At 44.3% G+C, this 105,276-nt stretch overlaps 2 protein-coding genes across 2 annotated transcripts; both read left to right on the top strand.

Annotated features, from left to right (window-relative positions):
* The first annotated feature begins 7,627 nt into the window (after positions 1-7,627).
* On the top strand, positions 7,628-11,440 carry GNGT2 (G protein subunit gamma transducin 2). The gene is made up of 2 exons (XM_089674734.1): positions 7,628-8,014; positions 11,196-11,440. Exons 1-2 carry the CDS (start codon positions 7,931-7,933, stop codon positions 11,319-11,321), a joined length of 210 nt encoding a protein of 69 aa, XP_089530860.1. The 5' UTR covers positions 7,628-7,930; the 3' UTR covers positions 11,322-11,440.
* A 20,744-nt stretch (positions 11,441-32,184) lies between these two features.
* LOC149464512 (beta-1,4 N-acetylgalactosaminyltransferase 2-like) lies at positions 32,185-104,486 on the top strand. Its single transcript, XM_089674733.1, has 10 exons — positions 32,185-32,385; positions 53,727-53,876; positions 72,880-72,986; positions 75,468-75,502; positions 77,499-77,688; positions 81,065-81,151; positions 91,763-91,950; positions 92,817-92,957; positions 97,185-97,407; positions 104,183-104,486. Exons 1-10 carry the CDS (start codon positions 32,225-32,227, stop codon positions 104,392-104,394), a joined length of 1,494 nt encoding a protein of 497 aa, XP_089530859.1. The 5' UTR covers positions 32,185-32,224; the 3' UTR covers positions 104,395-104,486.
* Positions 104,487-105,276: the final 790 nt, after the last annotated feature.

The raw sequence follows: 105,276 nt of genomic DNA, 5'->3' as shown, positions 1-105,276 counted from the left end.
CAAGCTATGATGACATCAGTGGACTGGCTAGAAAAAAACAGGCATATATATACAAGGAAAATTTTTCTTTTAAAAATTTTAAATTCTGAGGGATGAAAGCAGGTAGGTTGGGATTGGGGGGGGAGGGGGTCAAAATACTGAAGTTCTATTTAAATTCTGGCCTCTTAAGCTTAGAACTGTCTATCCTATCTAGGTGACAATCACCTGTTTCATATATGGGCAGGGGAGGACTGACCATTTGGAAACTCGGGAGGGCCGGGGGTCAGTAGGGGGCCCCATGAGATGCCCTTGTACCTTTTCCATAGGCTTTTTTGAGTTTGGGCAAGGACACAGGGGCCCCATGATCCCCTTTTGCCCAGGGGCCCCATGAGTTGTCAGTCCGCCCCTGTATATGGGTGTCACAGGGACAGGACATGAGGACAAACAGATAAAAAAAACTGACAAAAATGTAACTCTCTTTTTAATTTTTAAATGGTTGGAGTTGGGTTTTAAATGTAAGCGGTGCTCAGCACAGTTCCATAATTAGCGCATACATGTGTTTAATTCTCAGACAACAACACTAATTAACATCTCTGTGCAATCCTATTATCTAGCAAGCCAGATATTTGGCCACAGCCTCAGCATTATCCTCCTGACCTTCTAGAACAGACATAGGCAATGTGGAATGGATCAGATACATTCATAAAACTAGAGTAAAGGAGAAACAAGGGTTCTGTTACAGCAGCCAATTAATGTCTTGTTTTCAGGTTCTACGCTGCATTTTGATTCGCCGTTAGGGCTGCCTAGCAGTCACAGCTGAAAAGGAGGCAAACAATAAAAGGTCAAATCAGCCATGGTTTGATGTTTTGTTATAAGGCTGCCATTTTGTTTTATAATGTTATTGATGGACAGAGGGATGGGCAGGGTGGACCTTAGATTGTATGACCCTGGCGGGATGGACAGAGGGATGGGCAGGGTGGACCTTAGATTGTATGACCCTGGCGGGATGGACAGAGGGATGGGCAGGGTGGACCTTTGATTGTATGCCTCTGGCAGGATGGACAGAGGGATGGGCAGGGTGTAACTTAGATTGTATGCACCTGGCGGGATGGACAGAGGGATGGGCAGGGTGGACCTTAGATTGTATGCCCCTGGAGAGATGGACAGAGGGATGGGAAGGGTGGACCTTATATTGTATGCCCCTGGAGAGATGGATAGAGGGATGGGAAGGGTGGACCTTAGATTGTATGACCCTGGAGAGATGGACAGAGGGATAGGCAGGGTGGAACTTAGATTGTATGCCCCTGGCGGGATGGACAGAGGGATGGGCAGGGTGGACCTTAGATTGTATGCCCCTGGCGGGATGGACAAAGGTATTGGTTGGGTGGACCTTAGATTGTATGCTCCTGGCGGGATGGACAGAGGGATGAGCAGGGTGAACCTTAGATTGTATGCCCCTGGCAGGATGGACAGAGGGATAGGCAGGGTGGACCTTAGATTGTATGCCCCTGGTGGGATGGACAGAGAGATAGGCAGGTTGGTGTTTGGACAAACAGAGAGATGAGCAGAGGGACAGATAGACAAACAGTCAGAGGAACATCTAGATGGAAAGGAGGGACAGATGGACCAATTGACAGCTAAACAGGGCAGCACTGCTTAGTGGTTAGCAATTCTGCCTAGCAGCCCTGGGGTCATCAGTTTGAATCCCAACCACAACGCCACCTCCATGTTCTTCCTATACTTGTGTGGGTTTCTTCCACACTCCAAAGACATGTTTGCAGGTCATTTGGCTTCTGTCTAAGGCCTGGCTCACATCTATGCGGGTTTGTGGGACACATTTGCGTGGGCAAAGCAGCCCATTCATTTAAATGAGGTGAAGTGCCTGCTTTTCCCGCAGGAAAAAAGTTCCTGCACCATTCTAAAAATGAAGCTGCCGGGAAGTTGCATGGTATTTTTCGCACCATGCGATTTGACTTCGATTCCCACACCCACAAATGCGTGGCAGTTTTAGATGCTTGGGGAATGACTGGCAGCTCCACGCGTTTTCAAACAGCAGTGCATTCTGACTTTAACTGGTTGCAGGTGCAGGAAACGCTGCGATTCCCGCACCCACATAGATGTGAAACAGGCCTAAATTGACCTTAGTATGTCTATGCATGCATGTGAGTTAGGAACGTTAGACTGTAACCTCCTTGAGATCAGGGACTGGTGTAAATGTAAAGAAATAAAGACTAACTCCTGCGCTATCAGCGAACAGCAAAACATAAATAAATAATGCTGCAGCAGCTAACCCCAATTGTGTTCCCACAATTACTACTAAAACAAAAAACAATAAATAGTACTGCGCTACCCCAGTGACTGGAATACATGCACTGGCACCACGTTACGTATGTCGTGTAGCAACTATAATCACAAAACGTGAATGCATGAGATATCACCAAAAAGAAATGCACTGAAAATTACAAAAAAGTATTAAGTAAAAAAATGAACAAAGTGCCACAATAAAACTAAAGAATAATCATCAATCAATCGCTTGTGCAGTCTATATATTTATCTCGTAGTGACAGTTTATGACAAACGTAAATTCGAGTGGAGCCTGGGTGACCCGGACTTGAAGTGACGTAATTTGAACTTACAGCTGTATTTCTATGTGTTTTAAAGCTATACAAGTGGAGTATTTATGTAATGTGAGTGCAATTTTAACAATAAATTGTTTGGATTTAAAATACTACACCATTGGAATCTGTTTCTGCTCTCTTGGCATGGTATAGTCATTTTCCTGGATGACAGCTAAGGAGTGTAAAGTGGGCACCATAGTGGATAGGAGATCCTGGGGCTCCCAGTGAATGGCTGTGGGTGGGGGGGGGGGGGATAGAAGTCTGATAATTGGAGAACACAGGCTCAGCTCCCTAGCTAGAGAACTGACCACGGTGTGCCCCCATGCTTAGTGTAGTCAGTTTTTAATAGGAAAGCAGAGGAACTGACAGGAATACCAGGGATTTCACACCAAGGAAGTAATAAAAAGGGAACACAATACACTTTCATACAAGCACATGGTATAACAGGCACATATCAGGAATATGACAATTTGGGTTTACATTCTTTAAATAGTCTGACTAGTGTGCCAAATTCTAAAAGTGTTGTGTCTTTTGTGGCAAACTAACAGAGGTCATGCACATCATTTCTAAAGTTGAAAGCCTTCTAAAAAGTACACCAGTACTGGTCTACAGATATTAGAAGTTGAGAGTTTCATCTGATAATGAATGTATGATGTTTGGAAAGGTGTACCGTTTTGTTTAAGAATTTTACATTGTCAGATATTCATGATTTTCATTCAATAAATACTAACTAGTGAAAAAATATTGAAAAGAAGCTCAATCTGTAAGTTTAAAAGGAAAAGGGAAAGGATGCAAATGTAAATTAAAATAGAGTTATATAATTAAAGTACATTTAGGAGTGAAATTGAATGAAAAGAAGTTGAGTACAGACTAAAATACTTATATACTGTATATAACATGTTCATCAGATAACTAGTGGTTTGGGTTATAAGGTAACTGTTCAGGTTTTCTCCCACAAAAACACATTTGTGAGCAAGATTTTTTTTATACTTACCACTTTGTGGTTAAAAACCTTTTTTACATCGCATTTCTTCTTCCAAAACTCTATTCCGTGTTTAATTTTCTCTATGTACCAAATTAACGGTCTACTTTATTATTTTATATGATATACAGTGCTCCCAAAATCAAGAAACCTAATAGTTCAAATGGTGCAAATAAATCATGCAATATGCAAATATATGGAATGATATACAACTATATGAACTATTAACATTTTTGATTTATTCATTTTTGGGAGAGCTGAATGACGTTTACAATACTTGTGTTAATATAATATTAATAATAATTTTAGAAACTGCTTTTCTTTTCTGCGTGTGCCAGTCTTTGTTAGTTCCCCCAAATGGGTAATTCTCAGATCTTGGCAGTTGACTTCCAACTATAATCTCCTGATATAGCTGACCAGTGCGGGATATTAATACTTATATAACAAGTGGTTCTAGAAAAATGCAGCTAGTATCCATGGAATTAAACTAGACCCAGTTGACTACATAGTCTAGAACAGTGTTTCTCAACCTTTTTCCAGTCAAGGTACCTTTTAAAATTAAGCACAGTCTTGAGGCACCCAATTTTAAAATGTAAAAAAAACTAAAGCTGGACATAGACGGTGCACATCTCAGCCAGTGCAGCAGGAACCCATCGAGATTCGAACCATGTATGGGCATGCTGAATGCACCCAAGTTGAGTACAATCAGCCTGCCGGATTTTGCATGCGATTTTTGCTAGCAATAATCACTGTGTTCTCCCAGCATGAATAGCTTCCACTGCCCCCCCAACAGGGAAAACAAAATGGCTCCACTGGAGGGATTCCCCTGTGAATTTCTTTCCTGCATACCAATGTTCGCAGGAAAGACAATCACTCCATCTGCTTTAACTAATAGTTATACGTGGTGCAGGCTCAACACACTTAGGACACCCAACATTACAGGTGATTTATGCTGGGTGTCTGACTGGTATTCCACCATTTCTTCTTCGTCATCTTTTCTCCCCCTTGCTGCAAAAGTGAACCCAGTGCTGAATGAAAGAGTCAGGGAATAGGGGTGAGGGATCAAAACAAGATGTTGTGCCCGATATCCTCCTTATCAACCAATGATGTCAGTGGTTGCTAGGATGCTGGCAGCTGGTCTGCACAGCTCCCAAGGTTTTAATGTTCCACAATAAAACCTGTGACCTTGTGTATCAAAAAAGCAGGCTTTATCCATCTGCTGTCTTGTACATAATTTTTAGGCAATTTAGGGCAATTTTAAGGCATTTTTCCAAGGCACCCCTGAAGAACACAGAAGGCACCCCGGCATGCCTAGTCACCCTGGTTGAAAAAGGCTGGTCTAGAATAGCTAAGCTCCATACTCATCTCGTGGGTACATGAACCATTGATAGTGGAACTCACACTGCATATACAGTAGCCCCATGTTATACATATAAATCAATAAAAGGGTTATAGATAGTTAATGGCGAGTCAGTAAATCTGTCAAGCAGAATGCACACTGGTTTACGACCTGTTCAAGTTTCCACAGCAAAGTGAATCAGTTCATAAAATGGTGATAGCAAAATTCAATAAACTGATGTGGAGAGCTGTGACTTTAGACTATGTAATCAGCAAGGTCTAGTTTAATATCATGGGTACAAGTTGCTTTTCTCTAAAAGCACTTAATATATGAGTATTGATATCTACGCTGGTGAGCTATAACAGGAGTCTATACCTGGAACTCATCTGCCAACATTTGGAATTTACACACAGTACTTGCAATGTTGAGGACCCTACTGAGTGATTTATTCCATTAGGGAGCGTGGTTCTGATTTATTGCCTATTTGTAAATGATAAGAGTTTTCTGTCTGTAATACAATGGACTTTGTCTTGTCCGTCCCATGTGCGATTCAATGGCATTAAGAGATGTGAAAAGGGAGTTTTTATGATAAATGGTTATATCTAAAATGTATCAATCCCATTTTTTTTATAACTTTATAACATTTGTATACATATAGACAAGACAGTAAGAGAGAGATCCTCCAAGTGGCATATACAAAGCAGGGGCGGACTGATCATTTGGAAACTCGGGCACTGCCCGAGGGCCCGGGGTCAGTATTGGGCCCCATGAGATGCCCCTGGTACCTTTTTCATAGGCTTTTTTGAGTTTGGGCAAGGACACAGGGGCCCCATGATCCCCTATTGCCCGGGGGCCCCATGAGTTGTCAGTCCGCCCCTGATAAAAAGTGTACTACTTTTACATAAGGACAAAATAAGACAAAAGTTTTATTTCACGGCTATTCTACACAATACCTTAGGACTATGCTGCATGAATACATACGGAGTGACCCAGTGTTCCTATGGATGTTTTTTTCATGTCCTGACCAAGTCACTAGATTGCTTTAGGGCAGTCATTCTCAACCAATGTTTCTCAAGAGGTTGCAATGGGTTCCTTGAGCTGTTGTTAATCATTATACCAGTATTCCTATCGATGTTTTTTCATGTCCTGACCAAGTCTCTAGATTGCTTTATGGCAGTCATTCTCAACCAATGTTTCTCAAGAGGTTGCAAGGGGTTCCTTGAGCTGTCGTTATTCATTATACCAGTGTTCCTATGGATGTTTTTTCATGTCCTGACCAAGTCTCTATATTGCTTTAGGGCAGTCATTCTCAACCAAAGTTTCTCAAGAGGTTGCAAGGGGTTCCTTGAGCTGTCGTTATTCAATATACCAGTGTTCCTATGGATGTTTTTTCATGTCCTGACCAAGTCTCTATATTGCTTTAGGGCAGTCATTCTCAACCAAAGTTTCTCAAGAGGTTGCAAAGGGTTCCTTGAGCTGTTGTTAATCATTCTACCAATGTTCCTATGGATGTTTTTTCGTGTCCTGATCAAGTCACTAGATTGCTTTAGGGCAGTCATTCTCAACCAATGTTTCTCAAGAGGTTGCAAGGGGTTCCTTGAGCTGTTGTTAATCATTCTACCAGTGTTCCTATGGATGTTTTTTCATGTCCTGACCAAGTTACTAGATTGCTTTAGGGCAGTCATTCCCAACCAATGTTTCTCAAGAGGTTGCAAGGGGTTCCTTGAGCTGTTGTTATTCATTATACCAGTGTTCCTATGGATGTTTTTTCATGTCCTGACCAAGTCTCTAGATTGCTTTAGGGCAGTCATTCTCAACCAAAGTTTCTCAAGAGGTTGCAAAGGGTTCCTTGAGCTGTTGTTAATCATTCTACCAATGTTCCTATGGATGTTTTTTCGTGTCTTGATCAAGTCACTAGATTGATTTAGGGCAGTCATTCTCAACCAATGTTTCTCAAGAGGTTGCAAGGGGTTCCTTGAGCTGTTATTAATCATTATACCATCTGATAGTGTCTATATAGTTCCAGGTTCAATGCCATTTGGCTATCAGCATAACTGCTGGGGTGGCGATCTGACATCCACTGTTAGAGGGAACATTCTTCCCACTGATCATCAATGGACAAGTCATATCAAGGGTTTCCTGAGACCTAAAAAAGCAATAGTTCCTTTGGGCTAAAATGTGTTAGAAAATCTGCTTTAGGGTACCATTCAAAATAAGTTCATGCATGGTCTAGTACTCTGCACACATTACTGCAGTGCTGATTGATGCTTTGGTGCGGTACAGCCCACCTTTCTCCAAGTCTTGAGAAAGCCCTTTGGAAGAGCACACTATTGAAAGTATAGCAACCTATTAAAATAGCAAACATGGAGGGAAGGGAAAAACAAGTTTTACAAATCGCCGTTATTATGCTTAGTTAGTAAGTAGCAGAACCTGCATTTATCATCCCCAACAAATGGATGCAAACAGCTACAAAAATAGACTGCCTCGCTTATAGTGTAATCTGAAAGCAAGCCATCATGTAAAAAAACAAATATGTGCATTAAACACCTCTTTTTATTCTGATGCACCCTAAGTATTTGTTTTCCTGTTCCTACATACATCTATATACTGTCCATCCTCACTGAGCTATAAGCAGGTTACACTTTAAGCCCTTTATCAGATTAGGATTAAAGGAGGATCTTCCATCTGTGGCCTTCTATATTGCAGGACTGAGTGAGAGGGATCAGATATGAGAGGAGATAGAGCAGGGCCAGGCTCAGTGTTTCCTTGTCTGTGGCAGAACAAAACACTCAGATAAAGACATCACCATAACCATCTTAGAACCAAGTTATTTGAGCAATCAACGGGACAGCTTCTGACCGCTGAGTTCTGGTCTCTCTCTGGACGGGCAACACAGAGCTTCAAGGGCTACACCATCTGCTAAGTTTTCACATCAACATCTACTAGGGTACTTAGCTCCTCTGTGAAGTCCACTAAAACCATTCTGCTTGGTGGATCACCTCAAACGTTTCAATGGCTCAAGACATGACAGAGAAGGACCTTCTAAAGATGGAAGTAGAACAGTTAAGGAAGGAGATAAAGACAGAAAGAGCACTGGTAATTTTTCCCTTTTATCTCTTCTGTCTTTGCATTAGTTGTCTATGCATCGTGTCATCCTGCTGGCTTAAAATATAATTTTAACCATTTTTCGGGCTGTCTTGTGGGGATCCTAGTAATTACTCCAGGACACAAACTGTATCTGGCTCTCCTTTTAATGGACGTCACTCAGATATCTCATCTTAGAAATGTGCATCTGCTTGTTAGTTGAAAACCCTTTGGATTTTTATATTAATTTATCTGTCAAATTATTATTTGAGACCTGTTACTCACCTTTGGCCTGTAATTGACATCCCGAATGTGAAGTACTGTTCTACGTTGTCCTATTAGCTTGTAGCTGATGGGGTACTCTACAAATAGTCATGACTATTGGCTAGATTATGTAGTTTTTAAGAATATTCTGCCAGTACACTGTTATAGGTCCAACTAATATTCTGTAAAATGTAATATGCAGGTATTCAGGTACTCAGTGACGGCTAACACATTACCTGCGAAATGCTGATATATAACTACATCTATATACTCCTAAAGAATATAGAAGTTTGGCATTGTGATTACCAAACACCCAAATCTGCCACATTAAGTTAGTACACATATATGTCTATACCTTCTAAAGACAATCAGGCCCATATCTTAGTCAGACTTGGGGTGGTCAGTCATGAATAGTTACTGGTATGGCCTAGTAACTACTTATATATACACATATATCCTAGACAGTATACTCAATAATGATATCTTAACAAATGTAAATTTATATTGTGGTTTTCTTTTCCATTTTATGAAAAATTGTTGCAATCAGATGATTTTAATGACCATCATTTTTTTATATTTTTTGGCCTATTTTAACCTATTATTTGGCAGTACAGAGATTATTAGGTTAGGTGTAGTTAAAACATCTCACACTGGCATCAATTAATATCATTGATTATGTAGTTTTAGACCTAATCTGATGGTATTTACACAATGCTTAAGTGCAAAATAGCTCCTCGAATAGAATACACGGGGGGATTTGGACAATTTTTATTAGTATGCTTAGTGGTTTTGTTGGATATAGAGGTTTTGTTGGATACAGGAGGGTATGCAGGTGGGTATGGAAGGTTTGGTTGGATGAACATGGGTCAAGCTTAGGGTTATAAGAGTGGGGTTGGAATGCAATGAGAAAGCTGTTCTGACACTCTAATACTGGTGGTCAAATGCTTCAAATTATTTCTCTGAAGCTAAATAAGGACTAAATCAATCAATGATTGTACGTTTACTTTTGTCTTGCCCACCACATTCAGGCAACAAAGAGCCAGAAGCTGTTTCTGTCTCATAGAAGGGTACTGCATAGGATTCTCACTGTGTTTATTATGAGGGGCCGCAATGGTGGATACCAAGAATCCAACCTAAGTCCCATTTCAGTCCTTAGTAATCCCAGGAAATGTCCACCTTTAGACACCAAGTTGTTTCTTTTGGTACAGGTAGAGACTGCTGAGGTCTGAACAAATAATGGACCTTGCATGCGCTTTTTAGGTGAATCCATTGCTGGGAATCATGTCAATGAGCATTGACAGCTACATCCAGTTGTCATCTTGTATATCTCTCCATAGAAGAGTGATTAGACAAGGCCACATGAGTTGATGCCAATAAGAGCAAATCCTAAATGATAAAGAAGTGTAAACTGATGAGAAGTAAGCCAGCTTGCATGGAATAAGCTACTGAGGTGTTCAATGATTTTATTAAATAACATATGTTTTTTCATTTTCTATATATATACATAACAGGACACCTCCATGTTTTTCAAGACTTTTATGATTAGTACTTATCTTATCTTAACCATTGTCACCATCGCAGAAAATTTGGAAAATCTAACAGGTGGTAGCTAAAACCCCCAAATCTAAAGCTTCCCTACACTATCCAAAACTAAGAAAGGTTTTGACTGAACATATTTTGTAAATATTGATACTTTTAGCCAAAATTAACAATTTAGATAGATATAGAATCCACTACCAATCTATAGAGCCATTTAACATCAAGAGGTATACTGTAAGAATTATAATACATTGAGAATCTGATTTACTAACGGTTTCTTTTTCGGCAGACTTGGGGAAAAAAAAGTTCTGTTAATGATAGGTTCTTTGAAGGTTTCTCTCAAGAGTTAAATGACTTCTTTAGTAAATCACATTCTAGTATGTGCTGGCATAGTCTATAGAAGTTGGTAATTCATAGCAAAGTTCATTCATCGCTGTAATTGAAAAATTACTTTAACCCTAGTGTCATTATGAGTGTGTTAATATTGAACAGCAAAAAGTGAGCATTCTACATTAGTACAGAGTCGCAAAACCTTATATAGGAAAAGATGGATGAATACTTCTCATCCATAGATGCTTTATTAGATTATTGTAATCTTGGCCCCCATGTTTCTGGGAGTTGTATATCCCTTCATCAAAGCTTTAAAATGAGAAGATGAATCAATGATGTAATTATCATCAATAGTAACACATTCATTTCTGTGTTGGTTGGATATGACATTCTCAAAAAATGTACATAAAGCAGTCCTAGCAGCAGGGGCGGACTGACAACTCATGGGGCCCCCGGGAAATAAGGGATCATGGCGCCCCTGTGTCCTTGCCCAAACTCAAAAAAGCCTATGAAAAAGGTACCGGGGCATCTCATGGGGCCCCTCCTGACCCCGGGCCCTCGGGCAGTGCCCGAGTTTCCAAATGGTCAGTCCCCCCTGGCTAGCAGTCAAAGAGCATAACCACATTTACTTGGATGTCTTTCCCTGTAGCTTTACCAAAGCATGGCTAAAAATCAATAATAATTGAAGTGTGGCGATAGAGCCCATAGGAATAGGCCCACAGGTGCTCTTCCCACTGGATAGATCCCTAATGCCTAACCTTTAAGCTGGGCACCACATGTGGCCCTGTGACCCTAAAAGCCTCTGCATACCAGTCTGCAACTTGTGCATGCATGCAGTTTTTGGTCATCTCTTGCAGTATTTCTGCAATCTCGTCAGCTTTCTGTAGTATTACATTCACTGCATAATATGTGAGGCCCTTTGGTGATGTCAAGAGGCCTCTTATATCAAGAAAGTTGACCACCACTGGTCTAGACCTATAACTCCGGCCAAAAATGCACTTTGATTCCACTATACAGATTTTTTGGAACAGAAGTCTGATTCCAATTTATTTCATTCAAGGTTTCTAAGTCTGCACAAGAAATGAAGAGCTATGTTGAATCTCTAGCAACAGAAGATCCATTGCTGAAAGGAGTTCCAGAAGACAAGAATCCATTCAAAGAAAAAGGTGGATGTGAGATTTCCTGACACAATTCATTCCTTGAAGCCATACAAAGAACTTTACTTATCTTCCTTCTTTGTTGTGCATGATGTTAGACAATTCATTCTGGTATTTTTGTGCATCATAAAGGTTTACAATCCAAAAACTGTTTGCGACTGTTTATGACTTTGTAATATTTTAGTCATGTGTTTACTTACTACAGGTATACATAGGTATGTCTATGCAGATAGAGAGATAGACACAATTCCACTTCATTACAATGAAAGATACAAAGAACACTCACACTAGCAATGATATACTGGCATTTATATAAAATTTATATATTTTTTAAAAGCTGAACTTAGAACAAATAGGGGCAAATTAGATGCTATGAAAGTGTCTAAAAGCACATCAACTCAAGTAAATTGAAGTGGAACAGAACTTGATCTATGAAGCTTGTTTATGGTCAGATAATTTCTCCTGTGTGTGTAAATAAACTAAATGCAGGAGGTTTGTGTGAATATAGGCTTTGTGCGTGGCCTGAACGGTTATCAACAGGGGCGGACTGACCATTTGGAGGGCCCAGGTCAGTAGGGGGCCCCATGAGATGCCCCTGGTACCTTTTTCATAGGCTTTTTTGAGTTTGGACAAGGAAACAGGGGTCCCATGATCCCCTATTGCCCGGGGGCCCCATGAGTTGTCAGTCCACCCCTGGTTATCAAAGACAAAAATATTATTTAGTCACCAGCTGATAAATGCATTTTGGCAAACTCAAGTTTTCTCCAACTTACTTGCAATCCATTTTTGATAGAAATTCCCTTAGAAGACTGAAATCCCTGTAGGAGGACCACTTGGTTTGCATCAGGAATCCATCCACTAATCAAAGACACCCACTCCTGGGCTATGACTAGTGTCCTTTGTTAAAAACAACTCCTTCATGTGTCAGTACTCCACATCAAAGTTCCCAATTTTACCATGGAAAATCAATCTATCTATCAATCAAACTGGGCCAACGCCTGGATTGTAAAGTGTTCTTCTAAAATATACAAAAGAAGCCACCTAAGAGGTTTACGAATGTCAAAGAATCCATCTCAACAAGTTTCTGGTTTCCAAAATAAAAAGGTTTACAATTTAAAGATTGCTTGTGACTGTAAAAAAATACTATAAATATTATAGATAAATACTGTAGATAGATAGATAGATAGATAGATAGACAGACAGATAGACAGACAGATAGATAGATAGATAGATAGATAGATAGATAAACAGATGCACAGGTCAGCATGTCATACAGCATGTCAGAGATTATATGGCCTTTCTCTTGCTCACCCCTCCTACATACAGAGGATTGTAGAATTCCTCTTGCTAATCACCCACTTAAGTCGGCCTTCTCAGGCTAAGTCCTTATACGCAGATATTAAAATACACGTCAAAGTAATCTTGTCATGGCGTCTTTACTGACCTGTCACAGGCTTCTAGATTTGTCTCAGTTCCTACATGTGCTAAGGAGTCTTAGCTCAGCGTAATACAACATAAACATTCATATTTCTGAAAAGTGAATTCTACGAAAAGAACTAAATACACAAATTCAACACATATAAGGAGGATTTGTATTTCTGTCCATCCAGTGCTAAGATATATACAGCCCTGCCATATAGCATAGGTTGGTTTCTGAGACTGAGTTTTGGCTTATGTGCATACTTTTTTGTTTGCATCTGAGCTGTTCTTCTCCATAATGACAACTGACTCAATGGGAATGCAAAAGAAAAATAAAATAGCAAACTAAAAAGCACCTGCAAAAAACATCTTGATCAACTGAAAGGCAAACTGAAGCAGGTCAAACAACTAAGAAGTACCATAGATAATTCTGCATTTGTTTCTGATTGGTTTCTATGCAGAAGGGAGTCTGATTTTGGACTCTCCAGCTTTAGTAAATAAACCCCATGATGTCTGAAAATTTAAAAGTGTCTGACATTGGCCAGTGGTTCTCAAAGTCCTGTAACACTGTTTTGCAATGCTCTTCAGAAGTGTACAAGGCTGTTTTCCTTAGATGGTCCTGGATGCTATCATCTGATTGCATAATCTACTAGGCTTCGGTTGCCTGATACAGAAAGGCAACCCAGACCAGGAAATTACTACTAGATTATAAAGTGGAAAGGGTTGCGGTGTAAAGAATTGTGACAAAGTGTGGCTCGCACTTCTAGATTATGAAGTGGTTATAGTGTAATGTTTTTTGGCAGCTCCAGATTGTAGCTGATACCTGCTGCCATGCGGAGCTGCACTGCTCAGCCACTGTATAATATTTGTGGCTATTGTCTCTCAAATAATACACTAAACTTTCTATTGTAAGATAAAACCTGCCTCTTCTCTCTCTCTATCTTGTATTATGGCCCTACCAAACTGTTTACATACTGTCCAGCTACTGAACAATATTTGTGGCTATTGTCTCTCTGATAATACACTAATTTTTATTGGGAGATAAAACCTGTCTTGTCTTTTTCTATTTGCTAGCAGACTCTACAACGTATTAGAGGCATGGTGACTCTTTTGAAGATAACAAGTTTATAAAAAACGAAGAAAGAAAGTGAAAATTGTATTTTTTTACACACACAGTTGTCACTTAATATGTTATTTTTCACACATTCTGTAAAAAAAAAGGGATATTTCCCACACACAGCACGGGCACACTTAGAATTGCACCCCAAAACACATTCTGCTATTCCTCCTCAGTATGGAGATACTGGCATGGTGGTGATCAGGGCCACTGTTTTTGGTTTCACTGACTGTAGTGACATTGGCACAAGTGTAGCAGAAATCAGGAAAACTGTTGCTTGCTTACACTAGTCTGGTGACACTGGGACTTGTGTGGTGATCACTCAGTAACAGTGTTACTGACATACTCTGGTCTGGTGAAACTGGGGCTGGTGTGGAAGTGATCAGTAACACTGTTGCTGGCATACATTGGTCTGGTGACACTGGTATTGGTAGGTGTTACTTTGTAATGAAATGTGTCCACTAATAATTACAGTTAGTTTGGTCTGATTGCTCTTTAATTCTAAATCAATTTGTCTACTCTGGACCTATAAGCAAAGAAAATAAAATATCAAATTGTGATCTGTTGCTACAGTAAAAAAAAAACCAAATATATATGTATTTTTATTTGCCCCTTATAATAATCTGGATGGTGCTAGAATAAGGGAAGAAAGTATATACATGTAAAATTCCACAGCTGTGCTATTCCACTCCAGATGAGCATGGGTATTCCAATCCAAGAGCCCAATAAAAGGAATGTATAGTTGTTATTTTGTTATATGTTGAAAAAAAGAAGAAAGACATTTACTGATCAATAGCCAACATCCCCATAATTGCAAGATAAACGAAGAAAGAGAGACCCCCCTATAAGACTTTGGACTTTAAGGACATAAATATATAACAAAAAATTGTAAAAAGTACAAACTCTTTATTATGTAAAATTTTCACATGTAGACATACCATATAACAGATCATCCAAAATCATGTACAGCATCACCATCAGAATATTGATTTCGTGATAAAGATACCTAGTATGATTATGCTTGATTAGCCATTTAAAAATATTGTGACATCACCATCAACACATATTATTACAGCTAAGTAAACAAAGGGTGCAGCGCTAAAAGATCATATACACAGTAAATAATAACATATATATGGTTGTTCAGTCCGTGACTATGTGTGCTCATTAGTATCAGATACAACTACATATAACACACCATAATGCATAAATCCAGTGAAAAAAAGAAGAAAAGTCCACACATGTATAAATATCTGTGTTGTTGCATTGCAACTGCTTATACACGTGAGTATACAGTCCACAATATCCCAGTAGATGTGGTGAAGAAGAGATCACAAAGATCCTATTAGTAAATGCAAAATGTGATGGTGTCCAAACTGATAAAAGACTGCACACTCACCAGATGCACAATCAGTATGGGCATGTAAGAGATAACCCCACTTGAGGTAAAATCGGGATTCCCTCTGAGGTATGGTCTGGTCTGCCACTGTATCTCTGCTCACTCAGTAAACCGGTATGGCACTCACTTCCTTGACCGTAGCTGTGCAGGTGGCGGGAAGCTCACAAAGAGCCCTAGGAAATAAAGGGAGGTCAAATAGCGTGATACTGCTATTACTGTAGCAAACTTTATTAACCAGCAAGAATGAGAAATGTAAATAACAGCTACTGACCAGATATGGATCCAAGATGGCCGCCGGGACCCGCATGGTGCTGGCAGCGTGACATCACTGCACTGTAGCTCCTCTCTGACGCGTTTCGTGCAACCGCACGTATTCATAGGGGGTATGCATACGTGATAGCCACAGAAGTCACTGACATGTATGTGCCTTTATTGGGTTAATCACATCACACATTTGGGAATATCATCAATTCCCCTTATTTGGGGATTTTCTATCATTGTACGTCGTTTTTACGTTTATATTCATACCTATTGTTATCCATTTACTTTCTTCAGCGCTGCATATCACTGTTATTATTTGCCCTTATAATTTCTGTTTTAAGGGAATCTGTCATGTTAGAATGATGGAAGCCGCCAAGGTTCAATGTTGCATACAAAGTTATAGAGATAACAAACTCTGACACTTTTATATTCATTTACAGCATGCTTGTTTCTGGTGTGTGACTTAAATAGACCATCAACTAGAATATTCAAAAGAAAGCCAGCAATGGCACTAATCTAACGTCACTTTAGGCCACACCCTGACATAGATCTGAATTCCAGTCTTAGGTAAGGTGTTGAGTAGGGTAGACTTACAACATCTCTTATTTCTGACTTCACTTATTTTGGGCAAAAGGATTACCACTAGTCATCCAACGACACTGAGATCATTTCAGTTCATTGTTCTTCACTATATTATGATTATTGTTCAATGATATTTTAGTATTGGTAGAGAAGAAAAATCCGGTCGGCCAAAAACTTGGACCAATAGGAGCATCTGTGTATGTTTGTGTATGTATATACTTGTGTGAGTATTTCAGTATCGGCTATGATCAAGCGCTGACGGTGGCATGAAACACGTTGGCTGGAGTGCTATGTTCCCTCTTTTGTATATTGTGGAGTGTCTATTTTGAACATGTCCAAATAAAGGTGACTGTATCGGATGTGCGGCCAACTGCATTTTTCTTCTCTACCATGATGTCTGCTACGAACGGGTCCTGCACCTGTTAGTGTGCAGTGGAGGTGATAGAGGTGGAGACCAGCTTTGGGCGGTGGTTACTCTTTGATATTTTAGTATTGTTCCTTTTGAGCATGATGCTCTCTCTGTTACCCATTCTTGGTTTTATCTTCATTACCGTCAAATTTTCTATGGACCAGTACTTGGCTTAAATTCCAATTTCAATTCGACAATCGTCAATAGCACGCTTACATGACCCAGGACGGGGTAAGTATAGGCATTGCTGTATTTGCACAATGGACCACAATGAGGCCAAGAAATATTTGTACGATGGCTTCACATGACTGAAGAGGTGTTGAGCAATAGGCATGTACGATTCGTATTGTTACAAATCGAAATTCAGCCCAAATTTTTGCTAGGGTGTATCTGAATCTCCGAATCACAATTGCAATAAATTTCAATTAATTCAAAATACATTCTAATGAAAACAACAAATTCATTTGTATTCATACGTTGCATTTGTTGGTGACTTCAAAAGGTTTTGTTCAAAATTTCAATAATATGTGTCACACTCTGCATTGTTATGTCTGGCCAAAGCCAAAGCTGCAAAACAGCAAAGTCGCAAGGAAGTCGCATTGAAATCACAAGCGAGTCCCAAGGCATCCAAGTCGAATTGAATGGTAGATGGTAAATGGTATCTGCCACCAATTTTCCTTTCAAGGCCCCCAACCATAATTACACCACCTAGGGGTTTTACCAATGTGTTCACTATGATTCCAATGTCTACCTTTTCATGATCTAATTGATCTCAATAAAATATTTGCATCCACTATTAATTGTGAATATTTACTCCGCATAGGATTCGTAATATACCGTCTATTTTGACAGGTCTGTTCTTGTCAGCTGCTAACTTTATTTTATAATCCAAAATGTTACCGTTTTCCCCAGAATAGAAATACAGTAGGGATCCTCCAACAAGGACATTTGTTCTGTGGACAAATGTCAAAAGGAGGAATTTTCATCTTTGTTGAGATTTCCTCTAACTTCCAGTTCTACCTCCACAGACTACAAAAAGGAATCTGACAGGAGTTTTACGCCATCCATCCAAAAACAATGCTAATATTGGACTTTTATTATTCCAGCCAGAAACTCATTTATATTCAGAAATTCACAAATATTGTTAATAATTTACATTTTTATTGTAACAAAAAAAATATATTCTATTAAATTGGTGACAAATAATAACAAAAAATCCATTAAAAAGCTAAAAAAAAGCTTGGAATCACTATATTAAGGTGTTTCATAATAAGAAGTGATCATTATTCTCATTGGTCTACACGTTTCACAGGCAAGACCACTTCTTCAGAACCATGGATGCCTATTGTTTCAGCTTTGTCATTAGAAGAATACGTATACTAGGATGCAAACAAACATATAACCCTCAAAGCACAGGAATGCCTGGAGCTCTAGGTAAAATGTCCTACTCCCAACGTCCAGGGACAGCTCCCCAACCACCTTCCCTACTACACTCTTTAGTGAAAGGGGTCCTTCTCCAGCCCAGCTTTCTTCGGTAGTGTCCTCCAGCAAAGTGTTTATATTTTCTGTTTTGTGGGTTTCTTCAACATTTTAAACTTCAGCTTTCAGAAAATAAATTATACTTACTCTTTCTCTCTCCTTGGCAAGTCAGATGGTCATCCTATCTTAGAGTGGTCATTATTCTTATTGGTCCACGTGTTTCACAGGCAAGGCCACGTCTTCAGGACCAGGGATGCCTATTGTTTCAGCTTTGTCATTAGAAGAATACATATACTAGGATCTAAACAAACATATCATCAGAACATATTACGAAACACAAAATATACAAATAAATTTGAGCATGATCATCAAACATCACACATTTCCAGAGCACATCAACAAACACAAGCTCAGTCTAGTGTGACTTTATGAAAATTTTTTGCAGTACTTGAACACAGGTGGGTAGAGGGATGAGGGCTTAAGTAATTCCAAAACACAATATACAGCGATATGAGCAATGTTTTTGACAGGAACACCCACACAGGTTGAACTAGATGGACTGGTGTTTTTATTTAACCTTACCAACTATGTAATTATGTAACAATGGCATTTGAAGACAGATTGGGCAAAGTGCTTCAGCAGCAGTCTTAGGTATTGCTGAATGTAGAGGGGACTGTCAGTCTGAGACTCTGTAAGTGTATTCACAGCCCTCATAGCAATTTCAAGGGTCTAACCCTAAAGTACAGGCATGCCTAGAGCTCTAGGCAAAGAGTCCTACTCACAATGTCCAGAGACAGCTTCCCAACCAGCTTCCCTACTACACTCTTTAGTGAAAGGGGTCCTTCTCCAGCCCAGCTTCCTTAGGTAGTGTCCTCCAGCAAAGAGTTTGTATTTTCTGTTTTGTGGGTTTCTTCAACACTTTAAACTTCAACTTGCAGAAAAGTAAATTATACTTACTCTTTCTCTCCTTGGCAAATTAGATGGTCATCCCATCTCAGAGCAATTATTTGGAAAGATCTCTGTAATTTACTTTGTGGTCCTTGACACTTATTTTGGCTACTATAGGGGGCTACCACTCTGTTGGATTTTTATTTATTTTATATTAGAGATAATGTAACAGGAAGAACTGGGGCATCCAAAGGTGGCCTGGAACACCCAAATCTACCTGTGGAGATTATGGCAAGATAATTCACTGTCGGAATAACCAAAATAAACAAGAAGTCATGGACTGACTCCATTCCAGGAACACCACCACACCACTTTTGGGTGGACACCTATTAGAGTCAGTTTGAATAGAAGATGACTCAAGGATGAGTGTCTGCATCACTGCCCTAGGGACAATTGATTGTAAACTCTATTAGATGCATAGATTGATTATATGGTTTTTATGCTTTGTAAACTACTGAGGGATTTTTGGTGCTGCTGCATATCAAAAATGATAACATTATTTTTTTCATGTTACTATGCTGTGGGTGTAGAAGCACAGCCATGGGGCAATCGTGCTTAGCGTTGTGATTTTCAGTCTATTTATAAATAATTTCTGTACTAAAAGAGATGCTCTCCTCAGGTCCTATTACGAACTTGGATGTGGTTGATACACATTCAACTTCAGTCATTTGACAGCAGCTTTCTGGGGGCATTTTAGGGTGTAGAATCTTTATCCAAGTTGCCCCTTCCTCATCAACCTTAGTCAAGAAATTGTTTAAATTCTGATCAGAAATTTCCTTAGTTCACTTCATGGCCAGGACTAACAGCTGTGTATCAGTATCAGTGTTCAGTATAATTTTACGTGGTAGTAAACCACAAAACAAAAATCTTTCCTCTGCAAGTTAAGAGCATGTTGTGCTGGTATGTATTGCATACTAGCACAATATGAAAGACCTACCTGAAACCGAAGCCCTCCAGAGGAACGCTGTCATGGCTCCCTGAGGCTTCTATCTTCACCAAGTCTCCCTTCCAGTTTTGCGAGCTGCGGCCATCTGATTGGCTGAGTCACTATGTCATCACTGCCGCGCATGCTTGAATGGAGTTTTGGCCGCAGCATGGCGGGTTGGATCAGCAAAAAATTTCAGGCCAACAAAATGGTGTTGGGGGAGAAGGCTCCTGTGGGTCCGGGAACATGCGGGAAAGGGCATCTGCCTTCCCGTTCTTGGATCCTGGGCGGTAGGTTATGTGGAAGTTAAACCTGGAGAAATATAAAGCCCATCTAGCCTGTCGAGGTCTTAGGCGCTTGGCAGACCTTAGATACTCCAGATTTTTATGATCTGTGAAAATCATAATTGGGTGGTTGGCTCCTTCCAAGAGATACCTCCATTCTTCGAAGGCTATCTTAATCGCTAAAAGTTCCCTATCTCCCACATCGTATTGCCTCTCGGCTTGGCTCAGTTTTCTAGAACAAAAGGCTATTGGGTGAAGCAGAGCCTTTGGGCCCTGGCGCTGGGAGGGTACGGCTCCTGTAGCAACTTCAGATGCATCTACCTCCAGGATGAAGAGGAGTGTTGGCTCTGGATGCTGTAACACAGGAGCGGAGATGAATTGATCTTTTAATTGTTCAAACGCTTTTTGAGCTTCCTGGCTCCAGCAAAATTGTGTATGCTGGCGGGTGAATTGAGTAATAGGGGCAATGATTGTGGAAAAGCCCTTAACAAATTTCCAATAAAAGTTGGCAAAACCCACGAATCTTTGGACCCCTTTCCTGTCTGAAAGTGCAGGCAAATCCAGGATAGCAGATACTTTCTGTGGGTCCATGGAGATCCCCTCGGTGGAAATTATGAGCCCCAGAAACTGGATGGATTGCTATTCAAACTCACATTTCTCCGCATTGGCTTACAAGCCATGCATCCTTAGAGTGTTTAGCACTTTCCTAATGTGATCACGATGGAGTTCCAGTGAGGTAGAGAAACTTAGGATATCGTCCAGGTGGACGATTACAAAAAGGTCACGGTATTTTCTAAAGATGTCGTTCACAAAATGTTGAAACATAGCAGGGGTATTACATAGCCCAAATGGAATCAATAAGTATTGAAAATGTCCAAAGCGTGTATATCCCAATACTTTTGACAATATATTGTATTTATTTTTGCTATCTTTTCTATTCCTCCTGGCAGTGTTCCTTCTCGTTTCTACTTTGCTTAGCTTTTGAGAGAAGCCAAAATGACCTTAAAGACTATGGCCCCTTTCAGACGGGGCAGATCCATCAGCGTGATATGCCTGCTCAGAGGGGGATCTCTCCGCTGAACCCCGCTGAGCAGGTGGATGACATTATAGTTCCTGTGTGTGAAAAAGACAGGCGTCCCAATACTTTTGGCAATATAGTGTATATCTGCAAAACAAATATTTCACGTACTTATATAGTGACATCAATTTATGCAGCCCTTTACATCTATATACTGTATATTGTACATTCACATCAGTCCCTAACCCTCAAAGGGTGTACAATCTAAGATCCCTAACCTACAGTCATACACATACTAGGGCCAATTTAGAAAGGATTCCGTCCAGCTCATTTGTGTGGATCCACACTAATCATTCATTCTAATCATCTATGGCACTGGTGTCAAACTGGAGGCCCTCCATTTATTACTTTTAATAAATGTTTTACTTATAAGTATTGGTGTGATCTCTCTTTGCACATATCAAATACAACCCCAAAAACATACCAAAACATCTATTATGAAGAATCTATAATTGGTCCAAAATACACACCCATATCTTTCTCACAAAAGGGACTGGATTGTAGCTGAATCTTCTTTTTTCTGTCTTCTAGATTTCTGGAACCATTCTGTCTTTGGCAACCATATGCACTGTTTAAGGACATCTCGTTCTTGCATCTTGCTAAGTGTAAGGTTGGAAATAGATGGCGTTTTTTTTTTCAATCAGCAGATCAGGGCGGATCAAAAAAAAACAAAACAAAACCAGTTTACCCATCAACACAAGTGAGGTGCATGGAAGGATCCTCTGATCAGCACTGAAGCCGTTTGATTCTAGTTGCTAACAAAAACAACCTGGGAATCAGGTCGGTGAGGTAGTTAGGGGCAGTGTTGTGAATGGCTTTGTAGGTCAGAGTGAGTAGTTTGAATTTGATGCGTTGGGTAATAGGGAGCCAGTGGAGGGATAGGCAGAGGGGGGTGGCAGAGGTGGAGCGACTGGTGAGGTGGATGAGTCTGGCCACTGAGTTCAGGATGGTCTGAAGCGGGGAGAGCCTGCACTGTGGTAGGCCGGTGAGGAGGGAGTTGCAGTAGTCGAGGCGTGAGATAATCAGGGAGTGCACGAGTAGTTTAGTGGTGTCTGGGGTAAAGAAGGTCCAAAGGAGTTTAAACTGAGTCTTTATGCAGATGACATACTTTTATTCCTAACAGACCCCTTATATCCATACCAAATCTTATATCTGAATTAAATATTTTTCACAATCTTTCAGGTCTAAGGGTAAATTTATCCAAATGTTCAGCGGTGCCTATTAATCTTTCGCCCTTGTTGTTGGCTTCTCTGCGGGAAAGATTTCCATTTTTATGGTGTACACATTTTTTTCGTTATCTGGGTATCTCCCTTACACCTTTATATAAATCACTTTTTCAAACAAATTATCCATCACTCTTTATACGTATCAAATCATTATTATCAATATGGTCTTCTTATCATATTTCATCTCTTGGAAGGGTGGTGGCGGTCAAGATGGTCATTCTACCAAAATTGCTATTTTATTTTAGAGCTTTACTGGTATTGGTGTCTAAGTCTACTTTAGACACTCTGCAGCGAGAGATAAATAAATTCATTTGGTCAGACAGAAGACCTAGATTTGGAAGACCTCTCGTGCATAGATCCCACTGCAAGGGCGGCTTAGGACTCCCCAACTTATGGTTGTACTATTTATCGGCAAGATTTATTCAATTAGCTCAATAGTTCTCTCCTTCATGTAATATTCCTTGGCTCTCTTTTGAAATTATTATTATTATACAGGATTTATATAGTGCCAACAGTTTGCTCAGCGCTTTGCAATATGATGGGAGACAATACACCAACAATACAGTTCAATACAAGAGGGAATACATTCAATATTTCCTTTTTGGAGAGTTGCTATGGTCTAAATCGATCCTTCCCCGTGAGCTTTATTCACTAAACACAATAGTTGCTAATTCATACCACTTATGGCTTCGGCATAAAAACAAATTTAATTTGATATCTTCCACCCCGCCCCCCCCCTTAGCCTCATTCATTGGTGACCTGAATTTCTCCCCCCCTTTCCATGACAGAGTCTTTTATTTCATGGCAACAGCACACACTCACTAATTTAAAATCATTCATCAGACACAATAAGTTCCGATCATTTGACTCCTTACAATCAGAATCAGGGGCGGACTGACAACTCATGGGGACCCGGGCAATAGGGGATCATGGGGCCCCTGTGTCCTTACCCAAACTCAAAAAAACTATAAAAAAGGTACCAGGGGCATCTCATGGGGCCCCCTACTGACCACGGGCCCTCGGGCAGTGTCGAGTTTAAAAATGGTCAGTCCGCCCCTGATAGGAAGTATAAATTGCTTGATTGATCATGTCATTAAAAAGATTTTTCTCTGCTGTTCACCTGGTTCTAAGAGGTGAACACATTTAGACGGACTCTAAGTTTTCTCATGGGGCCCCCTACTGACCCCAGGCCCTCAGGCAGTGCCCGAGTTGCCAAATGGTCAGTCCGCCCCTGATCAGAATATAACTTACCCATATCAGATTCCATGACAGAGTCTCTTTTATTTCATGGCAGCAGCACAAACTCACCAATTTAAAATCATTCATGAGACACAATAAGTTCAGATCATTTGACTCCTTACAATCGGGATATAACTTACCCATATCAGACTTTTCATATTATATTCAAATTAGAGATTATTTTTTACGAAGCACTACTCTTTAACTCTTCATACACCTTTTTCTCCATTGTGTATCTTCCCCTAGGGACATGGGGGTCATTTCTTGTATATATGGTTATTTGAATGAGTCCTTTGTCTCTGAGAAATCTGGTCCTATGCTCCATTGGGAATCTGATTTAGATTGTTCATTTTCTACAAAGGAATGGGACTCTATGTTTGATAATTTATGTAAATGCATTCACTCAATATCTGTCAAAGAAACAGCCCTTAAGGTACATACTAGATGGTATTTGACCCTTTCAAGGATACATATGTTTTAGGCCCCATGTACATGGAACACTTCTGAAAACGTAGGTTAAAAAACGTCTGTTTAGCCGCTTTTATGCGCTTTTATGTGCAATTAAGCTTAGAAGCATTTTTTAAAGGTAAGCACAGGAGAACCTCCCAAATGTCCAGATTGCACTGAAAAGTGGTAAATTATTAACTATTTCAGACTGTTTCAGAGAAATACAGAGAGTAGAAGCAGAGACAGCAGTATGTGTTGAGATTAGCTTAGGTGTGAGTTGCTCATTAACATTTCTTTTGTTTCCAAGGGTGGGAAAGGTGTCTGGTGGAGTGAGTCATTAAGGCTACCTGGCATGGGGGTCTTCATGAGGAATTTGAGGTGTGAATGGTCATTGACATTTCTTTTGTTTCCAAGGGTGGGAAAGGTGTCTGGTGGAATGAATCATTAAGGTCACCTGGCAGGGGATCTTCATGAGGAATTTGAGGTGTGAATGGTCATTAACATATCTTTTGTTTCCAAGGGTGGGAGAGGTCTGAGGTGTCAATTGGTCATTACAATGTGTGACAAGCTTGGTAGGAACATCCTGTGTTCAGTGTTTTGTCCATCTGAGTACCTTGAAAACACTTTGCATGCATTTTTCATGATGAAAAAAGGTTCTGGACAGCACCGGGAGCTGAAAGAGTTAAAAAAAATTTCGAACGCAAACGCTTATAAACGCGATTTGCCGTGTTTAGACGCGTTTAGCCACATTTACAAACATTTTGTGTTTGAAACGCTGATAAAATCAACTGTTGAACGCAAGTTTTCTGCGTTCAAAAAACGACTGTAAACTCAAATGCCTGTAAATGACTGTAAATGAAGATGTGTACATGGACACTTAGGAAAACATTAGGGTGAGTTCAGGGGCTGCTGAAAAATTGCTGAACAGCTCCTAAACATGAGTTTATCAGCTGCAGTGTACATGGGGCCTAATGCTCTGGTTTCCACATGTTGTTTCAGGGGATGTTCAGTATAGGGCACCTTGATTCACATATTCTGGGATTGCAGGTTCCTGCGACCAATATGGTTGCAGGCTTCATCCAAAATATCTCAAATAGCAGGCAAGTCTATTTCTTTAACTCCGCAGATATGCCTATTGTTTGTGTCAATATCAGATTTACCCATTCCTCGACTTAGACTGATACATTCACTTTGTTGCTCAATACAATGGCTGATTGCATGTAACTGGCGTTCCCAGGGGCGGACTGACAACTCATGGGGCCCCCGGGCAATAGGGGATCATGGGGCCCCTGTGTCCTTGCCCAAACTCAAAAAAGCCTATGAAAAGGGTACCAGGGGCTTCTCATGGGGCCCCCTACTGACCCCGGGCCCTGGGGCAGTGCCCGAGTTTCCAAATGGTCAGTCCTCCCCTGGGCGTTCCCCTTCTGTCCCGTGGCTGCAGGTGCTTGCAAGAATGGAATCGATTAAGATGTCTGAATATATTTATCATATGTTATATGATAATTTGCATATATTTAACCACTTCCCGTCTGGCCCATGTACATAAACAGCCAGACGGGAGCAGTGCTGTAGCGGGTAGTTGTAGTTTCGCAACAGCTGGAGGGCCACCAGTTTGACACCCCTGCCTTCAGGCAAGGAACGTAGGATCCTTATTGAGGTACCGGGAGCAGTGCTTAGATAATCTATGCCTTCTAAAGCTTTTTTTTAATATTGGTGATGTGTTCTAGCTGCTGATTGGATGAATATTTTCCAACATTCCCGTTTGATGGAAGTCAGTTGTTAGAGTGACTTCTGTGGTGTGAGACTGGCCGCATATAATTCAAAATTTGACTGGTCCTTATGGAGCCGGCCAAATTTCGATCCATCTATGGCCAACTTTAGTTCATGAGGCAACAATCACACTGACATCCCTAAATGTCACCTGTAAAAACACACTTCAAATGTTAGCACAGTTAGGCCATCTGAGCATATCAAAGAAATCTATCCTAAAGGAGATAATATTGACATATGCTATTAATTGACTGACCACACAACACTCATCTGCCTTTGCCCCTGACGACGTCTTTTTGATGACGAAACACGTAGGGTGGAGCCTCGCCATGTGATGTCATCGCGCTCTGCCCATCTTGTCGGTTAGAAACATCCTGTTTTATAATGTTGGTTGTAGACATGCATTTCTTTTGACTTTTTTGTTGCTATTCTGTCTCTCAGTGTTACAATACACCTACCATTCGATTTTTAGATCGATCATTTCTTTGTGAGTGGGCAAACATTCAAAATCAGCAGAGAATCAAATACTTATTTCCTTCACTGTATATACTGATGTACGTGGAACCTAAAAAAATTTATCAAATTAGATTTTAAATACTACACTATGAGTTGCTTTTCCTCTTTATTCATTCTTTGACCATCGGATGGGAGTTTCTGCCATTTGTAAATCATTGAAGATGGAGAAGCTACTTTTCATTCCGGAGGGGATCTCTATTGAGGATAGATTGCTGTATTGATGTTATATTACACTGCGCATGCTGATCGACTTTGTGCGGTCAAATTGTCTGCTAAGAGGCCAATCTGTTTCGGGTGTATGGTGACGTTTTTTTTGATCGAACTGCTTCCTTTATGCACCTGCTTCATTTGGGGACTTATATGGACTTAAAGTGACATGAGATTATTATATAACTAGCGCTGCATTTTTTTCATTTACTCATCTGCCTTTGACTGCAAGGTGTGATCCTAATTTACAATTAAGAAGGGGCCGGTAATTGACATATTTACCGGCCCCCGCAGAAGGAGGCCCAGAAAGAAAGAAGTGGAACTTGGACAGAAAGGGGAAGTGGGGGCGGAATTTACTAAAAGGCTGGTGATACTTGAGAGGAGACCATATCATCTCATTCTTCTGTGCACATAGGTTGAGTCCTTTTATTTCTGACTGCGAGAAGAGTCTTGCCCAGGGTAGTTTGTAATAAGTGGGAATATAATGAAGAAATTAGATAATTAGCATGTGATTTTAGAATGTCCATCAATGGGTACTTAGACATAGGTGTAGGAAATTCCAATGCCCCATAGACAAAAAAAAAATACAAGAAGTGGGAATAGTTACAGAGAGATAGATCCTAATGATGAAGCCCTGTTGTGGGTGAAACATATTAGGGGCATGGCTTTGGTTGGGAGTGAGCAGTACGCTGTCATTGAAACAAGCTTTGGCTGAAGCTGATTATCTTTGGTGTATGGCCCCTTATTTGGATGGTGGATTACAGTGGAGCTAGGGCAGACTCCAGGGCCTTAGTACCTGGTTGATTGCAGGGAATCGAGGAGGATACAGGCTGGTTTGCAAACAGTGAAATTATATTTTTACTGTATACAGCCCAGGGGGTGAACTGAGTTGTTATTTGACACAATCAAATATTTTCCTAATGCAAGCTTCATTACATACTGTAAAGATGCCAGTACACTGAAATAATTTCTTGCCATTTATATGCTAACACACAGTTCTCCCTTTTTAAACACAGTTTGCTATACTTCAGTTATGAATGAACACAGACAGTGATTGGTACCGATCCCCCACTCTCCGGTCTGAAACATCTCCTGCAGCAGCCGGTGAGAGAGGAGGGGATATGGCAGCACTGTGGAGGGGAGGCTGCAGCACTGTGGAGGGGAGGCTGCAGCACTGTGGAGGGGAGCCAGCAGCACTGTGGAGGGGAGCCTGCAGCACTGTGGAGGGGAGTCTTCAGCACTGTGGAGGGGAACCTGCAGCACTGTGGAGGGGAGCCTGCAGCACTGTGGAGGGGAGCCTGCAGCACTGTGGAAGGGAGGCTGCAGCACTGTGGAGGGGAGCCTGTAGCACTGTGGAGGGGAGGCTGCAGCACTGTGGAGGGGAGCCAGCAGCACTGTGTAGGGGAGCCTTCAGCACTGTGGAGGGGAGCCTGCAGCACTGTGGAGGGGAACCTGCTGCACTGTGGAGGGGAGCCTGCAGCACCGTAGAAGGGAGGCTGCAGCACTGTGGAGGGGAGCCTGTAGCACTGTGGAGGGGAGGCTGCAGCACTGTGGTGGGGAGCCTGTAGCACTGTGGAGGGGAGCCTGCAGCACTGTAGAGGGGAGCCTGCTGCACCGTAGAAGGGAGGCTGCAGCACTGTGGAGGGGAGCCTGTAGCACTGTGGAGGGGAGGCTGCAGCACTGTGGAGGGGAGCCTGTAGCACTGTGGAGGGGAGCCTGTAGCACTGTGGAGGGGAGCCTGCAGCACTGTGGAGGGGAGCCTGTAGCACTGTGGAGGGGAGCCTGCAGCACTGTAGAGGGGAGGCTTCAGCACTGTGGAGGGGAGCCTGCAGCTTTGTGGAGGGGAGGCTGCAGCACTGTGGAAGGGAAGCTGCAGCCTCCCTGTCACACTTGGACAGGAGGGGCAGAATTTTCTAGAACCAATCGGCTGTATTTTCCTCCTGCAAACAGCTTCTCCTCTGCTCCCTCCCACCGGCATTCAGCTGCTGCAGAAGAAAACTACAGGGGAACGGTTTTAGTAAATGACGCCCCCACCACCCCTCCTGTCCAGGTGTGACAGGGAGGCTGCATGGGCCCACTGAAGCACTGTGGAGGGGAGCCTGCAGCACTGTGGAGGGGAGGCTGCAACACTGTGGAAGGGAGCCTGCAGCACTGTGGAGGGGAGGCTGCAACACTGTGGAGGGGAGCCTGCAGCACTGTGGAGGGGAGGCTGCAACACTGTGGAGGGGAGCCTGCAGCACTGTGGAGGGGAGCCTGTAGCATTGTGGAGGGGAGCCTGCAGCACTGTGGAGGGGAGCCTGCAGCATTGTGGAGAGAATCCTGCAGCATTGTGGAGGGGAGCCTGCAGCATTGTGGAGGGGAGCCTGCAGCACTATGGAGGGGAGCCTGCAGCATTGTGGAGGGGAGCCTGCAGCATTGTGGAGTGGAGGCTGCAGCACTGTGGAGGGGAGCCTGCAGCATTGTGGAGGGGAGCCTGCAGCACTGTGGAGGGGAGCCTGCAGCACTGTGTAGGGGAGGCTGCAGCTTCCCTGTCACACTTGGACAGGAGGGGCAGCATTTTCTAGAACCAATCGGCTGTATTTTCCTCCTGCAGACAGCTTCTCCTCTGCTCCCTCCCGCCGGCATTCAGCTGCTGGAGAAAAATATAGGGGAACTGTTTTAGTAAGTGCGGCCCCCGCCACCCCTCCTGTCCAGGTGTGACATGGAGGCTGCATGGGCCCACTGAAGCTACACCCATGGCCCGGTCTGAATAATGTGTCTGGGTTTCAGGTGGACTGAATCCTGGACAAATGATTGAAAACCCAGACTGTCCGGGTCCATCCCAGACAGGTAGTAACTCTAGGGGTCTGTTTAAACTCTTGATATTTGGCCAAAGCTCCCCAACAGGAGATATCTATTAACATTTATTAACACACGGAGGCCTGATTTATTTGCAAAAAGCAAGGTATAATTCTGCGGGATCTAACAAGTAGTTGCGATGATATCTACAGTTTTGCTAACACAGGCCAAAGTTTTGAAAGTGGAATAAGGCACTGAGATTTGTTTTGCCTTCGGGCAGGTGGATAAATTATCATAATAAAACACAGTGCCAAAAAAGATCATACAAAATTAGAAAAATATATATATGAAACTCCAAAAAGTCCCAAATAAAAATCCAGTGCTCCAATATAGAAATAAAACAGTGATGAAAAAGTGATGAAAAAATATTCATAAATGTTCCAGCGTGCTCACATCATCAGTGATAATTGATATTGCCCGCACTCACCAAATAAAGCGGATTCCCAAGATGATATGGCTTGAGAATCAAAACAGGTGTATAGGTGGGGTGTAGTCTCCATACATGTGTCCCACTATGACGATGCTTGAATAACCCTCCAGCATGATTTCTAATAAATCCATGAAAATGCAAAAAAAAAGAAAAATACCAATAGTGTGATACTGCATAGAACTCCAAAAACAGATCTAATGTTCCTCATTACATTAGTTGGATAAATGCATATCATAAATATATCATTGGTTTGAAATTGAGCTTTTATACATTTAATTATAATGAAGATATGGGGATCACATGGTACAAGGCCATTCACATCAGCCTTGTACCATGTGACAAGATGTGACCAATCACAGCTCACACAGTATTTCTCAATGGCTGCAAGAATGCAGCCAGAGAGAAGGAGAAATGATTGCTTTTACAGCCTTTATGGTGTAAAAGCAATCAGTGTAAAAAAAAAAAAAATCTTCATCACCCCCCACAAGTAGTACAGTGTCACCATGGTGCTAGGGTGACAGTATGTAAAAAAAAAATAATAATAAAAATCTCCTAGATTGTAAGCTTCAAGGAGCAAGGCCCACCTATCCCTCTTGTATTGAACTGTATTGTTGCTGTATTGTCTCCTGTTATATTGTAAAGCGCTGAGCAAACTGTTGGCGCTATATAAATCCTGTATAATAATATCAAAAAATAAAATAAACATGTAAAAAAAATGTTTTTTAAATTATAATTTTTGGTTATAAACTAATTTGGGTTATTTTTTTTTACTAAAAAGATAACTGAATAAACTTTGGCCAAGATTTATGAAGAAATATTAATTATTTGCAAAATTTTATAAGAAAAACACTTTTTTTCAAAATGTTTGGACTTTTTCATTTACAGGTGAAACTCGAAAAATTAGAATATTGTGCAAAAGTTCATTTATTTTAGTAATGCAACTTAAAAGGTGAAACTAATATATGAGATAGACTCATTACATGCAAAGTAAGATAGTTCAAGCTGTGATTTGTCATAATTGTGATGATTATGGCTTACAGCTCATGAAAACCCCAAATCCGCAATCTCACGACGAGTTGTGTTTCTACCAAACAGTTCTATTTTGGTTTCATCTGACCATATGACATTCTCCCAATCCTCTTCTGGATCATCCAAATGCTCTCTAGCAAACTTCAGACGGGCCCGGACATGTACTGGCTTAAGCAGGGGGACACATCTGGCACTGCAGGATCTGAGTCCCTGGCGGCGTAGTGTGTTACTGATGGTAGCCTTTGTTATGTTGGTCCCAGCTCTCTGCAGGTCATTCAGTAGGTCCCCCCGTGTGGTCCTGGGATTTTTGCTCACCGTTCTTGTGATCATTTTGACCCCACGGGGTGAGATCTTGCGTGGAGCCCCAGATCGAGGGAGATTATCAGTGGTCTTGTATGTCTTCCATTTTCTAATTATTGGTCCCACATTTGATTTGTTCACACCAAGCTGCTTGCCTATTGCAGATTCAGTCTTCCCAGCCTGGTGCAGGTCTACAATTTTGTTTCTGGTGTCCTTCGACAGCTCTTTGGTCTTCACCATAGTGGAGTTTGGAGTGTGACTGTTTGAGGTTGTGGACAGGTGTCTTTTATACTGATAACAAGTTCAAACAGGTGCCATTGATACAGGTAATGAGTGCAGGACAGAGGAGCCTCTTAAAGAAGACGGTACAGGTCTGTGAGAGCCAGAAATCTTGCTTGTTTGTAGGTGACCAAATACTTATTTCCATCATAATTTGCAAATAAATTCTTTCCAAATCAGCCAATGTGATTGTCTGGATTTTTTTTCTCATTTTGTCTCTCATAGTTGAGGTCTACCTATGATGCCAATTACAGGCCTCTCTCATCTTTTTAAGTGGGAGAACTTGCACAATTGGTGGCTGACTAAATATTTTTTTGCCCCACTGTAACAAATAGTTGCGATGATATTTATAGGTTTGCTAACACAGGCCAAAGTTACGGAACTGGAATTAGGCACTGAGGTTTGTTTTGCCTTCAGGAAGGTGGATAAATGTATAACATAAATAAATATTTGGTTTAAATTGAGCTTTTGTACATTTAATTAGAATTTAATTATAATGAAGATATGGGGTTAAATATTTTTATAAAGTTTTCTTGAAAAAACTGCTTATAAATAATAAATAAATACCTAATAATTATTCACAAGGATGTATCACACGTATTTACGACGTTCACCTAATGTGGGCGTGTACAAGGATCTCTTTGTTCAGAGTTACAGGTGTATTATTCTGCAACAATTCTTTCAGTCTGTTCTGTCTACAAGAAGGCATCTTCATATATCGGAGCAACGTCGTCCCCAGGAAAAAAAAACATGAAAACGTGGCTGTTTGTCATCTTCTTTCTCCAGGGATGTGCCATGTTTGGCTTCATTATGGGATGGCTCGTGGTTGGACCCCGCAATCAAATCCCTTTGCTTGGGGAAATGGTAAGGGACTGGGAATCGGAACGGGATGCAGCTGAGATGACAATCAGGTAAGAGGAGTATAGAAGAGGATGAATGTCAGGAACGATCAAACTTTGCTGGAAAGATAAACACTGTTGGGCTCAGTTCGCACTAGCTTTGTCAGCAGGCGTCAGACAGGCGTTTGGGAAGCGTTTTTTAAGGCTTCTCAAACGCCTATGAAAATTCTGCACATGGCTGTTCCCACTGAAGCATTAGCGTCCCAACAAAACTGACGCCTCATGTCGAGTCAGGAGGAGTTGAAGCCCCCCCAGGCTGATACCAAATCAATTTCATGCACTTGCACTGCCACATCCTTCAGTCATAGAAAAAGACTAGACTTTGCCTTAGCATATGGCATAATCAGGGGCGGACTGACCATTTGGAAACTCGGGCACTGCCCGAGGGCCCGGGGTCAGTAGGGGGCCCCATGAGATGCCCCTGGTACCTTTTTCATAGGCTTTTTTTGAGTTTGGGCAAGGACACAGGGGCCCCATGATCCCCTTTTGCCCGGGGGCCCCATGAGTTGTCAGTCCGCCCCTGCCCCCCATTCAAATCTATGGTGCCGCTCCTCAAACGCCTGGCAGGCGTTTGCAGGGCATTTACAAGGTGTTTGCGGAGCGTTAATACTAGGGGCGGACTGACCATTTGGAAACTCGGGCACTGCCCGAGGGCCCGGGGTCAGTAGGGGGCCCCATGAGATGCCCCTGGTACCTTTTTCATAGGCTTTTTGAGTTTGGGCAAGGACACAGGGGCCCCATGATCCCCTATTGCTTGGGGGCCCCTTGAGTTGCCAGTCTGCTCCTGGTTAATATACTTCAAAAGTCAGGAATACACGATTAAAAAATCGACCGATCGGTCATCCGATAACCGAGAGGTGTTTGTTTATTGGTCGAAATCGAGGCCCACATTAACCAATCTAAAAAAATCGTTCGTCAGGCAATATGTAGTGTTGACGTGGAAGTGAGGCGGTGTGCGTGTGACCTTGTAGCCACGCCCTTCCGGCCAGAACGAGCAATTACCAGCAATGATTATATCATTTATTACATGATCTACATACATAAATAGTGATACATAAAATATAATATTCAGAATTCTGGTTTCATTATCTCATTCGGCCAATCTACTTTTAACATTTGGATTTTTTGTTTGTGTTTATGAAGATTCCTTGGACATAAACATCCGAGTCAACTTCTGTTTCCGCTCATGCGTGATAGCGCTTGATAGATTTTTTTCCTACGACCATCATACCACCGCCTAGAAAATCGGTCGTTAGTATGCGAAACAACAACATTTTTCAATCTACTTTTAACATTTGGATTTTTTGTTTGTGTTTATGAAGATTCCTTGGACATACACATCTGAGTCATCTTCTGTTTCAACTCATACGTGATAGCGCTTGATAGATTTTTTTTCATACGACCGTCATACCACAGCATAGAAAATCAGTCGTTTGTATGCGAAACGACAACATTTTTCAATCTACTTTTAACATTTGGATTTTTTTTCGTGTTTACGAAGATTCCTTGGACATAAACATCCGAGTCATCTTCTGTTTCCGCTCATGCGTGATAGTGCTTGATAGATTTTTTTCCTACGAACTTCATACCAACACATAGAAAATCGGTCGTTCGTATGCGAAACGACAACATTTTTCAATCTACTTTTAACATTTGGATTTTTTGACGTGTTTACGAAGATTCCTTGGACATAAACATCCGAGTCATCTTCTGTTTCCACTCATGCGTGATAGCGCTTGATAGATTTTTTTTTGTACGACTGTTATACCAACACATAGAAAATCGGTCGTTCGTATGCGAAATGACAACATTTTTCAATCTACTTTTAACATTTGGATTTTTTGCTCGTGCTTACGAAGATTCCTTGGACATAAACATCCAGGTCATCTCCTTTTACCGCTCATGCGTGATAGCGCTTGATAGATTTTTTTTTCGTACGACCGTCATACCACTGCCTAGAAAATCGGTCGTTCGTATGCGAAATGACAACATTTTTCAATCTACTTTTAACATTTGGATTTTTCGATCGTGTTTACGAAGATCTTTGGACATAAACATCCAGGTCATCTTCTGTTTCCGCTCATGCGTGATAGTGCTTGATAGATTTTTTTTCATGCGACCGTCTTACCACCGCCTAGAAAATCGTTCGTTCGTATGCGAAACGACAACATTTTTCAATCTACTTTTAACATTTGGATTTTTCGATTGTGTTTACGAAGATTCCTTGGACATACACATCTGAGTCATCTTCTGTTTCCACTCATGCGTGATAGCGCTTGATAGTTTTTTTTTCATACGACTGTCATACCACAGCATAGAAAATCGGTCGTTTGTATGCGAAACGACACAATTTTTCAATCTACTTTTAACATTTGGATTTTTTGTTCGTGTTTACGAAGATTCCTTGGACATAAACATCCGAGTCATCTTCTGTTTCTGCTCATGCGTGATAGCGCTTGATAGATTTTTTTCCTACGACCGTCATACCACCACATAGAAAATCGGTCGCTCGTATGCGAAACGACAACATTTTTCAATCTACTTTTAACATTTGGATTTTTTGTTCGTGTTTACGAAGATTCCTCTGACATAAACATCCGAGTCATCTTCAGTTTCCGCTCATGCATGATAGCGCTTGATAGAATTTTTTTTGTACGACTGTCATACCAACACATAGAAAATCGGTCGTTCGTATGCGAAATGACAACATTTTTCAATCTACTTTTAACATTTGGATTTTTCGTTCGTGTTTACGAAGATTCCTTGGACATAAACATCCGAGTCATCTTCAGTTTCCACTCATGCGTGATAGCGCTTGATAGATTTTTTTCCTACGACTTTCATACCACCGCCTAGAAAATTGGTCATTCGTATGCGAAACAACAACATTTTTCACTGTTGCTCAACCAGATTTTTTCATTCACAATATCGTTATCGGTTAAAACATCCTGCTCATCAACGAAGACAAAATTGTTTGATCAGTGGTTCTGCAAACTTTTTCATAAGATTTTCTTATCGGGCATTAGTCCCTGGACATGATCAATGCACATGGCAGTACATACATAAGTATATATACTGCAAATAAATGCTCAAAAAAAAGAATAAAACACGACACTAGCATTATTTGCTAAAATGAAAAAAAAAGAATATTGTATAAAAAGCAAAAAAAAAAAAAAAATACAGCTAAATAAAATTACAAAGGAAATGAAAAAGTTCTTAGAACGTCTATGTTGGTGTTTCTGTGCATAGTGCCAGTTCTATAATTACAAGTATTGATGTATACCGGTAAATATATATATATATACTGTTGGCGCTATATAAATCCTGTATAATAATAATAATAATATAAATGTCTGTTTAATAATCACATTTTACAGGAACAGGTTCACTCTTTCCCAGAAACATGATGACTCTTTTCAATGACATTTCCAGGCTTGCCAACAAAAGCATTTACAAAAGCACTTTAAAAAAACAAACAGGGTCAAGGCAGTTTTAGTTTTCCTGGTCTGGGCATGCTCAGTTGTGCCAGTAATGAGATGTCTGAACTAGGTGAAGTCAATGTCTTTTTTTTTTTTAACTATATCACTTTATACTTCTTAAAAATGTCCAACATATGTATAGGAAGCAGGGGCGGACTGACAACTCATGGGGCCCCCGGGCAATAGGGGATCATGGGGCCCCTGCGTCCTTGCGCAAATTCAAAAAAGCCTTATGAAAAAGGTACCGGGGACATCTCATGGGGCCCCCTACTGACCCCGGGCCCTCGGGCAGTGCCGAGTTTCCAAATGGTCAGTCCGCCCCTGATAGGAAGTATAAATTGCTTGATTGATCGTGTCATTAAAAAGATTTTTCTCTGCTGTTCACCTGGTTCTAAGAGGTGAACACATTTAGACGGACTCTAGGTTTTGTGACCATTAGTAAATTCTGATTGTGTCTAATTTTGGAGTCCTTTAGTAAATCTCTTCGCCTAAAAGTGGTCGATCGTGCAAGGAACTGTGACCGTTTGCAGAGAAGGTGCTTTAGTATATCAACCCCTATGACTTTAATTTTTTTTTTTTGGGGATACATTTTGACCTAAATTTATGAAGAAATTTTATTTTATTGGAAATGTTTTATAGCAGAAAATGTAAAAAGCTCTATTTGTGTGAAAATGATAACAATTAATATACATTTATTGGGATTTATTTTTTTGGGATACATTTTGACCTAAATTTATGAAGAAATTAAATTTTATTGGAAATGTTTTATAGCAGAAAATGTAAAAAAAACTCTATTTGTGTGAAAATGATAACAATTAGAGATGAGCGAATCGAAGTATCCGAAGTGGAATTCGAGTCGAATATCGGAAAAATTTCGATTCGTGCCGAATCCGAAAAACAGCCTAATTCGGACGCGCGAATCGAAATTTTTCCGAAAATGGCGGCTGACATGTGCGGCGACGGAGCGGGGATGTCGGGGAAGGCGCGCAGACAAGGCGCGCTGCCCCATAATGCATTCCTCAACGACATGTGATCGCATCAGCCAATCAGCAGCCAGCCAGCCAGCACTGTGTAATGGTCGAGGTATATATAGCGGCCATTTTGGAAATCTTCATTTGCCTGCAGTCATTGAACAGAGGCAGACCGCTCTGTATTAGGGACAGGGACAGAGTTAGGGCCACAGAAACGAGAATTGGGGACAGAGAGAAGTTACTTAGGGACAGAGAACCATTACTCAGGGACACAGACTTGTTAATGAGGGCCACAGAATCGTTATTTAGGGACAAAGAAACGCTAGTTAGGGCCACAGAATTCATACTCAGGGACAGACAGAATTTTCACTCAGTGCCAGAGAATTGTTACTTAGGGCCACAGAAACGTTATTAGGGCCACAGAATTTTTACTCAGGGACAGACAGAATTGTTACTGAGTGCCAGAGAATTGTTACTCAGGGACAGACAGAATTGTTACTGAGTGCCAGAGAATTCTTACTCAGGGCCACAGAATTCATTCTCAGGGACAGACAGAATTGTTACTCAGGGACAGACAGAATTGTTACTGAGTGCCAGAGAATTGTTACTCAGGGACAGACAGAATTGTTACTGAGTGCCAGAGAATTGTTACTCAGGGACAGACAGAATTGTTACTGAGTGCCAGAGAATTGTTACTCAGGGACAGACAGAATTGTTACTGAGTGCCAGAGAATTGTTACTCGCACAGACACAAAATTGTTACTTGCACAGACACAGAATTGTTACTCGCACAGACACAGAATTGTTACTCAGGGCCACAGAATTCATACTCAGGGACAGACAGAATTGTTACTGAGTGCCAGAGAATTGTTACTCAGGGACAGACAGAATTGTTACTGAGTGCCAGAGAATTGTTACTCAGGGACAGACAGAATTGTTACTGAGTGCCAGAGAATTGTTACTCGCACAGACACAAAATTGTTACTTGCACAGACACAGAATTGTTACTCGCACAGACACAGAATTGTTACTCAGGGCCACAGAATTCATACTCAGGGACAGACAGAATTGTTACTGAGTGCCAGAGAATTGTTACTCAGGGACAGACAGAATTGTTACTGAGTGCCAGAGAATTGTTACTCAGGGACAGACAGAATTGTTACTGAGTGCCAGAGAATTGTTACTCAGGGACAGACAGAATTGTTACTGAGTGCCAGAGAATTGTTACTCAGGGACAGACAGAATTGTTACTGAGTGCCAGAGAATTGTTACTCGCACAGACACAAAATTGTTACTTGCACAGACACAGAATTGTTACTCGCACAGACACAGAATTGTTACTCAGGGCCACAGAATTCATACTCAGGGACAGACAAAATTGTTACTGAGTGCCAGAGAATTGTTACTCAGGGACAGACAGAATTGTTACTGAGTGCCAGAGAATTGTTACTCAGGGACAGACAGAATTGTTACTGAGTGCCAGAGAATTGTTACTCGCACAGACACAAAATTGTTACTTGCACAGACACAGAATTGTTACTCGCACAGACACAGAATTGTTACTCAGGGCCACAGAATTCATACTCAGGGACAGACAGAATTGTTACTGAGTGCCAGAGAATTGTTACTCAGGGACAGACAGAATTGTTACTGAGTGCCAGAGAATTGTTACTCAGGGACAGACAGAATTGTTACTGAGTGCCAGAGAATTGTTACTCGCACAGACACAAAATTGTTACTTGCACAGACACAGAATTGTTACTCGCACAGACACAGAATTGTTACTGAGTGCCAGAGAATTGTTACTCAGGGACAGACAGAATTGTTACTGAGTGCCAGAGAATTGTTACTCAGGGACAGACAGAATTGTTACTGAGTGCCAGAGAATTGTTACTCAGGGACAGACAGAATTGTTACTGAGTGCCAGAGAATTGTTACTCGCACAGACACAAAATTGTTACTTGCACAGACACAGAATTGTTACTCGCACAGACACAGAATTGTTACTCAGGGACAGACAGAATTGTTACTGAGTGCCAGAGAATTGTTACTCAGGGAAAGACAGAATTGTTACTGAGTGCCAGAGAATTGTTACTCAGGGACAGACAGAATTGTTACTGAGTGCCAGAGAATTGTTACTCAGGGACAGACAGAATTGTTACTGAGTGCCAGAGAATTGTTACTCGCACAGACACAAAATTGTTACTTGCACAGACACAGAATTGTTACTCGCACAGACACAGAATTGTTACTCAGGGCCACAGAATTCATACTCAGGGACAGACAGAATTGTTACTGAGTGCCAGAGAATTGTTACTCAGGGACAGACAGAATTGTTACTGAGTGCCAGAGAATTGTTACTCGCACAGACACAAAATTGTTACTTGCACAGACACAGAATTGTTACTCGCACAGACACAGAATTGTTACTCGCACAGACACAGAATTGTTACTCAGGGCCACAGAATTCATACTCAGGGACAGACAGAATTGTTACTGAGTGCCAGAGAATTGTTACTCAGGGACACCTAATCGTTGAATTAAATAGTATGTCAGACAACATGCAGAGGAGTGGCAGAGGAGGCAATGTTTTAGGAGCGAGCAGACGTGGCAGCAGAGGAAGGGGTCGAGGCAGCAGTATTCGCAGCCAGAGGCCAGTGCTCCCGGTGTCATCCAGCGGTCGTGTCTCCACCGACAACCCTGCCGTCATTGATTGGTTGGCTCGGTCGTCTTCCTCTTCCCAGGTCACCTCTGACACCTACAGCCAACGGTCGGTGGGTACGTCAGACACAACCGTTAGTTGGCATGGCCCGGGACCAAGCCCACTGAAATCACGTGTCCTCTACCTGCCCCTGTCCTTTGCTGTTCCCTCACCAAGCGAAGTATCGCATGCTGTGGGCTCAGCCCCACTGTACAGTGAGGAAGAGCTAACAGAGGGCGGTCAGGAACGGGGGGAGACATCGGCCTTTTCAGCAGCCAAGCGAACAAGTACTGGCGAGGAGAGTGGCTCGGTAGCCGGTCTAGAGACAGGTCTGTCTCCTGACCCAGACGCAGCCGAGGGGGCTAGTAGTGAGGCGGAGACCCTACTTGATGATGAGGAGGTTGATCGCACTTGGCAGCCTCGTCGTCATCAGGCAATTTCTTCCGCATCATCAGGAGAAGAGGGTGGCAGCTTGGCAGCGAGCAAAACAGTCGGTGGGTTGCCCAGGAGACAGCAGCAGGGTCGCATCAGTGTCAGTGGAGCCAAACGTCCACGGAGTAGAGCACCAGCTCCACTGCAGCCTACCACCACGGCCAGTAGTGGTGCCGGTGCGCACGGAGGAAGTAGCAGTCAGCCAGTGAAGAGTAGCGGGGGCAAAGTTTCCTACTCGGTGGTGTGGCAATTTTTCCTCAAGCCGCCCGAGGAAGTAAACGTAGCCGTATGTCGACTATGTGGCCAGAAATGCAAGCGTGGCCAGGGGGCCCATGTTGGGACTACAGCGTTGCGTCAGCATATGCAGCGTCACCATTCGGTGGCCTGGGAAAACCGTGATAAACATACGGCGGTTCTGCCTGCCCCAGCCCCCGCTCCATCACCCGCTCCGTTACTTGCTCCGTCACCCGACGTCGTCAATCGCCCTCTATCAGCCAGTCAAGGCTCCAACACCTCTGCTGAGGGGAGTTGTCGCTCATTGGCATCTTCCGCTCGTTCAGATGCTCCTTCTCCTGCTACTCCTCTTCTCGGATTCCGTCAACAGTCTTTCTTGGAATCCGTATCCAAGAGACAACAGTTTGCGAGCACGCACCCGACGGTGCAAAAGCTGAACGTCCTCCTGTCCAAGTTGCTGGTGCTGCAGTCCCTCCCTTTCCAACTGGTGGACTCAGCACCTTTCCGAGAAATGATGGCTTGTGCCGCGCCGCGGTGGAGAGTGCCAAGCCGTCATTTCTTTGCCCAAAAGGCAGTGCCAGCCCTGCATTCACATGTAGAAGAGATGGTGGGCCAGTCTTTGAGCATGTCGGTCTCTGCCAAAGTGCACGGCAGCGCCGACGTGTGGAGCTGTAACTACGGTCAGGGACAGTACATGTCATTTACGGCCCACTGGGTGAACGTGGTGCCGGCACAGCCGCACCAGCAACTTGGACAGGTCACGACGCTTTTGCCTCCACGTTTGCACGTCCTTGGTCCAGCAAGCATGTCCGCCTCTACCACCTCTTTTTCCGCCGTGTCCTCAGCCGCCACCCCCGTGCCAAGTCCCATTACCCGACCGGCATATCACATGTGCAGGGCGCAACGGTGTCACGCTGTGCTGCACCTGGTATGCCTTGGCGAACGTAGTCACACAGGGGAGGAACTGCTGAGTGTAATGAACAGAGAAATCGACAGATGGCTGTCTCCGCGCAAACTAAAAATCGGAACCATGTTGACTGACAACGGAAAGAACATGGTGTCTGCTCTGCGTCAAGGAAGGTTGTGCCATGCGCCATGCATGGCTCACGTGTTCAATCTGGTTGTCAAGCGGTTCCTAAAATCCACCATCCTACTGCAAGACATCCTTAAAATGTCACGTAAACTGTGCATGCATTTCAGCCATTCCTACACCGCAAAGAACACCCTCATTGAGCTGCAGCGGCAGAACGGAATTCCACAGCATCGCCTGATCTGCGACGTTGCAACAAGGTGGAATTCAACCCTACACATGTTAGACCGCCTTTACGAGCAGCGAAAGGCCATCACCGATTTCCTGATGTTACAAGCGGATAAAGGTACTCCCCTGTGTAACTTAGATGTCAGCCATTGGCAGCTCATGCGTGACACCTGCCGCTTGCTCAGGCCCTTTGAGGAGGCCACGCTATTCGTGAGTCGGCAGGACTATGGGATGAACGACGTCATTCCTCTGTTGCACGTCCTGGAACAAATGCTGTTAACAATGGCTGGTCAGGGTGCGGTAGACGTGGCGCACAGATCTCAACGCCACATGACCCCTGTGGGGGCAGGACAGGAAGAAGAGGAGGAGGTAGAGGAGGACATTTGTGCTCAGGAATTATTGAGTGAAATGGGTGGTTTTTCCACTCAGCGGACAGGAGTGGAGGAGCAGGAGCATCTGGTAGAGGAGGAGGAGGAGGAGACAGAGGACCCAGACGCACCGTGGCAGTATGCTGTGGAGATGGAGGCAGGGAGTCCCTCGCATTCCTTGGCACAAATGGCCCATAGCATGCTCGGTTGCTTGCGTAGCGACAGCCGAATAATAACCATCAGACAGAGGGATGACTTTTGGCTGTCCACCTTGTTGGACCCTCGCTACCGGTCCAAAATGGTGGCCTTTTTCACACCTGCTGAGAGGGAGGCCAAAATTACGTACTATAAAAACCACCTATGTAGTCAGTTGGTCTCTGCCTTTGTGCGCCAACGTCCATCCTCAGACACTGTGGGCCCTGTGCGCTCGCGTTCCGCTGGCATGGCAGCAGGGGAGGGGTGGGGTGGTAGGAGCAGTGGCAGCTCCACCAGCAGTGGCTGCCTCAGTCTGCAGTCGATGATGAGTAGCTTTCTTCACCAGCGCAGTGAGGAAACTACTAACCAGCCGCAGCAGCAGCAGCAGCATCAGGTGGACCTGGAGCAGGAGCTCAAACAACAGGCTTGGGCCTACTTGGACAGCACCCTGCCAACCGAGGTAGACAATCCCCTTGACTACTGGGCAACGAAACTTGACCTTTGGCCCCAACTAGCTGAATTTGCCCTTGAAAGGCTGTCATGCCCGGCCAGTAGCGTGGCATCGGAGCGCGTGTTTAGTGCGGCAGGAGGTATTGTAACTCCGCGGAGGACACGACTGTCCACCCAAAGTGTGGAGAGACTCACGTTTGTGAAAATGAATCAGGCGTGGATTAGTCTGGATTTCAAACCACCAGTTCCTGACACAACTGACTAAATCCGCCATGAATCATGCCTCAAACATGTGCCACTTTCAGGTCTCCTCACACTGCTGGTGTGTTTAATTTTTTGACATAGGGTGCTGGCAGATTACGGGCCTCCTATAGCTGCTGCCAGGCCCCTAATCTGCCATAGGCCCCTATATACCGCCTCCTCATGCTGCTGCTAGGTCCAGAGTCTCTCATGGGTCCCTGTACGGCCTCCCATTGCTGCTGTCTCCATCGCCACACTCTGCTGCCATGTGCCACTTTCAGGTCTCTTCACACTGCTGGTGTGTTAAATTTTTTGACATAGGGTGCAGGCAGATTACGGGCCTCACATAGCTGCTGCCAGGCCCCTAATCTGCCATGGGCCCCTATATACCGCCTCCTCATGCTGCTGCCAAGTCTAGAGTCTCTCATGGGTCCCTGTACGGCCTCCCATTGCTGCTGTCTCCATCGCCACACTCTGCTGCCATGTGCCACTTTCAGGTCTCTTCACACTGCTGGTGTGTTAAATTTTTTGACATAGGGTGCAGGCAGATTACGGGCCTCAGATAGCTGCTGCCAGGCCCCTAATCTGCCATGGGCCCCTATATACCGCCTCCTCATGCTGCTGCCAAGTCCAGAGTCTCTCATGGGTCCCTGTACGGCCTCCCATTGCTGCTGTCTCCATCGCCACACTCTGCTGCCATGTGCCACTTTCAGGTCTCTTCACACTGCTGGTGTGTTAAATTTTTTGACATAGGGTGCAGGCAGATTACGGGCCTCACATAGCTGCTGCCAGGCCCCTAATCTGCCATGGGCCCCTATATACCGCCTCCTCATGCTGCTGCCAAGTCTAGAGTCTCTCATGGGTCCCTGTACGGCCTCCCATTGCTGCTGTCTCCATCGCCACACTCTGCTGCCATGTGCCACTTTCAGGTCTCTTCACACTGCTGGTGTGTTAAATTTTTTGACATAGGGTGCAGGCAGATTACGGGCCTCACATAGCTGCTGCCAGGCCCCTAATCTGCCATGGGCCCCTATATACCGCCTCCTCATGCTGCTGCCAAGTCTAGAGTCTCTCATGGGTCCCTGTACGGCCTCCCATTGCTGCTGTCTCCATCGCCACACTCTGCTGCCATGTGCCACTTTCAGGTCTCTTCACACTGCTGGTGTGTTAAATTTTTTGACATAGGGTGCAGGCAGATTACGGGCCTCACATAGCTGCTGCCAGGCCCCTAATCTGCCATGGGCCCCTATATACCGCCTCCTCATGCTGCTGCCAAGTCTAGAGTCTGTCATGGGTCCCTGTACGGCCTCCCATTGCTGCTGTCTCCATCGCCACACTCTGCCATGTGCCACTTTCAGGTCTCTTCACACTGCTGGTGTGTTTAATTTTTTGACATAGGGTGCAGGCAGATTACGGGCCTCACATAGCTGCTGCCAGGCCCCTAATCTGCCATGGGCCCCTATATACCGCCTCCTCATGCTGCTGCCAAGTCTAGAGTCTGTCATGGGTCCCTGTACGGCCTCCCATTGCTGCTGTCTCCATCGCCACACTCTGCTGCCATGTGCCACTTTCAGGTCTCTTCACACTGCTGGTGTGTTAAATTTTTTGACATAGGGTGCAGGCAGATTACGGGCCTCACATAGCTGCTGCCAGGCCCCTAATCTGCCATGGGCCCCTATATACCGCCTCCTCATGCTGCTGCCAAGTCTAGAGTCTCTCATGGGTCCCTGTACGGCCTCCCATTGCTGCTGTCTCCATCGCCACACTCTGCTGCCATGTGCCACTTTCAGGTCTCTTCACACTGCTGGTGTGTTTAATTTTTTGACATAGGGTGCAGGCAGATTACGGGCCTCACATAGCTGCTGCCAGGCCCCTAATCTGCCATGGGCCCCTATATACCGCCTCCTCATGCTGCTGCCAAGTCTAGAGTCTCTCATGGGTCCCTGTACGGCCTCCCATTGCTGCTGTCTCCATCGCCACACTCTGCTGCCATGTGCCACTTTCAGGTCTCTTCACACTGCTGGTGTGTTAAATTTTTTGACATAGGGTGCAGGCAGATTACGGGCCTCACATAGCTGCTGCCAGGCCCCTAATCTGCCATGGGCCCCTATATACCGCCTCCTCATGCTGCTGCCAAGTCCAGAGTCTCTCATGGGTCCCTGTACGGCCTCCCATTGCTGCTGTCTCCATCGCCACACTCTGCTGCCATGTGCCACTTTCAGGTCTCTTCACACTGCTGGTGTGTTAAATTTTTTGACATAGGGTGCAGGCAGATTACGGGCCTCACATAGCTGCTGCCAGGCCCCTAATCTGCCATGGGCCCCTATATACCGCCTCCTCATGCTGCTGCCAAGTCTAGAGTCTCTCATGGGTCCCTGTACGGCCTCCCATTGCTGCTGTCTCCATCGCCACACTCTGCTGCCATGTGCCACTTTCAGGTCTCTTCACACTGCTGGTGTGTTAAATTTTTTGACATAGGGTGCAGGCAGATTACGGGCCTCACATAGCTGCTGCCAGGCCCCTAATCTGCCATGGGCCCCTATATACCGCCTCCTCATGCTGCTGCCAAGTCTAGAGTCTCTCATGGGTCCCTGTACGGCCTCCCATTGCTGCTGTCTCCATCGCCACACTCTGCTGCCATGTGCCACTTTCAGGTCTCTTCACACTGCTGGTGTGTTAAATTTTTTGACATAGGGTGCAGGCAGATTACGGGCCTCACATAGCTGCTGCCAGGCCCCTAATCTGCCATGGGCCCCTATATACCGCCTCCTCATGCTGCTGCCAAGTCCAGAGTCTCTCATGGGTCCCTGTACGGCCTCCCATTGCTGCTGTCTCCATCGCCACACTCTGCTGCCATGTGCCACTTTCAGGTCTCTTCACACTGCTGGTGTGTTAAATTTTTTGACATAGGGTGCAGGCAGATTACGGGCCTCACATAGCTGCTGCCAGGCCCCTAATCTGCCATGGGCCCCTATATACCGCCTCCTCATGCTGCTGCCAAGTCCAGAGTCTCTCATGGGTCCCTGTACGGCCTCCCATTGCTGCTGTCTCCATCGCCACACTCTGCTGCCATGTGCCACTTTCAGGTCTCTTCACACTGCTGGTGTGTTAAATTTTTTGACATAGGGTGCAGGCAGATTACGGGCCTCACATAGCTGCTGCCAGGCCCCTAATCTGCCATGGGCCCCTATATACCGCCTCCTCATGCTGCTGCCAAGTCTAGAGTCTCTCATGGGTCCCTGTACGGCCTCCCATTGCTGCTGTCTCCATCGCCACACTCTGCTGCCATGTGCCACTTTCAGGTCTCTTCACACTGCTGGTGTGTTAAATTTTTTGACATAGGGTGCAGGCAGATTACGGGCCTCACATAGCTGCTGCCAGGCCCCTAATCTGCCATGGGCCCCTATATACCGCCTCCTCATGCTGCTGCCAAGTCTAGAGTCTCTCATGGGTCCCTGTACGGCCTCCCATTGCTGCTGTCTCCATCGCCACACTCTGCTGCCATGTGCCACTTTCAGGTCTCTTCACACTGCTGGTGTGTTAAATTTTTTGACATAGGGTGCAGGCAGATTACGGGCCTCACATAGCTGCTGCCAGGCCCCTAATCTGCCATGGGCCCCTATATACCGCCTCCTCATGCTGCTGCCAAGTCCAGAGTCTCTCATGGGTCCCTGTACGGCCTCCCATTGCTGCTGTCTCCATTGCCACACTCTGCTGCCATGTGCCACTTTCAGGTCTCTTCACACTGCTGGTGTGTTAAATTTTTTGACATAGGGTGCAGGCAGATTACGGGCCTCACATAGCTGCTGCCAGGCCCCTAATCTGCCATGGGCCCCTATATACCGCCTCCTCATGCTGCTGCCAAGTCTAGAGTCTGTCATGGGTCCCTGTACGGCCTCCCATTGCTGCTGTCTCCATCGCCACACTCTGCCATGTGCCACTTTCAGGTCTCTTCACACTGCTGGTGTGTTTAATTTTTTGACATAGGGTGCAGGCAGATTACGGGCCTCACATAGCTGCTGCCAGGCCCCTAATCTGCCATGGGCCCCTATATACCGCCTCCTCATGCTGCTGCCAAGTCTAGAGTCTCTCATGGGTCCCTGTACGGCCTCCCATTGCTGCTGTCTCCATCGCCACACTCTGCTGCCATGTGCCACTTTCAGGTCTCTTCACACTGCTGGTGTGTTAAATTTTTTGACATAGGGTGCAGGCAGATTACGGGCCTCACATAGCTGCTGCCAGGCCCCTAATCTGCCATGGGCCCCTATATACCGCCTCCTCATGCTGCTGCCAAGTCCAGAGTCTCTCATGGGTCCCTGTACGGCCTCCCATTGCTGCTGTCTCCATCGCCACACTCTGCTGCCATGTGCCACTTTCAGGTCTCTTCACACTGCTGGTGTGTTAAATTTTTTGACATAGGGTGCAGGCAGATTACGGGCCTCACATAGCTGCTGCCAGGCCCCTAATCTGCCATGGGCCCCTATATACCGCCTCCTCATGCTGCTGCCAAGTCTAGAGTCTGTCATGGGTCCCTGTACGGCCTCCCATTGCTGCTGTCTCCATCGCCACACTCTGCCATGTGCCACTTTCAGGTCTCTTCACACTGCTGGTGTGTTTAATTTTTTGACATAGGGTGCAGGCAGATTACGGGCCTCACATAGCTGCTGCCAGGCCCCTAATCTGCCATGGGCCCCTATATACCGCCTCCTCATGCTGCTGCCAAGTCCAGAGTCTCTCATGGGTCCCTGTACGGCCTCCCATTGCTGCTGTCTCCATCGCCACACTCTGCTGCCATGTGCCACTTTCAGGTCTCTTCACACTGCTGGTGTGTTAAATTTTTTGACATAGGGTGCAGGCAGATTACGGGCCTCACATAGCTGCTGCCAGGCCCCTAATCTGCCATGGGCCCCTATATACCGCCTCCTCATGCTGCTGCCAAGTCCAGAGTCTCTCATGGGTCCCTGTACGGCCTCCCATTGCTGCTGTCTCCATTGCCACACTCTGCTGCCATGTGCCACTTTCAGGTCTCTTCACACTGCTGGTGTGTTAAATTTTTTGACATAGGGTGCAGGCAGATTACGGGCCTCACATAGCTGCTGCCAGGCCCCTAATCTGCCATGGGCCCCTATATACCGCCTCCTCATGCTGCTGCCAAGTCTAGAGTCTGTCATGGGTCCCTGTACGGCCTCCCATTGCTGCTGTCTCCATCGCCACACTCTGCCATGTGCCACTTTCAGGTCTCTTCACACTGCTGGTGTGTTAAATTTTTTGACATAGGGTGCAGGCAGATTACGGGCCTCACATAGCTGCTGCCAGGCCCCTAATCTGCCATGGGCCCCTATATACCGCCTCCTCATGCTGCTGCCAAGTCTAGAGTCTCTCATGGGTCCCTGTACGGCCTCCCATTGCTGCTGTCTCCATCGCCACACTCTGCTGCCATGTGCCACTTTCAGGTCTCTTCACACTGCTGGTGTGTTAAATTTTTTGACATAGGGTGCAGGCAGATTACGGGCCTCACATAGCTGCTGCCAGGCCCCTAATCTGCCATGGGCCCCTATATACCGCCTCCTCATGCTGCTGCCAAGTCCAGAGTCTCTCATGGGTCCCTGTACGGCCTCCCATTGCTGCTGTCTCCATCGCCACACTCTGCTGCCATGTGCCACTTTCAGGTCTCTTCACACTGCTGGTGTGTTAAATTTTTTGACATAGGGTGCAGGCAGATTACGGGCCTCACATAGCTGCTGCCAGGCCCCTAATCTGCCATGGGCCCCTATATACCGCCTCCTCATGCTGCTGCCAAGTCTAGAGTCTGTCATGGGTCCCTGTACGGCCTCCCATTGCTGCTGTCTCCATCGCCACACTCTGCCATGTGCCACTTTCAGGTCTCTTCACACTGCTGGTGTGTTTAATTTTTTGACATAGGGTGCAGGCAGATTACGGGCCTCACATAGCTGCTGCCAGGCCCCTAATCTGCCATGGGCCCCTATATACCGCCTCCTCATGCTGCTGCCAAGTCCAGAGTCTCTCATGGGTCCCTGTACGGCCTCCCATTGCTGCTGTCTCCATCGCCACACTCTGCTGCCATGTGCCACTTTCAGGTCTCTTCACACTGCTGGTGTGTTAAATTTTTTGACATAGGGTGCAGGCAGATTACGGGCCTCACATAGCTGCTGCCAGGCCCCTAATCTGCCATGGGCCCCTATATACCGCCTCCTCATGCTGCTGCCAAGTCTAGAGTCTCTCATGGGTCCCTGTACGGCCTCCCATTGCTGCTGTCTCCATCGCCACACTCTGCTGCCATGTGCCACTTTCAGGTCTCTTCACACTGCTGGTGTGTTAAATTTTTTGACATAGGGTGCAGGCAGATTACGGGCCTCACATAGCTGCTGCCAGGCCCCTAATCTGCCATGGGCCCCTATATACCGCCTCCTCATGCTGCTGCCAAGTCTAGAGTCTGTCATGGGTCCCTGTACGGCCTCCCATTGCTGCTGTCTCCATCGCCACACTCTGCCATGTGCCACTTTCAGGTCTCTTCACACTGCTGGTGTGTTTAATTTTTTGACATAGGGTGCTGGCAGATTACGGGCCTCCCATTGCTGCTGCCAGACATGTAATCTGCCATGGGCCCCCGTACCGACTCCTCATGCTGTGACGTTGCAACAAGGTGTAATTCAACCCTACATATGTTAGACTGCCTTTACGAACAGCTAAAGGCCATCACAGATTTCCTGATGTTAAAAGCGGATAAAGGTCCTCCCTGTGTAACTTAGATGTCAGCCATTGTCAGCTCATGTGTGACACCTGCGCTTGCTCAGGCCCTTTGAGGAGGCCACGCTATTCGTGAGTCGGCAGGACTATGGGATGAATGAGGTCAAATCGGCCATGGGCCCCCGTACCGCCTGTTCACGCTGATGCTGGTCCCACAGTGTGACCTGGGTCCCTGTACGGCCTCCCATTGCTTCCACTCTGCCATGTGCCACTTTGAAATCTCCTCACACTCCTGCGGTTGTCCATTTTGTCATAGGTTGCTGGCAGATTACAGGCCTTCCATAGGTGCCACCAAGCCCCATATCGGCCATGGGCCCCCGTACCGCCTGGTCACGCTGCTGCTGGGCCCACAGTGTGACCTGGGTCCCTGTACCGCCTCCCATTGCTCCCACTCTGCCATGTGCCACTTTCAGGTCTCCTCACGCTCCTGCTGGTTTCCATTTTGTCATAGGTTGCTGTATGGCCTCCCATTGCTGCTGCCTCCACCGCCACACTGTGGCTCCAAACACTGGTTTTGGCCCCGTGACTGGCCAAAGGAGTGAAGTGTGCAGTGATTCTAAGATCGACGGCACTCATCTGCATGTCATACTGACAGACAGTATTATTTCTCTTCCCCAGCAGACTCCAAGGGCATTTAAATTAAAGGTACAGTGTTCTGCACTAATATTAAGTCTCTCTGAAGCCTAGAAACACCCTTTTTTAAGTTAAATTCACAGCGAATTTATTCGACTCGAATCGAATATTGTCCACGAATTCGCCGAATCAGTCGAATCGAATTTTTCATTTCTTCGCTCATCTCTAATAACAATTAATATACACTTATTGGGATTTATTTTTTTTGGGATACATTTTGACCTAAATTTATGAAGAAATTTTATTTTATTGGAAATGTTTTATAGCAGAAAATGTAAAAAGCTCTATTTGTGTGAAAATGATAACAATTAATATACACTTTTTTGGGATTTATTTTTTTGGGATACATTTTGACCTAAATTTATGAAGAAATTTTATTTTATTGGAAATGTTTTATAGCAGAAAATGTAAAAAGCTCTATTTGTGTGAAAATGATAACAATTAATATACATTTATTGGGATTTATTTTTTTGGGATACATTTTGACCTAAATTTATGAAGAAATTAAATTTTATTGGAAATGTTTTATAGCAGAAAATGTAAAAAAAACTCTATTTGTGTGAAAATGATAACAAATAATATACACTTATTGGGATTTATTTTTTTTGGGATACATTTTGACCTAAATTTATGAAGAAATTTTATTTTATTGGAAATATTTTATAGCAGAAAATGTAAAAAGCTCTATTTGTGTGAAAATGATAACAATTAATATACACTTATTGGGATTTATTTTTTTGGGATACATTTTGACCTAAATTTATGAAGAAATTTTATTTTACTGGAAATGTTTTATAGCAGAAAATGTAAAAAAAACTCTATTTGTGTGAAAATGATAACAATTAATATACCCTTATTGGGATTTATTTTTTTTGGGATACATTTTGACCTAAATTTATGAAGAAATTTTATTTTATTGGAAATGTTTTATAGCAGAAAATGTAAAAAGCTCTATTTGTGTGAAAATGATAACAATTAATATACACTTATTGGGATTTATTTTTTTGGGGATACATTTTGACCTAAATTTATGAAGAAATTTTATTTTATTCGAAATGTTTTATAGCAGAAAATGTAAAAAACTCTATTTGTGTGAAAATGATAACAATTAATATACACTTATTCGGATTTATTTTTTTGGGATACATTTTGACCTAAATTTATGAAGAAATTTTATTTTACTGGAAATGTTTTATAGCAGAAAATGTAAAAAAACTCTATTTGTGTAAAAATGATAACAATTAATATACACTTATTCGGATTAATTTTTTTGGGATACATTTTGACCTAAATTCATGAAGAAATTTAATTTTATTGGAAATGTTTTATAGCAGAAAATGTAAAAAGCTCTATTTGTGTAAAAATGATAACAATTAATAAACACTTATTCGTATTTATTTTTTTGGGATACATTTTGACCTAAATTTATGAAGAAATTTTATTTGATTGGAAATGTTTTATAGCAGAAAATGTAAAAAAAAACTCTATTTGTGTGAAAATGATAACAATTAATATACACTTATTGGGATTTATTTTTTTTGGGATACATTTTGACCTAAATTTATGAAGAAATTTTATTTTATTGTAAATGTTTTATAGCAGAAAATGTAAAAAGCTCTATTTGTGTGAAAATGATAACAATTAATATACACTTATTGGGATTTATTTTTTTTGGGATACATTTTGACCTAAATTTATGAAGAAATTTTATTTTATTGGAAATGTTTTATAGCAGAAAATATAAAAGCTCTATTTGTGTGAAAATGATAACAATTAATATACACTTATTGGGATTTATTTTTTTTGGGATACATTTTGACCTAAATTTATGAAGAAATTTTATTTTATTGGAAATGTTTTATAGCAGAAAATGTAAAAAAACTCTATTTGTGTAAAAATGATAACAATTAATATACACTTATTCGGATTTATTTTTTTGGGATACATTTTGACCTAAATTCATGAAGAAATTTAATTTTATTGGAAATGTTTTATAGCAGAAAATGTAAAAAGCTCTATTTGTGTGAAAATTATAACAATTAATAAACACTTATTCGTATTTATTTTTTTGGGATACATTTTGACCTAAATTTATGAAGAAATTTTATTTGATTGGAAATGTTTTATAGCAGAAAATGTAAAAAGCTCTATTTGTGTGAAATAACAATTAATATACACTTATTGGGATTTTTTTTTCTAAAGACTTGTAGCAGAATACATTTTGACCTAAATTTATGAAGAAATTTTAATTTATTGGAAATGTTTTATAGCAGAAAATTTAAAAAATATTGGTATTTTTTCATGTATGGCATAAAATATAAAAAACCCAGCGGTGATCAAATACCACCAAAAAAAATCTCTTTGCGTAAAAATGATAACATTTCATTTGGGTACAGTGTTGCATGGCTGTGCAATTGCCAGTTAAAGTAGCACAGTGCCGAATAGCAAAAAAAACGGCCTGAAGGGGGTTAAACCTTCCAAAGCTCAAGTGGTTAATTAAATTAATAGATCTTTTTTTTTAAATGGCTTCATTATTTTATGTAGAAGTAAAAACAAATCCATTGGGGAGATCTCCTTTGATTTTCTTCTCCCATAATAATTTATGTAATAAAAAATAAAAAACCCAGTGATGATCAAATACTACCAAAAAAAAAAGCTCTATTTGTGTGAAAATCATAACAATTAATATACACTTATTGGGATTTTTTTTTACCAAAGACATGTAGCAGAATATATTTTGACCTAAATTTATGAAGAAATGTAATTTTATTAGAAATGTTTTATAGCAGAAAATGTTAACATTTTTGCTATTTTTTTCATGTATGTAATAAAAAAAATTAAAAACCCAGTGGTGATCAAATACCACCAAAAAAGCTCTAGTTGTGTGAAAATTAATTAATATACACTTATTGGGATTTTTTTTAACCAAAGACATATAGCAGAGTATATTTTGATCAAAATTTATGAAGACATTTTATTTTATTGGAAATGTTTTATAGCAAAAAATTTAAACATTTTTGGTATTTTTTCATTTATGTAATAAAAAATAAAAAAACCCAGTGGTGATCAAATACCACCAAAAAAAGCTCTATTTGTGTGAAAATGAAAACAATTAATATACATTTGTTGGGATTTTTTTTTTCTTACCAAAGACATGTAGCAGAATACAGTTTGACCTAAATTTATGAAGAAATGTAATTTTATTGGAAATGTTTTATAGAAGAAAATTAAAAAAATGTTGGTATTTTTTTAATTTATGTAAAACGGGAAAATCCTCCAAAGTGAGGAAATCCCTGCCTGGTTGCCACCAGAACTAGTGTCCCCAGTGGAAGTTTTGCCCTCTATTCATGTTGTGGTGACAACCCATAATTTGAGCTTTTCTTCCTCTTTTGATGATAATGGTAACCAGGACATACAGTATAGAAAAAGAGTGAATCTCCATAACATTGGCGCAGTCAGCAATAAAAACCTGGCAGGTGTCCTAATCCCTCTCCACTCCATTCAGAATTTAGAAAAGAAATAGTTTCACCTTTTTATTTACAATTAAAGATAACAGCATTGGATATATAAATGAGTTCAAATATCTATTCCATCTAATGTAAAACCCTTTCATTTATGTTTTAGTTTTGCAGTCCCCAAGAAGAATGCGTGTGCCTGTGAATCATTGAAAGGAAAGGGGATGGAGGTGTATCAACTCAAGCAATATGTGCCTGCAGACGATTTAACTTCTGCTTCGGAGAGACGTACAAAGGAATATAAACATTACAAAAAAAGGTAAAATGTGTTCATACACATATGTGTTTGTGTGTGTGTTGGGTGAACCTTTCTATTCAAAGAAAGACATGTCTACACAGATAATGTATTTTCTGCACTTTACTTGGCTTCTTTAAAGATGGCAGTGACAAATGACATCACATGGACATATCTAAGGTCACTTTGCCAATCACATAAATGGGGGAGGTACCGTAGCAGTCATCATGTGAAAGCAGCGTATATATCACACATCACTCTTAACCTCTCTGGCGGTATTCCAAGAGTGTAGCTTGGGATTAACTTTCAGTACCAGAAGCGGTAAACCCCGAGCTACACTCGGGAATACCCTGCAGCACTTACCATGTCCTGCAATGTCCCCCCTGCAGCGTCCCCAGCCGTGTCCTCCAGCCAATGCCGGCATCTGTCTTCCGGGTTCCGTTCCCTGCGACGTCGGGACGTACTGGAGACAGAACCGGCGGGAAATTAAAAAATTTAAAAATTTGACATTCACTCAATACACTAAAATCACATAGTAAAACATTCCTGTATCAAACCATTTCACATATATTTTGTCCCGAGTGCTTTGTCCGGCGCCCTGCCTGCATTATTACTGTTCTTTCTGCCTGGAAACTGAGAAACGTCCATGGTGTCCAAAAAGCGTCCCTTTAGGTCAAAATTGGTTTTAGACCGGCTAGAGAACAGCGATAGTAAATCAGAACCACTTGCAGAATTCAGTGATAATGATTCGTGGGGGAAATTCCTCATCAGACACTGAAAACGATTCTGCGACTTTGCTCAGCGATGTGCGAACTTGGAGCTATATTTTAAACTTCAGTGTTTTTGGTTTGATTACATTATTGAATTAAATTTATTATTTTTATGTTATTTTTTTATGATTATTTATTAAATTATAATTTATGATTTCGTGTTTCAAATTTTATCATACCCGGGATGTTTACTAGACTCTTGTTCGGACAGATTTCAGTGAGTTATTCCTAAAAATTACAGCCTACAATAAAAAAAATACATATTTCCATGCAAAATAATGTACCGCTTTGAGCACAGAAATACTGACATCATCAGCCCGCTAGGGAAGTTAATCTATTGATTGCTCTCGTTCAGCCCACAGGGCTAAACAAGAGAAATCTACACATGTAGGGCCTCAAAAAAAGTGGGAGATCTCTACAAAAGAGTTACAAAAAATCGAAATCCAGGAGATTCATTTTCTCATTATACTTTTACGGAGATCCTCAATGGTTCTGCAGATTTCAAGAAGGCCAGGTATGGATATTTTAGACATAGTTACATTGTTTCAGCTTGGACCATTGTCACTATGCATATACTATACATGGACGATGTTCCTGGAAGCTGGAAATCACTGAAGCAGACACCACTATTCCAGTGATCTCTACTTGCTTCTGGGTAGAGATGAGCGAATCGAAGTATCCGAAGTGGAATTCGAGTCGAATATCGGAAAAATTTCGATTCGTGCCGAATCCGAAAAACAGCCTAATTCGGACGCGCGAATCGAAATTTTTCCGAAAATGGCGGCTGACATGTGCGGCGACGGAGCGGGGATGTCGGGGAAGGCGCGCAGACAAGGCGCGCTGCCCCATAATGCATTCCTCAACGACATGTGATCGCATCAGCCAATCAGCAGCCAGCCAGCCAGCACTGTGTAATGGTCGAGGTATATATAGCGGCCATTTTGGAAATCTTCATTTGCCTGCAGTCATTGAACAGAGGCAGACCGCTCTGTACTAGGGACAGGGACAGAGTTAGGGCCACAGAAACGAGAATTGGGGACAGAGAGAAGTTACTTAGGGACAGAGAACCATTACTCAGGGACACAGACTTGTTAATGAGGGCCACAGAATCGTTATTTAGGGACAAAGAAACGCTAGTTAGGGCCACAGAATTCATACTCAGGGACAGACAGAATTTTCACTCAGTGCCAGAGAATTGTTACTTAGGGCCACAGAAACGTTATTAGGGCCACAGAATTTTTACTCAGGGACAGACAGAATTGTTACTGAGTGCCAGAGAATTGTTACTCAGGGACAGACAGAATTGTTACTGAGTGCCAGAGAATTCTTACTCAGGGCCACAGAATTCATACTCAGGGACAGACAGAATTGTTACTCAGGGACAGACAGAATTGTTACTGAGTGCCAGAGAATTGTTACTCAGGGACAGACAGAATTGTTACTGAGTGCCAGAGAATTGTTACTCAGGGACAGACAGAATTGTTACTGAGTGCCAGAGAATTGTTACTCAGGGACAGACAGAATTGTTACTGAGTGCCAGAGAATTGTTACTCGCACAGAAACAAAATTGTTACTTGCACAGACACAGAATTGTTACTCGCACAGACAGAATTGTTACTCAGGGCAACAGAATTCATACTCAGGGACAGACAGAATTGTTACTGAGTGCCAGAGAATTGTTACTCAGGGACAGACAGAATTGTTACTGAGTGCCAGAGAATTGTTACTCAGGGACAGACAGAATTGTTACTGAGTGCCAGAGAATTGTTACTCAGGGACAGACAGAATTGTTACTGAGTGCCAGAGAATTGTTACTCGCACAGACACAAAATTGTTACTTGCACAGACACAGAATTGTTACTCGCACAGACACAGAATTGTTACTCAGGGCCACAGAATTCATACTCAGGGACAGACAGAATTGTTACTGAGTGCCAGAGAATTGTTACTCAGGGACAGACAGAATTGTTACTGAGTGCCAGAGAATTGTTACTCAGGGACAGACAGAATTGTTACTGAGTGCCAGAGAATTGTTACTCGCACAGACACAAAATTGTTACTTGCACAGACACAGAATTGTTACTCGCACAGACACAGAATTGTTACTCAGGGCCACAGAATTCATACTCAGGGACAGACAGAATTGTTACTGAGTGCCAGAGAATTGTTACTCAGGGACAGACAGAATTGTTACTGAGTGCCAGAGAATTGTTACTCAGGGACAGACAGAATTGTTACTGAGTGCCAGAGAATTGTTACTCGCACAGACACAAAATTGTTACTTGCACAGACACAGAATTGTTACTCGCACAGACACAGAATTGTTACTCAGGGCCACAGAATTCATACTCAGGGACAGACAGAATTGTTACTGAGTGCCAGAGAATTGTTACTCAGGGACAGACAGAATTGTTACTGAGTGCCAGAGAATTGTTACTCAGGGACAGACAGAATTGTTACTGAGTGCCAGAGAATTGTTACTCAGGGACAGACAGAATTGTTACTGAGTGCCAGAGAATTGTTACTCAGGGACAGACAGAATTGTTACTGAGTGCCAGAGAATTGTTACTCGCACAGACACAAAATTGTTACTTGCACAGACACAGAATTGTTACTCGCACAGACAAAGAATTGTTACTCAGGGCCACAGAATTCATACTCAGGGACAGACAGAATTGTTACTGAGTGCCAGAGAATTGTTACTCAGGGACAGACAGAATTGTTACTGAGTGCCAGAGAATTGTTACTCAGGGACAGACAGAATTGTTACTGAGTGCCAGAGAATTGTTACTCGCACAGACACAAAATTGTTACTTGCACAGACACAGAATTGTTACTCGCACAGACACAGAATTGTTACTGAGTGCCAGAGAATTGTTACTCAGGGACAGACAGAATTGTTACTGAGTGCCAGAGAATTGTTACTCAGGGACAGACAGAATTGTTACTGAGTGCCAGAGAATTGTTACTCAGGGACAGACAGAATTGTTACTGAGTGCCAGAGAATTGTTACTCGCACAGACACAAAATTGTTACTTGCACAGACACAGAATTGTTACTCGCACAGACACAGAATTGTTACTCAGGGCCACAGAATTCATACTCAGGGACAGACAGAATTGTTACTGAGTGCCAGAGAATTGTTACTCAGGGACAGACAGAATTGTTACGGAGTGCCAGAGAATTGTTACTCGCACAGACACAAAATTGTTACTTGCACAGACACAGAATTGTTACTCGCACAGACACAGAATTGTTACTCAGGGCCACAGAATTCATACTCAGGGACAGACAGAATTGTTACTGAGTGCCAGAGAATTGTTACTCAGGGACAGACAGAATTGTTACTGAGTGCCAGAGAATTGTTACTCAGGGACAGACAGAATTGTTACTGAGTGCCAGAGAATTGTTACTCGCACAGACACAAAATTGTTACTTGCACAGACACAGAATTGTTACTCGCACAGACACAGAATTGTTACTGAGTGCCAGAGAATTGTTACTCAGGGACAGACAGAATTGTTACTGAGTGCCAGAGAATTGTTACTCAGGGACAGACAGAATTGTTACTGAGTGCCAGAGAATTGTTACTCAGGGACAGACAGAATTGTTACTGAGTGCCAGAGAATTGTTACTCGCACAGACACAAAATTGTTACTCAGGGCCACAGAATTCATACTCAGGGACAGACAGAATTGTTACTGAGTGCCAGAGAATTGTTACTTAGGGACAGACAGAATTGTTACGGAGTGCCAGAGAATTGTTACTCGCACAGACACAAAATTGTTACTTGCACAGACACAGAATTGTTACTCGCACAGACACAGAATTGTTACTCAGGGCCACAGAATTCATACTCAGGGACAGACAGAATTGTTACTGAGTGCCAGAGAATTGTTACTCAGGGACAGACAGAATTGTTACTGAGTGCCAGAGAATTGTTACTCAGGGACAGACAGAATTGTTACTGAGTGCCAGAGAATTGTTACTCGCACAGACACAAAATTGTTACTTGCACAGACACAGAATTGTTACTCGCACAGACACAGAATTGTTACTCGCACAGACACAGAATTGTTACTCAGGGCCACAGAATTCATACTCAGGGACAGACAGAATTGTTACTGAGTGCCAGAGAATTGTTACTCAGGGACACCTAATCGTTGAATTAAATAGTATGTCAGACAACATGCAGAGGAGTGGCAGAGGAGGCAATGTTTTAGGAGCGAGCAGACGTGGCAGCAGAGGAAGGGGTCGAGGCAGCAGTATTCGCAGCCAGAGGCCAGTGCTCCCGGTGTCATCCAGCGGTCGTGTCTCCACCGACAACCCTGCCGTCATTGATTGGTTGGCTTGGTCGTCTTCCTCTTCCCAGGTCACCTCTGACACCTACAGCCAACGGTCGGTGGGTACGTCAGACACAACCGTTAGTTGGCATGGCCCGGGAGCAAGCCCACTGAAATCACGTGTCCTCTACCTGCCCCTGTCCTTTGCTGTTCCCTCACCAAGCGAAGTATCGCATGCTGTGGGCTCAGCCCCACTGTACAGTGAGGAAGAGCTAACAAAGGGCGGTCAGGAACGGGGGGAGACATCGGCCTTTTCAGCAGCCAAGCGAACAAGTACTGGCGAGGAGAGTGGCTCGGTAGCCGGTCTAGAGACAGGTCTGTCTCCTGACCCAGACGCAGCCGAGGGGGCTAGTAGTGAGGCGGAGACCCTACTTGATGATGAGGAGGTTGATCGCACTTGGCAGCCTCGTCGTCATCAGGCAATTTCTTCCGCATCATCAGGAGAAGAGGGTGGCAGCTTGGCAGCGAGCAAAACAGTCGGTGGGTTGCCCAGGAGACAGCAGCAGGGTCGCATCAGTGTCAGTGGAGCCAAACGTCCACGGAGTAGAGCACCAGCTCCACTGCAGCCTACCACCACGGCCAGTAGTGGTGCCGGTGCGCACGGAGGAAGTAGCAGTCAGCCAGTGAAGAGTAGCGGGGGCAAAGTTTCCTACTCGGTGGTGTGGCAATTTTTCCTCAAGCCGCCCGAGGAAGTAAACGTAGCCGTATGTCGACTATGTGGCCAGAAATGCAAGCGTGGCCAGGGGGCCCATGTTGGGACTACAGCGTTGCGTCAGCATATGCAGCGTCACCATTCGGTGGCCTGGGAAAACCGTGATAAACATACGGCGGTTCTGCCTGCCCCAGCCCCCGCTCCATCACCCGCTCCGTTACTTGCTCCGTCACCCGACGTCGTCAATCGCCCTCTATCAGCCAGTCAAGGCTCCAACACCTCTGCTGAGGGGAGTTGTCGCTCGTTGGCATCTTCCGCTCGTTCAGATGCTCCTTCTCCTGCTACTCCTCTTCTCGGATTCCGTCAACAGTCTTTCTTGGAATCCGTATCCAAGAGACAACAGTTTGCGAGCACGCACCCGACGGTGCAAAAGCTGAACGTCCTCCTGTCCAAGTTGCTGGTGCTGCAGTCCCTCCCTTTCCAACTGGTGGACTCAGCACCTTTCCGAGAAATGATGACTTGTGCCGCGCCGCGGTGGAGAGTGCCAAGCCGTCATTTCTTTGCCCAAAAGGCAGTGCCAGCCCTGCATTCACATGTAGAAGAGATGGTGGGCCAGTCTTTGAGCATGTCGGTCTCTGCCAAAGTGCACGGCAGCGCCGACGTGTGGAGCTGTAACTACGGTCAGGGACAGTACATGTCATTTACGGCCCACTGGGTGAACGTGGTGCCGGCACAGCCGCACCAGTAACTTGGACAGGTCACGACGCTTTTGCCTCCACGTTTGCACGTCCTTGGTCCAGCAAGCATGTCCGCCTCTACCACCTCTTTTTCCGCCGTGTCCTCAGCCGCCACCCCCGTGCCAAGTCCCATTACCCGACCGGCATATCACATGTGCAGGGCGCAACGGTGTCACGCTGTGCTGCACCTGGTATGCCTTGGCGAACGTAGTCACACAGGGGAGGAACTGCTGAGTGTAATGAACAGAGAAATCGACAGATGGCTGTCTCCGCGCAAACTAAAAATCGGAACCATGTTGACTGACAACGGAAAGAACATGGTGTCTGCTCTGCGTCAAGGAAGGTTGTGCCATGCGCCATGCATGGCTCACGTGTTCAATCTGGTTGTCAAGCGGTTCCTAAAATCCACCATCCCACTGCAAGACATCCTTAAAATGTCACGTAAACTGTGCATGCATTTCAGCCATTCCTACACCGCAAAGAACACCCTCATTGAGCTGCAGCGGCAGAACGGAATTCCACAGCATCGCCTGATCTGCGACGTTGCAACAAGGTGGAATTCAACCCTACACATGTTAGACCGCCTTTACGAGCAGCGAAAGGCCATCACCGATTTCCTGATGTTACAAGCGGATAAAGGTACTCCCCTGTGTAACTTAGATGTCAGCCATTGGCAGCTCATGCGTGACACCTGCCGCTTGCTCAGGCCCTTTGAGGAGGCCACGCTATTCGTGAGTCGGCAGGACTATGGGATGAACGACGTCATTCCTCTGTTGCACGTCCTGGAACAAATGCTGTTAACAATGGCTGGTCAGGGTGCGGTAGACGTGGCGCACAGATCTCAACGCCACATGACCCCTGTGGGGGCAGGACAGGAAGAAGAGGAGGAGGTAGAGGAGGACATTTGTGCTCAGGAATTATTGAGTGAAATGGGTGGTTTTTCCACTCAGCGGACAGGAGTGGAGGAGCAGGAGCATCTGGTAGAGGAGGAGGAGGAGGAGACAGAGGACCCAGACGCACCGTGGCAGTATGCTGTGGAGATGGAGGCAGGGAGTCCCTCGCATTCCTTGGCACAAATGGCCCATAGCATGCTCGGTTGCTTGCGTAGCGACAGCCGAATAATAACCATCAGACAGAGGGATGACTTTTGGCTGTCCACCTTGTTGGACCCTCGCTACCGGTCCAAAATGGTGGCCTTTTTCACACCTGCTGAGAGGGAGGCCAAAATTACGTACTATAAAAACCACCTATGTAGTCAGTTGGTCTCTGCCTTTGTGCGCCAACGTCCATCCTCAGACACTGTGGGCCCTGTGCGCTCGCGTTCCGCTGGCATGGCAGCAGGGGAGGGGTGGGGTGGTAGGAGCAGTGGCAGCTCCACCAGCAGCGGCTGCCTCAGTCTGCAGTCGATGATGAGTAGCTTTCTTCACCAGCGCAGTGAGGAAACTACTAACCAGCCGCAGCAGCAGCAGCAGCATCAGGTGGACCTGGAGCAGGAGCTCAAACAACAGGCTTGGGCCTACTTGGACAGCACCCTGCCAACCGAGGTAGACAATCCCCTTGACTACTGGGCAACGAAACTTGACCTTTGGCCCCAACTAGCTGAATTTGCCCTTGAAAGGCTGTCATGCCCGGCCAGTAGCGTGGCATCGGAGCGCGTGTTTAGTGCGGCAGGAGGTATTGTAACTCCGCGGAGGACACGACTGTCCACCCAAAGTGTGGAGAGACTCACGTTTGTGAAAATGAATCAGGCGTGGATTAGTCTGGATTTCAAACCACCAGTTCCTGACACAACTGACTAAATCCGCCATGAATCATGCCTCAAACATGTGCCACTTTCAGGTCTCCTCACACTGCTGGTGTGTTTAATTTTTTGACATAGGGTGCTGGCAGATTACGGGCCTCCTATAGCTGCTGCCAGGCCCCTAATCTGCCATAGGCCCCTATATACCGCCTCCTCATGCTGCTGCTAGGTCCAGAGTCTCTCATGGGTCCCTGTACGGCCTCCCATTGCTGCTGTCTCCATCGCCACACTCTGCTGCCATGTGCCACTTTCAGGTCTCTTCACACTGCTGGTGTGTTTAATTTTTTGACATAGGGTGCAGGCAGATTACGGGCCTCACATAGCTGCTGCCAGGCCCCTAATCTGCCATGGGCCCCTATATACCGCCTCCTCATGCTGCTGCCAAGTCTAGAGTCTCTCATGGGTCCCTGTACGGCCTCCCATTGCTGCTGTCTCCATCGCCACACTCTGCTGCCATGTGCCACTTTCAGGTCTCTTCACACTGCTGGTGTGTTTAATTTTTTGACATAGGGTGCTGCAAGATAACGGGCCTCACATAGCTGCTGCCAGGCCCCTAATCTGCCATGGGCCCCTATATACCGCCTCCTCATGCTGCTGCCAAGTCCAGAGTCTCTCATGGGTCCCTGTACGGCCTCCCATTGCTGCTGTCTCCATCGCCACACTCTGCTGCCATGTGCCACTTTCAGGTCTCTTCACACTGCTGGTGTGTTAAATTTTTTGACATAGGGTGCAGGCAGATTACGGGCCTCACATAGCTGCTGCCAGGCCCCTAATCTGCCATGGGCCCCTATATACCGCCTCCTCATGCTGCTGCCAAGTCCAGAGTCTCTCATGGGTCCCTGTACGGCCTCCCATTGCTGCTGTCTCCATCGCCACACTCTGCTGCCATGTGCCACTTTCAGGTCTCTTCACACTGCTGGTGTGTTAAATTTTTTGACATAGGGTGCAGGCAGATTACGGGCCTCACATAGCTGCTGCCAGGCCCCTAATCTGCCATGGGCCCCTATATACCGCCTCCTCATGCTGCTGCCAAGTCTAGAGTCTCTCATGGGTCCCTGTACGGCCTCCCATTGCTGCTGTCTCCATCGCCACACTCTGCTGCCATGTGCCACTTTCAGGTCTCTTCACACTGCTGGTGTGTTTAATTTTTTGACATAGGGTGCTGCAAGATAACGGGCCTCACATAGCTGCTGCCAGGCCCCTAATCTGCCATGGGCCCCTATATACCGCCTCCTCATGCTGCTGCCAAGTCCAGTCTCTCATGGGTCCCTGTACGGCCTCCCATTGCTGCTGTCTCCATCGCCACACTCTGCTGCCATGTGCCACTTTCAGGTCTCTTCACACTGCTGGTGTGTTAAATTTTTTGACATAGGGTGCAGGCAGATTACGGGCCTCACATAGCTGCTGCCAGGCCCCTAATCTGCCATGGGCCCCTATATACCGCCTCCTCATGCTGCTGCCAAGTCTAGAGTCTCTCATGGGTCCCTGTACGGCCTCCCATTGCTGCTGTCTCCATCGCCACACTCTGCTGCCATGTGCCACTTTCAGGTCTCTTCACACTGCTGGTGTGTTTAATTTTTTGACATAGGGTGCTGCAAGATAACGGGCCTCACATAGCTGCTGCCAGGCCCCTAATCTGCCATGGGCCCCTATATACCGCCTCCTCATGCTGCTGCCAAGTCCAGAGTCTCTCATGGGTCCCTGTATGGCCTCCCATTGCTGCTGTCTCCATCGCCACACTCTGCTGCCATGTGCCACTTTCAGGTCTCTTCACACTGCTGGTGTGTTAAATTTTTTGACATAGGGTGCAGGCAGATTACGGGCCTCCCATAGCTGCTGCCAGGCCCCTAATCTGCCATAGGCCCCTATATACCGCCTCCTCATGCTGCTGCCAAGTCCAGAGTCTCTCATGGGTCCCTGTACGGCCTCCCATTGCTGCTGTCTCCATCGCCACACTCTGCTGCCATGTGCCACTTTCAGGTCTCTTCACACTGCTGGTGTGTTAAATTTTTTGACATAGGGTGCAGGCAGATTACGGGCCTCCCATAGCTGCTGCCAGGCCCCTAATCTGCCATAGGCCCCTATATACCGCCTCCTCATGCTGCTGCTAGGTCCAGAGTCTCTCATGGGTCCCTGTACGGCCTCCCATTGCTGCTGTCTCCATCGCCACACTCTGCCATGTGCCACTTTCAGGTCTCCTCACACTGCTGGTGTGTTTAATTTTTTGACATAGGGTGCTGGCAGATTACGGGCCTCCCATAGCTGCTGCCAGGCCCCTAATCTGCCATAGGCCCCTATATACCGCCTCCTCATGCTGCTGCTAGGTCCAGAGTCTCTCATGGGTCCCTGTACGGCCTCCCATTGCTGCTGTCTCCATCGCCACACTCTGCCATGTGCCACTTTCAGGTCTCCTCACACTGCTGGTGTGTTGAATTTTTTGACATAGGGTGCTGGCAGATTACGGGCCTCCCATTGCTGCTGCCAGACATGTAATCTGCCATGGGCCCCCGTACCGACTCCTCATGCTGTGACGTTGCAACAAGGTGTAATTCAACCCTACATATGTTAGACCGCCTTTACGAACAGCTAAAGGCCATCACAGATTTCCTGATGTTAAAAGCGGATAAAGGTACTCCCTGTGTAACTTAGATGTCAGCCATTGTCAGCTCATGTGTGACACCTGCGCTTGCTCAGGCCCTTTGAGGAGGCCACGCTATTCGTGAGTCGGCAGGACTATGGGATGAATGAGGTCAAATCGGCCATGGGCCCCCGTACCGCCTGTTCACGCTGATGCTGGTCCCACAGTGTGACCTGGGTCCCTGTACGGCCTCCCATTGCTTCCACTCTGCCATGTACCTCTTTGAAATCTCCTCACACTCCTGCGGTTGTCCATTTTGTCATAGGTTGCTGGCAGATTAGCGGCCTCCCATAGGTGCCGCCAGGCCCCATATCGGCCATGGGCCCCCGTACCGCCTGGTCACGCTGCTGCTGGGCCCACAGTGTGACCTGGGTCCCTGTACGGCCTCCCATTGCTGCTGCCAGGAGGCAGCAGGGTCACAGCTGTGTCAGTGGAGGCAAACGGCCACGGAGTAGAGCAGCAGCTCCACTGCAGCCTACCACCACAGCCAGTAGTGGTGCCGGTGTGCACGGAGGAAGTAGCAGTCAGCCAGTGAGGAGTAGCGGGTGCAAAGTTTCCTACTCGGCGGTGTGGCAAGTTTTCGTCAAGCCGCCCGAGGAAGTAAACGTAGCCGTATGTCGACTATGTGGCCAGAAAGTCAAGCGTGGCCAGGGGGCCCATGTTGGGACTACAGCGTTGCGTCAGCATATGCAGCGTCGCCATTCGGTGGCCTGTGAAAAACGTGATAAAGATACGGCGGTTCTGCCTGCCCCAGCCCAGGGTTCCATTTTGTCATAGGGTGCTGGCAGATTAGCGGCCTTCCATAGGTTACGCCAGGCCCCATATCGGCCATGGGCCCCCGTACCTCCTGGTCACGCTGCTGCTGGTCCCACAGTGTGACCTGGGTCCCTGTACGGCCTCCCATTGCTTCCACTCTGCCATGTGCCACTTTGAGGTCTCCTTACACTCCTGCGGTTTTCCATTTTGTCATAGGTTGCTGGCAGATTAGCGGCCTTCCATAGGTGCCGCCAGGCCCCATATCGGCCATGGGCCCCCGTACCTCCTGGTCACGCTGCTGCTGGTCCCACAGTGTGACCTGGGTCCCTGTACGGCCTCCCATTGCTTCCACTCTGCCATGTGCCACTTTGAAATCTCCTTACACTCCTGCGGTTTTCCATTTTGTCATAGGTTGCTGGCAGATTAGCGGCCTTCCATAGGTGCCGCCAGGCCCCATATCGACCATGGGCCCCCGTACCTCCTGGTCACGCTGCTGCTGAGCCCACAGTGTGACCTGGGTCCCTGTACGGCCTCCCATTGCTTCCACTCTGCCATGTGCCACTTTGAAATCTCCTCACACTCCTGCGGTTGTCCATTTTGTCATAGGTTGCTGGCAGATTACAGGCCTTCCATAGGTGCCACCAAGCCCCATATCGGCCATGGGCCCCCGTACCTCCTGGTCACGCTGCTGCTGGGCCCACAGTGTGACCTGGGTCCCTGTACCGCCTCCCATTGCTCCCACTCTGCCATGTGCCACTTTCAGGTCTCCTCACGCTCCTGCTGGTTTCCATTTTGTCATAGGTTGCTGTATGGCCTCCCATTGCTGCTGCCTCCACCGCCACACTGTGGCTCCAAACACTGGTTTTGGCCCCGTGACTGGCCAAAGGAGTGAAGTGTGCAGTGATTCTAAGATCGACGGCACTCATCTGCATGTCATACTGACAGACAGTATTATTTCTCTTCCCCAGCAGACTCCAAGGGCATTTAAATTAAAGGTACAGTGTTCTGCACTAATATTAAGTCTCTCTGAAGCCTAGAAACACCCTTTTTTAAGTTAAATTCACAGCGAATTTATTCGACTCGAATCGAATATTGTCCACGAATTCGCCGAATCAGTCGAATCGAATTTTTCATTTCTTCGCTCATCTCTACTTCTGGGTCCTGTGTCGAGTGGCTGGCCTTTTGCATTCTGAACACAGGAGGTTGCTCACTTGGTATGGGTACCATTCAGAGAATGTTTTGCAATTTCTGAATGAATGCAAAGTGTTCTCTGATTGGACAAGGTGGAGAGCGTGATGTCACAGCTCCACCTTTTTTACCTCATCCATTCAGAGAGCGCTTTGAAAAGCAGTCTCTGAATGGCACCCATTCTGAACGGTCAACCTCCTGTTTTCAGAATGCAGTAGGGCAGCCACTTGTCACAGGACCTGGAGATTATAGGAGTAGAGGTGTCAACGTATCACGGGACCACGCTTGGTGTCACTGAGCTCCTGAGAGCGACCCATTCTTTCACCAATGTTTGTAGAAGCAGTCTGCATGCCTAGGTCATGATTTTATACACCTGTGGCCATGGAGGGGATTGGAACACCTGAATCACATGATGTGGAGGGCTGGCCCAATACTTTTGGCAATATAGTGTATATGGTCATACCAGGGGCGGACTGACAACCCATGGGGCCCCGGGCAATAGGGGATCATGGGGCCCCTGTGTCCTTTCCCAAACTCAAAAAAGCCTATGAAAAAGGTACCAGGGGCATGTCATGGGGCCCCCTACTGACCCCGGGCCCTCGGGCAGCGCCCGAGTTTCCAAACGGTCAGTCCGCCCCTGGGTCATACCAAATATGCCCGGTACCACATACCAGAAAAATAAGTCCTGGGGGAATCTTAAGGAAACATAAAAAATGAGCAAGGAACCCGATATCACCAGGATGAAACCCAGTCAAGCACAGGGGTTTCAAGAAAGATATCTAAAGCCATGATATGTAACCAATCTCTAATATCCAGGGTGCATAATTAGGCTACTTCACAAAGAAATATTTTGGTGTGTGTGAGATAGTGCTGGACCGGTTGATGGTTTAATATTGCTGGAAGCACTGTGGAGTGAGTTGTCCTTCTGGGGGAACTTGTATGCAATAAAGGTGTGATAGGTAGGTAGACCTTCTTAAGATCATAGGTCACTGCTGACTTTCTGAAACCAATGAAAAAGGTGCCCCGCATGACACGTTTTGGTGGGTATAGAGGCACGCTAGGTTTGCCACTGTATTTAAGAAGCTTACAGTTCACAGATAATGTGTTTCAGGGGAAGTGCCTCCCCCTTCATCAGTACGTGGGGGGAGGGGAATAGACCAGTGACCCTAGTGGCCCCCAGACTACATTGCTGCAAGTTGACATCAGGTTGTGGCCCTCAGGATTGTCTCACCAAAGGGTTGCAGAAACAGGATGGCTATGCTGTGGAGACAGAGTGGGAATAACAGAACATCAGAGTTCAGGCTTAGGTCAAAGCAGGCAGCAGGCAAGAGAGTAGTCAATGTCCAGGCAGAGGTTGAGGCAGGCAGCAGGCAAGAAAGTACTCGGTGTCCAGGCAGAGATCAAGGAAGGCAGCAGAAAAGAGTGTAGTCAGTGTCCAGACAGAGGTTGAGGCAGGCAGAAGACAAGAGTACAGTCAGTGTCCAGGCAGAGGTTGAGGCAGGCAGAAGACAAGAGTACAGTCAGTGTCCAAGCAGAGGTTGAGGCAGGCAGAAGACAAGAGTACAGTCAGTGTCCAGACAGAGGTTGAGGCAGGAAAAAGACAAGAGTACAGTCAGTGTCCAGGCAGAGGTTGAGGCAGGCAGAAGACAAGAGTACAGTCAGTGTCCAAGCAGAGGTTGAGGCAGGCAGAAGACAAGAGTACAGTCAGTGTCCAAACAGAGGTTGAGGCAGGCAGAAGACAAGAGTACAGTCAGTGTGCAGGCAGAGGTTGAGGCAGGCAGAAGACAAGAGTACAGTCAGTGTCCAAGCAGAGGTTGAGGCAGGCAGAAGACAAGAGTACAGTCAGTGTCCAGACAGAGGTTGAGGCAGGAAGAAGACAAGAGTACAGTCAGTGTCCAGGCAGAGGTTGAGGCAGGCAGAAGACAAGAGTACAGTCAGTGTCCAAGCAGAGGTTGAGGCAGGCAGAAGACAAGAGTACAGTCAGTGTCCAAACAGAGGTTGAGGCAGGCAGAAGACAAGAGTACAGTCAGTGTGCAGGCAGAGGTTGAGGCAGGCAGAAGACAAGAGTACAGTCAGTGTCCAAGCAGAGGTTGAGGCAGGCAGTAGACAAGAGTACAGTCAGTGTCCAGGCAGAGGTTGAGGCAGGCAGAAGACAAGAGTACAGTCAGTGTCCAAGCAGAGGTTGAGGCAGGCAGCGAACAAGAGTGCAGTCATTGTCCAGGCAGAGGTTGAGGCAGGCAGAAGACAAGAGTACAGTCATTGTCCAGGGAAAGGTTGAGGAAAGCAGAAGATAAGAGTACAGTCAGTGTCCAGGCAGAGGTTGAGGCAGGCAGTGGGAGACATGAGAAGCAACCTGAGTCAGCAACAGGCAAAGATGAACAACAGAATCTCAGATGTAGGTAACTGGCAAGAGCACTAATCACCATGAGGGAAAGAGCTTAAAGTGTTACTAAACCCACAACAGTACAATCAGTCTGTATATGCAGTAAAGCATGCTTGTTATACTCACTGTGGAACCTAAGGGGTTAATCCTCTGCATTGTGTAAAAAGGCTGTTTGATCTGAACCTTAATCCTCTGCCCCTCCTCTTGTTGAAATGACCACCTGATACAGATTGAACCCGTAGACCTTCTGCTCATGCTCAGTTTGGTGTGTATTGCTAGAGAGGTTTTTTTTTTTTTTTTTTTTTTTTTTTCTTCTTCAGAGAGTGCATGTGATTAGCACAGGGCCAATCAGCACTGTCCAGACAGAGGTCAGGGGATTTCCATCCTCCTAGAGCAGAAAGAAAACTCCTCCTACAAGCTTTAACCAGTGCTCTGCTGAAGTCACAAGACTGCTCTAACTGCTGATGAGAAAAGGTATTTGGCAATTTGTATTTACTAAAATAATTGCATTTCCACGTTCTCTGTACTGTGGGAGACCGGATATGGTGAATGCAGGGTCCTGGGAGACCGGATATAGTGAATGCCGGGTCCAGGGAGACCGGATATAATGAATGCAGGGTCCGGGGAGAGCGGATATAGTGAATGCAGGGTCCGGGGAGAGCAGATATATTGAATGCAGGGTCCGGGGAGACCAGCTATATTGAATGCAGGGTCCGGGGAGACCGGATATAGTGAATGCAGGGTCCGGGGAGACCAGATATAGTGAATGCCGGGTCCAGGGAGACCGGATATAATGAATGCAGGGTCCAGGGAGAGCGGATATAGTGAATGCAGGGTCCGGGGAGAGCGGATATATTGAATGCAGGGTCCGGGGAGACCAGCTATATTGAATGCAGGGTCCGGGGAGACCGGATATAGTGAATGCAGGGTCCGGGGAGACCAGATATAGTGAATGCAGGGTCCGGGGAGACCAGATATAGTGAATGCAGGGTCCAGGGAGACAGGATATAATGAATGCAGGGTCCGGGGAGACCAGATATAGTGAATGCAGGGTCCAGGGAGACCAGATATAGTGAATGCAGGGTCCAGGGAGACCGGATATAGTGAATGCAGGGTCCGGGGAGACCAGATATAGTGAATGCAGGGTCCGGGGAGACCAGATATAGTGAATGCAGGGTCCGGGGAGACCAGATATAGTGAATGCAGAGTCCAGGGTTTAGTAACACTTTAAAAGTCCACCATCAGGGACACATAACAATGTATACCAGTCTCCAAGTAACAGCAAATAATTAGCCACAGGCAAAAGTCCATTATCTGGAGAGCGCACGTGAAATTCTGCAGGCAAATAGGACGGGCTATACCCTTAGCTATACATGTTAATCCTGAATCCTTGTGGATCACAAATACAGGAATTTGCTGAACACAGGGAATTTTCACACTGGATTACTACAACTGGAACCTGAAATACATAAAGCACATCAAGGTTTAAGAAAGATTACACTTGCCTCTTGTATTTACACAATATTTTCTTATCTCGCCCAACTATACATTGGCCGTGATTAGATGGCTGTATTTTAGGTGGAGTATAGATGCATGTATATATATCTATATATAGTATGTACAAACAAAAGAGCAAATAATAACAAGTATAAGGAAATATCCAATGGCATTACAATCATGTCAAGAAGAAAACGAAGTCCCCGATCAAACGTTTTGGGGTGCATAAACACGCCTTTCTCAAGAAGCACCTGTTTAAGCAGCATCACCATTTTTAAAACACTGGTCCATCTGACATGCCGTGTGACCAAAAATAATATCAGAGGAATCACTTCCAGTGCATCCAAACCAGCCAGTGTTCTAGTGCTGCCAACCCACCCAACATACTGATCTAGTGTAGGCACATGGGGCTCTGGACACCTCAGGCTACAGCAAAAAAAATAAAAAATAGATGCAAGTCTTCATTATGATGTCCAATGAACGTAAGATAGTGAAAACACCGGAGAGAGGGGATGTTGAAACAGACAAATTAAAAACAGTAGCCATGATGTAATAATTTATTTTTAGAGTCTAAATATAGCAGACCCAATTTATAGGAAATTGGAGAAATCACACTCAATATTCACGCCTTTAGGGGTGTAGGGTGTTCAGTTTGTACATCCAATGTAACTATTGCTGTTACAGCTCGAGGTTCCCACCTCGACTGGTTTTCACCATTTGTTCTATGAAACATAGTTGTGATGCATTGTGGCTTGCTTCTGCTAAATGTTTTGCAACCAGTGAAGAAATGTCATTTGTGCTAATGTCAGATGAAAGGGACCCATTGTTTTGGGTAATTTCTACATTCTTCTACGTACCTGCTCTTGACTTCCATCCAGGGTGAAAAATTGAAGGTGTGTTGGCTAATTTCGACATCAAGAAAAAGTACCTGCTCTTGGCTGCTATCCAGAGTGGAAGAGATTGTAGGCATGTGGGAATTCAAGAAAAGCTTGAGTATACACTAGCAGAATGTGGAACTTGTTCAAAACTTCTTAGGAACATTCATATGAAAATTCTCAATGCATTTGAATTTCTTCCGAAAATAGTTCCAAGAATTTATTTACTTTAACATTAAATTTTGATATGGACTTTACCAAGCAAAAACCATACACACTGTTAGAAATTTGTACATTTGAGAAATGTATCCCGCTCCTTTCTAATCTTTTATGTCACTGCAGTTGTAAAAGAATGTGTTTTGACCTGACCTATGATTAAAAAGTGAATGAATGTTCTTACAACAAAAGAAGGTCCAATGAAATTCTACTAGTATATATCCAGCTTAAGAGTGAAGTTAGGCTAATGCCTCTTGCAGACCCCGCTAAATAAACAGTATGTCATCGATATATCTCAGCCATACAATACTGAAATACAAAGAGTGTGCATACAGAAATTTAATTTCACAGTCTGCCATGAATAGATTTGCACACCCTCATGCCGTTTTGGAGCCAATGATTGTCCCCTGGACAATAATAATAACATAAAAACATATAAACACATAAATATAATGCTTTTGTCAGGAGGAAAGATGTTTAGGAGAGATAGTGAAATATCCAGTGTGCAGGAGACCTAAGAGATCTTGCACCTCCTACTGTAGATCCATAGACGCAAGGACACCCAGGACCCACCAAAAACCCTCAACATGTAAAATTGCGTTACAAAGGCAACCCCTGTCCATAGCGCAGTGTGTGTACTTTTTTTTCTTTGTAAATGTCACTTTTGTTGTAGTGGTATATTGTACAAGTGTGCCACTTCAGACAGACTGAGGGCATCCTCCAAGCATATTATTTAAAGAATTTGGAGGACAAAACTGTCCTCACAAGAGCTCCAGTAACTGCTCACCTCCAATTCCAGGCCAGTTGTCCATTCATCTGCCACTTCAGCCCCGATAAAGGGGGTGCCTTTCCCCCTAAACTTGTTTGCTCCATTTGTATCCAGTGAACAGTAAACGTCAGTAAATACATTAAATAAAAGCATAAAAGCCCTAAGTGCGATGTCCCTGCATATTGAGCACATCTCCTACCTCATCTACATATAAAGAGTTTGATATTTTTTATATTTCACTTAAATTAAAATTATCGATCCCCTCCAAATTTTTTGTTTGGTTCAGACAAAGAAATATTTTTTACAAAGGGTCTAACCTTTCTCTTCTCTCTCAAGACCAACTGGGTTCAACTGCATTTAAATGGTTCATTATAATGTTATTTCTGCTTATGTCATTCCCAGGGAGCAGACCAATAATATACCCATAATAATGGCACCTTCCAACTCGCCTTTAAGATATCCCATTCATGGAGTCCAAGTCCTACCACTCAACACGATCCTATTACCTGGTAAGCCAACATCTCTTCGGACTAAATGCCAACCACTGAGGACATTCATTTCTTATAATGACATGGGGCAATACACCTTTATCTTAAGGCATACATTTACGTAGATTTACCAAAAAAGTTCAGTAACCATATAAATGTATAAGGATGCACAGAAATGGGTAAACGCAGATAATTGTACTCACTAATGGTGAGAGACAGAATAAATGTCATGCGATATGATGGACAACTGCAGACAGAAAGCAATAGGCACAGACAGACAGAAAATTAAATTGATGGACAGATTTTCCTTTTTTTTCTTATTTAAATGTCTTATTATGAATTTTCATTATACCATTTTACATATAAAAAAGCCAATAAATACATACTAACAGAAAATATAATACTCATATTTATCTGGCGTTATATCAAAGTATTAACTTTGTTCTTGGTATCCCTTTTTTTCTCCTCTCCCTTTCACCACCCACCCTACCTATCCCAAACCCTATACCCCCCAACCCCTCAGCCCTTTCTACCCGGCCCTGACTGTGTTCTTTCCTGTTTATTCTATTTATCTTATTCGAAGAATACTACCATTTTAATATTACAAATATCTTCCGTCTTCTTTTCCTTATTTCACATATTCCAGGTATACTTTTGACTTTTTAAATTTTTCCCACTTTTCACATCTTATATGGAAAATCTCCATTCTATCTTCATCCATATGGTTCCTACAGTCTATAAGTCTTCTCTACTCTTTCTATCCAATCCTTTACTCTCGGTGCCTGTTGTTCCCTCCAATATTTAGGAATCAGACTCTTCACTGCATTCAAATAGTACACCAATCCCGTTTTTTTGTATTTTTTTACTGAGTACTCAAACCCATAGAAAATACAAATCTCTGGCTCCTTTGGGATATTAACCTCCATTATTTCCTATATTACATGTATACTATATCTCCCCAATACTCCTGAATTTTATGACACTCCCACCACAAGTGAAACAGTGTGCCTCTTTCTCCACATCCATGCCAACATAAAGATGAATTATCCCCACTTATCCTGTGTGCTACATTCGGTGTGATATACCATCTAGCCAAACATTTATAATTCATTTCTACCTCCTTCATATTTACATTCCCGTGAATTAAAAAATACATTTTGATGGACAGACTTTCATAGCGGATTTCAGACACCTTCAGAAAGCTAACCAGCTGGTGGGAGAACACTGATCACTTTATTGATAGTACATCATAATACCAATGGGCAACACTCTCTGGATGGACAGATGAGTTATTAGGACTATAGGCTAGAAAGCAGATGCATTTATAAGACTGAACCATTTAAAGTGTCTGCACTGTATAGCCAAAACATCTTTTATGTTATGGTTGACTTTGTAAGAAGATGGGGAATGCTTCAAATGGAAAAAAGTTCTGGTAGCTCCAGCTGGTGGGAGAACACTGATCACTTTATTGATAGTACATCATAATACCAATGGGCAACACTCTCTGGATGGACAGATGAGTTATTAGGACTCATACTACATTCCACACAACTTCTAATACCAGAAATCCCTGAAGAAGGGAGAGCTTTTCTTCCCCCAAAAAAACATTGGCTATTGTTGTTATTATACACCAGTCTTTCTCGACTAGCGTTCCTCCAGAAATTGGTAAGGGTTCCTTGAGCAATGAGCAATTTCTGCCTTTTACTCTCTCTTACTCTTCTCCTTCCTCTGGATTCTCCAGTGCACATGCTCACTAATGCCCCGGACCAGTTGGGGCAGTATTCATGTGACACCAACATTATGGTGGTACCCCAACTTAGAAACAAGCAGTACACCCTGGTATCTCTGTATCATAACCTGAAGCTGTCATACAAGTGCCTCCCAGCCCCACAATACATATACCTATTCAGGATACAACATTTTGAAGGAGACACCACTGAGCAGTGTCCCGTTCCACCAGTCCAGCTTGAATCTGCCACCTCTCTCCCAGTGACAAAACGGGGCCCCACCAGACACCAGTGTGGATCCCATGTGCACACATAATTAACTCTTTTTATTTAAATAACGTTTTTTGGAGTCCCGTTGGGGGGATTTGAAGAAATATCAGGGGTTAAACAGACCCTGATGTCTCGCTTTTGAGACAGAGAAAGGGATTGAGGACAGAGATTCCTCCATTATCTCCCAGTGACAAAATGGGACCCTGCAAACTTTATATTTTTAAATGGGGTGGGATGCTGGTTGTAATGTTTTGTCTGATTGGATTTAATCCAATCCAGGGAAACTGATTACAACCTTTAGTGCATACAAGCTCAATTCATAAAGTGAACACACCAAGATAACAATATTTATTTTCAAGAAGAGTGACAGTTATTTTTATTAGAGGGCAATGACATTTAAGTGAAAATTGCAGTCACATGGCTAAAATCAAGATCTTTATGCTTGTGTTGCAGCTTTGTGAATCGAGCTTTACGTGCTTAACCTTTTATTTTGTTTTTGTTACAGGTTTACAAATTCATGCCTCTCTGAAACGCTATGAGGTACGGTATACTTGTATACACACAGCTTTTAGAATGTATTTGCATGGACAAAGCGCACGTTCACGTAAAAAAAAAAAGAAACCAAAGTGGTCTTGGGTTTTTTTTATTTGTTATTTATTAAAATATTATGCCACATATAATTAACATATTGTAATGAAATTCTAAATTACTGCATTTAGGGCCCTATTACACTTGTGCCACACATTCATTGTAAATAGTACGACAACACACTGTACAGTACCCAGGGGTGGACTGACCATTTGGGCACTCGGGCACTGCCGAGGGCCCAGGGTCAGTAGGGGGTCCCATGAGATGCCCCTAGTACCTTTCAAAGGCTTTTTTGAGTGTGGTTTGAGTGTGGATGATGGCACAGGGGCCCCATGATCCCCTATTGCCCGGTGGCCCCATGAGTTGTCAGTCCGCCCCTGACAGTACCAACCAACAAACAACACACCACAGAAATCTATGCATTGTGGTGAACTGTATTGCTGAAAAGGGTCATGTGCATGTTTTGTCCTTTGCAGTGCATTGTCTGCCCACTCATAGTGAATAAACTGCCTTACCCAACACGTGTTAAAATGTGCATTACTAAGGCTCCATGTACACTGCTGCTGATAAACTCACGTTTAGGAGCTTTTCTGGGTTTTTTTTTAGCAGCCCCTGAACTCTCCCTAATGTTTTCCTATGTGTCCATGTACACATCTTCGTTTACAGGCAGTTGAGTTTTCAGTTGTTTTTTTTAACGCATCAAACTTGCATTCAGAAGTAGATTTTATCAGCACTTCAAACGCCAAAACACTTGTAAACGCGTTTATGTGTTTGCGTTTGGAAACATTTTTTAACTCTTCCATTTCCAGATGCTGTCTAGAGCCTTTTTTCATCTAGAAATATGTATGCAAAGTGTACACCATACTTGGACCTGGTACACCATACTTTGAGGTTTCGCATGAAAGAAAATATGTTGGACACTGCTGCAATAATTTCTGCACAGAAATGAGCTGGAACACATCCAAACAGCACAAAAAAAAAAGACAGGTCATCTCAACAAATACTGCTCTCTCTGCTTCTGCTCTCTCTATTTCTCTCAAAATGTCTCAAATAGTTAATTTTTTACTGTTTTTTCAGTGCATTCTGGGCATTTTGGAAGGTCTCCTGAGGTTATCTTTAATAAACGCTTCTAAACGCAAATGCTCATAAACGCGGTATGCAAATGCAGCTAAAGAGACGTTTTTTAACCTACATTTTCCAACAGTCAGTTTCAATCCTTCTGAAGTGTCCCGTGTACATGGGGCCTAAACCTCAAGGGACCACAGTAGTGTGAGTGGGCCCAAAAAGAATGTAGAACTTGGGCCTCGTTTAGTGAGGCTAGGCTTCAGATTTGTGCTTAAAGCTTCTTTGCCACCTTGCTGTAAAAGAATATGCCTAGCACTCCCTCATCAAAGAGTGGGTAAAAAGTCAAATCTCCAGAACTTCTAGGTTTGTTGAATACCCCCACCATTCACTGTGATTCCTCTTGCTGTCTGCCATCTGGACCTTTTGGCAATAATATCTCTTGATAGAAATGGAGATTTGACTATTCACTATTTTCTGGGACATAAAGGGTAAAAACCTGACAGGGGGTTCAACCATACCTTACCCTATTCCAAAAAAAAGAATGTTTTGGCTTTACAGTAGATGCAATATATATCTAGTATCTGGACTTTATATCCTATATGCAGAAATGCCTGTGCCCTTTACATGTTTTCCTTGTTTCAGCACCCTATGCCCATGGCAGTTAAACACACCTACTCTGTAATCACAATCATAACTTTCACAACAAAGTTAGCATAATTGGACTGCATTATGTTGCAGAAGAAAATAATACAATATTGCTACAACTGATAAATTATTGATAATATTATTATGTCCTGCAGTTGCATTTACATATGCCATTAAATACTGTATATTATTCACTACAAATCTTTAAATCTTAGGTTTTGGAATTCTGTTCTTGCAGGTGGCACTTGAGGCATCTCTCGGAACTTTTGACATTCAGTTTAATACATCTGGGATTCCTGGGGTTCAGATTAATGGCAGAGGAACAAAACATCTGGACATTATTACCCATGATACCAATATGCTAAATTTAATTCTGGGGAATACAACTTACACAAGTACACTATACAGCATCGATAGTCTGGACATTGGTAAGAAAAGGCATATAGGCTAGAAAGCAAATGCATTTACAAGACTGAACCATTTAAAGTGTCTGCACTGTATAGCAAAAACATCTTTCTTATTATGGTTGACTTTGTATGAAGATGGGGAATGCTTCAAATGGAAAAAGGTTCTGGTAACTCCAGCTGGTGGGAGAACACTGATCACTTTATTGATAATACATCATAATACCAATGGGCAACACTCTCTGGATGGACAGATGAGTTATTAGGACTCATACTACATTCCACACAACTTCTAATACCAGAAAGCCCTGAAGAAGGGAGAGCTTTTCTTCCCCCAAAAAAACATTGGCTATTGTTGTTATTATAGACCAGTCTTTGTTGACTAGGGTTCCGCCAAAAGTTGCTAAGGGTTCCTTGAGCAATGAGCAATTTCTGCCTCTCAGATAAGTAACTACTGACACCAATGATCTTTTTAGTTATTTATAAGAGGCGATTTATCCACGGGACCTTCTACTCTCTCTTACTCTTCTCCTTCCTCTGGATTCTTCAGTGCACATGCTCACTAATGCTCCAGACCAGTTGGGGCAGTATTCATGTGACACCAACATTATGGCGGTACCCCAACTTACAAACAAGCAGTACACCCTGGTATCTCTGTATCATAACCTGAAGCTGTCATACAAGTGCCTCCCAGCCCCACAATACATATACCTATTCAGGATACAGCATTTTGAAGGAGACACCACTGAGCAGTATCCCGTTCCACCAGTCCAGCTTGAATCTGCCACCTATCTCCCAGTGACGGGCCCCACCAGACACCAGTGTGGATCCCATGTGCACACATAATTAACTCTTTTTATTTAAAAAAGTTTTTTGGAGTCCCGTTGGGGGGATTTGAAGAAATATCAGGGGTTTAACAGACCCTGATGTCTCGCTTTTGAGATAGAGAAAGGGATTGAGGACAGAGATTCCTCCATTCCTTTCTACAGCCTCAGCTGCACTGGACAGTGACTGAATGGGAAGCGCCCTGAGGCTTTGTGTTCATAGAAAACACAGTTTACTATGCTTCAATTATGAATGAACACAGTGAGTGATTGGTACGATTATGTCAGGGCTCCCGGGTATGACCAGAGGTATGTGAACTGATGCAGGGAAACGCAGGCTTCAGATATGTTATAAACAATATAATTTATTAACACTAACAATACATAAACGCAGTGCAATACTAAAACATAACACAGTGCAAATGAACCAAACCAAACCACCCACAGATAACAATACATACAATGCAAGCGTCGTCAGGCAGGCCGGGTCAATAACAATCGGGCAGGTAGGAACAGGAGGAGCAGGCAGAGAGTAGTCAGATCACGAGCCGGGTACAGCAACTAATGGGCAGGTAGGTACAGGGGGTCAGGCAGAGAATGGACGGGGTCACAAGCCAGGGATCAAACAGGGGAAGTCAGCAGAGGTCCGGATCAGGCAGGGTCAGCAACGAATCAGTCAGACAGGAACAGGAACAGGAACAGGGATGCAGGTAACAAGATACAGGGGCCCAGGAAAAACACACACCAAGGCCCAGACTGCAGGTCTGGCCATCCCTTAAATACACCTGCATAATCAGCTTCAGGTGTTTGGCTGGCTGCAGGGTTGAGTCTCTGATTGCTGGGAGCACCCGCTGGCCAGCCCTGGTACTGCAGCCCACAAGGCAGGTGAGTCCCACCATTACTGGCAAGTTCATTCCTGACAGATTACTCATTATTTTCATTCAGGAAAGAAAGGGGCCGGTAAATGACATGTTTACTGGCCTCTTCCCCACTTTCCATTATGAGGAGGGAAGCTAGTACCGCTGCAGGGTGATAAGACAAGGGGGGGGGGGCGCAGGGGAAATCTGCACCACTTGGGGTGATTAGGGCATGCCCAGACACAACTATCTTGCCAAAGATCCATTATCTCCTGCGATCAGATCAAACGGGCATTAGTAACAAACAACGTGTTCATCTACTGGTGATCAGAGGTTGTGCAGCTCTATCATGAAGCTGGGGAAGCTTGATAAAACTGTAGAAGAGGATGAAAGAAAGAGCGCACAAACCTTGCGCATTACCTCGATAAATAGTGACTAATTTTATTTTATTTTGGAAATATACTCACAAAAGTGATGGTAAAACAGGCATAAGTTAGCCATAATCCACAGTGTTTAGTCACTAAACAGGCTGAACTGCTGTAATACTGAGTGGCTGAATGTTTCCTTGCCATGGGAACTCTGCTATACTGAAGTTTCTCTCTGCCAAACCCAGCTCAGATGAAGGGAGCTCCCTTCAAAACGCGTTAGCTTCTATCCCCCCCCCCTTTCGATTTACCTGTAACCCTGTGTGGATTATGGCTAACTTATGCCTGTTTTACCGTCACTTTTGTGAGTATATTTCCTAAATAAAATAAAATTAGTCACTATTTATCGAGGTAATGCGCAAGGTTTGTGCGCTCTCTTTCATCCTCCTCTACAACTGTCCTGCCCCATGTGCATGTCTATGCATACATCACAAACTTTGTATTGCTCAGAAAGGGAAAATACCTGCAAATGAAGGGAATTCCTTGAAATAGTCTCAAAATGTGGGATTTTTTTTGCTTACTCATTGATAATGGTCAACAGCATAAATAGAAAGGGTGTATCTCCTTAACGGAGGCAAAGACAGCAATAAAAACCTAGTAGGTGTTCTAATCCTTGTACGCTCTGTCCAAAACATTTGCCTTTAGTTATATTTTAAATGTTGGTCATCCAATGATTGCATGTAGATAGTGAGAATTAAAATGGGTATAAAAAATGTAAAGGCTTATAAATGTTAAAAACCCCAAATAAATATGAAACAAAACCTATAGTTTCTTTTTTAAAGGGACCTTGTTATGATAGAATAATGGAAGCTGCCAAAGTTGAGAAAGTTTCAGTACTGCCTGAAAAGTTATAGTGATAAGGAATGCTGACAATTTTCTGATACTCATTTACAGCTTGCTTGGTCCCGGTGTGTGGCTTAAAAGACCAGCAACTAGAATGTTTAAAAGAAAACCAGCAATGGCAGCCTCCATACTACTCTCTTATCACTTTAAGTAATAGAAGTACCAGGCCACACCCTAAGAAAGATCTGAATTTCAGTCTTAGATCAGATGTTGGGTAGGGTAGACTTAGAACATCCCAGAGAAGATGGAAGAAGTCACTTCTCTAGGTCTAATTTGGCTCATTTCTGACTTCACTGTTTTATGGCAAATCGATCACCTCTAGTCATTAAAGGGCACTGAGATCATTCACCGTTCATCAGTATATTAGGGTTATTGTTCACCAATCCTTTATTTTTGTTCCTTTTGAATGTAATACTGTCTCTATTAACCATTGGTTTTATCTTCATTACAGTAAAATTTTCTATGAACAAGTACTTGGCTTTTATCCCAGTTTCAATTCGACAACCACCAATAGCCCGCTTACATGACCCAGGACGGGGTAAGTATAGGCAAAATAAGTTGTTTCCAATTCTGTATTTTGCACAATGGACCCCATTGAGGCCAAGAAATCTTTTTGGTTGGATTTACACAACTGAAAAGGCAATGAACAAGTAAATGTGATTTATAAGATGGCTTATATAACAAGCTTTTAACTTTCACCGACACATAAGTACATAAGACTTTCAGGAGCTAATTAGTGCTGAAGATAAATAGGTAACTGATAGGCAGTAGGAACTAGTAGAGACATATATAATTAAAACAAAATTATTAGACATTTAGAAAAATAAAAAGGAGAGCAACAACTAAGAATTGTAAGAATTGCATGCTTTGTGCGCAGGTCATAGGTCTCCAAACTTTTTAAAGAAAAGACCAGTGATTTTCCTTAAGACTTTAAGGGGACCAGACTGTGGCCAGTGGGAGTGGAACGTTTCCTGGCATCAGTGGAAGTAAACATCACCATATTTGTTATAAAGGGGAGGAATATTGACCAATCTTTGGTATCATTGGGAGGAATAGTGCCCCATTGCTGAAGTCAGTTGGCAAAATTATGTCTCATATCAGTAGGAGGAACAGCGCCCCAAGGTCTGGATGTGGCCCTTAACTTCCCGTTATCCGAGCCACAGTTTGGAGACCACTGGTTAGACCATTGGCACGCACACTTATCTCATATTGTATTACTTAGATTAGGTTTACGCAGAGAAAAGGTGTAGAAGAACCTATCAAGCCCATATTGTTGGAGTGGCACCGTATGCAAACTCGCACTGCTGTCTTGGTAGAGAGCCCACCAAAAGAAGTAATCTAAATCAACAGAAAACTGCATATCACCAACCACCAAAATAAGTTATTTGGCTGAATGCACCCGACAAGACATTTGATGGGCATTTGTCACGGCTCAGAATTGCCTAAACACCCACATGCACATGAATGAGAACAAGGACCAGCAAGAGTCACCAGTACCATGCCATAAAGATGTCTAAAGATTACTAAACTTCAAATCCACAAAAATTCAGTTACACACATTACACGGAGTTTAGCATAAATCCCTGACTGAATAGTCTACGAGGTTCTGTCCTCTTGATAGATAGAGCATCACACAAACTTACTTAGACATGCAAGGGTCTTTCTGCTAAACTTGGTCATCCATTTACAAAAGCAGGAAATATGATTTACTGTAATAGTACATTAACCACATTCCGACCGCCAGCAGTACAATTACTAATGCACATGCACACTGGTGAGCAGTGGTTCAAGAGAGTAGTATTTTCAATATGAAACCAATATAAAGAACATGGGGACCTGACCTCCAGCTAACTGGAGGAGGAAAGTTCAAAATCAATCTTCAAAAGTATTATTTTACCGAAAGGGTAGTTGATGCTTGGAAGAGACTTCCAGCAGAGGAAGTGAGTCAGTCAACAGTAAGTGGTCTCAAACATGCTTGGGACAAATATATTCAGGCAAAAAAGTTTACAACCCCCCCCCCCCCTTCTGCAGAAAACCAAAAACAAAACATGTATAAAAAAAAAAACTCGAAGGACCACTTGGTCTTTTTTCTGCCATCACTTTTCTGTGTTTCTATGATGCTGTGACAGCTGTGTCCACTGGATCAATCATAGCAATCACATGATAACAGGTAAGCAAAAGTGTCATGAATGGCTTTAGTTTGCTTACTATTGTGATGATGTGATTGGCCCAGAGCTATCACATGCTACCTGGGCCAATCGCAGCACCCTGTACCATGTGATTAGCAGTAGCTAATCTAAGCATCACAATAGTAAGCATGTGGTTATGACTGAAAGCCATTCATGACAGTACAAACTATTGCATATAACAGTGATCATCACTGTTATAAGCAATCACAGTATGAAAAATAAAAAATCCCTCATTGCTCTCCCCCCAGAATAGTATGGTGTCTGGTGACACGGAACTACTCTGATGACAGGATGTAAAAAATAATTGTAAAAGAAAATAAATTGTACAAAAAAAAGTAAGAAACAAATTTTTACAAAAATTGAATAAACATTATTTAAATATTAATATTTTTTTTCTTTTACATCTACTTTACATTACTGTCACCAGTCAGTATCCCTGATCACCACCACACCAGTCATATGATGATGCTGTACTGGACTGGTGACAGTATGTAAATAAAAACTTATGAACAAAACCCAAATTTTATTTATTTTCTTCATTTTCCAAAAAATCGTGACAAAAAATTACAACTTCAAAAAACTTGCCATGCCTCTTAGTAAATACCTTGGACTGTTTACTTTCCAAAAAGGGGTAATTATGGGGGTATTTGTACTGTCCTGGCATTTTTTGGGCCTCAAGAAATGATAAATAATAATAATATAGGCTATCAGTACATCAGGACTGATCAATTTTCAAATATATATACCATAGTTTGTAGAATCTAAAACTTTCACACAGACTAAATAATATACACTTATTTGGATTGTTTTACCAAAGAAATGTAGCAGAATACATTTTGGCCTAAATTTATAAAGATTATTTGTTTGCAAAATTTTTGGTATCTTTTCATTTATATGGCAAAAACAACAAAAAACAGTGATGCCCTCTATTGGTCAAAAATATGCACAACAGAAAATAATCGAAACATCCAGGCTGAAAAGTAAAGTGACCATGTCCCTCTTGTAGCTAGAATATACTAAACAAGAAATACTTGACATCTAAGCTGAAAGATATATGTAGGCTGCTGTTAAAGACCCCTACATTGGAAAATGCTAGTTACCTGCTGTTAAGCCGCCTGGCAGAGTCTCTAGCAGCCCACCGCACGGACGCTCCCAGGGCGCGGGGTCTAAGTCCCAGCCTGCTGTTCACCAGGGCCCCTGATGGTGGGGATGGACTTGGTGCAGACTGAAACCAGGTCGCGACCCCCAAGTGCGTCCTGCGGTGGTAGAGAATATTGACAGGGGAGTGCAGGAACGGAATCTACTTTGGAAGAGGCAGACAGATACACAGGTCTGATCCAAACCGGATGGATGGATGGATACGGTATGCGTGGTCAGACAGGCCGGGTCGGTATTATGCGGGCAGCGAGGTACAGAGGAGCGAGCTAAGAATGGTCAGGTCACAAGCCAGGTTCAGCAGGATGCGGGCAAATACAGTACCAGGGATCAGACAGAAGAGTAGTCAGGCAAGCCAGGGGTCAAACAGGAGAGAGCAGGATCAGGAACAAGCAGAGGTCGGCAACGGAGTATACAGCAACACAGGAACAGGATACAAGACACAGGATACAAGACCAAACGACAACTAACATACCTGTTCCTACGTTTAAATAGCCCGCCTCCCGCTGTCATTGGTGCCAGGCACGCGTCCGTGATCCCGAGTGCGCATGCGTGAGCCCCGCCGCTGCCATGCTTGACCAGGTCCTACCGCCCGCCGGGTAGAGAGAGTTGGTGTTCTGCGCATGCGCCGCCCGACGCGATGCCGCAGAACACCTGGATCCTGACATTGCCCCCCCCCTACGGGCAGCCGCCGGATGCCCAACAGTTCTCTCTTGCGTGGGTGGTTGTCAAAAAAATCCCGAATCAATCTAGAGGCATGAATGTTCTGGGAGGGTTCCCATGAGTTCTCCTCTGGACCATACCCTTTCCACTTAATGAGAAACTGGGTCTGACCTCCCCTCTTCCTACAGTCTAGAATTGTCTCAATTTCGAATTCCTCCTCCCCATCAACGTTTATGGCGTCAGGAGGCCTAGATCTCCGGTTCGGGAATGGGTCCGGTGCCGCGGGTTTCAACAGAGATACATGAAATACCGGGTGAATTCTAAAGGATTCCGGGAGTACGAGCTCGTACGCCACTTCGTTAACCTTCCTCTTTACCTGGAATGGGCCCATAAATCTTGGTCCCAATTTCCGTGATGGGCATGTCATCTTAAGGTTTGTTGTGGCCAACCAGACCTGGTCCCCTGGGTGTAACATAAGCTCCCCTCTTCTCCTTTTGTCAAAGGCTTTCTTACTGCCCTCCTGGGCCTTCAGGATCGCCTCTTGTAAGACCCTATTGTTTGCAGAAAGGAAGTGCAACATGTCCTGTGTAGCTGGCACCGAACTCTCAGGAATTGTGTCAGGTAAAAAGGTCGGGTGGAAGCCATAATTGGCAAAAAATGGGGATTGCTGAGTAGTCGAGTGGCTAGCATTGTTGTAAGCAAATTCGGCTAGTGGTAAAAGAGTTAGCCAATCGTCCTGAAGAAATGATGTATAACATCGGAGATATTGTTCCAAGGTCTGGTTTGTACGTTCGGTCTGTCCATTGGTCTGTGGATGATATGCCGAGGAGAGAGATAACTTGATTTCCAAGGTCTCGCATAGTGCCTTCCAAAATTTGGAGGTGAACTGGGTACCCCTATCTGAAACTATATCCTTAGGAATTCCATGGATTCTCACCACCTCTCTCACAAAGATTTGCGCTGTCTCTGCAGCGGATGGTGTGTCTTTGAGAGGCAGGAAGTGGGCCATCTTGGATAGGCGGTCCACAATCACGAAAATGGCGGTATGGTCTTGAGATGGAGGAAGTTCCACAATGAAGTCCATTGAAATCATTTCCCACGGTCTGTTAGGTATGGGTAAGGGTCGCAGGAGCCCCCAAGCCTTGTTCCTGGAAGGCTTATTCCTTTGACAGACCGCGCAGGTCTTTACGTAAGCCTCGCAATCTTTGGACATGCTGGGCCACCAGAACATACGTTGTAGAAGTTCCAACGTCTTCCGGGTCCCGAAGTGCCCAGCCAGGGGATGGTCATGGCAATGACCCAAGACCGTGGTACGAGATTCGTCAGGTACCAAGATTCGTTCTTCTTTCCACCATAATCCGTCTCTAATCTGTAGCGGCACCCCTGGAACATTTGGAGCCCCTATGGATGCTGCCTGTAGTTGGGAACGTAGCTCAGTCTGTAATGCCAAAAAATTACCAGACGACAGGATGATGTCAGGTTTTTGGGCCTCCTTTGGGTCTTCGAACATCCGCGAAAGAGCATCTGGTTTCGTGTTCTTTGATCCAGGCCTATAAGTAATATGAAACACAAACCGAGAGAAAAAAAGTGCCCACCTAGCCTGTCTTGGTCTCAAGCGCTTTGCCGTTCTTAAATATTCAAGGTTCTTGTGATCCGTAAAAATCAATATCGGGTGCACGGCTCCTTCCAGCAAGTACCTCCATTCCTCCAACGCTGCCTTGATGGCCAGGAGTTCTCGGTCCCCTATGTCATAGTTCCTTTCGGCCGAAGACAGTTTCCTGGAGAAAAATGCCACGGGATGCATCAGTTCCTTGACGCCCTTCCTTTGGGAAAGCACAGCCCCAACCGCGTTTTCGGATGCATCCACCTCCAAGATGTAGGGTAGTGAAGAATCAGGATGGCTCAATACTGGGGCCTCGGTGAATAACCTCTTTAGGGACTCAAAGGCTTCTTGCGCCTCAGATGTCCACTTGAAACGCACTCCCTGTTTGGTAAGTTGCGTGATGGGGGATACCAGGCCTGAAAAGTTCCTAATGAATTTCCGGTAAAAATTGGCAAAGCCAATGAACCGCTGAACCCCTTTTTTATCTAACGGCACCGGCCATTCCAGAACTGCGGAGATCTTCTGTGGATCCTTCGCTATTCCAGTAGTAGAAATAATTAGGCCTAAGAAGGGGATACTGTGCTGCTCAAAACTGCATTTATCTGTCTTTGCGTATAACCCATGCAAACGGAGCCTTTCCAGCACTACCCTGACGTGACCCCTATGCTCCTCCAGAGATGCAGAAAAAATTAAGATATCATCAAGATAGATGACCACAAAAATATCCAAGAAGTCCCTGAACACATCGTTAATGAAGTGCTGGAAGGTGGCGGGGGCGTTACACAGACCGAAGGGCATTACCAGGTACTCGAAGTGCCCGAACCTAGTACGGAAGGCAGTCTTCCACTCATCTCCCTCCCGAATACGGACCAGATTGTAAGCCCCCCTCAAATCCAACTTCGTAAAAACAGATGAAGTCCTGAGTCGCTGAAACAGTTCTGGTACTAAAGGAAGTGGGTAACGGTTCTTTACCGTGATCTTGTTAAGCTCCCTATAGTCCACACAGGGCCTTAAGGATTTATCCTTCTTCTCAACAAAGAAAATACCCGCCCCGGCCGGGGACGTGGAGGGGCGTATGAACCCCTTCTGAAGATTTTCCTCAATACATTCCTTTAGTACCCCCAGTTCCTTTTCTGACAGAGGAAAGATCCGCCCGAAAGGTACCTCAGATCCCGGGAGCAGATCGATTGGACAGTCGTAGGCCCTATGCAGAGGAAGATTGTCAGCTCCCCGCTTACTAAATACGTCAAGGTATTGATGGTAAACTGAAGGGACGAGTTGTGTCAGCTCCATGTCAGTATCTACGCAGAATAGTGTGCGTGGGGCCTCCGGCTCATGTGGACAACAATGCTCTTGGCAGTATGGAGAGCCGAACGGGAGGGTACCGGCTTTCCAATTAATCTGGGGGTCGTGGGCTCGCAGCCACGGAAGCCCCAGAATAATTGGAAACAGAGGGGAGGAGATAGCATTCAAACACAGGAATTCTCGGTGAGTCTCGGATATAGTCACACAGAGAGGCGGGGTCTCCCGATCCACCACCCCAGACTTGATCCGAGATCCATCGGCTAGGAAAATATTAAACCCACATTCTTTAACCTGTAAGGGAATCTGGAATCGAGCCGCGAAGTCCAGATCCACAAAACAGCTACAGGCCCCGGAATCAATGATCGCTGTTGCCGTCACGACCCTTCCGGGGAGCTGGAATGAAATGGGTACCGCTAAATAATTGACATTGTGACTGGCTGTGGTAGGTGTGGCAGAGTAAACAGAAGTGCACTTACCAGCCTTCACCGGACAGGAACGTACCATGTGGCCAGCTTCCCCACAGTAGAGGCACAGGTTGTTGCGGCGGCGTCTTTGACGCTCTTCAGGTGTTAGGGAGGGACGAGCTAGCCCAACTTGCATTGGTTCCGGCGTATCCAGGGGTTCTGGATTGCGATTCCCAGTAGGGCTACTGACTGGTCCTGGAGCATGGGGTAACATCCAAGCAGGCCTCAGGCCCTGGCCTGACCTCTCCATCCTGCGTTCCCGCAAGCGTCGGTCGATCTGAATAGCCAGGGTCATGAGATTTTCTAGTGTGGCTGGTATGCCTACCTTGGCTAGTTCGTCTTTCAGGGACTCAGACAGGCCTATGCGGAACTGGTTGCGCAAGGCAGCGTCGTTCCATTGCGTGTGTCCCATCCACCGCCTGAACTCACCCGCATACTCCTCTGCAGGCCTACGACCTTGCCTGAGAGACTGAAGGGCCGATTCAGCTGATGCTGCTCGTTCGGGATCATCGTAAAGGAGGCCCATCGCTTCAAAAAAATGCTGCCACAGATTCCAGCTGAGGTGGTTGCTGGATCTCTAATAGTCGATGCGCCCATTCTTGGGGTTCGTCCAGTAGCAAAGAAATAATAAACCCCACCTTCACGGTTTCTGTCGCGAACGTACGTGGCTGGAGCCTAAAGTACAACAGGCAGGCATTACGAAATGCTCTGAACTTGGTGCGATTCCCACTGAATCGTTCTGGGACAGGAACATGAGGTTCTGGCATAAGTGTAGGTGTAGGTGCTGCTGGTCCGGCCAGGGTTTCAGGGGTACCACTGGCCGGAGCTGAGGGACTATGATCTTGGGGGGCCGAAATAGTGGTGGTTAGGGTCTGGATCCGACCATCCAGGTGATTATAGCCCTCCTCCAGCGCCCTTACCGCCTGAGTAAGAGCCGCCAGATGCTGGCACATATTTTCCAGGGGGGATGGTCCTCTTCCAGGTTCCGTCATTTTCTGGCCGTTTGGTACTGTTAAGCCGCCTGGCAGAGTCTCTAGCAGCCCACCGCACGGACGCTCCCAGGGCGCGGGGTCTAAGTCCCAGCCTGCTGTTCACCAGGGCCCCTGATGGTGGGGATGGACTTGGTGCAGACTGAAACCAGGTCGCAACCCCCGAGTGCGTCCTGCGGTGGTAGAGAATACTGACAGGGGAGTGCAGGAACGGAATCTACTTTGGAAGAGGCAGACAGATACACAGGTCTGATCCAAACCGGATGGATGGATGGATGGATGGATACGGTATGCGTGGTCAGACAGGCCGGGTCGGTATTATGCGGGCAGCGAGGTACAGAGGAGCGAGCTAAGAATGGTCAGGTCACAAGCCAGGTTCAGCAGGATGCGGGCAAATACAGTACCAGGGATCAGACAGAAGAGTAGTCAGGCAAGCCAGGGGTCAAACAGGAGAGAGCAGGATCAGGAACAAGCAGAGGTCGGCAACAGAGTATACAGCAACACAGGAACAGGATACAAGACACAGGATACAAGACCAAACGGCAACTAACATACCTGTTCCTACGTTTAAATAGCCCGCCTCCCGCTGTCATTGGTGCCAGGCGCGCGTCCGTGATCCCGAGTGCGCATGCGTGAACCCCGCCACTGCCATGCGCGGCCAGGTCCTACCGCCCGCCGGGTAGAGAGAGTTGGTGTTCTGCGCATGCGCCGCCCGACGCGATGCCGCAGAACACCTGGATCCTGACAGCTGCCTGCCATGCTGGCAATTTGGTTTCAATACTGTGAGGCGCTGACCTGAAACAAGTATGGAGAATACAGACTTTCTTTTATTTTAATTTTCTGTATTCCATCTCTTGGTCTGGGCCCTAGGCTAATATCACAATACTGACATCATGATAGGATTGATACTGATTCCTGACTCAACTCCTACTTGCACAGGGAAATTGGGCCTTGTCACATCCAGACCCGGGGACCTCACTGGTTCCTGAGTTGTTGACTTTGTAGAGATCTGCTCTAAGACCACACCACTCTCCATGGAGATCCTGAAGTCACTGGGACTCAGACATTTCTGGAAACAAATGAAATATAAAGGTTCTGCGGAAGCCAAAAAACTCCACCAGATCAGACACAGGGCACAGGGGCAGCAAGGAGTCAGACATCCCATTATTGCATATGGCAGAACCTCTCCACAGTATAAAGCTCAGTCCAGTTCCTAAAGCTACCCCAAGGCCTAGCAGAAGCAAAATCAAAGAGGTTTCTCCAGTAGCACTCCTGAACTTTTCCAAGGAAGTCCTGGAAATGGCCTGAAAGTAACACATGTCCTTTTACCAGCTCACACATTTTTACTACAAGCTTGAGGCCCCCAAATTTGCACAGTTTCTCCACCTCCTCTACTGAGGTATGGCATATTCTAGTTGTTTCCAAAAACCTCCTGGATCTGTCCACCTCTCAGTAGCACCATCCAGTCTGAGGCCGATCCTGCTGACTAGCCAAAATGTTGGGTTGGGAAACCCAAGGGCTGCATTGTTAAGTCAGTTCCCAGCAAGTGTGCCCAATGCAGACTTTCCATGTGTCTGTATAACTGTGCACAGATGATGGGTCAGTTACTTATTGCCATCCCCAAAGTCTGGTGCAGCAAACTGACCTCTCACTTTGGTTGGGAGACACTCTCTTGCATGGCCTTGCATATTTTGTGGCTACAGACTAGTGCCAGGAGCTCCTGATGTTTACCTGAGGCCCATGTGACATGGAGGCCCAGGTCCGCAGTTGCCTGTCAACACTTGAGGTCATCTTCCACTGCCAGGCAGGTGGATCTCTCTCCACCTAGTCACCACCTGCTCCCACCCCAACTCTGTGCCTCTTCTGTGTACCTACAGTCCTGTACTTTTTAGATCTAGTGGATCTTGCATTGGTTTTACTGAATACTTTTCCAGTTACAACATCCAACGAGTATGCAACAAGTAATCTGTTACATCTTTTCCATTAGGTAGCATAATAACAATTCACAAAACTCAAATCTTCCACCATTTCAGATCACCTAGCTGTTTTGAAGTGGTCAGGAGCTGGGTGGTATGGAGGAATGCCCAATACAGGGAAAAGAAGCCCCAGAGGGGGCCATACAACATAGCCAGATTATATCTTCTTCTATTTTTTGTCACCATACTACTCTAAGCATCACCCCCGTATATATGATAACTACCAATAGGAGAGTTGTGACATCACTCTTACAAGAACTAAGGGAGGTCCCACTCATCTGAGGGATAAGGAGATGCCCACATTTCTTGTGTAAATTACTAGTTACACCACCCCACACATAATCAAGATTAACAAAGGCAAACATGTATGAATTCTAAAATGTGTGACAACCATGGCTCCCTCCATAGATACACTAGAGGATTGAGTGTAGCCACCTAGGCACAGGAAGTGAATTACCAGATGAAGACGAAGGGAAAAAAGTAACACAGGCACTCCATCTAAGGACTGATAAGCTGTAATGTATTATGGCTTTGTATTGGATTCTAGATATACTTTTAGTGGAAAAAAGTTAGACGTTATCCACCCAACCCCAAAAATGTGAAGTCTTCCTGTACAATATATTCTGATGTGCACTCATCATATTTTGATAAAATGTTACAGGGATTTGACATGTCAAAGAAAATTCGGTATTGGCTTTCCCCTGATTGACCGCAGGCAGAAATGAGCAAGCCAAAATAGTGATGATATTTAGTATGTGCTCACAAGACTTGCAGCTATCTCATATTTTGTATATTTTATTTGTAGATGGAAACATTAGCTCCTTGGTGACAATCACCACAAAGACTTTTCTGCGCTATGATAAGTTACGGGAGTTGATAAGAAGTATACGTCTGTATTACCCCGACATAAAAGTCATCGTGGCGGATGACAATGAAACGCCTGAGAAAATTAAAGATCCAAATGTAGAACAGTACATTATGCCATATGCTAAGGTAAAGTCCATTCCATTTCTATGACTGAGGGATGAGACATAGTATTTTGTTATATATTTTGTCCAGGTGACCCCCCCCCCTCCATTTGTATTGGCAGGGCCATGGATAAGGGGGCACCACCAGTCCTCCTGCATGGGGCCCAGGCCAGCAGGGGGGGCCAGACAGATGGATGAATCAGATGTGGTCAGGGAGGGTAATCGGCACTAAAGGGGCAATTATTAGAACCGATCTCTTGTATAGTTCTGTCTGCAGCAGCTGAAAGCTGGCTTCTTCTGGCTTTCAGCTGCTACAGAGTCATACAGGGGATGGTTCCAGTAATTGCCCCCCCCCCCCACAACCACAGCACCCACCACCCTACCTGTGCACCATACATTTCCCCTTGCTACCCAGGGCCCACCTGTGTGCTCTCACCCTCGCAGTGTTGCCAACTTCCCTCTCCTTCTTCCCAGCAAGCATACAATAGGATCCAGGATGAGGAGTGGGGGAAGGGTCTGGTTAATATGTCACATTTACCAGCACATTTTTCCCTGAATGAACACAATGAGTGATTGTTACCGATTCATTCGTAACTGTTTTTTTTTGGGGGGGGGCCTGTCAGGTTGGCTGTATGGGGCCCTATAGTTTCTAGTAGCAGCCCTGTGTATAGGTGTCCCAGGGACATGAAGTAAGGGAAAAGTTCCCCAACAGAATCACAGATTCCACTAAAATTATTACAGCTTTTACAATATTTCTTTAAATGCAGAACTTCAGGCAGATATCAAAGACACAAATTAATGTAGCTTTGTATTCATTTACCATTAACACAAGTTGGCACAGTTTGCGGAACCAAATATTTCTGAGCATTAAACGGTTTCTTGTTTTTCCAGGGCTGGTTTGCGGGAAGGAATCTTGCCGTATCCCAAGTAGAAACCAAATATTTCCTTTGGGTGGATGATGACTTTCTGTTTACCGAGAACACAAAGATAGAAAAACTAGTGGATGTGTTGGAAGGAACCGACTTGGATGTGGTGAGATATGCTGCTACATTTTGTCATGCTACAACCAAAAACGTAAATGTAGTTTATTGGGATTTTATGTGATAGACCACCACAAAGTGGCACATAATTGTGAAGTGGAAGGAAAATGATAAATGGTTTTCACAATTGTTTACAATTAATTATGTGAAAAGTGTGGGGTGCATTTGTATTCAGCCCCCCAGAGTCAATACTTTGTAGGACCACCTTTTCGTTGAAATTACAGCTGCAAGTCTTTTTGGGGATGTCTCTACCAGCATTACACATCTAGAGAGGGACATTTTTGCCAATTTTTCTTTGCAAAATAGCTCAAGCTCTGTCAGATTGGATGGAGAGTGTCTGTGAACAGCAATTTTCAAGTCTTGCCAGAGATTCTTCATTGGATTTAGGTCTGGACTTTGACTGGGCCATTCTAACACATGAATATGCTTTGATCTAAACCATTCCATTGTAGCTCTGGCTGTATATTTTGGGTCAAACCTCCACCACAGTCTAAAGTCTTTTGCAGACTCTAACAGGTTTTCTTCTAAGATTGTCCTGTATTTGGCTCCATCCATCTTCCCATCAACTCTGACAAGCTTCCCTGTCCCTGCTGAAAAAAAGCATCCCCACAACATGATGCTGCCACCACCATGTTTCACAGTAGGGATGGTGTGTTCAGGGTGATGTGCAGTGTTAGTTTTCTGACATTGTAATGAATCTGAACAAATCGAGAAAAAAAAATGAGTGCAGTGTCCTGTCAACATAGGGGCGATGTCATCCAGTGATGTCACTGGATGACCTTCCATCATCTTTACGCATCAATCGGTGTGTGACGGGACATGGAAGCAGATGTGTTTGTTGAGCGGCGGGTTTTTTCTTTCGTGCAGGCCGGCAGCCAGCGTTCATTGTGATTGAAGTTGGATCTGCTTCGAAGGACATTTATGTTTTTGCCGGGTTTTTTAAATAAAGGAGTTGTCAAAACCGTGTGTCTTTTTTTACTTTTGACACTTTTATGGTGAATGAGTAGGGGTACCCCCTACTCATTTACATTGGGGATGGGATCTTGGGGAAAGGGAGCTTCCAGATTCCAATAAGACCCCACCTGCAGACCCTCACAACTACAGCCCAGGGTTGTGGGAGGAGGCCCTTGTCCCCATCAACATGGGGACAAGGTGCTTTGGGGGAGCCCCCCTCCCCAAAGCACCCCCCATGTTGAGCGTATGTGGCCTGGTATGGTTCATAAGAGAGGGGGGGCACTTGCTTGTTCCCCACCCCCTTTTCTGGCCTGCTGGGCCAGATTAGGATCTGGTATGGATATTGAAGGGGACCCCATGCTGTTTTTTTTTTTTTATGTTGTCATAGGGTTCCCCTTAAAATTCATAAATTCATACCAGACCCAAAGGTCCTGATGACAGGAGGCGGGGCGGGGTTTCTGACCATGTGACCGACATGATTGGCTGTCACAGCGGTCACATGATCCAAAAGCTCCTGACCGCAAGTAGAGATCGAGAGCTTTCTGTTAGCCAGTACCTGTGCTGGGAGCGTGCAGGGTGCGTGCTCTTGGCACAGCTCTATTTACATTCTGGTATGTATATATACATCCTTTCAGTGTTAAGGCCCACCCACCAAAATGCCGCATATATGCGTACCGCTGTGGCATATGTGCACGCTGCGGTGTAGAAAACAAGCAAAATTTTCCAGCGTGCACATGTCTACTGCTGAGTATGTTTCATTGCAAGAAAATCAAATGCTGCTCTAATTCTTTTTATCATTTGCTTTAGAATTTGCTATTTAAAAACTTGTCTTCCTGGTAACCCCTATTTTGTTGCTTCTGTTGATTATAATGGCAGTGCTGCCGGACTAAGGTCAGTTCTTGCAGATGTGTGGTGGGTGTTTCTATTTTATGTTTTGTGAGTTTCTTCACAATGTTGAAGCTTCCACTTGCAGAAAATAAATTATACGTATTCTAAAATAGTGTAGGGAAATCTATTGTGTATGACTCATGGTAACTGTGTCAGTCTGTGACTAAGGTCGGGTTACTGCAGGTCAAGCTGAATGACTTAACAGATTGGGATTGTATCGCCTCCACCTGGTTCTGGAGGACCATGGGAACCATCCAGAAGCCAGTAGGTGGAAGAGGTGTAGACCTAATCTGCATTGTTATGGGAGTCTATCCAATCCCAGGTTTGGATGTCCTGGTAGAGTAGTGAGACCAACCAATAAATATGGGATAGTCAGGCTGGATGGGGAGTCAGTTGGAAGATGGAGAACTGAGGAGACTGTCGGTGGCCTGGTTGGGGGGGCTGGGTTCAGGCTAGCTCAGGTGGATCTATTCAACAGTACAGCATGAATAGGATCAAGGCCTGGGAGCAGTGGGAGCAAGGAGGACAAAATGAGCGCATCAGCACACCCTGGGATTCACAAGGGGAGAGACTGCCACAAGCAGCAAACTTTCTAAGGACAGCACTGAGCTTAATCATTTACCCTTGTCCTGGGAGATCTTCAGAGCAGCTAGGAGGGCTGGTATTGTCTGCAGGCTGTGGAGCTGGAAGAGGTAGTACAGCGGAGAGGAGACATCTGTGCAAGTAGTACTTGTAATGTACAGCGCTGAGCGAACTATTGGCGCTTTATAAATACTGTATAATAATAATAAAATAATAATAAGTAGTTACAATTCAAGTTGATTTTCAGAGGGGGGGGGGCTGCGAGTTCTTTGTCCGTAAGGGGGCTGTTGCTGCTTATCCACAAAGACTGAGGGCTTTCAAGGAAGAGAGCAGGATCTGTTTCTGTAAATAGGAAGGAAGTTGTCCTTGTGCATTGATTCAGACAAGTTGGGCATCCCATAATCTCTATTACCCCATCCAAGATATCTTCCCCTAATAAAATAACAAAACCCAGGCTCATGGACTGTTCACTAACTGTGGATGAAAGTGTGGAACATGCATGTTCCCTTGCTGTACAAAGCTTAGGGTGACCTACAAACACAGTGGTCCTCACAAGGGTACACTTATTCTCCATCTCACTGCCATCTGACAGTGATTCTTTTGGTAAGATCCCTTTGGTTGGCTTCCTAGCTCTTTAAACTTGATGTGACCATTATGAAGGGCTACCACTGAATGTTTATTTATTTCATGTAATGGAGAATGTAACAGAAGTGGCTAGAACACACAAATCTACCAGGTGGGCAGGAACAGGAATATGGCAGGGAGATCTAACAGGTAGTCAGGCACAGAGGTGGCGATTATAGCAGGGAGATCTCATTGTTGGAATATCCAAGATCAATAAGAAGCTAGGAACTTGACTTGGCTTCAGAGACACCACCACATCACTTTTGGATGGACTAATCCCTTAGTAATCTCCTATCCAACTGACTCTAATATGAGCGATCACAGCCCTAGGCACAATTTGATTATAATCTCTTCTAGATGTAAGGGCTGATTGCATGGTTTTTATTCTTTGTAACCTGGTGAGGAATTTCTTGGCAGTGCTTCATAACAGAAATAATGGAAGATTTGTTTTTACCATTACTATGCAATGGGTTCAGAAGCATGGCCCTGAGGCAATCATCCACTCTGTTTAAAGGGAAATTTATTACTTAGTGTTTTGATTTTTACAGTCTCTTGATGGAAAAACTGCTTTGCTGGAAACAGATGCTCTCCTCGAACTCTATTAATCTAACTAGGATGTGGTTGATACACATTTAAATTTGCTTCAGTCTTGTGACAGCAGCTTTATAAATACAGTATAGGGCAGGGGTGGGCAACTGTGGCTCAACCAGCTGTTGGTGAACTACAAGTCCCATCATGCCTCGGCCATTGAGAGTCATGCTTGTAACCAGGGGCAGACTGACCATTTGGAAACTCGGGCACTGCCCGAGGGCCCGGGGTCAGTAGGGGGCCCCATGAGATGCCCCTGGTACCTTTTTCATAGGCTTTTTTGAGTTTGGGCAAGGACACAGGGGCCCCATGATCCCCTATTGCCCGGGGCCCTATGAGTTGTCAGTCTGCCCCTGCTTGTAACTGTCAGTTTTGCAATGTCTCATGGGACTTTTAGTTCTACAACAGCTGGAGAGCCACAGTTGCCCACCCCTGGTATAGGGTCTCTTTTCCTCATCAAGCTTAGGCAAGAAATGTTTTCAATTCTGATCAGAAAATCTCTTTTACTACCTTCATGGCCAGGACTGACAACTGTGTATCAGTATCATTGTTCACTATCATTTAACATTTGGTTTCGTTGCAGGTAGGTGGTAATGTGGCAGGGACCCATTTCAGCTTCAAACTCCTCTGGGAGGAAGGAGATGATGAAGGTGATTGTCTACATTGGCGAGGAGGTGGATACCATCAAATTGAAGGCTTTCCTAATTGTGTCATGACTGGAGGAGTAGTGAATTTCTTCCTGGCCCATACAGAGAGAGTTCTTGGTGTTGGATTTGACCCAAAGCTGAACCGAGTAGCACATACTGGTAATTACAGTGTTTTGCAGCCTCTTTCATGCCCAGGAAAATCTAATTTAGGCAACCATTTGAGGACCAAATCCATGTTTCCAGTAACAGGAAATTATAAAAGCTCTGTAGAGGTAGACACAGGATCAGGGGCGGACTGACAACTCATGGGGCCCCAGGGCAATAGGGGATCATGGGGCCCCTGTGTCCTCGCCCACACTCAAATCACATCCAAAAAAGCCTATGAAAAGGTACCAGGGACATCTCATGGGGCCCCCTACTGACCCCGGGCCCTCAGACAGTCCCCGAGTTCCCCAATGGTCAGTCCGCCCCTGCACAGGATGTTCCATCTTCAACATTTAAAACGTCTGTCAATGTTTCTATTAAATGCCAGGAGACTCTGCTAGGAAGTCAAAGCACTGTTGGTTCAGTTGGCTGACCCATTGGCGTATTATAGAATCACACGAAGGACAACATTTTCATTTTTCGGAGATTTGGATGTACAGTGGGGATCGAAAGTTTGGGCACCCCAGCTAAAAATTTGCATTAATGTGCATAAAGAAGCCAAGGAAAGATGGAAAAATATCCAAAAGGCATCAAATTACAGATTAGACACTCTTATAATATGTCAACAAAAATTAGATTTTATTTCCATCATTTACACTTTCAAAATAACAGAAAACAAAAAAATGGCGTCTGCAAAAGTTTCTGCACCCTGCAGAGTTAATATCTTGTACTGCCCCCTTTGGCAAGTATCACAGCTTGTAAACGCTTTTTGTAGCCAGCCAAGAGTCTTTCAATTCTTGTTTGAGGTATCTTTGCCCATTTTTCCTTACAAAAGTCTTCCAGTTCTTTGAGATTTCTGGGCTGTCTGTCACGCACTGCTCTTTTAAGGTCTATCCATAGATTTTCAATTATGTTGAGGTCAGGAGATTGTGAAGGCCATGGCAAAACCTTCAGTTTACGCCTCTTGATGTAATCCCCTGTGGATTTCGAGGTGTGTTTAGGATCATTATCCATTTGTAGAAGCCATCCTCTCTTTAACTTCAGCTTTTTCACAGATGGCATCAAGTTACCATCCAAAATTTGCTGAAATTTTATTAAATCCATTTTTCCTTCTACTCGTGAGATGTTCCCTGTGCCACTGGCTGAAACACAACCCCAAAGCATGATTGATCCAACCCCATGCTTAACAGTTGGACAGAGGTTCTTTTCATTCAATTCTGTGCCCCTTCTTCTCCAAACGTACCTTTGCTCATTCCGGCCAAAAAGTTCAATTTTAACCTCAACGGTCCACAGAACTTGTTTCCAAAATGCATCAGGCTTGTCTATATGTTCATTTGCAAAGTTCAAACGATGATTTTTGTGGTGAGGACGTAGAAGAGGTTTTCTTCTGATGACTCTTCCATGAAGACCATATTTGTACAAGTATCTCTTTATAGTGGAATAGTGTACCACAACTCCAGTGTCTGCCAGATCTTTCTGGAGGGATCGTGCAGTCAAACGTGGGTTTTGAATTGTTTTTCTCACAATCCTGCAAGCTGTTTTGTCTGATATTTTTCTTGGTCTTCCAGATCTTGCTTTACCTTCCACTGTTCCTGATGACTGCCATTTCTTAATTACATTCCGAACAGAGGATATTGACATCTGAAAACGCTTTGCTATCTTCTTATAGCCTTCTCCAGCTTTGTGAGCGTCAACTATTTTCAGTTTCAGTTTTCTAGACAACTGCTTAGAAGAACCCATGGTGCTGATTGTTGGGGCAAGGTCAGATGAGTCTGGGCATTTTAAACCTTTGAGATTGACATCACCTGGTCTTCCCAGACGATGATTAAGAACAATCCATGACACTGGCAGGTCTCAGCTTTGCAAAGGGGGCAGTGCATGCTATAAATTCTGCAGGGTGCCCAAACTTTTGCAGACGCCATTTTTTTGTTTTCTGTTATTTTGAAAGTGTAAATGATGGAAATAAAATCTAACTTTTGTTGACATATTATAAGAATGTCTAATCTGTAATTTGATGCCTTTTGGAGATTTTTCCATCTTTCCTTGGCTTCTTTATGCACATTAATACAAATTTTTTAGCTGGGGTGCCCAAACTTTCGATCCCCACTGTATCTAAAAATATGACAGGATGACCCTGTTCCCATTTTAATCTGTCATTTGGCATGTGACAGGTCATGGGACACTACCCGAATGACAGGTAAACATGGGGGCAGAGTCATCTGGTGATGTCACCAAATGAACCGGCCCCCATGTTTACCTGCCATTCAGCGTGTAACATAGGACTAATGTGTTTTGTGAGCAGTGGGATTGTTCTTTTCGTGTGGGTCAGTGACCGGTGTTCATTATGTTTGACAATGGATCTACTTCGGGGGGGGCATTTATTTAATAAAGGACTTGTGTGTGCATTTTTATTTTTTTACGCTTTTTTGGTGAATGAGGGGGGTACTATGTTCCTTATACTCAATCACATAGGGGGGAGCTAGAATCTCTTGTTAAAGGGGGCTTCCAGATTCCAATAAGCCTCCCAGCCACAGACACCCACAACTACCTCCCAAGCCCCCTCCCCCAAAGGATCACCCCATATTGAGGGCATGTGGTCTGGTATGGTTCAGGATGGGGGGTGCTCACTCATCCCTTTCCTGGAATGTCAGTCTGCATGTTCAGATAAGAGTCTTGTATGGATTTTAGGGAAATCCTGCGCCGTTTAAAAAAAAAAATTGCCATGGGAATCCTCTCAAAATGCATACCAAACCTGAAGGGCCTGATATGGATTTGGGGTGGGGGGGGGGGGGGGGGGTGTAAGCACCATGCTGGGTTTTTTAATTTTATTTCCCCAGCACTTCTGCTGTTTACAATCTGCTGTCAGTGGGGAATCCTGCTGACAACAGATGAGTCTTGGTTGTTAACCACTTGCTGCCCAGCCACTGTAGATATACGGCGGCAGGGCGGCACTGGCAGCCAAAACCACGTTTTAAAACGTGTGTTTTGTAAACAAATAGGGGGCGCACGCGAGGCGTGCTGCCGCCCTATCTGTCCCGCCGATCACTGCCGCAGATGTGAGTCGCCGGAGATCTCCCGGAGATCGGCGGCAAACAGTGACAGAGAGCACAGCTGCAGTAGCTGTGCTGTCTGTCACTTCCCTGTCAGCTCGAGGATGAGCTGATCGAGAAAGAACAGTTTCTCTTTCTCGATCAGCCTTGTTCCGTCCAGTATACACCCCCGCCCCCTAGTAAAACACTCCCCTCACTCCTATAACCCTTCCCTGCAAAATAAAGTTAACCCCTTCCTCCCCAGTGCCATTAGTACAGTGTCAGTGTTTTTTTTTTTGCACTGATCACTGTGTTAGTGTTTTTGGGAATGTCAGTGACCCCAAGTCAGTACCCCCCAATGTCAGAATGTCCGCCGCAGTCCCGCCATAAGTCGCTGGTCGCTGCCATAAGTCCCTGATCGCCGCCATAATTCACTGATCGCCGCCATTATCAGTATAAAAAAAACCCCTAAAAATCCCAGTATCTTTGTAAACGCTATAACTTTCACATAAACCAATTAATTTACACGTATTGGGGTTTTTTTTTTAGCAAAGACATGTCGCAGAATGCATTTTGGCAGAAATTTATGACTAAATTTGATTTTTGCATTTTTTTTTTACTAGACATGTTTTATAGCAAAAAGTCCAAAATATTGTTTTTTTTTCCTCAAAATTGTCAGCCTTTTTTTTTATAGCGCAAAAAATAAAAATTGCACAGGCAATCAAATACCACCAAAAGAAAGCTCAATTTGTGGGGAAAAAAAGGATGTAAATTTCATTTATGTATCGTATTGCATGACCGCGCAATTGTCCATTAAACTAGCGCAGCGCTGTATAGCAGAAAAATGGCGTAAATTGCAGTATTTATACCATAGTATGTAGACGCTATAACTTCCACACAAAGCAATCAATATACACTTATTGGGATTTTTTTTACCAAAAACATGGAGCAGAATACATTTTGGCCTAAATTTATAACCAACTTTGAGTTTACTATATATTTTTTATAGCTGAAAATAAAAAATATTGTTTTTCTTCAAAATTTTTGGCCTTTTTTTGTTTATATCGTGAAAAATAAAAAGCGCACAGGTGATCAAATTACACCGAAAGAAAGCTCTATTTGTGTGAAAAAAAGGACGTAAATTTCGTTTGGGTGCAGCGTTGCATGACCGCGCAATTATCAGTTGAATTAGTGCAGCGCCGAGTAGCAAAAAGAGGCCTGGTCATTAAGGGGGGTAAATCCTCTGGAGGTCAAGTGGTTAAGGATGCTGCAACCGGCAGGCCGCCCGTTCCTTAACAAACATTTTTTTTCACAGTGAATTCAGAAAATATTGAATCCTTCAAATGACAATGAAGATGCGAAATTAATCCCAAAAATGTATCTGTTCAGCATAACAGAAATGACAAACCAAAATTATTCAATGAACAAATGAATTGAAAACAAAATGAAAATTTTGGCTGTACACTTGTCTAATCATCAGTAAACATATTTTTCAAAACTAGCCTCGTGCATAGAATTAATGCTTGGTTTCTGGTGCCCCCACTGCGTCTATCTAGTCCCATACATAGAGGTACTAGATGCAGAGTTTAAGGCTGTAAATCTGAAGTCTTCTACTCATCTACTGCTCTCCCAAGCCAGAAGAAGAGAAACTGATATTAACAGGACTGCAGAATTAAAGCCAAACAGACAATGCAATCCATGTTATTTCCATACTTTAGCCATTTTTGGTATTTATTTTGGGCGCAATAGGGAGGGATTAGAAGCTCTGACAGTCTTTTTTGCCATGCAGATGTCACCTTATTCTACTATAAAAGTCGTTGTTGCTACCTCTGTCCCCATCAGAAAGATTTTCCTGTACATCCTATCCCTCTGACCCCCGTCATAATAATAAGGAAGGGAGATATCGCCCGTGGGGAGTCACAGAGAAGAGCTTTGGGTTTGGGTCAACTATGAGTTTACCCCAATACCAAGTTGTTTGCAGAGCGGGTGGACTAAATGACCAGATTTTACCAGTTTGTCTGCTTGCCTGAACCTCATTGCTGCTGCAGCCTGAGGCCAGCCAGTGTTGAGGGCATGTGTCCTATATGGATTGAGGGTGGTGATGGCGGAGGGGGCCAGCCAGGTTGCATTGCTGAATAAGAGTCTGGTTTGGATTTTTTTGTGAAGGGGTAGGTCCCACACTGGGTTGTTTTTTTTTTGACCCTTTAAGAAAAAAACATTTGTGGGGTCCACCTCAATGTGGTGTTACAAGGATTCCCTCCAGCATGTTATTTAATGGAATTGTTTATTTTTAATGGTACCCTTTAAACCTTTATAAAAGATCCACTCCCCGAAAAATTGTGATTTGTAATTTTTTTTTTTTTGCATTGGTCCCCGATAGCAGTGCCCTGCTACCAATGCCCTTTTTAATCAAAAGCTTGCAAATAGGCCGTTCAATAAGTCAGTAAAATATAAAAATTCCAAGATTTGGTTGGCCTAGTCTTCAAAAGGGTTCAGGTACCATGCTCAGGGGGTTTGTATATTTCAGGCTGGGTTCATAGATCCTCCCGCAAACCAAACCCAGGCCAATTTACTCATCACTAGTGGGGACACAGACTAATAATATCTTGACATAGGCTGAAACCCCCATTTTATCTAAAACGAAACAAGTTGCTGAAATTGGACCAAAGTCCTACAAAGTCCTACAAATACCTGTTAATCCTGCCAGTGAAGACCTAATGCAGCTTCCGCAGATGGTGTGACAACCATACTGCAGAATTTAGTGCATAGTTGCCACTCTCATGCAGTGGTGCATTTAGGTATAGGGTTGCCCTAAGCGACACAAATATAGGCTCCACCCCATCCCACGGAGAGAGCCTGACATTGACCGACAACACCCCATTGCTCCCACCCCCACCCAAGAGTGCCTTTTACTACCACCCAGGGGCGGACTGACAACTCAAGGGGCCCCCGGGCAATAGGGGATCATGGGGCCCCTGTGTCCTTGCCCAAACTCAAAAAAGCCTATGAAAAAGGTATCAGGGGCATCTCATGGGGCCCCCTACTGACCCCGGGCCCTCGGGTAGTGCCTGAGTTTCCAAATGGTAAGTCCTCCCTTGCTACCACCACCCCCCATACACTGGCAAATGCCCCCCCCCTCTGGCAAGAGATAAGACACTCACTTTCACAGCTCTGGGCATCCCCTGGAACAAGAGTCAGGCTCTGCATACACTATTAACAGCCTGCAGCCTCTCTCAGATTCCCGTGCTGCGTGTGTCCCTTCTTCCTCTCCTTCTTTCATTGGATGGTACTGCCCCCCTGAAGAAAACTGTTGCCCCCCTGAAAAGTGCCGCCCTAGGCAAATGCCTTGTTTGCCTTGTGGTAAATACACCCCTGCTCTCATGTAAGCTGTGCCTGCTTGCATTACAGTAGCACAAGAAAATGTTGCAGAGGGTCAGGCTTTCAGCCTTGTTGCTGTTGATTCACAGGCCGGTAGTTTGTCAATCAACATTTGGCCACACCTAGTCCTTTCGGATTGACAGCACTGCCTCTTTTTTTTCTGAAACCATCCCACTGTGAGCTGCAGTGTCTGGGAGGGGGAGTGTGAGAGACACAAGTGAAAGAGGATTTTTACATTTTCCTGGAATTGGGCTTTAATTTACTTGATGACATTTGCGCAACACATAGAAGCTGAATTTGGTGCTTAGTTAGACTATCTTACAGGATACGTTAATTGTACTTAGAAAATGAATATTAAAAATGTTTTTTTTTTTAAATTCCAGAATTCTTCATCGATGGTTTAGGACGCCTGAGAGTGGGTTCATGTAGCCATGTCGCTATTGGACACCAGACAAAAGAAACACCAAAAGATGAAAAACTACGTAAATTGTCAGAAAAATACAGCTTCTTTCGGCAAAGCACTGCAGAGCAAGTCAGGACTAAACTTGCACTACTTTATTTCAAGAACCATCTGAGCTGTTTCACAAAACACTAAGTTTTATTTTTCTTAATGGTTGGCTGCTGATCAAGGGATATACTAATATATTCATTTGATCTGATATATTTAAATAAATTTGTCTATTTAAACTTTTCAGTAATGACTTATTTGGTATCACTTTGACCGTCAAGAGTAAAAGCATTTAATTTCAGTTGTTCTTTGGTAGATGGCAAGAAAGATATAATTAATATTTTTAAAAAAGTCTTTAATTTTTTTTTTTTACTATTTTGGGCTAGTTTTCCATTGAAAAAAAAAAAATCAGGAGATATCCATTAACATTTTCCAAAAAACTGAGGACTAAATTGTCCCAAAACACCAAGGTATTATTCACCTTGATATACTAAGTTGTTGCAAAGATCTGTACAGTTATACTAATGCATAGTGATGTGCTGAAAACACCCCTGTTTGGTGATGTGCTGAAAACACCCCTGTTTGGTTCGCGGTCGAATATTCAAACCTACCGAGAGTTCAGCCGCGAACTTCGGACAGGGACATTTTACTGAGCGGCATCTTACCACATGTGAGTAGTTACTAAAAACCGCATGAGTTATATTATTAGGTTATGCGGTATTTTAGTAGTGAAACATTCATTCATGTTTCAGCTGTCAGCGGGGTTCCCTGCTGGCAGCTGAATATCAAAAGAATTGCCAATTAAAAGTTTTTTTTTAAAAAAGGCATGGGGTCCCCCTCTCCCATCCATACCAAGCCCTTCAGGTCTGCTTTGGATTTTGAGGGGAACCCTACCATGCCAAACAAAAAAAAAATGGTTTGGGGGGGGTCCCCCCCGAAATCCATACCAGACCCTTAACCAAGCATGCAGCCTGGCAGGTCAAGAAAGGGGGGAATGAGAGATCACCCCCCCCCGGAACATACCAGGCC

Source organism: Staurois parvus, unplaced genomic scaffold (genome assembly GCF_062004578.1).
Source record: "Staurois parvus isolate SC_StPar_1 unplaced genomic scaffold, SC_StPar_1.0 ptg000151l, whole genome shotgun sequence".
Taxonomy (NCBI): Eukaryota; Metazoa; Chordata; class Amphibia; order Anura; family Ranidae; genus Staurois; species Staurois parvus.
This window is presented reverse-complemented; position numbering and strand designations above follow the sequence as displayed.

Coding starts and splice junctions, on each gene's coding strand:
- LOC149464512 (XM_089674733.1), top strand. CDS start 32,225: ATGAAAACGTGGCTGTTTGTCATCTTCTTTCTCCAGGGATGTGCCATG. Junction 77,689..81,064: donor CATCGATAGTCTGGACATTG/GTAAGAAAAGGC, acceptor TCTTCATTACAG/TAAAATTTTCTATGAACAAG. Junction 81,152..91,762: donor CTTACATGACCCAGGACGGG/GTAAGTATAGGC, acceptor TTTTATTTGTAG/ATGGAAACATTAGCTCCTTG.
- GNGT2 (XM_089674734.1), top strand. CDS start 7,931: ATGGCTCAAGACATGACAGAGAAGGACCTTCTAAAGATGGAAGTAGAA. Junction 8,015..11,195: donor TAAAGACAGAAAGAGCACTG/GTAATTTTTCCC, acceptor ATTTCATTCAAG/GTTTCTAAGTCTGCACAAGA.